The sequence below is a fragment of the Octopus sinensis genome, linkage group LG2 (genome assembly GCF_006345805.1).
Source record: "Octopus sinensis linkage group LG2, ASM634580v1, whole genome shotgun sequence".
Lineage (NCBI taxonomy): Eukaryota > Metazoa > Mollusca > Cephalopoda > Octopoda > Octopodidae > Octopus > Octopus sinensis.
This window is the reverse complement of record NC_042998.1, coordinates 98,989,158-99,133,336: the sequence shown is the minus strand read 5'-3', so window position 1 is coordinate 99,133,336 and position 144,179 is coordinate 98,989,158. Positions and strand designations below refer to the sequence as shown.

The following is a 144,179-nucleotide window of genomic DNA, read 5'->3' as shown; positions in this document are numbered from 1 at the left end:
GGTATCAACAGGATCAATGTGAAAGAAGATGAAAAAATAAACAACTATCACGATTTGAAGAGTGAAAACATAGCTTAAAAATATCAGTGCAGGTGTGAGGGTAGAACACCTACAAAAATCAGCATTGATTGGAACTACAAGAATTCTTCACAGGGTTCTTGAAGCATGACCAGTAAACAAATGTCACCTTAGTCTGCTAGCAGTGGACAGCTGACACTTTCCATCATACCAAGCAAAATAAGCTGTGAGTTTTCATATAATAATGATAATAATGATGATGATGATAATAATAATAATAATAATAATAATAATAATAATAATAATAATAATAATAATAATAATAATAATAATAATAATAATAATAACAATAATAATAATAATAATGGTTTCAAATTTTTGGCACAAGGTCATCAATTTTCAATGGATGGGAATAATCAATTACATTTGACCTCAGTACTCAACTGGTACTTATTTTATTGGCCTTAAAAGGAAGAAAAGCAAAGCAGACCTCTGCAGAAATTGAACTCAGAATGTAAAGATGGATGAAATGCTGTTTAGTATTCAGCTCGGTGTGCAAACAATTCTGCCAGGACAACAACAACAACATCAACAGCAATAATAATTCTTTCTAATTTTAGCACTAGTCCAGCTATTTTGAGGGGAGATGTGGGCGCAAGTTGATTACATCGAGTTCAACATTCAATTAGTAGTTACTTCATCAACACCCAAAATGATGAAAGGTAAAATTAGCCAAGGCAGCATTTGAACTTAGAATGTAGAGAGATGGAAGTGATGCTGCTAGCTAATGAAAAGAACATTAGAAAACAGAGAGAGAGACAGAAATAGATACAAAGAGAGAGTGAAAGAGAGAGATACACACGCACACACAGAAAGGTTGTTATACTGATTTTGGTAGTAAGTAGTGGTTTTGTAAAAGTGTGTCTGAATAAATACTCAAAAGTGCAAAAATGTATAAAACCAAACTGCCTTCAGTTCAAAACAGAAGCATTCTTATTCTAGTTGCCAAGTAAAACTAAAGACTTGAGCTATTCTCCTCTGTCAGTCCTTCTATTCTTATGCTCCTTTCACAAATATTTTCAGCATGTTGAGAATGAAAAAGGGTTTTTCTCTCCATTTTCAGTTTATTTCAAGGAAAACTAAAGGGTGATATAGATGAAATCAGAGAGGAAAGGATCTGATTTTCAACCCTCTCATTTTAATCCTCTGCATTCTTCCTCTTGTCAAAGCCAGAAGAAAAATATTTATTTCATGATCCTTATCAAAGAAATGTAATAAGCAATGGTCACCTTTGAAAATCAGCTAAGCTGATGTTCAAACCATCAACACTATCATCATTTTCACTGTCAGTTAATGCTTGTTTGTGGTCTTCAGTCAGACATTCTGTTGCCTGAAGCGGCTTCATGGAAATACACTAGACATATAGTGGTGGCATCATTAGATCTCTATAGCTAAAGTCACTGTAATTTTAATGTCAACTATTTTTATAAGTTGCCAGCATTGCTAAGTAAAGTTAAGAAAAATAAACAAGACAAAACAAAAACCCTGTATTTTTGCTTTACCATTTATAAATCTGTTGGAATTTATCGAGAACAAAACACATACACAGTGTACTCTGCTTATTTCTTATGAGATATTCAGGTTACAACAGCTTCCTCACATTTTTTTTTCTTCTGGTGATATTTGTACCAGCTTTGCATATAGCATATTTATTAATTTTAACATTTATAACATTTTAGAACAATGACATTTACAACAGAGAATAACGATGTCAAAGTTTATTGCAATAATATATGTTAATTGCATGGATTATTTATTCATTTGTTTTCTTTCTTTCTATTTCTGAGAATTTTTATGACAGTAAAGGTCATGAGAGAAATGATAAGAAGGTGAAACACTGAGCAAAACATTCTACTTGTTCTTAGATTTGATTATAAAAATTTGATAATTATATTTCATAAACAGTATAGAACAATAATGATTTCTTTTGCCAAATCAAAAGGCTTTTTTATTATTGTTGTTGTTTTGCTCAACGACAACGACAACTGCAACAACAAAAGACAATAACAAGGTCATAAGTAAAACAGCTAGTTTTAAATCGCTGAATGAGATCTAAGTAGTAACTATACTGCATAGTAAAATCTATTTGCCAATGTAAGGTAGCAGTCCTGCGTAGGACCATGTTACTCCCTTTTAACCCCAGGAAAACATCATTCCCAGCTGGTTATTGACACACAATCCGTGTCTGAAATATACTGTGAGCAAGGATCAAATAGAACTATTATCAAAAGCACTCCAATGATGACCATCCTGTCTTTTACCAAACAACAGGATTTTTTTTTATAATTTCAAGGGAGAAGTAAATCCCTACTCACTACCTTATTGGAACTTAATTTATTGACCTTACAAACTATGAAATTGTCGCAACAGAAACGGTGATGGTGATGATGATGAAGATGACAGCGGTGGTGGCGATGGTGACAGTGGTGGTGACAACAAGGCTGATAATGTAGATTCTTTTATGAAATCTACACTGATGTTCTAACAAGCTGAATCTTTCAGGTTCCATCACACTTTTGTACATGATAATAATTACTGTTGTGCACATCATGCTTACCTCAACTGTCTGATTGGTCTTCATCCTTCTCATTACAATATACCAACCAGGTCACACATCTGAGACGAAGCAACAATTTTCAGATTCATATCTCTCCAATTCAACTAAGAACACTATATGAATATTCAATTACATTAAATATATTCCAAAGAGAGAATTAAAGACTCTTATTTGCCTACTTTGGAATGGTTAGCACTGCTTTTTTTTTATTATTCAAACCACTATTTATGTTTTCTAAATAAATTATCTAATTTGTTAGTTCCTTATCTATCGATTCCTTTCAATCAGCACTCATTCTGAATTCTACTCCATATTAAATTGTCTTCTCATTGCTCTAGAAATTAAAAGCTTCAGGAATGAAACGCTTAGTCAACCAGCAAAACTTCATATCACTCAACACTTGATCATGAGTATCTTGAAAATCAAGAACAAAGTATAAAGTAACAGAAAGTATAACAGAAAAGGAAACATTGAAATAAAAGATGATTAAGTGAAACAATCATCAAATAGATACATAAATATATAATGGAATAGAGAGAAGAAAGAGAATAACAAGATTGCTTTTTATAACACAATCAAAATTGAATTGATTGACTGAGAAACACAGCACTTAATAATAACAGAAATAAAAAATGTTTATGAATATGAGTAATAACATGACAGTTATAATACAGTCATATAATATTTAATAAATAGAACATGTTATTTCAAAGTTGACAAATAGTTAAGTCCAGAAAGATTCTTCAATGTATGAAGTTAAATTATGTTTGGTATAAAGCTTTTGAGAGGGTCTCCTGATCCCTTATCTGGCTGTCAATATGGAAACTAGGGATAGATGAGTGGCAGGTGAGAGCTGGGCAAGCAATGTACAGAGATGCTACCAGTAAGGTGAGGATTGGCAACAAGTACAGCGAAGAATTCAGGATACAAGTAGGTGTTCACCAAGGATGGGTCCTAAGTCCCCTCTTGTTCATCATAGTCCTCCAGGTAATAACAGAAAAATTTAAGACAGGCTGCCCCTGGGAGCTCCTCTATGCTGATGACCTTGTTCTTAAAGCTGAATCACCACCAGAACTAGAGAAGAAGTTCCAGGTATGGAAGCAAGATTTAGAATAAGTAGCCTGTGGGCTCCACATGCATGCTTCTATGTGTAAGACAATAAATCAGTGGTTCTCAAAGTGGGTGGTACTGCAACCCCTGGGGACAGTGGAAAGATCTGGAGGAGGTGGTGAAGAAAAGTGAGGTGATAATGAGGTGGCCAAAAGGGGGAAGTGGATGTAACAACAACAAAATAATGGGTAAATTAGGTTAAGTATAATTTGTGAAATAGTTGTTTTGAATTTGCTTCAGAAAGTGGTCTATGTTTGTGATGGTGAGTGAAGTGGGAAGCACTAGAAACATGACCGGGGTGTCAAGTGGGTGGCAGCCTCAGAAAATATGGGAACCACTGATTTAGAAGTATATGTTATCAGAGTATATGAAGTTACCTCTGTAACTCTGTAACTTAGCAGATCAGTAAAAGAGGCTGATAGAAAAAGTACTAGGCTTAGAAATTAAATAAGTGCTGGGGGTTGATTACTTTGACTAAAATTCCTCAAGGCAGTGCCATAGCATGTCAGCACTCTTATGACTGAAGCAAGTAAAAGATAAAAATTTGTATGTGTAGGTATATCTGTCTGTCTGTCTGTCTGTGTATGTATTATGTATGTAGTATGTATGTATGTATGTATGTATGTATGTATCTATCTATCTATCTAACTATATGTATGTATGTATGTATGACACATGTACATCATAGTCATGGTTAGCAATGGTGCCATGTAAGTGGCACCCACCAATGAATCATAGTCATGGTTGTTGTTGGTGACGTGTAAAAAACACCTGTGCCAGTCACATGTAAAAGCAACCATTACACTCCTGGAATGGTTGATGTTAGGAAGGGTATCCAGCTGTAGAAACCATGCCAAAATCAGACTGGAACCTGGTTCAGCTCTCCAGCTCGTCTGCTCCAGTCTAACCATCTAACCCATGCCAGCATGGAGTGCGGACATCAAATAATGATGATGATACACATATTAATAAAAACGAAATTCTGTCTGTTCATCTGGGATCCTTTTATCTTAGTCTACATTTGCTCTACATAGCTATATTAAACCATTTTGGAATCAGCATTGGGATTTTATTTAAAAGTATTCTGGTTGCTATATCTAGCTGATTAAGCAATCGTGAGAGGTTTCAATGCTATAATACAAGAGTTAACTCCCTTAGTTTTAAGTTTTAGTAAGGAATTTAGTGGTCCTTTTTATTTTTTCTAGCGATAAGACTGCAGGTACACTGGGGAACCATCTTGAATTTTAATCGAACGAATCAACACCAGCTCTTTTTTTTTCTTTGTGCCTGGTACATTTTTTATTGGCCTCTTTTACCAAACCTCTAAGTTACATGAATATAAACACAGCAACACCAGTTATCAAGCAGTTGTGGAGGACAAAGACAGACACAAAAGCACAACACACACACACACATATATATATATATATATATATATATATCCTCTATTCAAATTTTAAAAGAACTCACAAGTTTTTCCTTTAAAGTAATAACATATTGGTAGGGTATCAATAAATGCTTTATTATTATTGCTCGCTTCAATTTTGGGTTGCAGGCCCAATTAGCCCTTCACAGGAGGAGCTAGCTTAAAAGTTTGCATGGAGTGCGGCTTTTAAGCTAGTATATAATCTATTTGTTTGTGTGTCTTTGTGTCTTTCTAGAACAGACTTATAATAGTGTTAAGTAACATTGAAATTTTATTTTTAGAGAGATAAATGTTATACTACCTGTGTATTTGGATGCAAAATAGTTTCAAGTCTGGATTTGTTGTGTAACGTTAATACTCCTTCATTTTTCTTATTAAGCGGCATTGTAGGATTTAGAGTAAATCCTTGTTGTTACAAGTGATGAATGTTGCAGAAAGCATCAAAAGTATCTGGAAAAATAATACAAGAAAGTTTTTGAAAATACAAGTTTTAAAATCAGTGGGGCTATCTTTTGCTTAATCCATTTTCTGGTTTGCTATTAACTATTTTTTTTTTCTTTCATTCTTTTTTTTTTTTTCATCTGAGAGACAAGATTTTCTTTGGTTGTGTATAATGCATGTGTAGCTGTGTGATAAGAGGTTTCCTTCCCAACAACTTGATTCTCAGTTCGATCCCACTGCATAGCACCTTGGACAAGTATCTTCTATCAGAGACCCAGACTGACCAAAGGTTTGTGAGTGCATTTGGTTGACAGAAACTGAAAGAAGCTCATTGTATAAGTACACACACACACACAATCATCATCATCATCATCATCATCATCATTTAACGTCCACCTTCCATGTTGGCACGGGTTGGATGGTTTAACAGGAGCTGTTAAACCTGGGATACTATGCCAAGCTCCAATGTCTGCTTTGACATGGTTTTTTACAGCTAGATGCCCTTCCTAATGCCAATCACTTTACAGCAAATTGGGTGCTTTTTATGTGACACCAGTACTGGTGAGGTCTGCTTTGGTATGGTTTTACAGCTGGATGCTCCTCCTAATGCCAACCACTCTAGTGAGTGGACTTCGTGTTTTTTATGTGTCATCAAATAACTTGCAAAACAACCCCCGCCCCTCGACTAGGAGAAAGAGTGATATTGAAGGAAGTAACTCTGTGCCAGGTGGTGAGGCTAAACTATGATAGAGGGACAGAAACAGGTGTCTTGTAGAGGAGATACAAGGTTATGCTAGTTGGAGGGAGAACAAGAGAGAAAGGGAGGGGGAGAAGAAAGTGAGAGTAAGAGAGAATGGGCGAGATGATGGCAATGTGTCAGGGTATACTCTCAAGGTGTAAGGATGTAAATATAATTGGAATGGTAGAGGATTTCTCCGAGTGCATGAGTAGGGAGTTTATGGAGGTGTAAAAGGGAGAGAGGGGAGGGAAAGGTAAGGTGGAGGGTGGGGGTGGGGGGAAATGCAGTGAGTGATAAAACATGAGTATCTAAAGGAGTGACAGGATGAGCAATGATAAAGTTGGCAGAGGGAGGACAGAAGAGTGAGAGAGATAAGGCGGTGAGCTGGCAGAAATGTTAGCACGCTGGGCAAAACGCTTAGCAGTATTTGGTCTGCTGTTATGTTCTGAGTTCAAAAAACTTCCAAGGTTGACTTTGCCTTTCATCCTTTGGGGGTTGATAAATTAAGTACCAATTATGCATTGGAGTTGATGTAATCGACTTAATCCCTTTGTCTGTCCTTGTTTGTCCCCTCTCCGTTTAGCCCCTTGTGGGCAATAAAGAAATTAGAAGAATGAGAGAGATGACGGAGCAGTGTTGGGCTGCAGGAGTGGGGAGGGAGAGAAAGTGCATGAAGAAAAGATGTAGTTTTATTTATATATATGTGTGTGTGTGTGTATGTGTATAAAATTATAAATACAGAGAGAAAAATACAATGATAAAATTTATTTTATCATTGTATATTCTTATCTAACATTAAACAAGAATATCCAATGGTAAAATAGATTTTATCAATGTATATTTGTCCCTTTATCTATAATTTTATACACACCTTATGGTTTTCTCTTGTATTGTACTATATATTCTATATGTTTAGTAGAATGAGACATTAAGGGGCTTTTTTTTAGTAAAACCAGATTAGTTGAATCCATATATTGTGACTTAAATTTATATATGTGTGTGAGTGTGTGAGAGTTGGCAATGAGTACACTGAAGAATTCAGGGTAGAGGTAGGGGTCCACCAAGGTTCAGTTCTCAGCCCCCTCCTATTTATCATAGTCCTCCAGGCAATAACGGAGGAATTCAAGACAGGATGCCCTTGGATTCTCCTCTATACAAAGAATGTTGAACATTATAGTTAATACTCAACTGCAAGGTAACTATATCAACTGTGGTTTATATATATTTATTTATTATAATAAGAAAAGAAAATAGAGAGGTAATTAATAAATTATTATTTATGAATTAATTAATAAATAATAAAATATTAATTACCTTTCTATTTTCTGATCTAATTATATATAGTAAATGAAAGACAGAAGATGGAATAAACAAAAATTTATTATTAACCACGACAATCGTTTCAAGAAATCTAGCATCGATTCCTCATGGGTGGGACACTCAACAACTTGTTCAGGAGCATCCAGTAGTGCAGATGTATCTTGTCAGCTGATAAATAAATACAACTTGTTAAAATGACTGTTCCGCAATGTAACTTTCCGTTTTGTAGAGAGAAAAGCAGCCAGACGGAGGAAATATATTCATTTATATAGATCAAAAATAAAATCACAGATGACAAAAAGAGAAACGAACATGCAATCCAGCAAGAAAAGTATTAAAAATAATCACTAACAGGTATGGATGCATAAATGCCCTTGGGCAAGCTGCATGGCATCAGTACACTCACTCAAACAAGTGTCCGCAAAAATGTGGGCATACATACACGTGAGGTTTGGTGCACTCATAGTGCAAGCATGAAAATGTGGGAGTAAAATGATGCGATGATGATGGGTTTTGTGTTTAGTAATATTCAAATATTACTAAATATATCAATTCAAATTATGCATTTTTTCTTTTTCATCTTTCTATCTTTTATCTTTTACTTGTTTCAGTCATTAGACTGTGGCCATACTAGAGCACTGCCTTGAACAATTTTTAGTCAAATGAATCGACCCCTAGTACTTAATTTTGTTAAACCTGTTACTTATTCTGTTGGCTCTTTTGCTGAACTGCTAAGTTACAGGGATGTAAACACACCAACACTGGTTGTTAAGTGGTGGCAGGGGACAGACACAGACACAAGTACATGGACGGACACACACACACACAAACATATATATATATATATATATATAAAGTTAATCCAAACATGAAAGTACAAAAAAAACACAACGACGCGAGGACGTGGAACAAATATGGTATTATTGGATGCTCAGGAAAGAAGGAGGGTTTAACGTTTCGAGCGGAGCTCTTCGTCAGAAACATAGAAGGGAAGATAGAGGAAAAAAAAAATCGCCAACGGTACACACGAGGTCACATTTTGAAAGCATATATATATATCATCATCATCGTTTAACGTCCATTCTCCATGCTAGCATGGGTTGGACGGTTCGACCGGGGATCTGGGAAGCCAGAAGGCTGCACCAGGCTCCAGTCTTATCTGGCAGTGTTTCTACAGCTGGATGCCCTTCCTAACGCCAACCACTCCGTGAGTGTAGTGGGTGCTTTTTACGTGCCACTTGCACAGGTGCCAGGCGAGGCTGGCAACGGCCACGGTCGAGGCGGCACTGGCATCAGCCACGATTTGGATGGTGCTTTTTACGTGCCACTGGCACAGAAGCCAGTTGAGGCGGCTCTGGCATCGGCCACGATTCGGATAGTGCTTTTTATGTACCACCAGTCCAGGGGTCCTGGCATCTGCCGGGTGCCAGTCATAGGATTGGTTCAATTTCGATTCCGATTTCGATTTCACTTGCCCCAACAGGTCTTCGCAAGCAGAGAAGTGGGGTTGGCATGGGTGCCTGTCGTTGGATGAGGTTCGATTTCGACTTCGCTTGCCTCAACAGGTCTTTGTGTGTCCAAGGAAGGAAAGGCATGCATAAGTGGGCTGGACTCACTTGTCCTGCCTGGTCTTCTCACACACAGCATATTTCCAAAGGTCTCAGTCGCTGGTCACTTCCTCAGTGAGGCCTAAAGTTCAAAGGTCGTGCTTCACCACCTCGCCCCAGGTTTTCCACGGGTTCCCTCACACACCTATCTTCATCCATTCTCGCCACATGACCATACCAGCGCAACCGTCTCTCTTGCACACTACAACATATATATATATATATATATATATATATATATATATATATATGAATATATACATATATATATAAATATGATGGGCCTCTTCCAGTTTCCGCCTACCAAATCCACTCACAAGACTTTGGTTGGCCCAAAGCTATAGAATAAAGCACTTGCCCAATGTGTCATACACAGGGATTGATGTTTACTAATGATAACTCTCCCAGTCAAAACTGGTAATATCTATTTAAGACATAGAACAGTTTATTCATTGTAATTTTTCCTTTTCATTCAAAATCCAGTCATTTCTAGACATTTAACTCTTCAGTATTCAGATTACTCAGTCAAGTGTAATGCTTATAGATTCACATTGTTTTGAGTTAATTGTGCATTATCTTATAGCTTTGAAATCACCATGATGCATAGAATATTTGAGCTGAATATGGTTGGTTTAAATTGTAAAGGGTTATAGGTATCTGACGTATAAATATCTTTGTTCAATCTGGACTGACAAATAATATTACTAAAATTATTCTTACAACAGATTTCAGCATTTTCTAAGTTTGTACGAAGTTAATCAGCCCTCTTCGATAATGTTATAGTTTCAGTATTTCCACTGAAAACTTACTTTGAACATGCTTTAAGTAAATATAATTTCAAAAAGTTTTTGCCATAATTATACAGATGAACAATTATTATTACATGTATACAAGTTTGTTTGTCTGTCAGTCTGCTGTCTCTCTATCTGTTAGTCTGCTGTCTATCTGTCTGTCTCTCTCTCTATATATATATCATCATCATCATTTAATGTCAGTTGTCCATGCTGATATGGGTTGCATGGTTTGATTAAGGCTGGCAAGTAGGAAGGCTGTACCAGAATTCAGTCTGGTTTGGCATAGTTTCTACGGTTGGGTGTTCTTCCTAATGCCAACCCCTCCAAGAGTGTAATGGGTGCTTTTATGTACCACCGGCATGGGTCCCAGTTGTGTAATACCAGTATCTTCCATGACTATGATTTTACTTGACTTGATGGGTTTTCTTCTCAAGCATGACATAATGCCAAAGATATTGTGTCAGTGGCACGTAAAAGCACCATCCATTCGTGTTCGTTGCCAGCCTCGGCTGGCCCCCGTGCAGGTGACACGTAAAAGCACCGTCCGTTCGTGGCTGTTTGCCAGCTCTGTCTGGCCCCGTGTCGGTGGCACGTAAAAGCACCATCCGTTCGTGTCCGTTGCCAGCATTGCCTGGCCCCGTGCCGGTGACACGTAAAAACACCATCCGTTCGTGGCCGTTCGCCAGCTCTGTCTGGCACCTGTGCAGGTGGCACGTAAAAAACACCCACTACACTCGCGGAGTGGTTGGCGTTAGGAAGGGCATCCAGCCGTAGAAACACTGCCAAATCTGACTGGGCCTGATGAAGCCTTCCGGCTTCACAGACCCCAGTTAAACCGTCCAACCCATGCTAGCATGGAAAGCGGACGCTAAATGATGATGATGATGATGATGATGATATCAACCACTTCTAGTTTTTCCCCTGGCATGTAATAGAATCTGTTTTTTGTACATCTTCCCGGTTAACCTTCTTTTGATACTGCTGCACCTCTTATGTGTCCATAGCTTACACTGGTACATCATATGGAGTTTCTACCCATGCTTTTCCTACAGATTGATTAGGCTATCTACCTGAAGGGCTTTGTGATTTGACAGCCTTCCTACTTACTAAGACTTTGGTTTTTGCCAAGATAACCCTAAGGCCCTTCAATTCTAGACCTTACTCCCACACCCTGAACTTCGTCTCTAGTTCTGGCAGTGACTTGGCTATTAGAGCAAGGTCATCAGCATAGAGGAGCTCCCAGGGGCAGTATGTCTTGAATTCCTCTGTTATTACCTGGAGGACTATGATGAAGAGGAAGCTGAGGACTGATCCTTGGTGAACTCCTACTTCTACCTGGAATTCTTCACTATACTCGTTGCCAACCCTCACCTTACTGACAACATCCCTGTACAAGCTTGTATAGCTCTTACCATCCACTCATCTATCCCCAGTTTCCACATTGACCACCAGATAAGGGATTGGGGGAGCCTGTCAAAGGTTTTCTCCTCATCAACAAAAGCCAAGTACAGAGGTTCATCTTTGGTTAGATATTTCTCCTGCAGTTGCCTTACCAGAAATATAGCATCAGTGGTATTTTTGTCTGGCACAAAACCAAGCTCCATTTCATCTGACTATAGTAACTGTTATAATTTAATCATCCATAGTCTGATATAATATTTCAGAATATAAAAATTCCTTCTTCAGATATCCCTAGGAATTGATCGAGTCACTGCTATAATCAGTTTCCCAACGGTTTTTTTTTTCCGGAAGTGTCTCTGCAGTGGTCCCATGAAGCTCCTTCCAGAATTCCTCATGATAAGCACATGAAGGTGGCCATGTCTCAAGCTCGTGTGTACTGGCACATCCGTAGCGCTGCTTCTACGTTATGTATTATATGTGCAGTTTCTTTTTTTTTTGTTTCCTCCTTCTTTCTTTTTTTTTTTTTATAAATAATACACAAGCATGTTATCAAAAATGAACCTACATGCATCCAGATGTAGCTAAATAATATATTGACTGACAACCTCCAGCCTGTTGTTAATTTGGGGCCCTTCCTAGTCTGTCTATGAGGATAGCTTCCTTAATTCTTAGATTATCCAAATTGCTTTCATTAGCTTCAGTTGTGACTGTTATGCTTTTGTCACCTTTGACATCCTCATACTCACATCCTCCGTGAAGAGGCTGACAGAATATTCATGACATATAGTTCACTATAGAACATCCCAACAACACTGGATCACCATCACTACTTGACTTCCAACTGAAAATAATGGAAGGAGAGATCCACACCGAGTTCTACAGGAAAGCAGCCAGTAGAGATATGTTTGTCCAGTAAAGTTCAGCCCTTCCACTCCATGCCAAAATAGAATATGCCGGAAATGAACTTGCATGCATTTAGAGCAAATGCAGCAGGGCAGAGGACAAGATGACCCACACTACACACCATCTACCAGAAGGAATTTGTGATTTGTCTACTCTCCTTCTTACTAAGACTTTGGTTCTTCTGTTATTGTCTGGAGGACTATGATGAACAAGAGAGAGCTGAAGACTGACACTTGGTGAACCCCAACTTGTACCCTAAATTCAATGTTAGCCCTCATCTTACTGACAACATGCCTGTACATAGCTTGTACAGCTCTCGCCAACTACTCACCTATCCCTAGCTTCTGCATTAACTACGAGATAAGGGAGTAGCAGACTCAGTCAAAGGCTTTCTCTATGTCAACAAAAGTCAGGTACAGGGGTTTATTTTTGGCTAGATATTTCTCCTGCATTTGCCAAACCAGGAATATAGCATCAGTCATGCTCCTGCTTGGCACAAATCCAAACTGTAACTCATCTACACTAACCCTCTTCCTAATAAATTGGTCTATGACTCTCCATAACTTTCATCACTTGATCTAACAATTTGATACCTCTGTAATTATTTCTGCCTAAGGTGTCACCTTTGCCTTTCTAGCAGTTGACTATAATGCTGTAACACCAATCATTTGGTATGACTCCTTCATGGAAAACCTGATTAACTATACAGGTGACTAGGCTATATCCTACGCCACCAGATATTTTAAGCATCATCAGTGATTCCTGATGGGCCAGGAAATTTCTCTGTCTTTATATCTTTATGAGGTTGATTATTTATAAATATATATGTGTGTGTAGAAAGGAGAATAAAAATTTAGACGAAATACTTTTTTCATTCTAGTGTTCATGCCAGTTATACACATCCCAATGAAATTCTGAAATGTTATAGGTACTATGCATTCACCCTAGTAGAACTAGTGTGATATATTTTTTTCCAAATAGATTTAAAGTTTGAAAGTTAGTTGATTGATATTTTATAGCAGAGTATGCATTTCTTTTGAATGTGTATATAATAATTGGTTTGTCAGTTTGTTTATACAGATTGTAGGTTATTTCTGGAGTGTCAAGATTTATTTTACAGGCCTTTATCACAATGGTTGCATTTTATCAAGTTGGGCCTTGTTAATTGTTTATAAGCAGTTATTTGTTCCTGTGTAAACAAGTACTGAGTAATTCATAGTTGGCATTTAGATAATTTTCATTTTTGAGGAATATGGCAATCTTCTCCATCAAATGAAGTTGGCACTGGCATTTCAGTGTTTATAGGCCAGTACAGAACCTAAGATCAACCATATATTTTAAAGGTGCTATCATTGGTTTTCTGTAGCTGCCAAATGTAATTTGATAGGCTTGTGGAGTGTTTCCTGTCTGAGTTGATTAGTTGATACCTACGTGAACAGTACCTTGATTTGAAAGTGTTTCTTGTTGCTCTGATATAAGACTTTTGTTCAGATTTATTGGTCAACTGAACTTAAGCATGGATTATTACTGGATTATTCAGAACTGCTGCGCTTGAGGAGACCTATTGAGTCAAGTACATCAACATCAAAATAAAAATCATATGGAAATTGTAGTTGCAATACCTGTGCCGGTGGCACGTAAAAAGCACTATCCGAACATAGCTGATGCCAGCACCGCCTTGACTGACTTCTGTGCTGGTGACACATAAAAAGCACCAACCGATCATGGCTGTTGCCAGCCTCCCCTGGCACCTGTGCCAGTGGCATGTAAAAAACACCCACTACACACACGGAGTGGTTGACGTTAGGAAGGGCATCCAGCCATAGAAACACTGCCAGATCAGACTGGAGCCTAGTGCAGCCTCCTGGCTTCCCAGACCATGGTCGAACTGTCCAACCAATGCTAGCATGGAAAACAGACGTTAAACGATGATATATATATATCATCAATCTTTAAATACTATCCTTGTGTTAGGGTACCTTTTGCTGTGGGTGGCTGGGTATTTTGCAGCACTGTATAATGCTAATCAGTATGGTCCATTGTTATTTCTTTAGTGAGGGGTAGCATCTTTTGGTCAGCCTTCACCATATCCTTCTAAGTTTTTCTTGGGCTCTCTTTTCTGTAAATTCCAGTAACTTTGAGTGCTTGGTACTTCATTATGCAGCAGTCATACTCCATGCATGTCATTTGCATATCCAGTACAGTCTTCTTTCTTGTGCAAATAATTAATTCCTCTTATACACAATTTTTCTTTGAGATCTGTCTGGTATTCATGCACACAAGCATTACACATCCAGTGAAGCATGCTTGCTTCATACGATATATTTATTGTTGATTCTCACTTTACTTACTGCACCTTTGTACATAGCTTGTACAGCTCTCATAAGTCATTCATCTACACCTAGTTTCCTTAGTGATCACCACATTACAGTATGTAGCACCCTGTCAAAGACCTTTTTCAAGTGAGCAAAGGTCAAGTATAGTGGGTTACTCTTAGCCAAGTATTTCTCCTGCAGTTGTCTCTCTAAGAAGACTGAATCTATAGTACCTCTTCCAGGCATGAAACTAATCTGCATTTCATTTATGCTAACCGTTTTTGATCAATTGTTCTTGATTTCTTCTGGTCCAACAATTTGATGCCTCTGTAACATCTTTTCTCTAAAGCATCTCTTTTGCCTTTGTAGCAGTTGACAATGATATTGCTACACCAGTCAGTGGGTGTGACACTTTCCTGTATTACTCAACCTTTTGGATGGTCATCATCTATCCTTCTTCATCAGATATTTTGAGTATCTTAGAACTTATTCCTGATGGACTAGCAGTTTTCTCTATTTTTATGTCCTCAGTATATATAAGATGCTTAAAAGTGTGGCAAACTGGAAAGCTTCTGGGTCAATAGCATTCAGGGATTCTCCAAGCAAGCACAAGTATACATAACCTTTCTTTTTATTGACTACACAGAAAATTGAAGGCCAACATTATTGATGTATGAAAAGACAGTTTCAATGCAGAAGGATAAAGAAAATAGAGAAGTCAGTAATTAAAGGCCTATTACGTGTTTACTCGGAAAATTGCTAACTGGTCTCATAGCAAATGAATTGTATAGTTTTCTGGAGATAAGGAAACAGGTACAAGAAGAATAAAAATAATGAAAGAAAAAAAACAAAAAGAACAGTTGATCTCTTGTATTTCAATAGAATTATACCAAACAAAATGCAGATAAGAAAGAACTTAGCTGTTGGTTGGATATATTATGAGAAAACATACAATAATGTAATACATTGTTGGCTTTTGGAGAGCCTGAGGACACTTCATCGTAGTGAAGCCTAGAATCAAAACCTTAAAGCTTTAGTAACTCACGTAAAAAGACAACGTGGTATCAATGCAAGCAAGCACAGCCAGAGAGGCAGAAAGGTGGCCAAGAATGCTAGGTGTGCAGCATACACTTTTGTGCAGATGCAGACAACAAGCCCGTCAAGAAGACAATGGCTGCAGCTCAATTCAGGTTAAAGGAATTATTGACTTAAAGAACAGAGTATTTTCCCTGCCTCTCATGCAAAGCCATTTTTTATTTTCTGTTATTAATGTAACTACAAACTAATCTCTACTTCTGGCACAACATATTACTTGCAAGCTATGTAAATATTGTGATATATTTCTGTAAAAATACATGTTAATTGAATAATGTTAGAAGTTGGCTTCAATATGGAACAGTATGCAACCTAAATATTATACCAATACAGGGATGACCTTTTTAACTGGTTGAAATCCTTCATTCTCAACCGAAAGGAGGTAGTCACAGTTCTAGGACAGCATTCTACACCATATGAGATGTCATCGGGTGTACCACAGGGATCTGTCCTTGGTCCCCTCTTGTTTGTGGCATACATTAACGATATAGATGCAAATTTAAAGAATGCCACAGTATTAAAATATGCAGACGACATCAAGCTGTACCTTGAAATCAAGAGGACAGATCCTGTTGTCTACAGCTCTTTCCTGCAATCAGACCTGGACACAATGCAGCAATGGATCACAGACTGGCAACTGAAACTGGCTGTGGACAAGTGTACCACCATGCATTTTGGGAGAAAAAACCCTGCGTCCACATACTCCCTCCACAACACTGATATCAATAAATCCTTATGTGAGCGTGACCTAGGCATCACTGTCAGCAGTGATTTGCGTTGGACAAAGCATATCTCTAAAATTGTCAAGAAGGCCGAGGGTGTCTTGACATCACTCAGCAAGACTTTTGTTAGCCGCTCTCCAGCCATCTATTTAAAACTGTATACAGCTATGGTACGACCACACTTGGAATTCGCATCATCAGTTTGGAACCCCTATCTTACTCAGAACATTGACCTCCTGGAATCTGTTCAGAGACGTGCAACCAAACGCATACCCTCCATCAGACACCTACCATATTCTGAGCGCCTTGTTTCCCTGGGCATGGATTCACTGAAGCTCCGGCGTCTGGCGACGGACTTGGTAAACGCCCACAAAGTTGTCAACCACCTCACCAATAACAACACTGAACACCTTTTTGATCTCCATATGTCTAGCACACGTGGACATGCCTACAAAGTCAGAAAACAACACAGCTCCCATGACTTTCGGAAACATTTCTTCACGCTCAGAGTTGCTGAAGCATGGAATAAACTGCCTGCGTCAGTTGTTGACTGCCATGACACTGCATCCTTTAAGGCCCTCATGCTTTCCGAAATCCGTCGAAACTACACCTGATTGTTTATGCACTTTAGATGAGTTGTAGTGCACCTGAGCACTGTACACAATGTTTATTATTATTATTATTATTATTATTATTATTACATCAAGACCTATTTACTTTACACTCCACAGAGTCAATGAGAAAACCGATAATATAACTTGAACGTCTTTAAAAGACGTGTTTTCATATTTTGTTGTATGCATATTAACAAGATTAGCAAATAAGTTTTCCATATAATTTTTCTAAATTTCTAAGTTCGCAAAATTTGTTCACATTAAACATTTGATCTTTCGGAAATCACAAAGTGGTAGTTTGATCTGCAAGAAATAGTAGTCAAATCTCCTCCCTCTGCATCACACTTTGCTGCTTTAAAGCAACAAAAGTCTTCGGATAATGTATACAGTATGCTTGGTGGGATGGGAGACAGAACGGTCACAGCTAGATTGTCTTTTTGTAGTTTTTGAACAAACAAATGCAACTTGTATCTCTCACTAAGCCAAAAGTTATCTGTACAAAGCTTCTCTTCTGAGGTCGCTCGACCCGCTAAAAGCATGGCATAGTATAGTAATCTTTAATTCTTACATTCCAAACAAACAACGAACTTCTGTGCCATAATACTTACATAGGTATCTGTAATTTAGATGTAACCAAATAGAATCTCTATCGCATAAAGCATACTCGACAACATGATTGTATTTGTATTTTAACTGTGGCTGGTAATGCTACTATGACAACGGTGTCGAACAAAATATAGTTCAGCTTTCGATTTTATCCGAATGTTAAAACAAGTTTATTTAATAATACATAATTTTTAATAAAGCGAATGGAAATTATTTCTGTAAAATAAACTCCAGAGAACGTTCCCACATAAAAGAAATGTGTTAAGTGTGCAATAATTATTGCCTGGCGAGCAGCAGGAGTACACATCATATTTGTTAGCATTTATTTATTTATTTATTTGTTCATTTACTCACCCATTCACTCATTCTTTCAAATGAGTCGGTCGCTGCACTGCATTCAAGACAAAAATTGCGCTATTTCATGTTGGTCCAGTAGTCTCTTTCACTTGTCTGATTTATTGAACGCAAAGAGACACCTTCACACATATACTGATTGATATACTGTGTTGTGAAATATTTAAATATTCTTAGAATAATTTACAAAAGTAAATGAGCAATCAAATTCTTAAATACAGTAAATACTGGTGAATTATAATTTTTCTCCGAACTGTGGCATTTGAGCTCTTTCGAAGAAGCCAGGCTGCTGACAACGAAAATGTTGACATCATTGGTATCACGTCTCAACGTAGATGATGCTCACGAGGATTGCTTGGCTGTTTTAACCTCGCGATCATCCATTGTAATGCCGCGAGGGTTTGAGATTACATAAAATGTTTTTGAAGATGAAAATACCAGTATTCTTTGTTGTAGTGTCTAATTGAGGGACTGTGTATGTTTTTCTTTTTTTCTTCATTTCTGTTGGTATTTACAATTTACTTTTGTAAATTTTTTTATCTTAGGTCTTGGTTCAGCATTTACATTATTTTTTCTGGTTGCACTGCTACAGGAGCTACTAAATTGTCTTCAGACTTTCCAGAAATAAGTCACTTTTCTTTAAATCACAGCCTAACAGGTTTAAAAAACGAAACATTAAATAAGGAAGTCTAAGATATAGTTAGGTTGAGAAAAATATTGACGATCATGACTGGAAATCCCTTTAAAATAATGTCTGCTCAGTCCAATCTGAGCTGAAGTTAAACAACGAGAATTCAACAGCGCTTCAATTATTTTGAAGTATAGCAACGTTTATGTGAACGCATGTTTTCATTCGATTTAAACCTTTGTTTTATAATGTTTTTAAATAGTCATGAGATCTCACGAGTGAAGGCAGCGGTAGGGTGTAGTCGATTAAATCGATATCAATCTCTTAACGATACCCATACTTTGTTTTGTCAACTCCCAGAACGGTATGCAATAGAGGATGGTATAATTGGTTGCTATTTTTACCGGTTTTATATGCGAATGGGAGAACAACAATGTGGCAGCAATTTTAATTTTATAAAACAAATTTTTTTAAAAATGTACTTTTTCATTTTTGCATTGCCCGGATAGACCATAATTGGAGCAACTGACTATTCGCTTTTTTTATTTTTTTCCTTCGAAGGCGCCACTATTGAATAACCTTTTCCTTGCATGAAATCATCATTTTAGATAGTTTCCAATAACAATACACGTTTAAACTGAACGATAAATCACTTCACTGTATATCCATTAGTTTCCAATAACACACATTATTTTATTTTGTTTTTGGATTTGGTTTGTAAGATTCTTTATATGAGTTCGTGTGTTGAAGCATTATTTTCTTTTCTGTTTAGCCCAGTAACATTATCCACTGTTGCTATATGTGATACTCAAGAGGAACTTCAATTTAAGAAATTATGTAACGTTATTTCTTCAATACAGAATTATGCATTTACAGGCATGAAGCATTTTCTACTTTAAAAAAAAAGTAATTTGAAATTTGCTTTTTTCCTTATGCATTGCTATTAGATCTATACCTCACTTCACTTTGGAAGAACATCTTTTATGGAACTACTTTGAATTTTAGAACCACTATGCAGGGACTGGTACTACTGTGTTTTTCTTTTTCACTTTCTCTCATTATTTTCTTCCTTCTTCTTATTCTTTTTCTCTTTTTGTTGCATGAGATAGTAAAATAATTAATTACACCTCACTTATATGTATATATTTGCGGAAATTTTTTTTATTTATTTAATTGTTTATAGGGTCATTGAACAATATACTAACTTGAAATGTCAATGAAAGCCTCATCACAGATTTTCCCCCTTAATTGTTGCCACATGAACTCGTCTAAATGAGATAGCAGCATCTCTTCTCAAGTTCCGTTCATATGTTTCAATTGCTGTTTCATTTCCTTCCAAAATGTTCTGCATGATTTGTACATGCTCCATTCATGTCAAATGGTGAAATGGTGGTTGGTATCACGGATTGCATTTATTCCGTTGTAAGCACTAACAGTCCATATAGATTTCTGTTCCAAGAATAACATTTTCCTAAATCAAAGGTAGTAATGATGATGCCGACCTATCCGGAACAAAACAAATAAATCCAAGGCCTGTTGTGGCCTTCTCTCCAAATAACCATTTTTGAGGAATCACACGTCCGATATGGCATTTTCTTTTTGAAACGACATTCTAATCTCTAATTCAACTACATATCCCAACATCACCTATCTGATAGGGACTGTTCACTAAGTCTTTGAGAAGGTTTAAAAATTCATTTAGGAGCATAATGAAAAAATGGGGAAATTGATTGTATTATTTCATATATATATATATTTGGATTAACTCTGGTGCCTTAAGTTTTGTGAGGGTCCTTAATTTAGCCCGTTGTAGTTGATAAAAAACTAAGGAACAGTAACAAAAAGAGAAAGAAAAAAAAGGAAGGGGTTAGTAATAGAAAGTGAAACAAAGAAACAATAACAATCAATACATTCTGTTTAATCGGGTGTCCTGGAATATCACAGTATCACAGGGACTATGGGAGATGAGTGGTGAGAGTACATTGTATATAGGTCTAAGAATTTCTTGAGATTTCAGATTATATTTGCACACACGGAAGTCTAGCATTCACAGAAGAGAGTGGGGCGAAAGAAACTTTCTACTCTAGGCTTAACGTCCGAAATGTTTGGGAAGCCTTGGGGAGGGCAGTCGATTAGATCGACCTCAGTATACAGCTGGTACTTAATTTATCAACCCCCGAAAGGAAGAAAGACAAGATCGACCTCAGCGGAATTTGAACTCAGAACGTAAAAGACAGAGGAAATACTGCATTTCGCCCGGGTTGCTGACGTTTCTGCCAGCTCGCCGCCTTTAAACTTCGTAATCTCTGATGAAATTCTTGTCACAGGCCATGCCATGTGAGCGGAAGAAAAAGTATTTAGAGAAAAGAAAAGGTATTGTAATTAATTTAGAGTTATTTCTGCGCATCCATATTTTTTGTACAAGTGTATGACTGAAGTAGAACTTTTTAAATAAAATATTTCCACATTTAGATTTGTATATTTTTGTGTAGCATTTTAAATGAATACGAAACTTTTATTTAAATAATCTCCTCTTTTATAACACTTTAAAACTTCAATTCTGAAAGAATAGTCAGCTCTTTGTTGCTATGACAACGGTGTCAGACAAAACATATCTCAAAACTGCCATAAAATTAAATAGAGCTACTTCTCTCTGCTACTTCTGCGATCTAAATTTCATTCAACCTATCAATAATTTCACTGAGAGGTCATTGAAAAAAAAAAAAAAAAAGAATTAAATAAACAAAAATGTATTTTTAAATATGTCCCCAACATTTTGAACAAATTTTTTAAAGGAATCTTTAATGAACCCTGTATTTGGCAATGCTTGATGTGCGTGAAATTGGAGATTGATGGAAATTGGCTGTTTCGTAAACATTAATTTGGAAAAAGAAAATTATTTCGTTCTGTAAGTAAAAGAACATGCGATTCTTTTCTTTTCCAGAATTTGATTATATTCATTATATTTGGACTGTTTTCTTGTTAGTAAGTGATTCCCCATTCCTATAAAAACAGACAGTTTTCCTACCGACCAAGTAACAAAAAAGAAAAAGAATAATTAGATTTCAGATCTCATTGGTAAAATAAATAAATTGCTTTTCGTTCTTTCCAAACACACATACGCATCGGGTTGTATTATATTTAGTCTCACAGTTGAAATTAGCTTGACGCATGCACGCGCGCGCACACACACAGAGGCATACCTACACAAGTGTGCAACCTTCGACTTCATTTACTTATAACTTTCAGAAACATTGATATTTATTAATGAAATTGGATCTTTTCCTTTTGAATGGCAGTTTTCAACACAATTTCTAGTTAACTAAACACTTTTAAACTTCGTATACTGGTAGAATGTGTCAAAATAAAACATTTTTGGATCTTTTCCTTTTGAACGGCACATGTGAACACAATTTCTAGTTAACTAAACACTTTTAAACTTCGTATACTGGTAGAATGTGTCAAAATAAAACATTTTTTCTCTTGGCTTTCTTGAGAAAATTGTAATTTGTAAGTTTAACGTAGTTTAATTTTTCGAATTTTAACCAATGAATCGCCTCTATTTAGCTAAAGTCATTTGCTGCGTCTAAAACTGAGACAACTAGAAATTGTGTTGAAAACTGCCGTTCAAAAGGAAAATAATGCCTCTCAGATGGCGTAGATTATGATATGTATGTGGGCGCGCACACATACATATTGTCGCATCACAATTGTTTTTTTCAAAATTTCAGGTTTCGTTATGTTGGTATTTATGTAATGTTGGTCAGTATATATGTGTGTGCACCTACCAATTTTCTGCGGAGGTAAAGAATACGCACACCACCTGTTTACGGCGTAACAAAGACCCTAACCCTAAACACCGGGTGCGCGTATCTTTTACTTTCATCCCAATTTTCCCCCACATTTAATTCCGATACAATCATAACCTACACCATCTGAAAGATATTCAAAACACATTTCATTACCTGTTTTTCTGAAAGTTATAAGGAAACAAAGTCAGTGGCATACTTGTGTAGGTTTGCCTATATATATAGGTGTGTGTGTTAATATCTATAAAATACAATATTTTAGACCCATTTCGGCCGGTTCAACCAATCTGTTCCACACACTTGAGTTAGGGAAAATCCCCATCCCACCATTCATTACGCACACACACTCACACAACAGGCTTCTTTCGGTTTCCGCCCACCAAATTTACTCACAAGGCTTTGGTCGGCCTAAAGTTATAATAGAAGCCACTTTCCCAAGTTACCACACAGTGGAACTGAGTCCGGTACAATATGATTTGGAAGTAAGCTTCTTATCACACAGCCGCGCCTGTGTGTGTGTCTGTGTATACACGTGTATGTACTTCACATATCATTAAACACTCTGAGTGAAAGCTAGTGAGAGCCAGAGATCTTAAATGCAGATGGACTGTAGTTAGACGTTGTACTCTGAAGTAGCTGGCAACACACACAAAAGGGTACCGAAAAGAAATTTTGCAATATTATTTAATTCATTTAGTTTTACATGTTTACACTTATATCGTCTTCGAAGTGTTCTCCATTTGAAGCAATGCATCGGTCCAGACGTATTTTCCACTCTTCGAAGCAGTGCTGGAACTCTTGCGAAGTGATGCCTTTTAATGCCTGTTTTTTCTTCACCTCTTCCACAACTGCAAATTCCATAGCACCAGCTTTCGTCACCAGTGATAACTTTCGAAAAAGAAGTCCGGATCAACTTATAATTGTTCTTTTAGTTTACGACATGCATTCAGCCGTGATTGCTTTTGATCTTCCTTGAGCAAGCTGCAACTCTTTTCATTCTCAATTCCTCGCACAAAATTCGTTGGCAAGACCTCCAGGACACACTAGTCACATCAACAAGTTCATCAATTGTTCAGCGACGGTCCTCCAAGATCAGTTTATTAATTTTCATTCGTTCGGGAGGTGGACGCTCATCTTGAATGTGGTTGGCCTTTAAGCGACAAGTGACCATTGCTAAAGTCGTGGCAGCGTCCTTGTAAGCTGTTTAAAGCATGACAACTGCTTCGGCCACCATTTTCCGCAGCAGAAAACGGAATTTCACGGAAAACACGCTGTTCTTTCGTTTCAGCCGTCGCAAAAATCGACGAACAAGGGAGAAGCACCACGTTGGAGTATGATCATAGCGGACAACACCGGTCGGCAGACTGATGCCTGAGAATCGCATCAAGTGACTTCTAGCAGCGGAAGCCTGAACTACAACGGGGATCTTTTCCTTTTGAACGGCAGTTTGTAACATAATTTCTAGGTAACTAAAAAGTTTTAAACTTCGTATACTGGTAGAATGTGTTTATAAAACATCATTTTCTCTTGGCTTTATTAAGAAAATTCTATAGGTTGTAACATATTTCGTCTTTAATTTCTTGCATTTCGGCAATTTTAACCAATCACTGGCGTCCATTTAGGTAAATAACATTCTGTGCATAATGAATATGTCCCTCGTTTAAGAAACAGATTGGGTTTATTTACATTTGTGAAGAAAAAAAGATACCCTTCCCCCACCCCTAACCCTAAATCTAAAATAGATTGAAATGCAATAGATCGATACTTGGGTTATAATTATGGGTGACAATTTCATACGACACCGCTAAGTTTTTTATAGCGGTGTATCGTTCACGTAACATCTATAAGTTCTATAAATTACACACACACACTTTCATTATTTGTTTCGTGTTAGTCAGTTTTTCCATACTTGTTCTTCCTAACTCTGACTTGTATGTATGTATCACGCACACATATACACGAGTATGTATATATACATGCACGCATGAACACACTAACACGCACACACACATATACGAGGGAAACACAAAGGGCGAGAGCTGAGATCCAGTGGTTTTGTAGTTCCTTCGTGACTGGCTTCGTTTTCTCTGAAATGATTCCACTCTAATTTGTATGACTTTCTTCTTGTGCCAGCGTCACCTTTCAGTCTTACAATTCACATGTTACTTTTCACTGTCCAACATCTTTTCCACTTCCAAAAAGACCTTTGTTCTTGTCATCGGGATATGGATTTCTCCCTCATCTGGGTACTGTAAATATTTTGCAACAAACTTGAGGGCTTCAAGTTTTAGCAGTCTTACTTGATACTCAGGTTCGTTGTATTTACCATTATACTCTTTCTCCCAATTGTGCGTCCTTGTGTCTATTTTAGAAATAGATTTTATCTAGTAGTTCTTTCTAACTTTTGTTTTGTTTCGTTGTTTCATGTCACATTTCTGATAGTTCGTATCTCATAAATCATTCACTTGGTTACAAGAATGTCAACATGATTGGAATCCGAAATCTACCGAATAAAATATTTGGAAGATAGGCATTCTTATTATGTTTTCACGTAATATTTTTAGTGTTTCCTTCCTCTCTCTAGTTTTCCAGATATTTCAAGTTGGCCAACAGATCCACTTGAGAGGATAACACTGAAGTTTAATCTCAAATTAAAATGCTATTTAAAAGAAACTGAAAAAAATATTTGATTTATTCGAATTGAAGTTTCAAATTTCTTATTTAAAAGCAACAAAGCAAACAGTTAAAAATGGCAAAAGAAAAATGGAATACAAAAAAAAAAAGTGGAATGCATACTCTGCATCTGGGTTCGCCGGTGTTTCTTACTAAACATTGCTGAGACAGCCCAAACACTCATGCATTGGAACGGCCGAGCACCTTCACGAATATTATCTGATATTGCGATGAGACGGCAGTTAACTAAGTTAAAAACTTCCACGTCACTACCCCGTTTCAACTTTAATACATTTCTCTGTTCTATTCTTCTCTCCTCAGTTTTGATTGAAGAAAACTTTTCAAACTTGACTGCTAAATAAAAAGAACCGACAAAAAAAAAAAAAGGAAAAAGTAAAGAAAGGGAATCTCAAAGTCCATTCTTAATTATACAAGGATAAAAATAGAGAAGAAAATCGGGAGAGATGTAAAGGGCAGGTCGTTTCTTTTAGGGCTCCGCTCAAACTGTACTAATTCTTCTCAATTCACGAAGTTCTTATTTTAAGAAACTTGTTTATTTTTGCTAACATTTCTTCAGTCTCTAGTTTGACAGATCAATAAACTTTGTAAAATAAAATAAGTACGTATGCCTTAAAACAAGATGTTCCTTATAGAGTCTTTGTCGGAATAAAGATCGCTATTGTCTGTTTCTGGTTCTTTTATCGAAGGGAAGTAATTATCATAAAAACTTCGCAAGAGGAGTAACTATTATAATGACTTTGTCAAGGGAGGCAAATATTAAGCAGACTAAGTAAACCTAAATCATTAAAATTAGGTGTAGGGTTGCAGAGATTTTCCTCGTCCACTTTAAAAAAAAAACCAAAAAATAAAAGGATATGTAATAAAGACATATATTTCATTACACATAAACTTATTTTTCATTGGATGAAATGCTAAAAATTAAGATACTGATTATAGTAGATTATCTACTGTGCAATAACTTCTTTTTCTCTCCGAGGCACAAATCTCCCAATCGTGAACTATAACTCTCTCTGCTGGTCAGGTGACAGCCATATGCTAATTAATACTTCACTTTGAAAGGTGGAATCTTTCCATATGTACACATTTCCCTGCTGTTCTCATTTACCTGAGTACCAGCAACAAAGCTTCCCACAAACTCCTTCCCTCCTCCTCCTGTCCCACTACATACATTTATTCCATTCACGTATCGTCTTGCCGTTATTTCTTCCAAGACGATTGAGACAGTTATCTAAAAACATCCTTCTCCAACACCTTAAACTTCCTCCCTCCTTACCAAGCGCATTTTTCGTAAAGCATAGTTAATGGAGTCCGACCCTTATACGTCTATATTCGTAGCCCTTAGCCTCGAGCAGTTGGAACACAATACCACTGCACGCTAATCAGACTTGTTAATTATACGTTATACAGCGTCTCTTTTGCTACAATAGTGATCTATGTCACCTTATTATATATTCCTGTTTTCATTTAATTGGTCTTGAGTTTCAGAATAAGCCCACCTCCGCAATAAAAAAAAAAAATGAATTTGTAAATTTTATTCATTTATTTTAATAAAAACAATTTCCTACCTTGAAAAATATATATAATGCAGACAATATTTTCGAGAAAAAAATGGAGTACGGAGAAGAGTAGAGTGACTGGCAAAAGTAAAAATATAAAAATGAAATATTTGTTTTAGAGAACTATATGGTATTTGATGTTTAAAATGGAGATCTGATGAAGTTTTTTTTAGGGAAAATAGGATGGTGTACTAATTTCAAAACTCAACGTTTTGTCCATAAACATTTCGCATTATCTTACGTCAGTAGTGTGATACCCTATGAAGTTAGATGTGACTGTAGACGTAGCCTCTGAGATTTGTTATTTATCCCTTGGCGAGCAATGAGTAATCTAGCTTTTTTCAGCCATTATTCAATGTGTTCTTTAATTTTGAAGTCGGTAAGGTGATATCGCTAGCAGGGCGAACAATATAAACTCATTCAGTGGATCTTAGACACGTTGTGCAGTGTGGAAGGGAAATAACTCTTGATAAGATTGCTATAAAGTTACTTAACATATTTTTATTCTATTCTTAGGCTAAGCCATGGAAAACCCTTTAATGATACTACAAGAAATACTTATGAAAACTCAGCATGTACAACAAGCTGCTATTGTTGATGCCAGAAGCAATATGGTGAAGGCTTGTTCACTTGGATTTACGGTACGTAATTTATAGATATTTTAAAATTTTGACTTTGCACAAAACCAAGTTTTATAGGAAGGTGAATATGTTGATTTTATTGGTACTAGATAAGTAAACCCCCCAAATAGCCCTGTTGGGATTGGAATTCAGAATGTGTTCTCCTGTTTCATGCAACTGAACCTTTTATTATAGTTAATTTACTGAATTTCAAATCGATTTTTAATATTTTGTTATGTTCCCTATAAGAATCAAATTTTTGAATGGATGAATTTGTGTTAGATTGGCTATAGTCCTGTCCAATTGTAAATTTAAATCTCACCATCTAATACTATTTAATACAAAGTTAAACGTTGCTTTTATTAAATCCTGTAGCTCTATTGGGTATGCTGTGAAGAATAACAATTTTTTGTCATCTCATCAGTAAGGTAAAGAATCACCATTGTTTTAATATCAGTTGGATGCAAAGAGAGAGGTTTGGAGATGCCACTATGAAAGGTTGCTGAATAAAGAAAATGAATGGGATAAAGAGAGTCTGTCGAATGTTGACCCAACAGAGGGACCAGCTATCCGAGTTGATAGTTCCGTGGTAGCTAAGGCAATTAGAAGCATGAAGACAGGGAAAGCCCCAGGCCCATCAGAAATTACTGCAGAGATGCTCAAAATATCTGGCAGTGTCGGCTATAACCTAGTCACCCGTATAGTCAATCAGGTGATACACGAAGGAGTCATACCCAATGACTGGTGTAGCAGCGTACTAGTCAACTGCTACAAAGGTAAAGGTGATGCCCTAGATACAAATAATTACAGAGGTATCAAGCTGTTGGATCAGGTAATGAAGGTTACGGAGAGGGTCATAGCCCAACTAATTAGAGAGAGAGAGTTAGTTTAGATGAGATGCAGTTTGGGTTTGTGCCAGGGAAAAGCACCACTGATGCTATGTTCCTGGTAAGGCAGCTGCAGGAGAAATACCTAGCCAAAGATAAGCCCCTGTACCTGGCTTTCGTTGACATGGAGAAAGCCTTTGATAGGGTCCCCCGATCCCTCATCTGGTGGTCAATGAGGAAACTAGGGATAGATGAATGGCTGGTGAGGGCTGTGCAAGCCATGTACAGAGATGCCGTAAGCAAGGTTAGGGTTGGCAACATGTACACAGAAGAATTCAAAGTAGAGGTTGGGGTCCACCAGGGTTCAGTACTCAGCCCCCTCCTATTTATCATAGTCCTCCAGGGAATAACAGAGGAATTCAAGACAGGTTGCCCCTCGGAGCTCCTCTATGCTGACGACCTCGCTCTAATTGCTGAGTCACTATCAGAACTGGAGGAGAAGTTCCAGGTGTGGAAGGAGGGTTTAGAATCGAGGGGCCTTAGAGTCAACCTAGCTAAAACCAAAGTACTAATAAGTAGAAAGGTAGGCAATCCACAAATGTCCTCAGGAAGATGGCCCTGCTCGATCTGTAGAAAAGGTGTAGGTAGAAACTCTATAAGATGTACCCAGTGTAAGCTATGGACACATAAGAGGTGCAGCAATGTCAAAGGTAGGCTAACTAGGAAGATAGTTTTTATATGTGGCAGATGCTCGGGAGCATTGACCTCCGAAAATCTGCAGAAAACAACTTCCGTCACTTTCCAGGGGGAAAAATTAGAAGTAGTTGATAGCTTCCATTATCTAGGTGACCAAGTCAGTAGTGGGTGTGGGTGCACTGAGAGTGTAACTGCTAGAATAAGAATACCCTGGGCAAAGTTTAGGGAGCTCTTACCTCTGCTGGTGACTAAAGGCCTCTCGCTCAGAGTAAAGGGCAGACTGTATGATGCATGTGTTCGAACATGGGCCGTGACTGCTGAGGACATGCGTAAGCTCATGAGGAATGAAGCCAGTATGCTCCAATGGATGTGTAATGTCAGTGTACTCACTCGACAGAGCGTTAGTTCCCTGAGAGAAATGTTGTACCTAAGAAGCATCAGTTGTTGCATGCAAGAGAGACGATTGCGCTGGTATGGTCATGTGGCGAGAATGGATGAAGATAGGTGTGTGAGAAAGTGCCAATCCCTAGCAGTTGAGGGAACCCGTGGAAGAGGTAGACCCAGGATAACCTGGGACGAGGTGGTGAAGCATGACCTTCGAACGTTAGGTCTCACCATGGAAATGACTAGAGACCGAGACCTATGGAAGTATGCTGTGCGTGAGAAGACCCGGCAAGACTAATGAAGCCATAACCCGTGGCCCCTACCTGGGACGTAGTCAGTCCACCTGTGCATACCTTCCTGCTTGTGACACTTGTGAAGACCTGTTGAGGCAAATCAAATCAAAGTCAAATCAAATCAAGTCAAACCAAATCAAAATAGATGAACATCAATGGAATTTGTATCCTTGTGGTACCAGTGCCGGTGGTACATAAGAAAACCATCCGAACGGGACCGTAGCCAGTACCGCATTGACTGGCCTCCGTGCCGTGGGCACGTAACAAATACCATCCGATCGTAGCCTTTCGCCAGCCTCGTCTGGCACCTGTGTCGGTGGCACATAAAAAAAACACTGAAAACACCATATCCGAGCGTGGCCGTCTGCCAGCCTCGTCTGGCACCTGTGTCGGTGGCACATAGAAAACACCATCCGAGCGTGGCCGTCTGCCAGCCTCGTCTGGCACCTGTGTCGGTGGCACATAAAAAACACCATCCGGGCGTGGCCGTCTGCCAGCCTCGCCTGGCACCTGTGTTGGTGGCACATAAAATCACCCACTACACTCTCGGAGTGGTTGGCGTTAGGAAGGGCATCCAGCTGTAGAAGCACTGCCAGATCTGACTGGCCTGGTGTAGCCTTTGGGCTTGCCAGACCCCAGTTGAACCGTCCAACCCATGCTAGCATGGAAAGCAGACGTTAAACGATGATGATGATGATGGGTTGAACAAGAGTCACTGGGGTAGATTTCTACTGCCAAATGCCATTCTTGTTGCCAATTCTTACTTGTGTTACAAGTAGGGATTTTTCTTTTTTTATATTCCACTGTTAATTACACAACAAAACTGTTGAATGATTGGCTATTTTGTTTACAAGAGATATAAACACTCATAATTTTTGCTTACATAGTGATAGTGTGAAGGCATGCATAAACACATACACACTTAATGGACTTCCATACAATTTTTGTCAACAAAATTTCCCTCACAAGGCATTGATAGTCCTAAGGTTATAGTAAAAGATCCTTAACCAAGGTGGCATATGATGGGATGGAACCCAAAACCACATGGTTGCACTGCAGACTTTTTAACTACACAGCTGTACCTGTATCAACAATCCTATTTCCATATCTCAGTCTGTCACAGTTATCATCCACTGGCAATATATGGCAACTTTCATCATTCATTGATGTTACATGCTTTTGCCAAAGCAATTTTCTCTCCTTTATACATCAGCAAGTTTATTTGTGTTCCACTTTTCTTGTAAATTTGTGTTTATACACCCAATGAGTCACACCCTTATTTCTTGTCAACTTCTGTAAATCTTCCATATTCACAAAAATGAATTCTAAAATGATAATAATAATAATAATTAAAATCCTTTCTACTGGAAGCAAAAGGCCTCAAATTTGGGGTAAGGGATTAAGTCAATTACATCAACCTCAGTGTGTAACTGGTACTTATTTAATTAACACTGAAAGGATGAAAGGCAAAGTTGACCTTGGTGGAATTTGAACTCAGAACATAGTGGCAGATGAAATATCGCTAAGCATTTTGCCCAGCGTACTAACAATTCTGCCAGCTCACCAATAATAATAATAATAATAATAATAATAACCAAAGATCGTTCCTAAGCCATAGGTTCATAAGGCTGGTTTCCTGGATTTTGTGGCATATATATTCCCCCCATGGATGAGATGCCAGTCAGTCACAAAAACATTCATTTTTGCCAGCTGAATTGACAAGAACAATGTGAAGTAAAATGTTTTGCTTAAGAACATAATGCATTGCCTGGCCCAAGAATCAAAACCACAATTGTATGTGTAACAGGATGGGTTATCGATTCACTGAAAGGGTGTCGATCCGATCCAGTCACATACAATTTTTGTAAGACAATACAGACGAAGTCAGGTTGTAGGTAAAAGACAGCAGTTCGTTTATTTATTGCGATGACTTACGTGTGTCTGATGGGAGAAGGACAGCCTCTGATGTACAGCTTCTTGTTCGTTTTGTTGAAGAGGTTCGATGGTCGTTGGCGGCTAGGTCGGTGAGGTTATCAGAGCCTGCAAAATGTACGTTCGATCGCGTTGGCTGACTTGCCAGAGAGGAGGATTTGAGTTTGGCGGGCCTAAGGGAACGTTTCCCGCACATGCGCATGGGGAAGACTTCCGGTGGCCACCCGAAAGTAGTCCCATTCTGTGCATGTGCGCTGAACCCTACACAGTAGCATCACTACAAGGCTCCCCCTCGAGTGCGAAAGTACGACAACAAGAAAATTTGTGGTGGTGCTGCAGAAAAACAGATGGCTTGCCGATCCCCCAGAAGACTTGGTACATAATATCATACAAAACAAGAAAAATTTGAAAGAAAGTTAAATGTAGATTGTCTTTGAAAGTTTCTTGGGCCAATGCACTGTTCTGCCCGATTTTGTAACATACAGTGTGCTCGGGGCACCCGTTGACGGCGAGGATGGTGTTGTAGGAGCCGGTGAAGGCAAAGGCGTCTGTGCAGGTGAAGGTGTTTGTGCAGGTGAAGGCGTTTGTGCAGGTGAAGGTGTTGTTAAAGGTGCATAGGTGGGTGTGTCAAGGTTGTCATCAAAAGATGAAGACGTCTCAAAATGTGCTTTTTTCAATCGGTCCACAGAAACGGTCTCCGAACGACCATTTATCTCAATCATGAAAACCTTTGGTGTGCGAGAAAGCACATGGAAAGGTCCTTTATAGGGAGAAACAAGTGGGCCCTTCACAGAGTCGTCCCGAACAAAAACATGCGACCAGGTGTTCATATCCGGTGGAAGATGGGATGGTGGAGATTGCTTTCTGGGAACCATAGGTGGAAGGTTCGAAAAATATGCACGCAGTCTGGTGACATAGGTCGCCGGATCATGGGGCTGGGAAGTGTCTGGCACCAGCATCATACCAGGCAATGCCAGTGTGGTACCATACAGCAGCTCTGCAGCAGAAAACCCCAGGTCTACCTTGACAGCAGTTCGACAGCCGAGAAGTACAATGGGCAGAAATTCAATCCAGGACTGTGGGTCCGAAGAGGCACGAAGAGCGGCCTTGAGCTGTCTATGGAACCGCTCAACTAATCCATTAGACGCTGGATGGTAGCTTGTAGTGTGGATGTGGTGCACACCTAAAATTCGCGACAATTCGCGAAATAGTGAGGCTTCAAACTGACATCCACGATCAGTTGTCAATCGGGACGGGACTCCGAAGTGAGAAATCCAGTTTGAAACGAAAGCTCGCGCAACAGTCTCAGCAGAAGTGTCTGCTATCGGAATGGCTTCTGGCCAGCGGGAGAAGCGATCGACACAAGTTAACAGATAAGAGAACCCGCGACTCACAGGCCATGGTCCAACCAGATCGATGTGGACATGGCGAAAACGGGCCTCCATGGGGGGAAATTGTCCAAGCGGGGCACAAACGTGCCGTTGAATCTTGGACCGTTGACACTTGGAGCAGGTGCGTGTCCAAGAAGTAATAGTGCGACGCATATTCGGCCAGAAAAACCGAGCAGTGATCAGCTTAAGGGTGGCAGTGATGCCAGGATGTGATAAGGAGTGCAGTGCTTCAAACACTGAGCGTTGATGGTTCTCAGGCACAAGTGGTCTGGGAGAACCAGTGGAAGTATCACAAAGAATGGTGCCTTCGGCTGACGGAAGCGGAAGGTAGGAAAACTGGCAACAGGAGAACCTGGGAGAAGTTAAGTCTAACGACGCCAAAGGTGGCTGCTCCTGCGAGATGGCAGCTAAGTCGATAGCAGCAGGAGACGAAAGGGCGCAGACTGGAAGGCGAGAGAGAGCGTCAGCAGGAACGTTCTCTTTTCCAGGTATGTGTCGAATGTTGCTAGTGAATTGAGAGATAAAATCCAGGTGCCGGAAAGCACGAGGTGAGAGTTTGTCCGTTTTTGAACACAGGGCAAACGTAAGGGGCTTGTGATCCGTATAGATCACAAAATCTCGCCCTTCAAGTTGATGCTGGAAATGACGAACCGATAGATAGATCGCTAGGAGCTCACGATCAAAGGTGCTGTATCGTCGTTCAGCTGGTTGCAGTTGACGGGAAAAGAAAGCTAGAGGTCGAATATGATCATCCACTGTGTGTTGTAACACAGCGCCAATCGCAGTGTCCGATGCGTTTACAGTCAAAGAGAGAGAAGCACCAGGAACTGGATGTGCAAGCAAAGAAACAGAAGCCAGCTCCTTCTTAATGGACTCAAAGGCTGTCACTGCCTCAACAGAGAGGGTGACTTGACTGTCCTTTCTAGGAGAGTCCTTTAATAGCCTGGTGAGAGAAAGTAGCTTATCTGCACAACCGGGAATAAAACGTCTGTAGAAATTGATCATCCCTAGATAATACCTGAGCTGGCGCAAGGAAGTGGGGGTTGCGATGCGTTGAATGGCATCGACTTTTGACGAGAGAGGGCTGATTCCACTCGAATCAATATGATGGCCTAGAAAATCTAGGGAAGAGCGTCCGAAAACACACTTGTCGGGATTTATACGTATACTATAAGCGCGAAGACGCTGAAAAAGCTGAGAAAGGTGCTGGAGATGATTTTCACATGTGTCGCTCGCAATGAGTATATCATCAACATAGGCAAACACAAAATCAAGACCGCGGACGACCTCATCAATGAAACGCTGGAAAGTGCTAGTAGCATTCCGCAAACCGAAACTCATATACAAAAACTCAAAACACCCAAAGGGGGTAGTGATCGCAGTTTTCGGAACGTCGGCTAGGTTGACCAGTATTTGATGGTACGCGCGTATAAGGTCGACCTTCGTAAAAATGGTACAACCATGGAGATTTGCCGTAAAGTCCTGGAGATTTCGGATTGGATATCGGTCGGCTATTGTTACGGCATTGAGGCGTCGATAGTCTCCAACCAGGCGAAAATAAGACTCACCCTTTCGCGCCAAATGAAGGGGAGACGCCCATGGGCTGGTGGAGGGGCGTATAAGGCCAAGTTGAAGCATGTGCTCAAACTCGGCCCTAGCCGATTTTAGTCGGTGTGGCGCAAGGCGCCGTAGGCGCGAAAATACAGGCGGCCCAGTGGTGGTGATAAAATGGAGGGTTGAGTGGGTATGCTTTTCCGGTTTAAAGGCAATGTCCACTAGCTCCGGAAATGAAACCAAAAGAGAGTGAAAAGGGTCTCCAGAGGTGGCAACAAAGAATGTCGGGCTAAGGACCGCAGTGGTGGAACTCCCAGTCGGTGTAGAGAGCGACGTCGTGCTATCAAGAAGCATCCGACGCCTGACATCCACCAATAGCTTAAACCTATCCAGGAAATCAGTGCCGAGAATAGGATGCGGGATGTCAGCGATGACGAAAACCCATTGAAAATCTCGACGAAGGTTGATGTCGAGGCGCAGCGAAATCTGACCGTAAGTGGTTATGGGAGACGAGTCAATAGCATGCAAGACAATTGAAGAGCGCTTGGGCTTGTCTGCAGCCAGACGAAGAGGCCAGATGCTGCAACATGAGCTGGTGTCCACCATGAAGAATTTCTTCGACACCAGATCTTTTACAAAGAATGCACGATTTTTGGGAAATGAGATGGAAGAAGGTGACGTGCTCACCTCCTCCGGATTTAGTTTTCTGAGGGCTGGAAAGTGCACGGCTGGGTACACCGATCTGCCTTTTTGGCATACTTTGAATGGTACCAGCACCAGCCAGAACGAGAAACAGAGTTACTCCGACTGCGGGAAATAGAGCTACTGCGACTCGACTGCGAGGTTGGCGCCCGATCGCATGGCACAGATCATCGATTCTCTGCGTAAGCGCATCGATCTTCTCGGCTAGTTTATCGTTCGTCGGAGGTGTCGGAGGGGTCTCTGTACATGCGTACAGGCCCCGCGAGGGAGATGGGCGCGAAAACTCTAACACTTTGTCGGCCATCGTGGCGATCTGGTCCACAGACACAGACTCCAGTGCCGTGGCCAACATTGTCTGCACGTGGGCAGGCAGCCTGGAAAAAAATATTTTTCATAAGAGCGGCGCGTCCGCTGCGTTGCCGCTGAGCTCCCTTAGATGGCACAGGAACTGGGATGGAGTTCTGTCCCCCAACTGCTCGTCGGCCATCAGCTCATTGAACTGACTTTCCTCCGACCGCGTGTTGCGGCGGAGGATTTCTGCCTTTACTGACGCATATGTGGCGTCAGGGTGGGGACTCATAATGAGATCCCTGACCGATGTGGCGAGCCGGGAGAGCAAACTTGAGTACAGCAGATGTAACTGCTGTTGTGGAGGAATGGTATGCGCGGCAAAATGGGATTCCACCTGGGCAAGCCACAGCCCCGCATCCCCCGTGAATGAAGGCAAACCTGAAGCCATGCTTTTGTCGGAAGGATCGTCTGTCAGAAAGGGGCAGAAGGTATGATCGAGAAATGGAGAGAGAACACGTGGAACCGACAAAGCAAATCAATGGTGTTTTGTGTACTGGTGTGTGTACCTCGTGGGTAGTAAAACAAGTGTGTGTGTGCACAAAGGAAAACAAAGTACAGAAAAGGAAAGAAAAAAATAATGATGTGTGTGTGTTTTCTTTTTTTTTTTTTTCAGTGTACTGAGTGCGTGCAATGAATAAGCTTTTGTTTGTACCCACCTCGCCGTTCTGAAAGAAGAGAAAAAATGAAAAAATGAATGTTCAGTGCTCTATCTGGCAAAAACCTGTTCGCTGCGTCTTCTGTTCTTTTTTTTTTTTCAACTTGGGGTCACCAATTGTAACAGGATGGGTTATCGATTCACTGAAAGGGTGTCGATCCGATCCAGTCACATACAATTTTTGTAAGACAATACAGACGAAGTCAGGTTGTAGGTAAAAGACAGCAGTTCGTTTATTTATTGCGATGGCGTACGTGTGTCTGATGGGAGAAGGACAGCCTCTGATGTACAGCTTCTTGTTCGTTTTGTTGAAGAGGTTCGATGGTCGTTGGCGGCTAGGTCGGTGAGGTTATCAGAGCCTGCGAAATGTACGTCCGATCGCGTTGGCTGACTTGCCAGAGAGGAGGATTTGAGCTTGGCGGGCCTAAGGGAACGTTTCCCGCACATGCGCATGGAGAAGACTTCCGGTGCGCGCTGAACCCTACACAGTAGCATCACTACATATTATTACTGCAGCACCCGAACCACTAGGCCACTCATCCTCTCAAAAATGAATGAATACTAATAAATGGTATTTGTAGTTTCTCACTGTCATCAAAAGACTGGGGGTAGATTATTTCTGCTACATTAATTTACTTGCAACACATTATATAAATATGCACTCTTTAGTCTTGGCCTTCTGCTCATTACTCATTATATGACATATAATAATTCTTTCTACCAAAGGCACAAGGCTTGAAATTTTGGATGTGGTGGGAGTTAGTTGATTAACATCAACTCTAATGCTTGACTTATAATTATTTTTATCAACTTGGATGGATGAAAGGCAAAGTAACCTGAGCAGAATTTGAACTCCAAACCTGGTGCCAGAAGAAACGCTGCTAAGCAGATTGTCTAGGATGCCAGCTTGCCACCTTTATGGAACATCTAATAACAGTCAATGTGTTTTAGTGTAAATACAAAGATACAAGGGAGATTTAGATGGCTGTTTTGATGATGCTGAAACTGGCATTATTACATTCTTTTTACTTTTTATAATATTTATATATAATTTAATCTCCTTGAAATTAGATTACATCTCAATAATATTGTTTTAGTTTAACTGATATAGAAACCTTTGTTTTATTTCATCTTTTTCCTTGCAGTTGGATTATGAAGCACTTGCAAATTTTCAATTTGCTTTCAAAAACTCAATGCTGATCAGAGAAAGGGGACTGGAATACAATAAAATGCTGTATACTGTAGTCCGAGCAGAACCGGATGTAGTTTATGCAAAATTGGTGAGAAGTTTCTTTATCGTTTTAGAAAAGAATGCAGAGATTATTATATACTTGTTACAAAACCTTGTGAGTGGTTTTGGTAGATGGAAACTGAAAGAAGCCAATCATATATATTTATATGGGTGTGTCTTTGTGCCTGTGTTTGTCCCCTACCACCGCTTGACAACTGGTGTTGGTTTATTTGTGTCACTGTAACTTAGCAGTCCGGCAAAAAGAGACTGATGCAATAAGTCTCTTTATAAGGTTTAAAAGAAAAGTACTGGTGTTGATTTATTTGGCTAAAATTCTTCAATATGGTGCCCCAGCATGGCTGCAGTATAATTCCTGAAGAAGATAAAAGATATATATATATATATATATATATTAGGTCATCTCATAAATAATGTGGTTTTTGTAATTATATGAACTAAAAGTTGGAGGGGAAGGGGTAAACTACCTACATCAACTTGCTTATTCATAGTGCAAGTTTTGAAGGGTGCAGTTCAACTTTAATAGTTCTTCTTTCAAAGCTATAATGGAAGTGACAAAGGAGCATACTTGGCATATTTTGCTTTATGAGTTCAATAAAGGCAACAATGAAATGGAAAGTGCAAAGAATATCAATGCAGTTTATGGGGATCAGACAATAAGTACAAGCCAGTGTCAATGGTGGTTCCAGAAATTTTGAGCTGGAAACTACAGCCTAGAAGAGGAGTCTCATCCTGGAAGATCTGTAGAGCTCAATGATGACATCCTGCAAACCCTGGTGGAATAAAATCTCTATAACTGTTGAGGAATTAGCAGAGAAGCTTGGATTTGGTCATTCAACCATTCATCAACACCTGCATGCCATTGGAAAAACAGCAAATTGGGTCAATGAGTTCCTCACAAACTCTGTAAGTCTAATTGCACACAGAGAGTGAATGTGTACTCTTCTTTGCTATCACATCTCACAAACGAACCATTTTTGGACCGAATAGTGACTGGTGAGGAGAACTGGGTTGTCTATAAAAATGTCAAGCACCGAAGACAGTGGACAGGGAAAGGAGAAACACCGGCACCCTAGGCTAAAGAAGGTCTTCACCCACATAAGGTGTTGTTATCTGTTTGGTGGGATATGAAAGGGTTAGTCCACTTTGAACTTTTAAACTTGAACCAAATGATAACAAAGGAGATCTACTGCAAGCAGCTTAAGTCAGCGCTAGAAGAAAAGCGACCATCTTCAGTTTCAAGATGAAAGGTGTTCTTCCATCATTATAATACTCAGCCACATACAGCGAAGATGACATCCCAAAGGCTGAAGCAGTTTGAATGGGAAACGATGCCCCACCTACCATATTCACCAGGCATTGTCCGATCTGATTATCATTTATTCAGCAGTCTTCAAAACTATTTGGATGGAAAAATATGAATACTGTAGACATGGTCAGAACAGTACTAAATGAGTATTTTTTGTCACAGACAAGTGAATTTTGGAAGTGGGGCCTTGCAAGTTTACTGGATAGGTAGAAGAACATTGTAGAAAATGAAGGATAATATATTTTAGATTATAAATGAACTTTATCTAAATTTTGAAAAATAAAATAGGTATAAAAAAACTGCATTATTTATGGGATGACCTAATATATGTAGGCACAAGCATAACTGTGTGAGAAGAAGCTTGCTTCCCAACCACATGGTTCCAGGTTCATTTGCACTGTGTGGCACCTTGAACAAGTGTCTTCTATTATAGCTTCATGAGTGGATTGGGTTGGCAGAAACTGAAAGAAGCTTGTATATATCATCATCATCATCACTTAGTGCCTATTGTCCATGCTGGCATGGATTGGAAAGTTTGACCAGGGCTGGTAAGCTGGAAGGCTGCACCAGACCCCAGTCTGATTTGGCATGGTTTCTATGGCTGGATGCCTTTCCTAATACCAACCACTTTGAGAGTGTAATGGGAGCTTTTATGTGCCAGTATCTGCTACGATTGCAATTTTACTTGGCTTGATGGGTCTTCTTCTCAAGCATGATATATGTGTGTCTTTGTGTCTGTGTTTGTCTTCCCATCACCACATGACAACTAATGCTGGTGTGTTTACATTCCCATAACTTAGCAGTTCGGCAAAATGGACCAGTAGAATAAGTACTAGGCTCAAAAAATAAGTTCTGGGGTCGATTTGTTTGACTAAAATCTTTTAGGGTGGTGCTCCAGCGTGGATGCAGTCAAATAGCTGAAACAAGTAAAAGAATAAAAAAAATATATATATATCATCATTGAAACATCACATAAGACTTAGCATTTTTGTTGTGATTTAAGGGAACATATGCCGGGGTTGTTTTTTGGTGTGTTATCATGCTTCTTGGGAATACTTGAAATCTTATGAAGCATCATCGTTCATCATCACCATCATTTAACATCCACGTTTCAATGCTTGCATAGGTCAGACAGAATTTGTTTAGGCACATTTACTATGGCTAAATGCCTTTCCTGATGTCCACCCATACTTGTTTCCAAGCTTGAAAACGAATGACTCCATTTTCCCATGTTTGAATATGTTTTTCACAGAAGACTGGAAGCGAAAAAACACCACTTGTAAGACAGTGATGCTTATTTATAACCATCGTTGATGTCAAGACAATGGTACACACACACATTCTCTCTTTCTCTCTGTCTGTCTGTCTGTCTCTCTCTCTCTCTCTCTCACACACACACACACACACACAACACACACATACATATGCACACACTCACACAACTCTCTCTGTCTCTCTCACACACACATGCATACATGCACATACCACACACACATTCACACACATACAACAATGCATACACACATACAGACAATGAGCTTCTTTCAGTTTCTGCCTACCAGCTCTACTCACAAGGCTTTGGTCAGCCTGGGGATACAGTAGAAGATACTAGCCCAAGGTGCCATGTTGTAGGATTGAATCCAAGACCACATCGGTGGGAAGCAAGTCTCTCAATCACACAGCCACACCTTTACTTTAACTGTTCCTACAACCACACTTGCACCAACAGCCATGCCTGCATCTATTTCTCAAATATTGTAATATGGATATTCTAAAGTCTTTGAAATATAAGTGTTAGTGACACAATACAATGTCAGTAGTAGTACATCATCATCATCGTCGTCGTCATCATCATCTTTTAACATCCTTTGTCCATGCTGGCATGTGTTGGACAGTTTGACCAGGATTGGTAAGCTGAGGGGCTGCACCAGACTCCAGTCTGATTTGGCATGGTTTTTACAGCTGGATGCCCTTCCTAATGCCAACCACTCCAAGAGTGTAATGGGTGCTTCTTTGAGTCATTGGCATGGGTGCCAGTTGTGTGACACCTGTATCCACCATGACTACAATTTCACTTGGCTTAATGGATTTTCTTTTCAAGCATGACTTATTGCCAAAGGTCTCGGTCATTTGTCATTGCCTCTGTGAGGCCCAACTCTTGAAAGATGCTTTCTAAGTGTCACTGGCACAGGTGCCAGTTATACAACACTGGCATTGGCCACATTGCCTCTGTGGGGCCCAACACTCGACAGGTGCTTTTTATGTGCCACCAGCACAGGTGCCAGATGCCTCTGTGGAGGCCCAACACTCGAAAAGTGTTTTTTACGTGCCATCAGCATCCACTTGGCTTGATGAGTTTTCTTCTGAAGCATGGCATATTGCCAGAGGTCTTGGTCATTTGTCATAACCTCCATGAGGCCCAACACTTGAACAGTGCTTTTTACGTGCCACCGGTGCAACACTGACATTGGCCGCATTGCCTCTTTGAGGGCCAACACTCAACAGGTGCTTTTTACATGCCACCAGCATTGGTCACATTGCCTCCATGAATCATTAATTTAATTTGCCTATAGGCTGCTATCCCAATTATTTGGTCAGCCATCACAATATTTGCAGTGGTCTTTTTATGTCTAGAGTGAGGCTGAAATGGTTAAAAGTCCCACTTCACCTCTGTAGCTTACATTATAATAAAATACTTATTGGCTGTTTGAACTTTTTATATAAGTTTGAATATAAACTTGCATTAAAAGGATTTATAAGAAACCATACATTTAACCCTTTAGGATTCAGATTACTCAGTCAAATGTAATGCTTATTTATTCAAATTATTTTGAATTAATCATACATTATCTATTTGTGTTGTGATTTCGATGAATGATTGTTCATGTTCAGAGTGAAAGTGTAGAATCAGCACAAGAGGGTGGATCTGGTCGTCATCATCATCGTTTAGCGTCCGCTTTCCATGCTAGCATGGGTTGGACGGTTCAACTAGGGTCTGGGAAGCCAGAAGGCTGCACCAGGCCCAGTTTGATCTGGCAATATTTCTACGGCTGGATGCCCTTCCTAACGCCAACCACTCCATGAGTGGTCAGTTTAAACATAAAACAAGTAAAATATTTGGATCAGATATGGCCAGTTCTAATGCTAAAAGGTTAAGCTTGAAAGTTGATTTCTTTGATTTTATATGAATTTAAAATGCAGTGATTAAATTTTGTCATCAGTAAACTTTATATTGAGAGGCAATCTATCTTATGTCTAACATGAGCTCCTAGCCAACTGAAACTGACTTTTTCTTGTTTCCTAGTTCTATTTATACTCTATACTTATCCCATTACTAATACTTTTGAGAAAAGCCTGAATTCTCTTTCTCTCATATCAATGTATCTAATTGCTATAGATAGATTATGAGAAGTAAACTAATTTATTTTCATTATGCATTCAGAAGATAAATATGATATTGATTTCTTGCTTTATTACTGTTGTAAAGTGGTCTTTTGCCACTTTTGTATCTGTCTTTTGATGATGGTTGTCACTGACAGATATTGTTATATTTCGAAGTCATCGATAGAATATTTCTAACTGGCACTCTACGACCCTCAGTCATACAGTGTTATTATCTTCAAAAGGTTGGATCGATATAATGTCCACTCAGTATCACAATATAATTACTATATCGGCAGAGACACAACTATCAACACATGTCTACACGTACTCCCGACCTTCTTGACCTTCTTCTTTCGACTAGCTACTGGTCTATTAATAATGGTTGGTTCCTACCACTTTTAATCGGGAGGGATGTACAGTTTCACTAAACATCTCCCCTTTTAATTATTTTATTTAGCAATCAAATTCTTTTATTCATCTTACCTTATATATATATACACTCAATATCTTTTCTTCTTAGGGTCTACTTTTAAGAATTCTGTGTTCTTCCTTTTCCTTGTGCATGTGGTTTCAGCTTCTTGTAACGGTGTTGGGACCTGAAAAGTGTCATCCATTAGCATTTCTATTCATGTTGGTTCCTTTTCTATGAATCTTTCGTTAAACTGATTTCTATGTTTCCTTTCCATTCCATTTCTGCTTCTTACGATATACATCATTCTTCCAATTTCTTCTTTCCAGTATTGCTTGCCATTTTTGTACATTCTTACACCAATTCTAAGGAATTTGGGCATGTCTGTACTAGCACATATTTTTTTCTTCACTGGTAATATTTTATTGAATACCAACTCCACCTTTCTGGCAAACATTAATTCTGCTGGTGGACTTCCTTCTGGTGCTTCTGGGTTCAGAGTTACCCTGTATACCCTTAAGAATTGTTGGATTGTGACCTCATCCATGGCTTCCTTATTAGTTTTCTTTAAAGCTCTCTTAAAAGTGTCCACGAACTGTTCGGCCCTTCCATTTGATCTAGAGTGATACGGTGCTATAGTTTCATGTTCTAATTTGAGCCTTTCACAGAATCTTTTAAACTCACAGGATACAAACTGTGTTCCATTATCAGAGACAATTTTATCCAGTACACCAAATCTTATGAACAGCTCGTGTAAGAAGTTTATTACCATATATGAGGTTGGTTGTTTACACCTTGTGACCTCAAGCCATTTTGTGTAGCTGTTCACTACTATTATGTAATAATAACAATTTATCAGGAATGCAAAATCAATATGCAATCGGGACCATGGTATTTTCACTTCTGGCCAAGGTTCACATTTTGTAGTAGATAGTTTTGCTGCCAGCACACATCCTCTTCAGCCTTCTACCAGATTTCAACTTCCTTGTCCAAGCTTGGCCAGTATATGAAACTTCACATCAGTGCTTTCATTCTACAGAGGTCTGGGTGTTGTACATGAAACTCTTTTAGCATTCTCTTCTGTAATGTCTGTGGTATGACCTCCTTCTGAGTGTACATTAGTACACCATCATATATAAAGTACACATTCACATTTTGGTGGTTCTTTGCATCAGACCTTTTTTTTATTTCCTTTAGTTGACCACAATTTTTTTGTTTCATTAATAAATTTGTAATTTCTCGCATTTCTTTTCATTTCTTCCAAAGTTACTGGTAGTTCCTGCATAATGTTCCACATCACTTTTTTTTTGTTTCAGTTCATCGACTTCGTTCAATCATTTGACTGCTCCATTTACACTATTGCACAAAGCGCTTATGGGTGTATCCTATATATTAGATTTCTCCATACATTCAGTGCCAAATAAATTCATGGATTTTTTTCAACACATAAGCATTCCCTTTTTTGTTCCACCTTTGAACATTATATTACAAACATGTTCGCCCGTGAAATATAATTTTCTTCCTGCAATACTATGTGCTATTTTGTTTGAACTATATAATTTTGGTTTACCCATTTGTTCCCATATTTTCTCATCTATGTTTGTAATGTCACTTCCCATGTCTAGTTGCATTCTGACTCTAGTATTTTCAATTCTCCTGTTCACGAATTTTCTGTTTATTGTAGTCACAACTTTTCCTGCTGACAAACTATCAATTTTTTTTTGTAACACTTAAAAGAATCTTTCACATTCTTTATTGACTTAGCCTGTGTAAGTAGTGAAATCTTCATCTCTGCTCTTTTCTATGTTTAAACATTTCCATCTAGTATTAAACAGTGAGCTCGTTTCACTAAACAGTTTGCACAAAATGTTGACTGTATCGTTGAAATTTATGTTGGATGCTTTTTTTGGCAATGTGAAGTTATACTCCTCATGCTCTGCTGTCAGAGTTTTCTTAACATTAGACGCGTTTTCATTTTGTCTATCCAATCTTGACATTCTTTTTCAAAAATTTATTGTAATCTTCAAAAGTAAGCCTTCAAGGTTACTCCTTCTTCAGGGTCATATTTGAATTTGCTTATGGAATTTTCTACATGGTCAGGTGAAAATGTATTCTCGAGTTCGGTCATCACTTCATTAGTTGTAACATTTGCTGCTGCAATTCTTCTTGTTATTCTCATTGTTCCTTGAATTGTTGCTGTTGCTGTTGAGCGAACGGTCTTCATCCCAGAGCTCGCAAGATGGGAGAAGTCCGAAACATGGTCCTTTGCTATTCGTAAAACCCGCAGAAGAGAAAGCAGGTCAAACCTCGACACTGAGAGCATCGATGGATGGACGAATGCCCATCCAGACTCAGCGGTTGCGTAGGAAGTCGGGGACAAGAAGCAGGAAGAAGAGTGAGAGAAAGTTGGAGTGAAAGAGTACAACAGGGGTACCCCCCCCCCCCTGCCAGAGCCTCGTGGAGCTTTAGGTGTTTTCACTCAATAAACACACACAACGCCCGGTCTGGGAATCGAAACCGCAATCCTCCGACCATTGGGCCATTGCGACTCCACTGTTGTTGTTGCTGCTTTTGCAGCTCAACTATCCCAGCTGACAAGTCTTCCATATTTTATGATTTTTGTAAATTTGCATAAGATTTTGCTTCTTTTTTGTTGAGGTATTTAATTTTCCATGTGAATTAATTTAAACTCTCTGTGTGAATGTTTTTTTTTATTCCACGTAAGTTTGTTTTTCCTCATCGCCACTATTGTAAAGTGGCCTTTTGCCACTTTTGTATCTGTCTTTTGATGATGGTTGTCACTCTGATAGATATTGTTATATTCTGAAGTCGTTGATAGGATGTTTCTATCTGGCACTGTACGGCCCTGAATCATATAGTGTTATTACCCTCAAAAGGTTGAATCAATATAATGTCCACCCAGTATTGCAGTATAATTACTATATCAGCACAGACACAATTATCCACACAGTCTACATGTACTCCCGACCTTCTTGACCATATTCTGTCAATCAGCTACTGGTCTATTTATAATGGTTGGCTACTACCACTTTTTATTAGGAGGGATGTACAGTTTCACTATACAACAATTACTAAGTAACACAACAGAAGGAGAGCAGGTATAGTCGATTATAAAGAACCAAGTACCTACTTATTTTGTTGACAATCCCCACCACTCAAGAGAAGACAGACCATCAAGACCATTCCATTTTCCCTGAAAGAATGATACAAACATTTGTATTTAATCTCAAAGATGTTTCTACAACATTTATAACATTTCTCTTTCCTACCAAATTTTAAATCATTATCATCAACATCATCATTACTGTCACCATTGCCATCACCACCACTGTCGTTTTAATGTCCACTTTTCTATGCTTGCATGGGTCAGACAGAATTCAGTGAAGTAGATTTCCTATGGCTGTACACTCTTCCTGTCAATAACCCTTACTTGTTTCCAAACAAGGTAATATTTCCTCCTAGCCAGACATGTTTTCATAGAAGACTTGAAATGAAGGACACTGCTTGTATTTCACTCCTTCAAATTACTTAGCAAAACTATATTCATCATCATCATCCTTTAACGTCTGCTTTTCATACTGGTATGGGTTGGATGGTTTGACCAGAGTTGGCAACACAGAGAGCTACATCAGGTTCCATTCAATTTCGCTTGGTTTCTATGGCTGGATGTCCTTCCTAACACCAACCACTTTACAGTGTGTGCTGGGTTCTTTTCTGTTGATGTTATTGTTGTTTTACCTTTGGTCTGCCTTGATGAAGAAGACCATCATACAATTGTTTTTGTCCTTTAACAAGGATTGTGTTATCTAGAACTCCATTATTTTTACCTTTTATCTTTTACTTACTTCAGTCTTTGGACTGTGGCCATACTGGAGCACTACCATGAAGCGTTCAGTCAAACAGATCAACCCCAGTGCTTCATCATCATCATTATTGTCGTCGTCGTCATCGTCATCATCATCTTCTTTCAATGTCCGTTTTCCATGCTGGCATGGGTTGCACGGTTTGACCAGAGCTGGCAAGCTGAGGGGCTGCACCAGACTCCAGTCTGATTTGGTTTGGTTTCTATGACTGGATGTCCTCCCTAATGCCAACCACTTTATAGTGTGTGCTGGGTGCTTACAACTAACCATGTGCAATGTAACCAGGATAAAGTACCACACAGTATTTAACTTTACCCCTCTGTATTTTTAGTTCTAATTTTACTTAAGTTGACTTTGCTCTTCATTTTGGGGTTGATTTAACAAGCTATGCTCGCTTTCCTAAAATGTGAAGCTTTGTAATAATGTGCGAAATCATTATTACAAATAGAGGGGTGGTGGACATGCAAAATAATTAGAGCATTAGACAGAATATCTTGTATTGTTTGTTCTGGCTCCTTACATTCTGAGTTCAAATCCTGCCAAATTCAACTTTGCCTGTTATTATTCTTTCAGGGTCAATAAAATATTGGTGCTGATGTTGTCAGCTAACTCCTCTAATGCAAATTTTAGGCCTTGTGCCTATGCTAGTAACTATTATTACTGGTAGCATCCTCATGCCACTGAAATCTCAATCTTTGGATTGAATTGTGCTATATATAGTCTTGATAACAGTCTCTGTTAATTCTCTTTTAGTATTTAGTTCATAACAATGTAATCACATATAACAAAAAACAGTTCTTTTTCTATTTATTTTTTGTCTGTCTAAATATAAAGATGAGTCTGTATGTAAGAAATGCAACAGTCTCAACCAAAACAATGTATCTATTCCAGGATAAAAGAGGGATTGTCTTGGTAAAAACTAACACATTCATTGTTGTAGCTACTTATATTGAAGGCATGTATCCTAGTGTATGTGTTGAAGCTGTTGAAAGGTTAGGTGAGTAGAATAAATTTTTTTGCTTACAATTGAAATCCTTTTAATGTTTTTATTTTTATTTTATTTTTTATCCACTGATGTCACTGGAAATTCTGTGGGAAAGCTTATTGATTCTCCATCTGATTAGGATGCTAGTATGTTGAAGGTTTTGTTTGTAACTTACATAGATGCAGAAACCCCAGTATTGTCTAATACCAAATACCTATATACCAAATACTGACAACTTCCTAGGACTAACCACAGTGTCAAGTGCTTGTCAGGGAAGCCACTAAGGGTTTGTTTGTTGACTTGATGCTGCAAAAAGAATTTTGTAGCAGAAAGAATTAAAACAGGACTGCTATGAAAGTTTATCTGTCAAATTTGACTTCCACAAAGTCAAATTTGAATTCAGTTCAGTGCTGTATTTTAACTGAACATTTGTAGAATGCTCCTATAGGAATATTTAGAGTTAAGTACCTTGACCACTGACACAGCATTACACTACTGATGGAATATGAACCATCAACTCTTCTGTTGGTAGTCTGACACTTTTTCAACTAAAACTCAGATAATGGATTAGAATGATTATTAGTGGTATGTATTCACAGTATGAAATATTTAGACAATACCGAAAGCTTTAGTTTTATGTAGTTTTATGTATCTTTGGTTGTTGAACTCAAGTGAATAGTATTTGTCTCCTAGCTATCCCTAAAAAGAATTAAGTGAGTGCTACATATTTAATGAAATACTCACCAATACTATAGAATAATCATGGCCATTACAGTAATTCCTTGTGGTTCATGCTTGCAGATTGCAAGAATCTGTACAATAGTAACTAAACATAATACAAAATCACTCACCCTTCAACTGATATCTAAGCGCTTTAAGGATCAAGCCATCTATGATTCTAATTGGTATATTTGTTTACTGAAGTATTTTTCATTTTTGCCATTAATTATATAAAAATCTTGTTTTATTTTATTCTGTAGCTGATTACCTGAAATTCAAGAATAAATGAAGTTCTAAAGAGATAAATAAGAAAAAAGAAAAAAAAAAGTAAAACTTTTAAAAAGTATTAAAAAGTAAAATTTCAACCTGTAAAAAGAAATGTGATTTTATAAAACAAATTTTAAATAACAAAATCATTTTGTTGTATTTTTTAATTTCTGCTGTAGTATAATTTTTTTCTTTTTACTGTTGAAGACAGTTTTTTATGTTTGTTTAGCTCCAGTCTTCAATCAGTCCTGAGTGAGCAGTTAGTTCTATTCTCAAATTTATTCCAGCCATAGCATCCTGTCTTCTTGTATGTCTATGACTACATTGCCCTTGTCTGTTGCAACCAGGTGGAATTTTTTCGTTTTCTACTGTTTTTCTCTGTTTACTGGATAAACGAGGGAACAGTATCTCTTTAGTTGTGCATTGGTTGTATAAACAGAACTAAAAGCTAATCTCAGTCTTTAGCAGTTCAAGCAAAGCAAGGAATTAGCTGAATTAGTCATTGCCTGTTTTTGTTCAGCTAATCTTAATATGAGACATGTTTCAGTTGAATGAGATATCAATTTGCCTTATCTCTATTCTACCACATATGTTAATTTCTTTTCTTTTATCTCAGCAACATTTCCCATCCCACTACATGTGACCTGACACTTCTTTTTAACTGACTTTCCCAACACATTTGTATACACAAAATTACCTCTGCAACAAGTGTTTACTCAAACATTGTTTCTAAGAAAATTATAATAGAAAATTATTTCTTTTTTGTGCACAAATTACTATTTCATTCAGATCTGTATTTTATGACCAATTGGAAGTAAACATATGCTGTTTAGCCACATTGAAGTGGTATATCACTTAGGCTGGCAGCATCACTTACTTCTGGTAAGTAGGAGATTTTTCTTTCAGATATATTTGCACTATATTGGTGACCCTGACTTTTGATCAAATAGCCATTTTCTGATAACAGCAACAAAATCTCTCAAGCTACCCTTCCAACTCACTGCTATCACTATGATGGCTGAAGCAACACCAGAAAATCAATCAAGCATCAGCTTAACATTTAACATCTGTGCAACATGATTCTGCCCAATGGTACATGTATCTCTCAGACCTATACTACCTGAAACTGTTCCAAATCAAAACTGTTTTTTAATCCTTTAGTATTTAAACTGGTCATATCTGACCCAAATATTCTGTCTGTTTTATCTTCAAACTGGTCAGAACAGGCCTTTCACAGCTCCCCGATATTGTCTTTTTACAAATAAACAACCGCATCATCAAAATCTCAAGGCTACAAGATAAGGCATGACTAATTTAAAATGATGTGAATGCATAATAAGCATTACATTTGACAGAGTAATCTGAATGCTAAAGGGTTAAAGTAAGTTGCTTATTCTCTTATCAAAGGGAGAAAACTTTGATTCTTTCATCTATCAGTAATTAAAACTCTAGCGTTCACTATTAAAATCAATACATACATTACTGAATTTTTTTGTCATTTAATCTCAAGAGTTTTTTTTTGTCTTATTGAAATTTTTGTGCGTATCTGTGTGTGTTGTTATTGAAAGCTTACTTGTAATTTTCATTATGTAAAAGACACAAAAAGATCCACGAAAAATATTTTATTTTGTTTGTAATTTTTGTATGTCCATGTTTGTACTTTATATATTACAAACGTTTTATTTTTTAGTGTATCTGTTTTATTATGTGATGAATTAATATGCAAAATTAAATATAGTACAAATGATTATTTACATTAAACACGACCAATCCTTTTCTATAATAATACTAATTTTCATGATAATCTGACACAAATAAATACACTATAAGCATTTGAACAAATAAGCTCAATTTTAGGTATTTTCTGCTAAATCACTGGGCTGAGAATTTGATTGAGAAAATTTTTAACAGGTTTTAACAGTTGCTTTCTGGATCAACAACTCAGTGCCAAGTCTGGAATTTGCTACAAGTAAAGCAGCCATGGATAGCAGGCCTGCTAATGAGAGGACACCAGGCTAGCTTTGGCAAATCCTGTATAGCAGTGATGGATGGCAGATACACTTGTGAAGACATTAGAGCAGGTATAAAGTACCAACTCAGATGCAGTAATTCTCAGACAACTCTTATCAACCTTAGCAGAGAGGACCATGAACAACTGTGCACTCAACACAGTCACCATTTCATTACCTTTCACAACTGCAATTTATAATATTGAACTCTAGAACAAAGTTTTTCACTTTACAAACTAGATATAATTTTATCAAAGAAAATCTGAGAACCAAGAATGTAAATTCTTCAATATATGTATACTAAAACACTTATTGCCCATGTATTTTCTACAAATACACTATGCAGAGCCACTTATGTACTGTACACACTTAATGCAGACCCACTTGCACCCTGTGTCCACATCATGCAGATCCCTCTATATTTTGTGCACACATCATATAGACCCAATTTCATCTTGTGGATATATACTTGACATGCTCTGTTATCCTTTGGCTGACAGACCATCTTTAATATTTACTCTTTTGAGTATCTGAGACCCCCTTCGGTCATGACTGACCATGGGATTGCACCTAGAAAGTTACCCTCCCTGGCACAAGCCTGGGCAAGGTTGTTTATGGAAGACCAGCAGTCGCCCATGCATACCGGCCTCCCCTCTCCAAGCCACCAGTGTTATCCAAGGGAAAGGCAAAGACCAATACAGCTTGGCACTGTGATGTCGTAACTCATTTCTACAGCTGAGTGAACTGGAGCAACGTGAAATAAAGTGTCTTGCTCAAGAACACAACATGCAGCCTGGTCCAGGATTCGAGCTCACAGCTTCATGATCGTAAGCTCGATGCTCTAACCACTGAGCCACGCACCTTCTTTTGAGTATATTTGTTATCATAATTTGATTTTTGCTACCTTTGCTCTCCAGCAATATTAACAATGACTACTGTAATAACTTTCATGCAACTGAATAAAAAATTTAGTTATTCCCTATTTTTCACTAGTTTATTGAAAATATGAGAGAGCAGTATCTCAATTACACATTGGCTAAACAAAATTCAAAGCTCTTCTCTCTCTCTCTCTCTCTTTATCTCTTCTTTACAGAACTATCAGAATAAGGAACCATAAAATTAATCATTGTCTACTCTTGTTTCAGTCTGTCTTATTACAAGAAACGTTTCTGTGGAACAAGACATCATTTTACTCTTTTCTGCCATGCAACTGCTTGCGTCTGTTAATTTCTTTTCCTTTATCTCGGTAACATTTCTCATTCTCTTATGTCTGTGACATTAAAAAAACTTATTTTTCATGAAAATATAAAATACACCACTAACTTTTAAGCACATTCACATGCACAACATTACCTCTACAATATGTGTCAACTGAAACCTTGTTTTAATGGATATTGTAATTGAATATTGTTACTTTTCACCCTATGTGAATCAGTTTTATTTCAACCTCTAAACATTGTTTAACTACAGTGGATTAGAGTACCACATCAGTTGGCAGAGCTTTATCTTTTGATCTTTTGGTGGTATATAAAGAAAAAAGAATTTATATGCAAAATGGAGACAAATCACCACAATTTTTTTAAAGTGAAACATTTGAAAACTGTGAACTGTAAATGCATGAAACCTAAGGTAGTGACAAAAATCCACAAATAAAGAAAGTATATATCCACCAATGCAATGCTGAGTAGTCATTTTCAAGGTGTGCCACTAATGTGTGTATAATATGCACACACACACACATACAATTATTGTCTCTCATCAACATTCTCTCTATGTTCTTTTTAAGGCTGTATAATATAATCTGAGGGATATTTGGTTGCTGTTTATAGCAGATCATATGGCTTACTAGTTATAAATAATGAATTATTTCCATCAGTGATGTAATTATTGTTGTTATGTAGCCTTTGGGTTAGCACTGAATGAAAAAAACCTATGAACAAGACATTCTAGTTGTGATTATTCTGTCATTATTTCAGGTGTAGTCATGTATCCAGAACTACATTATCCAGCACATTTGTTCTTTCCTTCAACAATTGGGTGTGAATTGAAGGAGGATTCAACTACTATTTCAAACAGGTCGAATGACTGTGTACAGGTTTTACTGTTCTTTTCACAGTTGGATATTTTTTTTACAGCTGATTACACCTTTACGATGTGGGATGTGGAGCTTGTCTGTTAATTTAGCAAACTGAGGCGAACAGAAGTATATCCTTTACTAACATGCAAGTCATTGGTTATTGTAAAATTTGATTAAATCAACTTATATAAATACCACCATTACTTTCAAAGCTGCTGCCTCACTAATATAAGGTAATCCTTTACATTATGATGATGACAAACTCAGAAGGATTCACAATAAAAGAATATATATGTGTGGTCATGGTTGTGTGATAAAGAAGCTTGCTTCCTAACCACTTGGTCTTGAGTTCAGTCCCACTGTGTGACACCTTGAGCAAGTGCCCCCTTCTGCAATAACTCCAGGCTGATCAAAGCCTTGTGAGTGGATTTGGTAGATGGAAACTGAAAGAAGCCCATCGTTATGTATGTATATATGTATGTGTGCATGCATGTGTGTATGTATGTATGCATGTATGTGTGTATGTATGTATGTTTGTATGTATCTGTGTGCATGTGTGTACACCCTTATCTAGAAATCATGTAATAGTTGTAAGTCATACAAGTGAGATTGTTCATTCACAGTTTTCCATGAGAAACATGTCTTGCTTTAGAAAATCGTTGTTTGGAAATAGGTAAGGCTTGGTGACAGGAAGGACATCTGACTATAGAAAATCTCCTTCAACAGGTTCTACATGATCCACCAAGTATAGAAAAATGAGCGTTAAACAATGATGATGATTTCTCCTTTCCTTGACTGTTCAAGACTAATCTGCTGGAGTTACTACTATGTTGAAGTAAACACTCCAGTCCTTGTTAATTATGTTTCATATAGTTAGCTAGTGCATGCATATACAGCTGTGTGCGTGCGCACATACACGCGATTACTGTCCAAATCTCCGACCAATCACATACAGCTAGCTGGCATTCAATTGGCGTATCAAGTTTCGGGCATTTTGATTAGGTTTTGTATAGAAAATTCACAAAAAAGTCACTTCTATTGGTTTTTTAATGGCTTTGTGGGATGACTGGGGAAATGTAAAGATGTGCATGACCACCCTTGGACGGTTTTGAATGACCATAGAAAGTGTGAGCCCTCTAACTGAAAACTTGTGGATTTGTATAAAGGATACACACACACAGACAGACATTTTGCCATTTATATATAGAGAGATATATTTAATACCTTGGAAAACATTAATTAATATACGTATATTGTTTAACTTAATAGTTGTGGCATTATTGTTTGTCTCTTTATAAATCTAATGTAGATCATAGTTGTAGTGTGTGTTTATTCATCTTGATGGTTTTAGTTGGTATTATTTATTCTTATTTTCTCTTAAGCTTATGGCTGTAATGTAAAATATCACCCTCATACAATATCTTTTTATTTAGAGTTTCTAAGTCATAGAGTTCATAGCAATTAGTGTAACATAGTATGAGCTTTAAAGTTTCATGCTGAAGTGATTTTCAACTAAATATCTTGAAACTGGGAGTGTTATTTTTGTTTTCTATTAGGCTTCAATGATAATAAAAAAATAAATAAAAATAAAAAATAATAAAAGGAAATACATAAGTATTGTCAGATATTTGTCTGTATAAATTGTCACATGCAATATATTTTAATGCATTTCAGAAAATTCCTTTTATCTAAGTTTTTTTTTAAATTCTTACGCTGTAGGCGTTATTTGTGATAACTTTGACCATAACTTACATCTTACTCACAATTGAATTAGTGATGTTTTATTCTACATTGTTTCTTCATGTTTCTGTAACCCCATCTATAATAATCAAGTTTTTGTGAGCCAATGAGGAAGCCACTATTTAACCTGGGGTTAAATGGAAACAAACAACAAATAAGTTCTTATGGATTGTTCTTTGATTTGTTTATTTCAACAACTTCATGTTTGATATGTGTACAAACACATTTATTGGAGTTGGACGAAATAATGCAAACACCTTGTTAAATGAAGTTTTATTACTTAATACAGGGTTGGTCCAACTTTGGTATCAATCGCAGCTTTAATACATCAAGGAATTGACTTGTATATGTTCTGAAAGACTGTTAGAGGAATTTTGAACCATTCTTCAAGTAAATCTTGCCTTAGGCTCTTTCAGTAGCGATGGCAGAGAGAAGCAGCTCCTGACATGCTGCTCCAAAATGCACCATGAATGTTCACTTATATTGAGATTGTGTGTATGTTGGAGGTAGAGGAGGAGCAGTCCAAGTGGTTTACTTTTCTTTAGTGCTTTTCAAATCAATTTTTAATAGCATTAGCTGTATGAACTGGCACATTATCATCCTGGAAGATTCTACAATCATCCAGGAGTAATGTTTGTAACCTTAGGATGTATATGATCAGCCAAAATACTCAAATAAATTTTCATATACACATGTGTACACGTTCGTAGATGAGCATTGAGAAAGTTACCATTGATATAAATCAGTGGTTATCCAACCATTTTTTTACCTGTGGACTCCTTTCATTCCTATTTTACTTAGGTGGACCCTCGTAGCCATTTGATGCTTAAAAACTCATATTATGCATTTTGTAATTTAATATTATTTAGAATTGTACAAAAAATAAAATATGTGTGCTGTAGATGTATAGCCAATTCATTGCATATAAATTTTCACAAAATCTTATATGGACCCCATTTGAGAACCACTGATATAAATAGACAACTAAAGATATATGGGCATGAGTGCTTGTTTATGTTTGTCCCAACCACTGCTTGACAACTTGTGTTGGTTTGTTTACATCCTTGTAACTTAGCAAATTTGACAAAAGAGAATGATAAAATAAGTATCAGATTTAAAAACCTCTCAGATGAGATGGGAAAGGACTGAGATACCTGATGCTTAGCTGTAATCAAGAAGATTCACTCTCCACAGCAGAAGTGTTAAGGCCATTCCTCCCTGGTGAAGAGGATTGGTCTGCAAGAGACCTGTGCTGATGCCTCATCAGAAGCACTTGTGCCAGTGCCATGCACAAGTGCTTATATCAGTGCCACATTAAAAGCATCCATTGTACACTGTAAAGTGGTTGGCATCAGAAAGAGCATCCAGCTGTAGAAACCAAGCTAAATCAGAGTGGAACCTGGTGCAGGTCTCCAGCTTGCCAGTTTGGGTCAAACACGCCAACCCATGCCAGCATGGAAAACAGACGTTAAATGATGATGATGATGATGATGATGAAACACTGTAGTTGATTTGTTTGACTTAACTCTTCAAGGTAGTGCCCCAGTATGACCACAGTCCTATGACTGAAACAAGAAAAAGATAAAAGGTAAAGATAATGGAGTTCTAGATACACTAATCTTTGTAAAAAGGCAAATATGATTGTATGATGGTCTTCTTCATCAGGGCACACCAAGGGTTAAACAACAATAACATCAACAACAAAAATGTAGTAGTACCTATTTACAGTTACATGGACTCAGCTGTGGAAATTGAAGATTATTGACTGTAGACAATATGTTGTGCCTTTGACAATACAAACTCCTCAACCATTCAGCTATTTGTCCAGTACTCCTCTATCAACACAGCCATGTATACTTTAATTGAATAGGCAGGACATAAGCAATAATATAAAGAAAGAATCATGCTATCATATGTGTGTGTGTGTATGCATGTATGTGTGTGTATGTACATGTGTGTGCGTGTATATATATATATATATCAATACATACATATGTAAACCTATCAGCTTTATGCACATATATATATATATATATATTTGCATACAGGTTTTCCCCAATGTAATATTTATTTGCTATATCTATTATCTACTTCCAAGCTATTAAATTGTATTGTGCTAACTGTATTTGCAGATAGTTTTATAAAGTTTATTATGTGCTGCTCTTAGACATTTGTAACACATAAAGAAATAATTAATACTTCTGCAGCTACTGTTGCTACTACTGCTGTTGCCACTCCTGCCGCTGTCGTTGTTGCTGCTGCTGATACTACTACTACTACTACTACTACTACTACAACTTTTACTACCATTTACCTACACCACCGCTACTAATGGTGGTGAATTGACAGAGATAATTGCGTCAGACAAAACACTTGACAGTATTTGTTCTCATTCTTTACATTTGGAGTTCAGCTTAAGACTTGGCTAACTTTGCTTTTTCATCCATCTGGGGTTGATGAAATAAAGTACTTGCCAACTACAGGGGTTTATTGACTGACTCCTCCCCAAAATTTATGCCCTTGAGCCTATATCAGAATTAATAAAGATAGTGGATTGGCAGAATTATTAAAGCATTGGACAGAATGCCTTACAGTGTTTGTTTTAGCTCTTTATGTTCTGAGTTCAAATCCCACAGAAGTGTCCATCAATTGTTCTCTATAACTGAATTTCTGATTTTGTTTGTATTAGGTTGGCAACTAAGTTCCTGCCATTTAAAAAATTAAAATTTTTTAAAAGGTTTAATAAAAAATAACTCTTAACCACTACACCATATGCCCATGGGCATACGGTATAGTGGTTAAAAGTGCGGGCTACTAACCCCAAGATTCCAAGTTTGATTCCAGTCTGTGACCTGAATAATAATAATAATAATAATAATAATAATAATAATTATAATTATAATATCATCAAAAAAATACCTGAGGAATGAGAACCCAGGTTCGAAATTTCCCCAAGACACCTGATGAAGGCTGGAGGGTATATCAGCTGAAACACTGTGTTAACAACAAACAAGATGGGGACAAATATCCGTCAAATGTAAATAATGTACATAATTCCTCATCTCTTGAATATAGAACTGTATAATGGTACATAGTATATTTATGTTAAAGGAATACTCATTTATTTCTGATATACTCAGCTCGGAAATGTTTGAGACACTTGCTCTTGCACTTATGCGACGTGCTGGTCTTCTGTTGTAGGAACCAGGAGTAGTCACCCATCATGTGTGAATTGAACTAGCCTTGATACCTCGTTTACATCTCAGATATGTCCTGGCTGAACCTCTCGCTATGCTCATCACTAACGACACCAAGATTCATTGGAAAAAAATCGAAATGATAATGCAAGAAGTGCATTTTAAGGGACATTTAGCATGCCATTCTTTCATATGCTGTTAGCATGTAGTTATTAAATCAGCATAGTTTTCCGCTCTGTGATTTCAAAGAAAGTTTTGTACAACTAACACGAATGAATCTCATGCTGTCAGCTCAACTGGATTCAGTTTACCTCCAAATTTGCTATCAGACATCCATTCTCTGATCTCAGGTCCAATGAAAATACCTGCTTTCAGTTTTGCATCACTTTTCTCTGCACCAAATTTTACTTTTAGGTACTGGAAACCACACCCATCATGTGTCATTGCTTTTATGAAGTTTTTCATGAGGCTAAGTTTGATTTGAAGGGGTGGAAGGAAGATCTTTTGTAGGTGTACCAGTGGCATATGCTGCACATTATACCGACCAACTATGCGCTCATCTCTTTTAGGCCAGTCTCTTACAGTGTAATGATTGCTGTCATCACAGCTTTTCCAAACACACAAGGATCATGTACTTTTGGTATATCCCAGCTGCAGTCCTAGGAGGAGGGAAATCACCACAAATATTCCATTTATGAACTGAGTAATTAACTCCTTTCAGAATGAGTTCCAATTAGTCATAAGTTTCTTCCATACTGACATGACCCACAGGAATGGAAGGTTTTCATTTCCATTATGTAGTAACACAGCTTTGAGGCTAACCTTATTTGTGTCTGTAAACAATCTTCATTTGTTAGTCACATGTACATGTCCTAGTTTTTGCATGAGTGCATTAATGTCAATACAGAAACAAGCATTATTTTCTTGCTTGAAAAAGACAGATAAGCCTTCATAGCGAGAACAGAAAATGGAAATTTTTGTACCTTGCTGTAGTCTGGATTCCAAAACTTCTGCCTTCTCCTTTGACAATGTTAGGTCTCTTACTAAATCATTCAAATCTTTATTAAACAAGCGTGGTTCATTTTTCTTAGAATCAACTATGTACTCTGCACTGATAGGAGAATCAGGGGGTTCATCATGCAACGTGTCAAGATTTTCAACTGAATAATGTGAGAGGGTAACTGGGACAGGGTTCTCGGAGTCATGTGGGATCAGTTTTAGAGCCAACTTACAATCTGCATACACAATTTTTGCTTTGGTTTTCTTTGAAAAGCCACAAATACTAGTCATGCAAAAGTAACAATCAGAGACAGGATTGGTTGGCTCAAACCATACCATTGGTACAACAAAAGGCATTCCCTACTGTTTTCCATTCAGCCACTGTGTAAGCCCTGAGCAACACATGGTGCAACATACATGAAGTGTCCACCTCTTGTCTTGCTCCCCAACTTTACACCCAAAATAATATTTATAGGCAGTTTTTAACTTGTTGGCAATGTTCTTCTGCTGGTCATGCTGAACAAATTTTCCACTGATATAACAAAAGTTGTCTGGGTGATTCACACAGCCTCTCCTATTCAGGATTTAACACAATGAACACAGTTAAAACAGTAACCACACAGAGCGAGAGATATACATACCACATGTGACGGTAGTGCAAATGACACTAAGAGTTATCAAGAAAAACCTAATATACTTGGTGCTTGCACACAATACGTCAGCGCCATCTATTGCTAAACTAAATAATGAATGTTCTCATTGTTTGTTTTATTGTTGTTATTTCTTTAATTCTGAATTAAGACTGCTTTCATTTAAGCAAATTTTATAATATGGCTTATATCTAGTTATAATCTAGTGTGTGCAGAATTCAAAATCCTGATGTGCTAGGACAATTCTGAGTATGGTTTCGGAATTAGCATCCTCGATTTAGTCTAAAATACATGCTCAGTAGCAAAATCTTTGTTGTCCAGTGTCATCAACCACTGGACTTACTGTCTTCAGTTCCAAGACACATAGAGCCAGTTACTCAGTCTCCATGGTGTATAAGTGACTGAAATCACAACATTGCCTTCGAATGGAATGCCAGTCCATTATGGTTGTGCTTGGAGAGCTGGCATAATAATTTGCACACTTGACAAACTGCTGAGTGACATTTCATCCATCTGTACATACTGAGTTCAAATTCTGCCAAGGTTGACTTTGCCTTTTATCCTTTTGGGGTTGATAAAATAAGTATCAGTTGAGCACAGGGGTTGATTTAATCGACTTACCCCTCTCACCAAATTGCTGGCCTTATGCCAAAAGTTGAAACCATTATTATCATCAATGTAATTTTTTGTGAATCAACTTTGCTTTCCTCCTTCTGAGATTAATGAGAACCAGTCAAGTTTTAGGGTCAGTCTGTGACCTTATGTCTATGTTAGAAATCATTAACTGTCATCATTTCAAGTTGATGGAAGAATCAGCAGAGCAAGGGAAGAATATTTTGTTGGATTCAGTTAAATTTTTGAAGTTCTAATTTCAAATTGTGCTGGGTTGACTTTGGTCTTCATACTTTTGGAATTAATAAAATAAAGTAGCAGTTAAGGCAAAGCTGACAGGATTTGTACACAGAATGTTACGAGCTGAAATAAACAGCACAAGGTATTTTGTGTAATGTTTCATCATTTCTGTAAATTAAATACTGGCATCTATTTGACTGACTAGACCCTATCTCTCCTCATCCCAAATGTGGCCCTGCACCAAAATTAGAAATCTCTAACTTTTAATTGCAGAAAGTAGTTTTATGTACCAGACTATCTTTTGTTGAGATGTAGCATGTTCCATGGGATAACCCACAAGTAATAAACTGATAACCACTCCAACTGGCCAGTAACATGCCACTGATGATACTGAAAGGTATCCCAATTAAAGAATTGGTTTGAATTCTATACCTCTGCTTATTGATGCAATATAACTTGGAGAAAATACCAATTCTAATTTTTGTTAGATATGTGGTCTGATCAATAAGCATCCAGACTGTTGCTATAGTAATGAAGCTAAAGCATGGAGAGCGAAGCTGCTTGTCACAGATTGACCTTTAACTCTGCTGTACATGCACACTAAGTTTTAACATTCTAGCTCACGCTGTTTACAGCAGTACTTGGAAGGAAGGTGTGTAACATGTGATCATTGCATTGACAATGACAGAAAATTGAGCAGAGAATCTGCAACAAATTTTGCCAAAAGCTTGTCGATACCTGTCCAGAGACCTATGCAAAGTTTTCAAAAAGTTTTCATTTTTTTCAAAATATCAAGGAGATCTTGTGCAACTGAAACCCAGTGTTGTTTTGGTCAGCTGAAAGTGGTTTTGGCACAAACTTGGCAGACATGCATCTCATACCCAAATCTTCAATAATAATTGACTGAACTGATCAGCAACTAATACTCTGATAACTCATGGATGGTGATTCAATGATTTCTCCTCACAGCTGCATGCACATCTGCTATGTTTTTCTCAGTTCTGCTGGTTGCAGGCTCCAAGAATGTTCGTCAATATTGACATTTTTCCAGCCTTCTTGGAAACATTTGAACCACCTGTACACTTGTGTGCAGCTCATACACACTTCTCCATACACTTTCTGCAACGTTGTATAGGCCTCTGGGCAGGTATTGCTATGACAACTTTCTCTGCTCATGTTTTATTCAATTGCCAGTGTTTCAACCAAGAAATGACTATCTATGTACATAGCTACCCTTCCCAATGTAATTGATAACTTTGTCCTCTTAAAATGCAGACAGTATGTTTTAATGTACAGTAATCCCTTGACTATCGCAGGTGTTACGTTCCAAAACCCTCCGCAATAGGTGAAAATCCCTGAAGCAGAATTTTCTTTTACTATTTTTATAATTTGTATATATCTATTTTATTATTTTTATATATTTAAGCTTTTATAAACTCTTCCTACACTCTTAGGAGTACCCGTGTCTTCTCTTTTTTTGTGGGTGAGGAACATAGTGATGGGCAGTTGCTAGTGCGGCCTTTTCTCATGTAAGGAGGTTTTCATAAACTTCCATGGCTTTGTCGATTGCATTTCTGAACTGCAATGCATGAATTATCAGGGAGTCCCAATCTTCTGCCATTCTCTGAAGTTCTTTTGGTGGCCTGCATCTGCATACCTTCTCCCTTCCTTAAGCATGTCGAGGAGACTCACCTTCTCTGCTATAGTAAACATCTTCCTCTGACACTTGGGTCCACTGCGAGAAGCCTGAGAAGGTGCAGAACATTTAGGTGACATCGTAGGACTTGAAATAAATTCACAATTTTACATACAAATGCAAAACACCACCACGCACTCACCTCCAGAGTTTCGTTTTCCATACAGTATGTGTTTCTTTGTTTACTCATCTACGGTACACTACGTATTTTCTTTTAAGATATTTTAATTTTAATTAATGTGTTATACAGTGCAGTACTGTACAGTATTTTTATTTATTATCTTTTAGGTGTGAAAGTGCTTAGTTTACCACAGAAATAATTAAACTCTAAAAAAGATATATAGATATAGGCACAGGAGTGGCTGTGTAGTAAGTAGCTTGCATACCAACCACATGGTTTCAGGTTCATTCCCACTGCATGACATCTTGGGCAAGTGTCTTCTACTATAGCCTCAGGCCAACCAAAGCCTTGTGAATGGATTTGGTAGACGGAAACTGAAGGAAGCCCGTCGCATATATGTATGTGTGTATATGTTTGTCTCCCCAGCATCGCTTGACAACCGATGGTGGTGTGTTTATGTCCCTGTAACTTAGCAGTTCAGCAAAAGAGACTGATAGAATAAGTACTAGGCTTCCAAAGAATAAGTCCTGAGGTCAATTTGCTTGACTAAAAGTGGTGCTCCAGCATGGCCACAGTCAAATGACTGAAACAAGTAAAAAAAGTATACCTATCGACTGCAGAAACCTGTGATGTACTGAGGAGTCCGCGATATAAATCTCTATATATAAAACTGAAATGCGTTTTTACCGCTTGGATCGCTTTCAAGGCCACTACATCCTGTTCGATTGACTCCAAAATTTACAGGGACATGTAAAATGAGGTGACGATGCCCGTGGGCTACCTTAGAAATCCCTATCTTAAAAGGTGTCATTGCTAGGGCCAAAAACCCACTTTGACAAGTCCACTCCCGTTCTTTAATGTATCTGTCTTCCTCAACTCACTCTTGCTATTTCCTCTCTTCCCAGCACTTTTTCACTCACTCTATTTCCTACCTTCCCATAACTTTCACTTATGTATCTGTCTGCATTCATAGAGAGAATTATCATCGCCACAACCAACACGACAACAAATATTCCATCGCCATCGCATTCTATCGTCTACCTGTCAACGCGCCGATCGAGCAAATACAAACAGAACACACCAACAAGCGTTCATGTTTTGGTGATAACATAGGTTTTTTGTATCTATTACATTTTAACATTTATTTAGAACCCTGCAAATTTTTTGTGCTAAATTTTCATTTTTTACTACTTTATTATTTTTTCTTAAATTGATGCTTTTATTAAAATTAATTCTAATTGTCTGGGTCAACAGTTCGTTTCCTTGGAGGATATGGAAATTCTTATTACCCGTCAGAGAAATAACTCCAGCAGCTCACAACTATTTCAACAAAGACAAGGTTACCTGCTTACCAGTCGAATTCAGCGTCAACGCTCACGTATGAGAGAGACTCCAACACACACACACACACATATATACATATATATATAATGTGTGCATTATGTGGTCGGTTGAGCTGAAAATATGCACACCTATGTTAAAAGTGCTGGCAAGTTTGCATGACAACTATTTTTTTCCTCAAATGAAAGGTGTGACCTCTAGGACAAAATTCCTCATCTTATAAAATGTGGCCCCAGTAGACCCGAATGAAATCGGGTTATATTAACCAAAATGTGAAAAGGGGTCTAAATGGGGCTTGAAGGGGATTAAAATTTAAAGGAGTGGGTGTTTAGCAATTCTCTGTTACATCAAGCTAAAAAATTTGCGCCAGCCTTTTAATCGTCAATGTGTTGCCGTCCATGATGAAGAAGTTTTGAATGCTTGCCATGGTGAGTCTACTGTCGTGAGAAAGAATCAATTCAAAACTTGGTGTTTAGGGATTTTCTTTTACATCAAGTTCAAAATTTTACGCCAGCCATTAAACTGTCAATACGTTGCTGTCCGTCGTTAAGAAATGCCAGCCATGGTGACTCTACTATCCTCAAATTCTATCCCTTCAAACTTTGGTTTCCAATATTCTATTATTTTTATTCAGCTCGCAAGTTCGTCTGTCCCTTTTAAATGTTAGTGTTTTGCTGTCTGTCTTGAAGCAGACCTTTCTGTAGTTACTGTTGATATTTATGATTGATCTTTCTAAATATTTTATTTCTCAACTTACTCAAGATCTTTTGTTGTTTATAAATGGGAGAGAGATAGATAAAGATAGAGAGTAAGAGAAAGCGAGGGAGAGTCCGAGAGAAAGGAAGAGTAAGAGAGTGGGAAAGTGAGAGAGAAACAAAGAGGGAGAATCATCATCATCGTTTAACGTCCATTTTCCGTGCTAGCACGGGTTGGACAGTTTGACCGGGGTCTGGGAAGCCAGGAGGCTGCACCAGGCTCCAGTCTGATCTGGCAGTGTTTCTACAGGTGGATGCCCTTCCTAACGCCAACCACTCTGTGAGCGTAGTGGGTGCTTTTTACGTGCTGCCGGCACAGGTGCCAGGGGGGCTGGCAGCGGCCACTATCGGTTGGTGCTTTTTACGTGCCACCAGCACAGAAGCCAGTCAAGGCGGCGCTGCAATCCACCACGTTCGGATGGTGCTTTTTACGTGCTGAAAGGAAGCAACAGAAAGTAACAACCACACTCTTACCCGCGTGTAGAGTGGGTCACCTTCAGCTAGTTTACATATATAACTGGAAAAATCCGTGATGTACTGAGGGCACAATAGGTGAACCACAGTATGGCAAGTGATTACTGTATACATATTTTAGGCAGCGTTCTTCACCCTGAAGGTAAATGATTAGAACTACAATGTTGATTAGACAATGGTGTGATGAGTGAAACACCAGTAGATATGGTATGATAGAAATATTTAACTAGGATACTGAATTGGTGTCATAAGTCAGTACAACTAGATAACCAAAACTATTTAAAAGTAACAACAATAAGCTACCATATGACCACTTGACCTGCTAAAAATTGCACCCAACCTTCTTGAAAAATTGGAAAGAAAAGGAGATACTGAAGGAGGCAGTTCTAGATACTCTGTATCTTAATAAAAGATAGGATGGTCACAGCTTGAAGGCCCTTGATTTCAAGATAAGTCTGTTTGAATAAGATTAATCTAGGTTAAACAAAATTTTGGGTAGAGGATTGTTGGGGGTGGGAATAGAGCACAAAACTATAAGGAAATTAGCATTTAGTTGTTGTTTATTCCTATATCAGCTTTGATATATCAAAGGTTTTCATCCACAACACTCCCATTGCACTTTCGATTATATTATCCAATATGTTCTTCCTGTTAGTGTAATTTGAGAGAAATTTGGTTGCTATTTCTAGCAGGTCAAGTGAAGACATAGCTCTCTCTCTCCCACTGGGGTGTTTTAGATTTGTGTTCATCAACTCTGATCAAGCGGACTCATGATCGAAAGCACTGCTGTCACGATCATCCTGTTTTTTTAGGAAAATCTTTTGAACCACATTATCTAAGGTGTTCTTTCTTTCATAAAATGTGATTTGATCAGCTATTTCTTGCAGGTCAAGTAGCTATGTACAAGCTCCCATGTTGACTTATGTTGAGATTAAACTCTATGCTATTTTGACAAGGGGTTTTACATCACTCCTTTTAATATTAAATTCCAGTACAACATTCAATGACAGTTCCTTGCTAAAGTTGTGGCCCTGTGCTTAAATTCATAAGCATTACAACAAATGTTACTCCCCAAAACATAGTTTCTTTACCATTAATTTAGTTGAGGTGGGGTGACATCATTTCTTTACACTTAACAACATTTTTCATAGATTGTCCAGGTGTTGATACTTGTTTACTATAGACCTCCAAATGTAACTGGCACTCTGTAGGTTACAAGGGATCCATTTGATCTGACCGACAGAGCACTCCACAGACATGCAGACCCTTAACATAGTTCTCAGGGAGATTCAATGTGACAAGGCTGGTCTTTTAAAATACAGGCACAACTCATTTTTGCCAGTTGAGTGAACAGGAACAATGTGAAATAAAGTATCTTGCTTAAGGATACAAAACAGTCGCATATCAATCTCAGGATCTAACAACCATGAATACCCTAACTGCTAAGCTATGTGCCTTCACTAGAACTCCAAATATAACATTGCAAACTGACAAAATCCTCATTAAGTATAGTACTCCTGCTTATAGCAGAGCTGTAGCAATCTACAATACCATTTAACATGGAAGTTTGTGTGCGATTAAGCATAAGAGGCATTAGATGTGTGCAAGAGAGATGACTGCATTGGTAAGGTCATGTGATGTATATGGACAGACAGTTGCGTAAAGAAGTACCAGTCTCTAACTGTGGAGGGAACCTGTGGAAGAAGTAGACCCAGGAAGACATGGGACAAGGGATGAAGCATGATCTTCGAATGTTGGGCCTCGCAGAGGCAATGACTAGTAACCAAGACCTTTGGTGATGTGCCATGCTTGAGAAGACATGTCAGGCTAAGTGAAATCATAGTCATGGCTGATACCAGTGTCACATAAATGGCACCTGTGCTGGTGAAATGTAAAAAGCACCTTTTGAGTGTTGGGCCTCATGGGGGCAATGTGGCCGATGCTGGTGTTGTATACCTGGCATCTGTGCTGGTGGCATGTAAAAAGCACCTTTGAAGTGTGGGCCTTACAAAGGCAATGACAAATGATCGAGACCTTTGGCAATATACTGTGGTTGAGAAGAAGACCTATCAAGCCAAGTGAAACTGTGGTTGTGACAGATACTGGTGTCATGCAACTGGCACACGTAAAAGTACCCATTACACTCTTGGAGTGGTTGACATTAGGAAGGGCATTCAGCCATAGAAACCATGCCAAATCAGACTGGAGACTGGTGCAGCCCCTCAGCTCTGGTCAAACCATCCAACCCATGCCAGCATGGACAATGGACGTTAAATGAAATGATGATGATGACAAGTTCTACATACCCCTAAAAATCAGGAATGCTTTTGATGATATATCTGTTCAATTAGAGTTGCCCTGCTGCTAAACATTAAGCTACTGACTAATAGTTTAATATTCTACTGTAAGTATATAGTATTTCTCATAAAGGAGTTCCTGTGCAGTCACTTGATCCACTTGAAAAATCAGTGAAATATCTCCCAAATCACTTAACAGTCTTATGGAGAAAAAGAAAAAAAATAGGACAGAATACATTAGCTATTGTAGTTCCTGACATACAAACTACAGGATGAATATAGTTGGAATACTTTTCATCAGAGATTTGCCTGCAAATGGATGGCCTGGTGCTAAAGAACTCCCCATCAAATCACTTATGAAATAGTTAACATAATACATCTAACATTTTGTTTGAGACAATATTTGTTGCCAATAACAATCGTCTGTTGTATTTTAAGCTAGTTTAGACATTTAACTTTGATGAAAAAAAAAAAAAAACATAGTACTTTGCTAAACACTTGTACCACACCCAAAAGCTGATGAAATCAAGAGACAATATTAGCTCATTGTTTGTCCACTCATGTATTTTCAATTCTCCTTACCACCACTATGATAATGGCATTCAATGAGGAAGCCTCTACATGTTCACTTGACCTACTAAAAGCAGCAAATGAACCTCCCTATCACATCTTGAAAAAGTGGAAGATACACTTATCATTTAACATGTTTTCCATACTGGCCTTTGGTTGATTTGGCAGGATCTGGTGAACCACAGGACTGCATCATGCTCCATGTTAGCTATGGTGTGGTTTCTATGGCTGAATGCCCTTTCTAATACCAACCACTTTACAGTGTTTACTAGGCACTTTTTCATGCCCCCAACAGTAGCAAGGTTGCCATGTAACTTGTACAAGAAAGAACAAGAAAAGGTGGGGGGACTCCTCATGACTAAGAATCTTTGTGAGGGTATTTGATAGGGTAAAGAGGGACATGCAGAGGTGTCTTGCTATAAAGAAGATACATGGTTTCCTGGCTTTTATATAAGGGTGGGAGGGAGTATCAAGGGAAAAAAAGGTAAGATGGCAGTGATGGAGTGCCAGAGCAAAACCCTCAAGAGATGATATGAGCAATGGATCAGAAGGTGAGGGGTTGTTATATAAATGTTAGGGGGAAGTGCCAAATGATTAGAGATAGAAGTGAATGAAGTGATTGATGAACAGGAGGAGGTGGGAATGCTTAAAAATTAAAAGCAGGCAATGATCACATCTGCAATGCCTTTCAGTCACAAGTTGGCTTGATCAAGGTTAATTGACAACCAAGTAAATTCTTGATTGAATGGTGTTATAGTTGCAGATAAAATAATCCTAACATAAGGTTGGCTTATGACCATTTCAGAATCGGCCATAAGTAAATGATTAGTGATATCTAGAAACATCAAGTTCTGGCAAATAAATCATGACAGCATCTCATTTGCCATATTTTTTTCCCCTATTTGTCTCTGATGATGGAATATTCCATACTCGGAGATATCCCAGAAACACCTATAAGATTTTGAATTTCTTCCTATAATAATATTGTATATGACTTGAGATGTTTGCCTTGCCTACATCCTGTTTAACAATTATAGATCTGCTGCATCGGAAATCTGAAATGGCTCCATAACTACTATCTCGGCTATAACTTTGGAGCCCCAGTAATCCGTTACATCACTTACCTAGTGTACCTAATTGTTTAATCACCTGTGAACTAAACCCCCATACTTTGTGTGTGTGTGTGTGTGTGTGTGTGTATATAAAGGCTTGCATGAAACTTTTCCTGCATAGCGTCTCTGTTTGTTGCAGTCCATTGTTGTCTCCTATGTACAGTTCAACCTTCAACTCAAACTTTACTAATACTTGCCCTTCCACATGTTCTTTCCACTTTCATTGCTTGCACATTTTTATTCAGTTGTTGATCTAGCATGCATTTGGATGACACTAAAAAATGTTCAGGCAAATATAATTAATGAAATCTAGTTTTTAGTCTCTCAAATTTTTGTACATCATCTGAAAGGGTAATTTCAGAATACGGGAGATGTGAAAATGCTTTTCAGGTTTTTTCCTCAAATTTTACAAGTATAATCATATCAATATAAAGATATAAACTGCAGCAATTTTACTTTTAGTAGTTTTTATTTGATTCAACTATCTGAATTCCATACACTTACCTTCGAGCTATAGACATGCAATTTGCTCTCTATGGAAAGCGGACGTTAAATGATGATGATGATGATGATGTCATTTTTATTGCTACAACTGAGGCCTCTGCGCCTTGGAGCTTGCTGGTATTATGCCACCTCCACTCAGGCACTCCCAACTCATTCATATTTCCTTTTGTCACACCACCAGGCACTTACTAATCACTATGTCAAGAACTTCTTACTCATTGTAGGACACAGGCCCCCTGGATTTCATTCCCTGTACATTTAACTGCAGATGTTGATTGCAACTATTCTAGAGTAACATTAACTCCATTTATCTTACTAGTTTTCAATGGACTACAAAGGATGTTGGGCATTACTTTTCCCTTCAGAATAAAAGTTTGTGCATGTGTGTGTCGAGGAAATGTTACAGAAGTGGTATGAACATCTAAAGCAGAGAGTGGAAAGTAGATGTGAGTGAAAAAGTATCATAAATTGATAGTGCAAGGTGACAACGATAAAGGTAGACCAAAGAACTGATAAGGTCAGATACACCTTATAGAGAAATTCATGCAATGTGAAAACGAAGAGATATACAGTGACATCAAACCAGCCAACCCATACCAGCATGGACAAATGGATGTTAAAGTGAGAGTGATGGTAAAGATTATATCAACTACATTCTGTCACTGTACCTAACCCTCCAGACCTATATTACAAACCTTGTTCATTCCACTTTATACAGAACAAGAGAAGTTTATAAAGCTTGGCTCTTGTCGTAATAGCTTAGCCTTGCTCATGAATAGTTTCAAGCCTGTCTCTTAAAGATTTTTTTTCAAGCTTTCATTCAAACCTATTCAAGTATCTAAACTACTACACAAACAGTTATCCTAGACAATTTATCAAAAGAAAGAACACTCAATAGATTGATATGAAGTCCCTCCCCATGATACTAACCTCTGATGTAGACATGCTGTCTCTTCTACTACCACTATAGTGGCCTCTGGTTTTGTGTCACCTCCACTCAAGTACTTCTAACTCACTTCTCTCTGGCTTACCCATAACTTACCCACTTCCCCAAGCTATTGTGTTTGCCCAGCCATTCCTCTTTAGAATATTGCCATCCTTCCACCTTGGAATTCTCTTGTTGCATAGATTTTGCCTGCAGCTGTCAACTTTTTACAGTTCAAATGGAACATTAGTAACATCAAACCCACTGATCTACCAGTCTACCAAAGGTCATGATCACAGCCCATTCCTATGTAAAAAGAAAAAAAAAGGACCAAAAGGAAAACAAATAACAACTAGTTAAAAGAAATGGAAAGCAAGAAAACAATACATTCTTTAAAACAGTAAAATGAAATACAGCAAATGGTAGGATAATTTTTTAATCTTTATTTCTTTACAAATCAAACAGAATTCCACCAAGATATTACATTAAATCATAAGGAAGCCAAAATATATGATACAGCCATAATATAACTAAGGCATAGCAGTTTTTCTATATTTCTTTCAGTGTATGCTATGGCTTCTCTTGATTTGGAAACAATATACTAAATAAACTAGAAATTATAAAAAAATAAAATTATGTTAGTGTCATCTTTCACCTCATTTTTGTTATTTCTAATTTTAAAATTTTGTTTTTCAATTTTTTCTCGAAGGATTGAAACAAAAATACAAAATAAAAATTATAGGACATAAATCAACAGCATTAACTAGTTTAATTTTTACAGAAGAGATTGACCTCATATATATTGGTGTGCGTGAGTATATGTATGTATAGGTGAATAATCATTCTTACAAAGTGAGCACAGGGCATAACCTGCTATTAGATACAATAGCTCAAAGGGAAGACAGAGTGTCAGTTGCTATTTTATCCATAAGAAGTAGGATAAAAAATAAAAAGAAAGCTGTACAACTCTATTCTTCTCTTTAAGTTGATTTAATCATTAAATGAAAAAAAAAAATTCAATAAGAAAATCTGTAAATATATAAATAACAATAATTAAAAATTAAACAAAAAAAAACTCAATCAAAGTGAAGAATGGTTCCATTAGTCAGTTGGATTCTCATCACTGTCATTATGGTTTGAGTTGCCCAAATCAGATGTTACAATTACTGTATCTGGAGTATCTTCATGAACCTCATGTACGATGACCTCAGTTGTATTATCACTAACAACATTCACCTCACCTGTGTCATAATTGTAATCAACAGCTCCATTGCCATTTTCAACAGAAATGTTTGAGGTCATCTCTGACAATTCATCGACATTATTTACCACATCCTGTACTTCTACGTCCTGTACTTCTACGTCATCCACTTCTTCCATTTCTGATTTCGTGTCCAATATAATATCATTTGGGATTGTAAGTGTTGTTGTCTCTTTCATAAGACTAGCTTCTCTCCCTCGGAAAGCAACTTTTTTCTGATAATGACTGATAATGACCGGATCTGTTGGACAGGTATTAAAGAAGGCCTCAGCCTCGTAACCATTTCGAAGATATTTCCACAAATAAATCATGGTGCGTGGGATATCATAATTTTTCAGTATCTGCAAAGAGATTTTCATTGATGATAAAATGAAAACATCAAATTAAATTCAAGCAAAAAGGCTAATAGGTTAATAGCTAGAACCTGCTTTTTAGTCATATATGTTCTTTCCAAGTAATCTAAGCTCTAAATAATAAAAAAATAAAGGTCTTTCTAAAAGTGTTAACTACTTTTTATCAAACACAAGCTAGATTAATATAGTTGCATTACTTGTAAAATTTATTTATTTATTTGTTAAATTTTTGGAAGACATGATGCAGAATATTTATCTGAATATCTTCCAACTGTTACTAGACAGATTTTATTGGCAAAACCAATTGGCAGGTGCAGTCTGCAAACAAGATGGTTGGATAATGTCCATGAGCTGAGTTGGTCTCACTTAGGAATCCATCTGGATCAGTTGGAAATGGTTGCTTCTGACAGGATCTGTTGGAAGATGTGCTTCAGGACTCTTGGCTCCCATAATCCTCCCAGGAATAAGTGAGTGAAGAAGATGAAATGAGATCTTACAACTGTGTTTGTGCATAGATCAATGCTTTAAAAAAATTTTTATTTAGGGTGCACAAAGATACTTTCTGAAAGGGAAGGATATAATCGACTGGATTAACTCAGATATATTGTAATGATATATCAATTAAGGCAGCGAGCTGGCAGAAACGTTAGCACGCCGGGCGAAATACGTAGCTGTATTTCGTCTGCCGTTGTGTTCTGAGTTCAAATTCCGCCGAGGTCAACTTTGCCTTTCATCCTTTCGGGGTCGATTAAATAAGTACCAGTTACGCACTGGAGTCGATATAATCGACTTAATCCATTTGTTCTCTCTGTGTTTAGCCCCTTGTGGGTAGTAAAGAAATAGATATATCAATTCCAGAGCTTTAATAATCAATGTTATTTCTATCTAGTAAGAAGTGAAATCAGAATAAGGTTTGAATCTAAATGCATAAAACCCTCCAGTCAGTGATATCCTTGTGTTCCAACCTACTAAACTTTTACTTTATAGATATTTTTTTTTTTGTGTGTGTTAAAAGAAATGGACATTACTAAGGTAATCTCAGTGGAGAAACAACATTGGTAACAGCTGCTTCTTTTCAGCACAAACTGCAAATCATTCCAGAGTCATAATCCGAAATTGCCATGACAATGTAACATCCTGTTAGCTATTCATGCTTTTGTTTTTATGCAATATTTTCTTAGGAATGCTTTCTTTTGTACTTGTTCTTTTTATTGATATATAAAACGAGTTAATGTAAAGAAAAGGGACTTCATATAACCTTCAGAAGAAAAAGCTCTACATCAATTATGTCACTGAGGGCTGCACCAGGTTTCAGACTGATTTGGTATGATTTCTATGGCTGGATGCCTTTCCTAACACTTAACCACTCCGAGAATGTAATGGGTGCTTTTTTACATGCCACTGGTATAGGTGTCAGTAACAGCCACAACTATGATTCCACAGAAGCCATTTACATGACACTGGTATATACAGCCACAACTATGGTTTTATTTCACATGACAAGTGTTCTCAAGCACAGCATGTTGAATGTTTTCTTCTACATCCTGAAGTTGACCAATACTTTATAAGTAGAAGTTGGTAGTTGGGGATTATGCGAATGATATGTGCATGAACATGCATGTATCTTTCATCATGCCGGTGGCATGTAAAAAGCACCATCCGATCGTGGCCGTTTGCCAGCCTCGTCTGGCACCTGTGCCGGTGGCACGTAAAAAGCACCCACTACACTCACGGAGTGGTTGGCGTTAGGAAGGGCATCCAGCTGTACAAACACTGCCAGATCAGAATGGGGCTGGTGAAGCCTTCTGGCTTCCCAAACCCCAGTTAAACCGTCCAACCCATGCTAGCATGGAAAGCGGACGTCAAACGATGATGATGATGATGATAAGATATAAAGATCAGTAAGAAAAACTGAAAAAAATAACTTGTGATTTCTGAACAAAGTTTTTTGCATTAAGTTGGACACACCCTTATCACTCACGCTATCAGAAGCACAATGAACCAGTGATTGGCCTGTTGAAAACTAGTAACCAATGATACTATTGTTAACAAAATGGGATATAAAGTAAATAATAGATGTCCTCAAGAGTATTAGTAACAAATGAACTCAACTGACTTTGAAAAAGAAAACCAGTTCAGTAGTTCTAACTGACAAGACCACTCTCTCACTCTCTCTCCATTCATATGCAATATCTTTCATTAGTAGTTAGTAAAGCAATATTTCTGTTTTCAGCTTTAGCTTATGAATGTAATAGTTTCTATTTTTTCAATGAAGTCATGGAATCAAGTATGCTTTTCTTATTTTTTGTTTTTGACAAACTTAGTTTATTTCAATGAAACCTTAATTGGTTCTAATCTTTCTGACTATATTTTGATTAATATTTCTTCTCTTCATGACATCTCTATAAATGTAGTTCTAAAGAGAAAGGATATGGCATAACATCAAGTGAGAAATCTAGGGAAGTTTGCCTCTTACAACCCCCGCCTTCACTAAGTCTTTCGATATTTAAGAGTCTATAAAAAAATAACTAAATCTCAATATACAACAAAAAGTATGAAATTCTTAATAAAAACGAGTCTCGTTTTTCTCCTAACAAAACTGGTGGGCTAATAGCTAAGTGAAAGCAATTTAAACTTAAAGCAGTTCTATGTTAAATTTGTGAAAAAACATAAATAGAAGAAAAGTGTTTTTTAACTGCTAATTTTATTGAAAAAAATGTTTACAAAACGAAGTAGTAGAAACCTTTGAATAGGAAATCATCAATATATGACTTCTATAGAATTCTCCAATTTGATTTTGATTTCAGTTAAAGCTATTTTAATTTACTATGGAGCATGTCTTTTGTACAGGCAACGTTGGGAGGGGATATATCTTGTCAGTAACAATTATCAGGCTTAGATATAGATCTTAATGATTAAACTTTGAAGGAACCTGAAAGACAGGAATAATATATCTACAGGCTTAAGCTGTTGTTACAAGCCTGGCAGATAAACCTACATGAAGTTATGTTACATTTAGAACAACATTGTAGCAGGGCACACAAGTTAAGGCATGGTGTACTTAATATTATATGCAGACAAATTCTTAATTAAAATTTCCCTTATAGTTGGACAAAGAAAACAAAAACCTAGATGTAATTGTTGATGACTATCAAAGAAAAAAGGAGATAATTTTTTTTAAATGATCTCAAAGGTAATTTAGACGTTTAGGGGAACAAAAGTCTGATCTTAATTTGTAGGTAGGGATAACTATAAACATGTAGTAGGCCGCAGCAGCAAAATCCTATAGTCATCACTTGCAAGTAAGTATGACTTGGTAGCATGTACCATAGTTTGGCTAATTGTTTTAAATGCTTGATTAGTCATAAATAAAATATACACTCTCTTGACCCGCTTGCTTTTGACAAAGCAGAAGATCCAAGATGTTGTGAAAGGGTTGCACCAGCACTACACAGGTATTTATTTCCATCTGAGTAGACTGGAGCACTGTGAAATGAAGTACCCTGTTCAAAGAGACAACACATAATCTGATCCCAGAATCGAACTCATGACCTTATAATTGCAAGCACTTGCTCTAATATAGTTTATAAAAGCTGATTAGTTATGTGTGAAGTCTAAAATTTTAGATATTTTTCCTCTTTGATTCCACCTAGTATTTTTCAGGGAAGATGGGACCACAAATTAAACGTAGTGTAGCAAAAAGGTAAGAGAAGCTAAAAAGAGATATTTCTCAGAGAAGACATTTAATGAAATCACAAAATTGTATCTATTTCAAATATTATTCGAAACAGTAAAAGATCTTTAAATTTTGAATAGATTTAGGTTTTAAGTATAAAGAAACGTAAAAACAAGACTGTCATATCCAGTGGAAGATTTCATCCTCATTCACTTAGTACCATGTAACTAAGTAATGGTTCTAATGAGATTTTGGGGTTTCAGAGATATTTTAAATTCTAAACATAGTTGAATCTTGAGTTTCTCATGTTGCTTTTATATCAAAGATCAGCTGGCGCAATTTGAATTGTCAAATTATGAGAAGAGATAAAAATATTTCAACTCTGCACAAACTACAACACAGGCAACTTGTCTAGAAGAGTGGTAATTCTTAATCAAAACTTATACCAAGTAAAGAAGACCCATTAGTCCTAATGTAGACCTGTAGTATGATAGACACTGTAAGACCCACCTGTCCAATCAAAGCTAGCATGGAAAAGCAGATGTAAAAATGAAGATTAGGAGGTTTTTGAGACTTTACCGTAAAGTTAAATATTTTATTGTTCAAATATCTAGTGACTAAGTAAGAAAATTTTTAATAGTAATTTAGTCTGAGAAGCAATGCTCATAACCTTTCAACAACTATATAAAATTAATACTAGGTTTTGTTTCTGTTGCATTTTGTTACAAGAGAATAGGCAGGAGAGAGTGGGAGAGGGGAAGTGAGGGAGAGAGAGAGAAAGTAAGAAAGAGAAGCATGGTGCTTATAAAGGAAAAACAGAAAAGCAAAGAAAGCAACATATAGAAAACAAGTTATTTGGACAATTACTCATGAATAAGTATACACTGCTGAAGAATTTTGGAACCAGTTTTGTTTGAAACTTAAAATATTTGCTTGTATCAAAGGTTATGTTGTTCAAAGTTTTCTGATGTCAGGCATCTTTTGCTATTGTAGACTAAAGAAATTTCAAATACTGAATGAAGAAATATGGTGTGAAGAGAAAAATATAAAACAAATATGGAAAAACAGAAAGAAAAAAAAACAATGAGAAAGGAGGTTCTGAAAAATATGTTAAATAAATATATCAATTTGTTCACAAACACAACCCCATAAATAGAATACTATACAATACATAGTTATCCCATAAAATCAATAATTCATAAAACCAGCTCACAAAAGTATAGAAAATTATGAAGAAACAACATGCATTTTGCAGACTAAATCAAACTTAGAAATATTTACATGCACTAGTATTCATCCAGAATGAGCTGAGCTGGCTCTAACAGGTGAATCCACATAGTCACAAATAGTATCCAACCATATTGGCAAATTACAGGAACTTGACATGAAGGTTATTAAACTCGTAATACCAATGACATACAACATGCATATGAGGACCAGACATTGATACAAGAATTGATTTCATTGTACTAATTTATCTAAATTTTCAGCTGTCTATTTTACCTTTGATGATATCCAGAAAGGATCTCTAGCATAACTGCAGGACTGAACCAACAGAACCACTTTTTGAGCAAAACATTTTTGAAATGAATTGGTCCAACAATGACAATAGACTTCAGAGTTTGACAAGATTCAAAGCATGAACACAAAGGATTTGGCAAAGGCAAAATTATTAACACAGTTTTATTTCCAAACTTAGAAATGTAAACTGGTATAAATGATCCAGATGTTATCACTTTTGAAACAGAAAGCTTGGTAAACCTAATTCATCATCTGGTTTGCAAAGTCCAGTCCTTGTTGCAGTGTAGTAGGTTGTGTGCCTTGATCACCCTGGAGAGCTATGCCAGCAGAGTGTAAGTTCTCCCTTGCTGAACAAGTCAAAGAATAGGGGCCAGGCTAATATGGACCACAAACATGTTTCAGCCTCCCTGTCACACTCTAATCCTTCATTTGACACAAAAATGCTCCTAGAGGTAAAAATGGGTTTGTGTAGGGCCAACAGCCCTACCTAGGAAAAATGAAGTTATGGAAGCATAAATGACAAAAACCAACAAGATCTGGGAAGGGAAGACACTGCAGCATAATCTAAAATGAAGCTACAAGAGGGAAGGGAGCCAACCTAAGAGTTAGGATTAGTGGAGAAAAGTTGTTGATGGCTGATGCTCTATAGGAAGGGAATGGTTTAAGTAATCCATCATCTGGTTTACCACAACAACTGGTCCATGAGTGCTTTTAGAGAAGTCTACTATGTCACAAGGAGTTGGATATGATTCCTGACCTGAGAGCTACAGAGCTTGATGTATTACATCTTGCTACAGTAACCCATGGGTTTACTAATCCTCCCCTCCCACCACCATCCTCAGCAGTCTTTGTATTCCTACAAATGCCTATGATACTGTGCCTTTCTCTGATTAAGATATTTAAAAAGTATGAAACAACATTTTAAAAGAAAATTGTAAACAAAAATCTCACACTGCCAGCCACTCTGACATGTTGTAAACGTGGCAACAAAACACAATCCACATATGTCAATTCATCGCCAATCATAAACTTGGTTTCATTCTCTTTCAGATGGTTATTTAAGTTACTCATTATCTCATTCAGTCTTCTATCTGAATCAGTTGATAGGAATCTGTTGAAGGTCTAGAAGTTAAAAAGAAAAAAATAAATAAATCATTAGTCAGAGGCAGCAACTTTTATTACAAAATTAATATTCAAAACTATTAATATAATTTCATTGATGCAAGGATGATTATAGGCAGAAACATAATATATATTTATAGTTGCTTTGTAACACTACAGTTTTGAGTTTTATCTTGCTACATTGGGCCAATGCACTGTGAGAGAAATTTATGTGTATATATGTAAATGTGCATACAGAGTGTATATATGTAAATGTAGATATTCTGCACTTTATCATAGCCTAAGATAAACAATGATATGATGCTTACATTCACTGTTGACACTATAACTGCCCATTCTGCACTGTCAAAAACCAGTGGAATAAAATAACTCTTACTTAAAAACCAGTTAACAGTTGGTAAACAGGCAAGGAATCTGGCTGTAAAGTGTTACCTCAAGTAAGCCCCTGTCCAATTCATGCAAGCATAAACAACTTTAAATGAACTAAGCTCACAAAGCCAAACAAAATAATTTCAGCCCTTCATAAAAAAAGGAACAAAATTGTTAAGACTTTGATTGAGTAGTACAAGATTATATATGAACGCTTTACAAATTTCTGTTCTAAATTATGATCACAAAAGTCTAGGCAGAGAATGAGAAGGCTCTTGCTTTTTTGTTTGGGGGGGGGGGAGTTTCCATGTCTTCTCTGCTGTTAGTCAATTTTGACAAGTCACCCAATCTTTAATCAAATGGGGAAATGATTAACTCTGGGATGAAAACACTGATTTGAAAGTAAATAATATTAGATAGTTAGCCCAACACTATTATGTCTGTTGATTTACTATCTTTACACAGTAACACACACACAAAACAACAGATTCAAAATGAAAAATATATATGAACTAAACAACTACATGTCTGTGGCAGATAACTGCAGGCTACTGCCTGTAGCCTTGGCAACAGACAGAATGCATGTTACATCTTGATTCAAGTATTTTTTTTCTTCTTTCTTTTAGCTATATCTTTAGATTAAAAACACACTGGTTGTTGTTACTAATGATTATAAAATTTCACTTTGCAGTTTTCATAATTATCACTGTTGTTGTTTAACATCGACATTCCATTGCTGGCATGGGTTGGATGGTTTGACTGAGGACTGGCAAGCTGGGGGGATGCACCAGACTCCAACCTGTCTTCTCTAAACAATAACTTTTGTTCAGAGTTCGACTTTATCTTACTCATTCTCAAGCACAGAAGTAATTCTTACATGTGATATCAAGCTTAATTCATTAAGAAACTAGGTGTGTATCGATAGGAATGGTCGAGGGATAAGTAGATGAAAGATTGTGTCAATCAGATCAACTACTTTAAAATGTAATGAATGCCTTCTAATTTTCAAGAGCCTTTTAAGGATTAATGCTTCACTCTTGCTTCATGATGTTAAATGGAAAAAAAAACAAATCTTCCTATGAATAGGAAATATATAAATGAACAATTTTCCTAAATTATCTGGTAATTATTACTGACGGCAAAGTGAACCGAGGCAATGTAGAACAAACTATTTTGCCCAATAATGCAAGGGAGTCTGTGACCCACTCAACCCGTGACAAATAAGTGAAAAACCATTCTCAAATTACACTAATCTTTAAAGTATACCTAATGGACAGTATCACCAGATAACCAACATGCATAGAAAACAAATAAAAAAGACAAAATGGTTATAGCTGGAATGTTTTTCAAAGGATCTGCTTAAGGCTGACTTGAGGCTAAACAACAATGAAATGTTTGCAGTAGGTTTGAACTCACAACTTAGCAGCAGATATGCTAGTAATTTAACTACTTCAACTAATTGTAAACGAGGTGGTATCAAAGTTCCTGGACTAGTTTTGTAATGTGCCAACAGATGGCAGCACAGTTGTATGTGCAGTAAGAGCTAGCAGTGAAATTTGTGTTTTTGTGATCACATGTATGCTATTGTCTGTGATTTTGTCATTGACAGGAACAAAGAGTCAACATGAAACTGGGGGAAGTCTGTTACAGAGACATTAAGCACGCTTTGGCAAACTTATAGCAAGGAGGCAATTGGTCATACGCAATGTTTTGAGTGACATGGGCACGTCAAAAATGGAAGGACATTCCTGGAAGACAATGAGCAATCTGGAAGATCCGTCATGAGCATCACCCCCGGAAATGTGGTATTGTGCATCAAAAATTTGTCCCCCAAGGCCAGACCATCAATCGAGACTTCTACTGTGACATTTTGAAGCATTTAAGAGAGTGAATTTGGTGTAAGCGACCAGATCTGTGGAGCGCAAAGAATTGGATTTTTATGATGACAATGCAACTTATCACCAAGCTCACCTCACTTGTGAGTTTCTTGTCAAAAACATAGTACCTGCAAACTTCCGTTTCTTCCCCAAGATGAAAATGCAGCTCAAAGGTCACTTTTTAACACTGCTGTTGAGATCCAGAGTGAATCACAGAAGGTTCCCAACTTGCTTATGGAAAATGACTTCCAGGCCAGATTCCAAAAGTGTCAAGAATGCTGGGACCAGTGTATTGCTGTGCAAGGTGTCTGTTTCAAAGGAGTTGATTTTAAAATTTAGGTAAATAAGTTATTTTTTTTATTAAACTAGTCCTGAAACATTTTGACAACACCTCATGTATAAGAATAATCCAGTTGCTACAGATCTTCTGTTGATATTAAGATAAATTAAATTCTTTATCCAAACATAGATGCAAGCATGGTTGTGTAGTAAGAAATTTGCTTTCCAGCAATATGGTTCCATTGTTCTAGGTTCAGTTGCATGACATGGTACCTTGGGTAAATCTCTTCTACCCTGGGCAAACCAAAACCTCATGAGTGGATCTGGTAGATGGAAACTGAGAGAAGCCCTTTCTATATTATGTGCATGTGTGTGTGTGTGAGGTGCTTGTCCCCCACTGTCACTTGACAACCAGTGTTGGTCTCTCATTAACAAACCTGTTCAGCAAAATGAGATTGATAGAATAAGTACTAGACAGTAAAAAAAAAAAGGTACTGGGTTTGATTTGTTTGACTAGATGCTTCAAGGCCATAGCATGGCTATAGTCCATTGACTGAAACAAGTAAAATGATAAAAAGATATAAAAAAGAAAAAGTTTGAATGCTGTGATGGGGGGTGGATTCTAACCTTTTAGGCAGGGACCTTCTTTGAAGAAATCTGAGGTGTGTTGAAAGGCTATAATGGTTTTACATGTAGCTCAAGAACCCTTGTATAAAGCAACAACAATAAATTTGAAATCTTATATATATATATATATATATATATATATATATATACACACACACACATACATATATATATCTTACAACACTCAGCACTCCTGTCTCTCACCAACTCTATGTTTGAAATTTAATACTAAGATTAACACCATAAACTGTCAAGCAACACAGTCAAGTATGAAGATAAGAGACATTACAGACAATAGCTGTCAGAAACAGATTATCCTATAGTGGGTCAATTCAAGACAACACAATCCTTAAGACTAAAACCACTCTAACACAGCTAAAAACATTTGCTGTATTTAAGGTGCAGCTTGAACTTAAAAGTAAATAAAGAAAGGAGGTAGATGTGAAAAAGAGAGGAGAGATAGCTAAATAAAATATATTCCATTTTGAGTAAAACAACAGCCCACACATGAATATATTTTATAGTTTTGTTAAAGCATTGTTTAAACTATTCATATCTCTCCTCAATATGGATATAGTTTTGTAATTAAATTAACCTTGCTTGCCACATTTAAGTATGTTAGCACTTACTTCACTAATTAGACTATATTAATTTAATACATATCATTAGTTACACCATGATTACAGTTGTGATAGTGGTGCATCAATACAATTTTTCCTGTTGACACTAAATGGAAGTAAGGCAAAGAAAATAAATGATAAATTGTAGAATGATTATCTTAAATTAATTATTGTTTTTATCATTGAATTTCTTTCTTAGTTTCTTATAATACAATATAAGTATCTGTCAATATATTATAGTGTTCTGCTTATTAAATCTGTATAATTATTCTAAAATGAAAAGATTTCATATAATGTCTGTTGTAACCTTAGTATATAACATGAAACCTCCTCTTGAAGATATGTACCTCTACAGAAGGCATCCTGGGGAAATTGTGCCGTTTAAAAAATTTGCCTAACCTGTGAATATTTTATATTGGACATGTTTAATCTGTCAGTCACCTAATATCTGGTAAATACGGATTAGATAATGCTTCACTGAAAAGGTTTAATTAGACTGAAATACATCCAAAATTGTCATGCTACTTGACAAAGATCACTCTCCACAGTACATACCCACCATCTAGTTGCTGAAATTGGACTTTAGACTTGTCTCCTTTACTCTCTTGACATTAATTATAAAATCTAATTCTCTCTACAATGATCAGATTAGAGCCTGGTGCAACCTTCTGTCAAACCGTCCAATCCATGCCAGCATGGAAGGCGGACGTTAAATGACAATGATGATGATGAATGGGAGTAATTTTAATTTTTTTGCTCACTACATTATGTATGTTAGCCTCCTCCCAATTTAACTAAATGTAGAACAATGTTTCTTCTTTTCTAAAAAGTTAAAAACAAAATTTAATATACTTTATGACCTTCTCAAAACAAACTTTGGATTCACAGTTGTGGAACACTGTTGTAAACATTGAAATCTTTGTTACATCAACCTGCTTCCATTACATGGCATAATGATATTTAATATATAAAGTAAAGTTGTGGCTATTTCATTTATTTAATGAGTGAGTATGTACGTGCTCTATAATAAGTATACTTGTTGACATTGTTAGATTGCATGTTACTGCCATAGTGATATCTATTTAGCAGCTGAGGGAAATATGTTTGATGTTTGATATGCTTGTTGACTTATGAATCTTCTATATCTTGTGGCCTTATTATTCTGAGCTGTCCTTCATTTTTCTAAGGTTACACTTGTTTAAAAGTTCATAGTGGTTTATTGTTAGCACTATTAAAAAACTTGATATTGTACAATTGTCTTTATTGGCAGTATTATTGTTCAAAGATTTTCTTGTTTGGGAGAGGTTTTGAGGCATATATCATCAGACAATTTGAAAGCTGTATCATTTCAATACATTTCATCTTTCTGAACTTCTTTTGACTTTAGATACACATTGTAAGCTGATTATTTCAACACAAGTTTATAACTGATATTTAACAGGACTAGCATATACACAGTAAATATTCTTTTCATCTTTCATAAATATGAAAGACATTGTAGTACAGTATTCATTCTCTCAATAGTTCAGAGTTTATGTTCAGTAACATTGTGGTAAAACAGGAGTCCAAAAGACCACTGTCTCACAGTGTACTACTGAAGGAATGTCCTGCGTATAGAGAGGGGTGACCAATCTAACAGAGAGATTTCTTCAGTTATACACATGGTAGGTTCTTAACTTAATACTGCAAACTTAGGAAATCCCCAACTATATTATTCCTAAGGTTTACAGTGGTTACTTATTTTCTCAACATATTTGTTTATAGTAAGAGCAACAAAGCTATTGACTAACTATGATTCTTAACTAAGCTGGAACAGATTTAATGATATAGGCTCAGTTTTAGGAGATGAGCCTATATCACTGAATTCCAGCTCTTCAAATCTTGACTAATACAGAAAAGATAAATTGGCTAAAACAGAATTTAAACTCAGTCTTGTAAATAACGAACAATTTGTCAACTGGAAAGATTAGTAATGCTTATTATATCACATAACTATTCACATTTAATATTATTGCCAACACAGCCAAGATTGTATCATAAAAGTTAGGTTTCTTTGTTGGAACCAGAAAATGGACTTCCCCTCTAAATGTCTGCTATGCACAAGTATACTTGTTGTAGTACACAATAGAAGTTCAATGTTGCAATTTAATTTGAAGTGGCAGGATTATTTGCACTTATAGATATTTGGGGATATACTTTTAAATATATCCCCAAATATCTATAACTGCAAATTATTAGAATTATGTGAGGCAACAAAATGTGAAAGGAATTGCTTCAAAGTTCTAGGCAACAAATATATATGAAACAGCAGAAAACAAGATTTGCAAACTTACTGTATTGAGGTCGAGAAATATGTTAAGAGCAACAATCTGCTCAGAAGAATCCATCTTCAGTAATGGGCACTTGAACATCTGGAAGAACTGTTCAAGTTCACAACTTTCGTCAGCAACCAATCCCTGTACAGAGGCACCATCCTGTGTTGCACCAGTGACACCAATCACAACTGGAAAAAGGCCACTAGAACTTTTTTCTCGAAGAATTTTAGGGGGATTACTGTCAGGTACTGTGATGACTTTGAAACTGGCAAGTTTGTTTTCTGCCAGAATATACGCAACCATATACCATTGTTGACATAAAGGACAGGCTCCTTTGCTAGTCTTGTCAAGTACAGAGGCCTAGAAAAAACAAAATGAAAACAAGCAACATTAAAATAATCCTAATTTGTTATAGATTAATCACCTGCAAAAATTATATAATGACATAAAAACAAAGCATTTTACTAAACTGCATTTTTGAATAATACCCATTTGATATTAGTTATCATGTATGCACTAACACAATTTTTGTGGTTGACATACTGCTGCCAAATTCATTCATTCCACAATAAGTCATTATTTTAGATCTTAAACATTTTCCCAGTTTTTGCTTTTCTCTGTCAACAAAGATTTCTATGTAATCATGAATGTTTATACATATATATGTACACACATACACATACATAACAATATATGTGTGCGTTTAAAGATAATTCTACCAGCAGTGCTCCAGTATCGCCATAGCTTTAGAGCTGGAACACATAAAAGAATAAATGCAACTAATGAGTAATTTTGGAGGGATCATTATATATGTCTTTAAGCCATTTAGTTCAATACTTTGATAAAATATAAAATAATAATTTTATAAATTACTGTAAGCATAAAAACAGTTATCTACACCAAAATACACAAGCCTAGCAAAGTTTTTTTTCTTTCTTTTTGTGTGGAAGGCAGGCAGTTGCCTGTGCATGCAAATATTTCCTCTCTATGACACTGTACATTGTCCAAGCAAAAGGTCAACACTTTAGGGCTGATATAGCTTGGCACAAGTGCTTTAACAGCCACTGCAAAGTGTTTCATTTGATGCATTAACAGTTTTTCAAACCCACTGCTCTGAATTGGTACTCTTTTTATCCATCTTGAAAGGATGAAAGGCAAAGGTGATCTCGGCAGAATTTGAACAAAGAGCACAGAGTCAATGTTCTAAAGGCTGATAATTCACTACCTTGTGTATGTCTGCATTTATACATGCTTATACACATACAGAGACTATGTTTAGGCATGTATAAACAAACACATCTATACACAATAAAACATCTTTAGACCAATTTATTTTTGTATGGTTCTACAGAAATAATCTGTATCTAAATAGAGGGAAAATAGGCTGGGTGACAACTATCATCAAGGAACTTTTACATAGTAACTTGGCCTCTGTGCCAGTGGAACATAAAAAGCACCATTTGAGCATTGGCCCTCATGGAGGCAATGTGGCTGATGCTGGTGCCATGGAACAGCCACTTGTGCTAGCAGTATGCAAAAAGCACTATTTATGCACTGGGCAATGTGACTAATACTAGTATCACGTAACTGGCACATAAAAGTACCCATTATGCTCTTGGAATGGTTAGCGTTAGGAAGGGCATCTGGCCATAGAAACCATGCCAAATCAGAATGGAGTCTGGTGCAGCCCCTCAGCTTACCAGCCCTGGTCAAATTGTCCAACTCTCACCAGCATGGACAACAGATGTTAAATGATGAGGATCTTTAAATCACATCTGGTTATGACTGAAACACCTTATATTTTAAGTTTGTTTGATCAGGGATGACCTGGGACTAAACAACAACTTGAACTTTGGAGGAATTCAAAAAATTTGCATGTTCAGCATACTGAATATCAATCAATTCAGAACAGCTCATGAATAAAATAAAAATAACTACAACACAATTGAATTTCCCAATCCTTACTGTCACAATGACTGAGCTACATATGAAGGTTTATTAATCAGTAATTCTCCTGATTTTGCTTTGTTTTTATTTATCAATGAGAAAGAACATAGTTGACTGTCAATGCAGGAATCCCTGCCTGTAGAGGAAGAAAATTACTTGAATATTTAGTTTGAATTGCAGTAGAATAGATAATATCTGTATGGATATGGGTCAGGAAAAAAATCTATTACAATTGCATTCACATCTAAGTTGCTTTTATAGAAATATCAAATTGACTCCAGTACTTGACTTTCTTTATTGATTTCAATAAAATGAAAGAAAAAGTTGCCCTCGGAAGGATATGAGCTAGGAATGTAATCAGTTTCAGAGATAAAGAACTTGAGTTCATAGTCACTATCTAGCAGAGTTAGATAGTTAGTTACTGTAAAATATGGAAAAGAAAAATCAGTGTAAAATTGCATTAAGAAACTTTCTATAGGAGGCCAATGGGTTTTCTTGAATGACATTTGATATGCTAATGAATAAAATATGGTTACAAGGAGGTTAGAATTAAAAAATACAAATACCGCAAGTTATGGTAAAGTATATCTGCACCTTGTAAAGAAATAAATAGCTGCAGAAGGATATATATATAAATCAAAACAGTTTGATTCAGATTCTGTGCTACTTAAAGTTTCAAAGGTTGTGGAACTTATTGTTGGGCAGAGGAAATGTGTAATATATAAACTTTTGGGATTGAAAAAGACACCTGTTCTTATCAGTGTAAAACAAAATGACCAGTCTAATCCATGTCACCATGAAAAAAGAAAATTATAATGATAACAATGAATGTGTATATTATATATGTAATATTTATTTTTTGTTGTTAAAATATTTCTACACATTTGTAGATAATTTACTTGACAAACACTATACTGTCTACCTAGAATACTTACAGCATCAAAGGACAATGATACAAATGATATTAAGACATGGATTAAGAATTAATGAGTTGAGAGATATTTTATGACAACTTTTGACACATTACTTCCACCAAGACTTCTCAGGGTTAAAGACCCCAGGACCAACATAGCTAGCTTCTGATGTATCAATTTCATAACTTAAGATAGATCATTGCCCACAAAGACTACCTCATTACATTGAACCTTTCTCAATTTAAGGTCAGCAAAAGATCACAGAGAAAATATAGATTGAAAGAGTAATTTTATCATCCAGAAAGTAGCAATAATCAAAGCTTTTACATATACAAATTGAGTTCATATATATTAGCAGAGACAGGATTTCTATTTCCTTCACAGTCTAATTAACATTATTTTTATTCCAACAGTTATTACTCTACCAGTTACACACACAATGTTAAGTATCTGTGCCTTGTTTTTACATAAATATGCAGTTACTGTGGGTTCCAGGCATTAGGCTCTATACTATTTATTGACAATAAGCCACAGCATATACATAGATTAAAATTGGGCACCCAAATCTGAGGGGCCCTGAAAAACTGCCTAGTGTACCCATGCCTAAAATTCTTAAGATCACTGTCCAAGTATCATGACACCAACATGAAAACATGTTATAGGTTTAACAACAGGTACTAAAAATATGAAACACATACCCTCTGGATAGGCAAAATAGGGTCTCCTTACATAGATTAAAACTATAAATATCAATTATTACATATAAAAACTAAATGATTTTGAAATAATTATAAAAAATAGAAATTTAATACATGAAATTCATGTTTGCTTCTGGTATATGAACTAATTTCTAGAGGCAGTATATTTCATGTAAGTAATTAAAAGATTAATAGTCTTAGTAGAGAGGTAATTAAAAGTGCTTTTAAGAAAAGCATCCAATCGCAAAACATTACATCAAGAAGTTTGTCCAACCCACTCCAGCATGGATAAGTGAATGTAAACATGATGATGATGATGCACCTTTCTCTCCATATATATATTTTTATTTCATATGAATGTATAAAAGGGTAATAATGCCTGTTGTAAGAGGCAACTAAAAGGTTGTGTTAGGAAGGGCATCTAAGTGTAAAACAAAATGACCAGTCTAATCCATGTCACCATGAAAAAAGAAAATTATGATGATAACGATGAATGTGTATATTATATATATATAATTTTTTTTTTTTTTGTTAAAATATTTCTACACATTTGTAGATAATTTACTTGACAAACACTATACTGTCTACCTGGAATACTTACAGCACCTGCCTGATAAGAGAAATGACTACACTGAGCACTTTTTAATGCTTTGCGCACACACACAACTAATATTCAACAACATCCTACACAAAACAGAGTGTCTATTGAGGTGAAAATGAGTCCTCTTGTCTCAAAATAATCAGATCGCTTTTTCTTTAATGGCATATTTCAGAGAATTCTTAAATCTAGAAATAATCACCAAGTGATTATTTTACATTCTCTAGAAATTTGTTCAAATCCAAACTATTGATCATTGAGCTATTTTACGAGCCTGTTTTGAAACCATGTAGCTTTGGGTTCAGTTCAGTTCTAGTATAGCCCTGGGTCAATCAATGTCCTGTGAGTAAATTTAATAGATGGAAACTGTGTGGAAGTCCATTGTGTATATGTGGGTGCTTGTTCCCCTCCCACTACTTGACAACAGGGGTTGGTTTGTTTATATCACTGACAGTGGTTTGGCAATGAAATCAATATAATAAGTACCAAATTTTAAAAATAAGTACTGGAATCAATTTATTCAACTAAATCATTTGAAGGCAGAGTCCCAGCATGGCCATATGCTAATGACAGAAACAAGCACAAGATAAAATAGTGTGTATTGTGTATTTTCTTCCATGGGTTGAGATTTTTGGGTATACATTTGTAGACAACATGATTCTAGAGAGAAAGAATGTGTTGTCTTCATTGATGGTGACTAAATCACACCTTTCTTGCTAGACAGACATGTTAACCATTACACAGGTATGTGGCCATCTTTTCTTTTATTTACACAAAAAGTATTTACTTCTTTGAGATTTTAATTCATCACCATAGATACCTTTTTCCCAGTTCATTTCGAATTTTACTTAACTCTGTTTAGGCAAAAGATGAATCTCCTACTTACAAAGCAATATATGTAAGTCTAATATACCATCTAGTTTAACATAACCACCATCTGGTTTTCAGGTTTCTTTAGCTGGATTGAATTATAAGCATTTGAAATAAGATGCACACACACACACAGATGATTATAAAAACCACTTGCTGAAGGAGCCACATGTTGAGACTGAACCTGAAACCATGTGATTGCAAAGCAGAATTAACTACACAGCTACTCTTGTACAATGCATACATACATGCATTAGTTATTTGAAGATATTTAAATTTTAGTAGTGTTTTTGTTTTTGTCCCCTTAGATATTTAATGTTATTTTGTACAATTTTCCCCAACAACATGCATTAACATTGTTTTACACAGCTTTTCCTTGCTGACATGATTAGATGGGTTTTTCATAGCTGGATATCCTTTGTGTTGCCAATTCTTTCAGATGCTTCTGATGATACAGAAATGTGGTGTACTTATTCTAAACCAGGAAACCAGGATATACATTGTATTGTTGAGCACATGTATTGTTTAATGCAGTTTCAATATACAGTTCTTTGAGATGTGCACATACTATGCATATGTAGCATACGCTTAGTGAAATTCTCTCTCTCTCTCTGTTATATATGCATAAGTATGGAGGTAGCAGATAACAGCTAGCCTTCGGACGCTTGGACCCTGTTGTGTCCACTACTCTGATTGGTTGGTATTGGTGCAGTTTGTCTTGCTCTATTACGTGCCAATGTGCAACCCAATCAATCTCAGCCTTCTGATAAGGTCCGTGATACAGTCTTCTAAATCTCCATTGGAGCCTACTGGTCCCTATAAAAAGCTAGTCCAACACTGAGTCGAAGTCTTTGGTTCTAGACCTTCTAACCACTGACCAGTTCCAGTGACTACACCAGCAACAACATGGAGAAACATCAATACTTTGTCCAGCAGCATACAGAACTTCCATCTCCATCGCCTCCATCTTCCTAACGATGCCAACCACATCTCTAAGTACGCAGCAACCGTCACCAGGTTCTATCTCCACACTGTTTGTGAATTACGTCACCAAGGTTAACAGCAAATACAACCTGCAAGATCTTCCTGTATCAAGTGACCGGCAGCAGCATAGTAGCCACAACTTCTTACACGACGTGCTTCAACTGGCTCTGCTTCTTCGGCACAACTTCTTGTTACAGCCCTTCAACTATTGTATACCTTACTACAAACTGGTATTTTATCTTCATTATGTGCGAACATTCTTCTAGCGTCCTATTATAAACTCTTTCAATGCTCTGTATTTTATCTCACACACATACATATTATGTATACATGACGGCCTGTCTATTATTATTATATATGTACATATGTCGCACACACAGACACACACACATATTAACACCTAAAAAAAAATCTTCTCTTAAACATTCTATGGTTGTGTCATTTTTATTTTCCTGCTGGCACTCACATTTATTTATCCATTTTTGCTTTTATTGTAAGCGACCGTGCAGTGTATTAAAGGAGTCATTCATTCATCACCTCTCCTTTCGCACAGTTGTTCTTACACAAACTACTTTTCACACAAACACACTTTTGTATAGAGTATGAAAGTACGTATTTGTGTGTGTGTGTGAATGTGTAGTGTATGTATGCATGTAAGTGACAATGTGTTTGTGCAGTAAACAGGCTTACAAACTATATTTAAGTCTTTTGTTCCAGTCAACAACTGTACTTAGATAACTAAGATAATTTAGATATGCGTTTGTAATTCAGGTTATCAAACTCAAGCATAAATATGTCTGTGTGGTAGCGATAAACTTACAAATCAGAAATGAATTGTTGTTAAGTTAAGTGGTCTGGACAAATATAAAAATGAGCTGAAACTGTGGGATGTAGAAGTGTTAGATATATGAAGATACTACCCTCAAGTAAGAATAGAGAGAGAAAAATCAAAAATACATAAAAACACCGAAAATTAGGTGAATCCTAAATTTCAGTCAATCCTTATTAATTTAGGGATTATATATCATTCCAGAATCTGCTCACTTGACAAACTTAGTTTTTGTGTGTGTGTGCGCGCGTGCGAGCGAGAGAGAGAGAGAGCGAGAGAGAAAGAGAGAGAGAGAAGCTGCATTCAGATTAATTTGAATTAGCAACTATTTCATGTCTACGCCACCTTGTTACCACCACCACCACTAGCAACACAACCACCATTTCACAATGCCAACAGTGAATAATAAAGAAGAATGTAAAAATTTTAAATGTGACTTGAAAAGAACATTCCATAAAAATTATGACAAAATACTGGGGTCATTCATTTCAAGATAAGATTTTCTCCAGGGCTAATCTGTACAACACTGCTTATATAAACTAACTTCTGAAAGATTATCATCAAGAAAAATAAAACAAAATAGGAAGTCCTATTGAAGTTAGTGCCCCACCCTTTCTTTCAGCATTATGTTAGGATCCTAAAGCAAGCTTAAAATTGTATTGTAAGTGGTATGCAGGTAGCTATACTATACACCACTAGCTTGCCAAGAGACCAGCACGACAAACAAGCTGTGTGATATTACCTGGCCAAACAACTACCTGCTTGCTTGACAACTTTACAAAACTAGTAGCAAGCCAGTAAGAAAAGTGCACAAGCAAGAAAAATAGCATAGAAACAGAGAAATGGATGAAGTGACCACCCAAGTCAGTCACTGTAACATCAACAACAGAGACAGCCTGATAAGTGGGGTGGTAGGTGAGATATGAGATGTTATGTTTAGTGTTCATGATGACAGCAATTACGGCTGTTCGAAGTAAAAGGAAAAAGAACTGGTCCTGACAACAACAGTAGCTTCGGCTCTGTCAATGTTTCTCCCATTAATAACTGCAAGAAGTAGTGTAGTTCAACTACTACTTATATTTACTGTTTTATTTACTTTGCAACAGCTGTTTCTCAAATTCATAAACAAAACATTACACAAGATATTTACACATAAATGTCTCTGTGAAAAAGCCCCTCCCACTGTCATCCATTAAGCAATCAGAGAAATATGAAGTGCCAAGTGGTTCATTTTATATTTACTTAGTTACTATAAAATGGTGGTGCAGCCAGACAAAGATAAACAGCTGCATTAACATAATGTATTCAAGGGTATATATAATACAGAAACATCATCATACTAGCTTTAATTACATTCTGAAACAAATCTCTTTCTGTAAGTTTAGCAGTTGGTTATCTGAAAGCTTTAGTCATACAGTTAACATAGTAAGAGAATATTTTAATAAATTAAAAGAATATTTGTCCTGTAATACTGGTCCAGGTCAAACCAGAAACAATGTTACAAGGGATGAAGTCAAAGATGATATTACAAGAATATTTGGTCAAAAAGAAAAAAAACCCATCAGCAGTAGGAGAGCTAAGGGAAATAATTCATGCCACTCGCCCACTTGAATTAAGATAAACTGATGTCCTCAACGTCATAAACACACAAAACTATGATAAAGAAATTTCCCTTTGAGTTGAAGAAAGAAATCAAAAGTCTTGCAATATCTCAGTGACTCTCAGATAAAAAGGAAACAATTTCGAAAAAAAATTAATCAATTTCATAAAGTTACATAGAGGGGAAAACCTGACAGCTACTGACAAAGTTTTTATATAACTGGACACCAAGTGTAGCCTAACTTGAGCCTGCTTGATTAGTTGAAAAAGATTTACCTCAAGAGTTATGAAGATTTAAACCCAGTAGTAACATGTATGATTAAAAAATAAAATGGGCTGAAAGAAATAACTCACATGGATCATTGGTAAGTTTGGATATCAAATTGAAGATTGATGTACAGATTGACATGCAAAGAAATTTTTAGTTCCAATAAATAAATAAACAAATAAAGGTGACTGTTTTGCAATTTCAGTTGGAGTGGCAGAATGGTTTCAACTTTAAGATTTGAAACTTTTGTTGAGAACTCAGCCACAAAGGTTGTACTCAGGAAATTTTTGTAGAAAAACCTACATTCCATTCAGGGTATGGTTCCCTACACAAAATGCTGTTTTTTTAGAACCTTTGCACAAACCATTCAGTCTAATTGGGGCATGTCAGTTAGGAGATTGAGCATATATCTACACTTGTATGGTCAGGTCAGAGCACAGCTTATTTCTTGCTTTTAAAGAATATCTGGGAGTTACCTATGTCTGCAAGCCTCCCTCTCTAAACAACTGTTTTAAGAAAAAGACTGCTGCAGCTTAGTACCTGTGTTGTCACAGGTACTGCATTCATGTTGCAAACAACCTAAAGAGATACTGTATGGCATCTATCCAGACACTAACAGTTTTGCTAATCCATCACCATGGATTGCTTTTATGTTGATCCCCAAAAGAATGAAAGGCAAAGTCAACCTTGGAAGGATTAGAATGTAGATCTGAGAGAGCAGAACATTTTATACAATACCTAATTGACTTCCAACTTGTCCTCATTATTTAACGCATTACCCCTTAACTATTTTGTTAGTGATTCACTCTGGGTTATTTCCTTTAGCTCATATTTTTCTGTTAAACTAATTACTAATGATCCAAATATCTCCATCAGTTTTTATATATAAAAACCTTTATCAATGAATGAATAAATATTTTATGTAAGACAGCTAAATGGAGTCAGTTGTTTTTTTTTATTTATGCATAGTTAGGAATATTTGTCAATGGAGTAATAATAGGAAAAATGCAAGTTGTGACTAGCACTATGAACACAAATGTTCCTACAGGTCTTACATATCACCAAATACAGACAACACTTTTACAGGAGAGAGAAACCTTTTGTTAATGTTTAGTCTCAGCACAACCTTGCTCAATCAAACAGACTATGATCAAAAGTATTTCAGCAATAGACATCAAGAATAAGATGCATTCAAAAAGTATCTGACTTTATTTTCTTCCTGCCAAAACTAATGCTCTATGGGAAAAAAATCCTTTGGGTGAGAGGTGATGTCACCCTTTGTGTGCATGTGAAAAATTTTGCACCAGTAGGCCACATCAGTTCCTGGTTGTTATATCTATAGTATAGACATGTAGTGTTTGCTTGCCAGATTTTCATTTCCACTGAATAAACGGAGCAGAGATATTGCATCAAGTTTTGTCAAAAGCTTGGTGACACTCAAACTATCCAGAAGATTCAGCAGACCTTTGGCAATGATGCCATTAACAAAACTCAGATCAAGGGGTGGTACAACCACTTCAAACATGGCTACACTTCAGTAGAGGGTGAGGCATGCTCAAGTAGGCCACCCACAAGCTGAAACAAGGAGTTGATCGAGAAGGTTCAGTGAATAGTCATGGAAAACTGACATGTAGCAATCTAGGAAATTGCTCGTGAAGTGAGAATAAGCATAGGATCAGTGCATTCCATTTTAATAGAGGTCTTGCGCATGTGGAGAGTATCAGCAAAATTTTCCCCCAAGGTGTTGGAGAATAGTAGAAGAATGGAAATCACTCAGGACATACTGGAATGTGCAAACCACAACCCAGACATCATGAAGGTCCTCATTACTGGTGATGAGATATGGGTTTATGGCCTCTGCTTGATTCATGCAGTCATCTTGCATGAAAAGAAAAAATCTGACAAGCATGCATTACATGTCTGTACTTCAGGCATAACTGCTGGGAACTGATGTGGTCTACAAACACAAAAATTTTCACATATGCGCAGGAAGGGTGGCATCGCTTCCCACCCACCATTATTAAATGAATTCTTTGTCTATCTATGTTTTAGACAACAGACCTATTATTTCAGTAAGTTGAGTATTTGATTAAAGGTTATCCTACTCATGCAAAATCTTTTATTAACAAAAATATCAAGGTTATGAACTGCTTGCATTTCCTATGAAGCTTAACCCCCTTGTTATAGCAAACTTTACATCTTGTGTTAATCAAGTCCTAATGTAATAGAAATGATCAAGTACTTGAATTTAGTTATTTGAACATTGTGTGATCTCAAGTCAAAGTTGCCATCTAGCAAAAAGCAGTTCACAAATGATGACCATTAAGTAAATATTTTATTTACCTTAGAAAGGGGTTAATAAATGAAGTTAATCACTCAAGGTTCTGGATTTGTGAATGGGTGAGAATGACTACTGACTAAAAGGAAGAGAGAAATAGCTAACTGTGAAAGAAGGAAGTGAAATTAGGACAAAAATAACTGTTGGTTATGAGCTCAGCTTATCAGAAATTTACTTTGCATTCAGAAATGCTCATAATAGAATGAATATACTGGAACTTAAAAACTTTTTTCACAAATAAATTTGATGAATCACCCCAAAATTACTAAAATAATCTGATGCTAACCAGAAAAGTAACCGCCAGTGTGGATCATAGAAAAAAAGGAAAGTCTTGATTTAAAGAAAAGCATTCAGTAAATTTTCATTTAATTTTTTGCTTCAGCCAAAAATTTCACTCAACATAGCCTTACTAGTAGAACAGGTGAATTACAGGTGACTGGTCAAAGAAAATATTTGTTCACCTGATTAGATAGTAAAAGATAGGCAAGTAACAGCTTCATAATTTTAAAATAGCCCCCTTCTAGTGTCATCATCAGAGATCAGTGGCCATTTAGAGACTAGTGTAAGTGATGACCATCAACACAAACTTCGAGTTTCACTTTATTTCTTCACAAAAGCTGACTTCATTATAACAGTAGTTATAAAGTGAGAGATGTTTGGAGGATTAATCAACAAAATTACAATGTACTTTAGATGGTTCTTATGCTGTCATCAATAGAATTATAAGTCTTCACCATATATTGACAAAATAAAATAGTGTAATTCAGAGCATATAAGACCCTACAATAGAATAAAAAAATGTGCATTAATATGGGTACTAATGTACATTGTCATCCGTTATGGAGATTTATATTCCCTAATATTAGACTATTGTCTACAGTCAATATATGATGAAGGCTTATAATTCTATTTACACACACACATCATGTTCATACTCTTATATTTACCAATCTCTACCACCACACTTCACTCATCAACAAACATGTAGCTACTATTACTGTTTCTTCTCACTCTCTCTCCTAACTCCCTCTCACCCAGTCAGCGTCTCCCATCATATTTTTTAATATTTTCTTTACCTTTTCACCCTAGTTTATCTCTTATCATCATTCTCCTTTTTATTCATCATTTTGATCATGCTGCCCTGAAATAAGGAGACAATGCAGAGTAGTAAGGATATTTTAGTATTGCTGGGCACAAGTCCCTAGTGCTGATACCATGATAAAATGTACTCAGTCTACTATAAACTGGTCAGAAAACAGGGAGACAACATGAACTTAGAGGACCATTTAAACTTAATGTAGACACGATGATCTCTCTGGTGCTGCTGCCATAATAAAATGTATCTAGTATACTCTGTAAGGTAGTTAGTGTAAGTAAGAACATCCAGCAATAGAACCATGCCAAAAACATCAGATGACTCAGATATAATGACATGGCCAATCTATATCAGCATGAAATGTAAATGCAGAATGAGTGATATTAAGAAGTCACAAAATTTCACATTGACTTCAATACATAACACAAACTCGGGAGTTAACAATGTTTTCTTTCTTTTTTTCTTCTTAATCTTGATAGAAACACAAAAAATCAAATAACAGCTACATGGTTTGTGAATGAGAATACATAAGATAGCTTTGTTAATAAAATATTTTAATTGAAACTAATATGTAATCAATACTTTCCAAATAATTAAGGCAACCACATAGTTCTGGGTTCAGTCCCACTGTGTGGCACCTTCGGCAAGTGTCTTCTACTATAGCCTCAAGCTGACCAAAGCCTTGTGAGTGGATTTGGTAGATGGTAACTGAAAGAAGCCTGTCATATATGTGTGTGTATGTCTGTATTTGTCCCCCCAACATCGCTTGACAACCGATGCTGGTGTGTTTACATCTTAGCGGTTCAGCAAAAGAGACTGATAGAATAAGTACTAGGCTTACAAAGAATAAGTCATGGGATCGATTTGTTTGACTAAAGGCAGTGCTCCAGCATGGCTGCAGTCAAATGATTGAAACAGATAAAAGAATATTTAATGCAGAGAGCATTAAAAATGCAACTAGAAATAATGTTGCAGTGAGAGAAATCAATATTACTGAAACTAATTTGGCAATAATGGGAGACAACTCCAGACATATTTTAGTCTTATGACCTTATCAATGATGAATATCATCATTCATTTAGCGTCCGTTCTCCATGCTAGCATGGGTTGGAATAGACCTGACTATTTACTGAAATAGCGATGCAAGAATCATTAGGTACAAACTTTTATACCAGTTGATGGAGAAAAATAGAAATGCTTTGAAAATGAATAGCTCAGGATCATTATAGACATGAAAGATAAAAATTACACAAGTGATAACATATTTAATAACATAAATGAAAAACTTGAAAAACTAAAGAAAATGTTTAAGATTTTAATATGGCGTCTCATAACTTCACCTTGTCATACATGTATACATTCATCATAACTTGTTATTTTCAACCTAATAGTTAGAGAAAGACTGTTTTTTCAATTTTCTAGCTGTTGTTTTTAAACCGGCACAAGACATACACTTATATATATAACAGGCCTATACCAAACCTGTAGAAATTAAACTGTTAGCTGTAGTCTCCAGACAGAAGTGCTATTCATTTACTTCAAAATGGTTTTCTATAACCAAAATAAAATAAAATTTATTTTTTAATAAGCTCTAAAATAGGACTGATAACAGTTTGTACATAAAGTACTTCATCAATAAAGAAATTCAAGAGAAGCATTTACTGTCTAAATTTTAATTAAACCAGATAAATGAATAACATCAAAAATACTTAGTGTTAGCCATAACATCTTAAAATGAAAGCATTTCAGATTAATCAACTACACTTGAAAAAATCCTGCCAAGAACAATTCCTGGGTCAGAGTAGACTGGACATGACATGAAAATCAACCAATGAGAGGCCTAATTAACTAAACAACAAACAGCAAGCATTATTCTTAATGCTACAATTCAGTTACGTTTATGGAACTCTGGTTTACGAAGATTACTTTTTCAGTTAATTAATTTAACCATTTCACTGACACCAATAAAGCAAATAGTTTCATAATAGCGTCATTTACTGTTGTAAAATAGTTCCAGTCAGTGAAAGTTTTGATAATAAAAATTCTTTTAAAAGTGCATTAAGGTAATTTTAACCCTTTGCCTGTCTTGTGTATTATGTGACATACACAATGTATTTTCCAAATATCCTTGCACCAAATATGATACACATTACCTTTTTTTTTTCAACTATTAGAATAATTTGCAACTTATGAAAGGAAAGCTTTATATTTGTAGCGAGGTACAAGAAACCAGAGCCATTTTGTATGAGATCTCGCCGGTAGACATTACCATGTCCGAGACAGGAGCAAGATCTTGCCTGCAACCATTTGCCATGTGCAAGATGACAGCAAGACTCTTGTTGGCAATGACTATTTAAGCAGGAGAATTAAGACATTCTTTCTCTTTCTTCCTTCTCGCTTATGCTGAGAAACACTATGAAGCTGGCAGCTCACAGCGGACTCTTATCCCGCTCTAACTTCACTTGTTATCTCCAGAGGTAATGAACCTCACGTAAACGGAGCTATAATGAACCACGTGCTGCCATAAAGATGGTCACTGGGAGCGAGCCACATGAACGAGAACTAAAAATAAACAACTATTGAATTGCACTCCGCTTGTAAACTTCTTCGTATTCTAGATCCTTAAGACTACAGAAATAATTGTAATGGGAGGAGATACTCCACAGGTATCATATGCCTACAATTCCATTATAAAATGGTGACCCTGAAGAAAAAAAGGATTTTCAGCAGCTGAAAGCTTCTATCATTGTCAAAGTGGCTCACCCGGCTTAGAACACACATTTCTTTCCATAGTTCAGTGCCAGCTTTCATTTTACTCTAATGACCAACCATTCTAATTTTACCTCTTCACTACAGAATATCTTCCTTTTATCAATTTTGTATCCCACAAAATGACTGGTGAGGGGCTATCTGCAGTGTACACTTGAGGGAAATTCCTCCCCTCTCTATTATATATATACATAAATACGAAAGTAGTAGATAACAGCTAGCCTTTGGCTGCATTTTGGACTCTGTTGTGTCCACTACTCTGATTGGTTGGTATTGGTGCAATTTGTCTCTTGCTCTATCATGCACCAACATGCAACCCAACCAATTGCAGCCTTCAAATAAGGTCATATGTGACAGCCTGTTTTCTACCCAGCTTTGCGCCTACAACTTCTTATAAAACTCCAGCTTCTCATTGTCTCAATGTCTTTCGGTTCCAGACCTTCTAAGGTCTAACCACTGACCACACAAGACACAGCCTGTTCCAGTGACAACACAACAGCAGCCACATGGAAACTCACCAATTTCATCCAACAGCATTCAGTGACCTCCATCTCTGTCACCACCATTCGTCCTAATGTCAACATCTCTCTATGTACTCACACTGGTTACAACACTGCACTGTTCGTGAATTATTTCACCATGGATCAACAGCAAATGTACAACCTGCAAGAACTCCTGTACCAAGTGACCCAGGCAGCAGTATTACAGCCACAACTTCACATACAACAGGTACTGCATCATTGCTGCAACTTCTTGATACGGTATTTCAACTATCATGTACGAACTGGTATTTATGATTCTTGTGTCTATGAACTTACTCCTTACTTCGATGGCTACAGACTCTTTCACCATCTCTTCATCATCACCATCCTTATATGTTCTCGACATGCATACGTCTAATGCTTACATACACACACATACATCTTATTCTTATGATGGCCTGTCTATTATTCTGTATATATGACGCACACACAATCACACATGTTAACATATCAATAAATCTTCTCTAAAACATTCTTCCCGGTTGTGTCCCTTATTTCCCTCTGGCACATATATGCATTGTTCTATTTATATTTATTGTATTGACCGTGTGATGTACTAAGGAGTCATTCTCATCACTTCGTTTCGCACGGACGTCACAAATCAGCGACCCATTCCAGCTCCTTGAAGCTACAGAAAAAATTATAATGGGAGGAGATACTCCACAGATATTATAAACCTTAAATTCCTCAGAACATATGAAACAAAGACCAACTAAAAGTTTGGAAACAAGCATGAACATTTAAGACAAACTTATGAAAATGGTTTGGATCACCAAAGGGCTAACATCCCTTAAAATGTACCTAGTGCTAGTATTCATATACTAAAATGTCTTCTGTGTTACATCATCACTATTTGTATTTCATGTTGCAGACATTGTTGGAAACTATGCTCCCCACTCAATCATTTTCTTATAAATATATAATATGTAACTGCCTTTGAACATGGTATCAAAATTTTTTACTCTCTGCAGTAAAGCCAAATTGATTTCCACTTCAGTTAGAAAATCCACCTAATTCAATAAAAATGAGAGCTGATAATTTGAAGATTTACAGCTACCTGCTTATTAACTACATGGTTCCAGGTTCAGTCCCACTGCGTGGCACATTGGGCAAATGTCTTCTACTATAACCTCGTGCCGACCAAAGCCTTGTGAGTAGATTTGGTAGACGGAAACTGAAAGAAGCCCATCATATATATGTATGTATATATATATATATGTGTATGTATGTGTGTGTATATATGTTTGTGTGTCTGTATTTGTCCCCCCAACATCGCTTGACAACCGATGCTGGTGTGTTTATGTCCCCGTAACTTAGCGGTTCGGCAAAAGCAAAAGAGACCAATTGAATAAGTACTAGACTTACAAAGAATAAATCCTGGGATCGATTCATTCAACTAAAGGCGGTGCTCCAGCATGGCCACAGTCAAATGACTGAAACAAGTAAAAGAGAGAGTACTACCTGGGTAAACTAGATCACTTGAAATTAAAACTCATCACAGTGCCACTGAGTATTAAGTTTTGCTGCACAGAAGAAAATGTTGAAATTATAATGGACAACCTTTTCTATAATTGATTTGATAATACTTGAAAAGCATGTAAAGATACAGTTGGCAGGGAACAGACTAAAGTTTATATATCTAATATTGTTCACCAAAATAGAACGAGATCATTAACACAAATTACACCAACAATATTTTGGTATTATTGTTTCACTATTTCCAGAAGAGTTGAGAGAGAGAGAGAGAATACCAGAACTGATCTACATATTTAGCAATGAGTCACAATTTATTATGAGAACCCTTAACAGGTATTCTTAATAAATATACTATTTCCAGTGCTAATCACATGATCTAAGATGAAATAAAGACATAACTTCTTAGATCCAAAGATGTTGACTGAATTTATAATGAACACTATAAGAAAATGTTAAATCAAAAGGATAAAGCAGAACAATAGTTATAAAAGAGATTTCAACTTTGATATTTTAATAAATTATTTAGTGAAAACAAACTGTAGGCTCTGTCAGTTACTATACATGTGAATGGGACAAGATTTTATGTATATAGTATGATAGAAATGAATTTAAAGAATGTCTATAAAGATTTTCACAACCTGAAACATGTTAAAACTGGAAGAAGTTAAGGCTAGTTTTGAAGGTCATTTTTATAACCTATTTGTTCACCAAATTACTATTTTGGTAATATCTTTGTGTAGCTAAAGAATAGCTATTAAACCATTTGTTTATAAAAAGCAAACTCGCTTTAGGTAGATTTATTGTAACCAGACACAAAGTGTCTGCCAGTGCAAGACTGATTTTGACTATCAGTCACAGCTGGACTAAAATGATTTTTAAGTAAATAATCTGTAATGTTTCAACTTCATGTCATATACTACCTTAAAAAAAAAACAAAAAAAAAACACATTTAGTCTATAGCTCATAGGGGCAGGCATAGTTGAGTGGTTAGGAAGCTCATTCTGCAACCATCTGGTTATGTCTTCAGTCCCAGAGCACAACACTTAGGGGGTTTTCTACTAGATCCACTGGCAGACCAATGCCTTGTAAGTGAATTTGGTAAATGAAAACTGTTTGGAAGCCTGTTATACATACACACAGACATGTATATAATACATATACACACATGTGAATATCTAGGTGGTGTGTCTCTTTGTGTCTGTGTTTGTCAATGTCCCTTTAACTGAGCAGTTTGCCTAAAAGAATACACTGAAAAACATACTGGGGTTGAATAGTTCAACTAGAAATCCTTTGAGGCAGTGCTTCAACATGTCTACAATCCAATGACTGAAACAAGTAAAAGAGAAAAGATATTACAATGTAGCTATGTTATTAAGAAGCTTGTTTTGCAACTGCATAGTTTTTGGTTTGATTCCATTGCACAATGTCTTAAGCATGCCTTCTACTATAGCTTTGAACTGAACAATGCCCTCTGAGGAGAATTTGGAAGACGGAAACTATGAAAGGCTGACATATACATATAAATACACACATACACACACACATCTTTTGCTATTATATACCAGCAAGAAAACTGATGCTTTTAAATATAAACAGTCCAAGTGGTATTTGTTTCTCCCAAGTTGCTTAAACAAACTCTTGTTGCCATTGTCATCAGAAATGCAATGAAGCCAGTGAATGGCCAGTTGGAAACCTGCAGCCAACAATGCTATTTACTCAGCAAAATGTGACATAAAAATAAAAGAAAAACTTTTAGCAGCAACTTCACCAACATCATTTAATGTCTATTGTCCATGATGGTATGGGTTGGACAGTTTGACCACGGTTGGCTGCACTAGACTCCATGATTTCTACTGCTGGATGCTTTTATGTACCAGTTGCATGACACCATCTGTCTTGACTACAATTTTATTTGGCTTGATGGGTCTTCTGCTCAAGCGCAGCATATTGCCAAAGGTCTCAGCCATTTGTCATTGCCTCTGTGAAGCCCAAAGCTTGAAAAGTGCTTTTTATGTGCCACTAACATGGGTGCCAGTTATACAACACCAACATTGGCTACATTGCTTCCATAAGGACCAATGTGCGAAAGGTGCTTTTTATGTACCAGTTACATGACACTGGCATCATCCATGACAATTTCACTTCACTTGACAGGTCTTTTCAAGCATGGCATATTGCCAAAGGTCTCGGTCACTTGACATTGCCTCCATGAAACCAAACGTTTGAAGATCATGCTTCACCACCTCATCCCATGTCATCCTGGGTCTACCTCTTCTACAGGTTCCCTTCACAATTAGAGATCGGCACTTCTTTACACAGCTGTCCTCATTCATACACATCACATAAACATACTAGCACAGTCCTCTCTCTTGTACATCTCTTTGATACCTCTTATGGTCAACTTTTTTTCTCAAGACACATTCTGTCATACATGCACACTGACATTGCACATCCAGTGATGCATGCTAGCTTCATTTCTTTCAAACATATTGCATGTCCTTGGTGGTCACAGTCGATGTTTTAATGCCATGTAGCATAGCTGTTCACACACAAGTATCATACAGTATACCTTTCACTCTGAGGGAGAGGCCCTTAGTTGCCAACTGAGGTAGATCTCTAAACTTTGCCCAGCCTATTCTTATTGTTGCAGCTATGCTATTGGAGCATTCACCTCTGCTACTAACTTGGTCACCTAGATAATGGAAGCTATCAACTACCTCTAGCATACCCCGCTGGCATTCAATGTAGTCTATTTTTATGTACATTTTTGGTGTTTATTCCACATACAAAAACTGTTTTCCCACTTAACAGCCCTTATTTCTTTAATATTTTTCAGTTAGGTGAAATGAGCCATATTTAAAGAAGACTGAAAATGTAGAATTTTTTTTTTTCATCATTCAGAAATGGTATTAGTGTAAGTGATTGAAAGAGAAATAGAAAGTGAACCTAAGTCATCCATTCAGTTCAGAAATAGTTATTCTCTTTATAATACTTGTAATATTTTATATTGAACGTATCAATTGGCATACTCACTGTAGTTAAATAATTCTTTTGAAAATATGAAAAAATTCCGAACAATCTTTCCATACCTGTTGGTGTCAAATCACACCCACAATGTAAGTCAATAACAACATTTAGGTTTATACTTCTATGTATGGTATATTCACCTTTTGGTATAATGTGACATACAAAAATGGGTTTAGCCAGATTTGATAGTGAGAGATTAGGTCTAATTTACTTGTGAATGGCAGTTATATTCATGTATTATGTTCTCAACGTTTAAGAAGAAATATATACATATAGGATGGCTGAATGGTTAAGTTTGCTTAACAACAATGAGGCCTCCAGTTCAATTCCACTGTATGACAAATTGATTTAATGTCATTTTTTTTATATGACTCCAGCCTGTTCCTTGTGAATGAAAGCAGTTGGAAAAGCCCTTTGGATGAATTATATACGTAATTCAAAAGATACAGTCTTGTCACACATTGTGTTATGCTGATTCTGTCTGAGATGTGGTAAAAGCCATCTGTGCCTGTGGAATGTTCAGATATTTAACATTAATTCAAGAGCAGGTATTTCAGTCGATTGAACAACTAAATCTTCATTGTACAATGATGGAGGTCCCTGCCACATCTAAGCAATAGCATTTAGGTTTTAATTCCAAGTGTTGGTAAATATGCTAATTTTTTTTTACTTGTTCCATTTAACGAGAAATGTATATTGATTAGTTTGCAATTTAAAGCCGTTCAAACGGTACTTGGCTTCAAATAGACCTATCTTGAGTAACAATAAAGCTGTAGTAGAAAAGATATAGACAAGCCAATATCTGCTTATGAAGTCTGGAAAATTTTTGCTTAGTCCTTTAGCAATCAAATTGTTCTGTCAATTACAATGCTTATTTATTACTTCCACCTTAGCGAAGGCAGAGGTATTGTTTTCAGTTGCATTTGTTTGTTTGTCCGTGGACAAGATATTCTTAAGAACTGCCGGATGGATTCTGATGAAACTTTCAGGGAGGTTTGGCCTCATGACTGGCATGAACTGATTAGATTTTGGGATTGATCTGGTACTGGACAAGGATTCTGGATTATTTTTCCAGTTATTTTACTTAATTTTTGAGCGGTCAGGTTCATTTTTAATATTCTCGTTTGTGAGAGCAGTCGAGTTTATTTCAGATACCCCCATTTTAAAAAACATCTCCAGCTAATCACTGAGAGGACATTGGTGTTACCTTGGCAGAAGTCTATGCTTTCTGAGTGCTCTTGTTCACATTGTTTTGAAGTAATTATGGCTCAACATTGTGCTGTAAGTGTGAGAGATCAGATCTGGCCCATTTGAATATAAAAGAGGTAGAATGTTTGGGCCTGATATCACTGGTTTAAATGCTAAAGGCTTAGATAAGCTATCACCTGAAATAATACCAAATATAAGCTACCATTTTAAGCAATATCTGTTATCAGAATCAAAGGACTGCAGATCATATTGGAAGGACCTAAATTGGAAATTTTTTGGAAACTTATGATTTCCTAGTGAGTGTTTAATGTTGTTAGGGTTGCCCAACCAACCTTTGGCAAATTTTGAGACACTAGTTTTCTTCTAGCTATATGCAAATTGGTAATCTGATATTTGTTTCTTCACTAACACTATATCTCATTCACGTCAATCTATAGATATATTGTTATTGTTTACTTACATTTTGTTCCGGCTGAGCTGATATATAGCACAGAATATAATCAATAGAGAGATGACTCAACATGCCAAATATGTATTTAAAATTTTGACTACACCCTCTTGCATGTTTATTTCCAACAACAAATGTTACTACTCTAGAGTGATAAAGATTTAAGATAAATCAAAGGTTTTTACATTCAGAATAAAGTATTGGATGTCTGGAAAACTCAAGTACTTTCTTGTATAATATGTTTTAATTATAATATACATATGACGAAGTTTAAACTGAGGGCTTATCAAAATGAATAAAGTATTCTACATAGTGGCTTTAAATTTTAGCACAAGGCCAGTAATTTGGGAGGGGTACATCAATTACATCGATCCCAGTGTTTAAATGGTACTTTAATTGACCTCAAAAGGATGAAAGGGCAAAGTTGACCCTGGCAGTATTTGAACCCAGAGCATAAAGACAGATGAACTGTCACTAAGCATTTCACCTCACTGCCGTAAAGTATTCTACATATTACCATGTAAAAACATAGTTTGTTGTAAATACATTGTGAGGGACAACATTACCTGACATTTCCTTGCAAGGTAATTGTAACAAAGTGAGCCAACATATTGGTAAATTCATAAATTTAAACAATGTTCACAGATTTATATACTGAGTGGATAAAATGCATTATAATGAATGCATTGATGATGTATTAGCTTGTGAGATAATTACCTGATGATGAAATGACAAGCAATGAATTTATCAGACACCAAAACAAATATCTTTCATCACAATGTCACCAAAAAAACATTTCTCTTAATTTTAAAGCAAAATTGACTACTGATAACCCAATTAGTTTATAATAACAAAATTTTATTACCTTAAATGATATGATCAGTTTAATATCCCCTTTCTCTCTCTCTCATATATATGTGTGTGTGTGTGTGTGAAGGCACATGGCTCAGTATTTAGAGTGTCAAGCTACGATCATGAGGTTGTGAGTTCGATTCCTGTAGAAATGAGTTGCGATATCACTGGTGCCAAGCTGTATTGGCCTTTACCTTTCTCTAGGATAACATCAGTGGCATGGAGAGGGGAGGCTGGTATGCATGGGTGACTGCTGGTCTTCTATAAAAACAACCCTAGGTTGTGCGCTCGCTGGTAAGGCAACTTTTGCCCAGACTTGTACCCCAGAAGGGAACCTCTTAGATGCACCCATGGTCATTCGTGACCAACAGAGTCGAGTTTTTATATGTATGAATGTACGTACGTACGTACGTACGTATGTATGTATGTATACATACATCTATTACAACTAAGTATAACTTTCAAGTGCTATTTTATCTGTGGGGACGGATTTATTGAATTCTTCCATCTAGAATCATATAGGTGTAGCTCTACTCTATTAATTCTCCACTACCAATTCATACTGTCCATTTGTAATATGGGCTATTCTACATCATTGTTTTATTGCTCAATTTACCATGCTTGCAAGGGTAACACAATTTGTTGAGGTAGGTTTGCTACAGCTGGGTGCCTTTCCTCTTACCAAGTTCACATGTTTCCAAACATGATTTTTCTCCTTGGTTGGACAGGTTTTCATGGAAAGTGGGAAATGAATGGAATTGCTTGTATGACTAATGCTCACTTACATCTAACATGAGAAGTCACAAGGATACACACACACACACACATAGGTTTCTTTCCATGTCTGCCTACAAAATCCACTCAAGGCTGTAATTGGCTGGTGACTATAGCAGAAAACACTTGGCTAAAGAGCCATGCAGAGGCACAGAACTTGAAACCATGTAGTAGGGAAGCACCCATTGTATTATCATCAAACCTGAATTTAAATATAAATTCTACTTACCATTTTTCAACATCTTTTAAATAAACATGTGCAATATAGTAAAAATGAAAATAAACACACAAAAAATATGTATTTAACCAAAATAACCGTTTTGATACCAACCTGCCTGAGACTATCACTGGCTTTATGACAGAAAAATTTTAATTTTAAAGTGTTCATATCTAAATTAGAACATTCCATCAGAGTATGTAAGAGCATTTTGTTAAGTTATGTTCCATCTTAATGGAAATCATTATTTTACTAAATCTCCCAATAATTCTTGGGGATTTTCAAAAAGAAGTAAAGTACATGGATTGTATTTGTTAATAGGATATAATGAAAAGATTTAAAAGTATTTTGGATAACAAAAGCAATGAAGGCAACATTTTAATATTAATCTAGTGTTAAATTCTATTATTTAAAGAATAAGTGGTATTATGTACAATTTCCTCAATTTACTTCTATTGGAGATCTTTTATCTACCTTGTATCATCCATTTGTATTAATTGTTCACAATTAGTGCCTTTGAAATTTAACCCAACTTAATTCAAAGTCATATTCTCTAATAAATATTAATTTTCATATTTTGCAAATTACTGATTGTCCATTTTACAGCATTTCTATTATATAACAGGTATTTATTGATTGTTCAAGGAATGGCAAAAAAAAAAAAATAATAAATAAACACCAGGTTTGATTTGAACCCTGGAATGTAGAGTGATAAAACTATTTAATCCTGTCCTTGACCATTTCCGTCAAGTCATCAACCTTAAACCTAATATAAATGTGAATAAGCCTACAAATGTAAATGAGCCTACCTAATTGTGGAAATATTTTTTTGTTTTAATGTTTTACATTGCTATGTTGTTTTTATTCAGACCACAACCTTCCCTTTAAAGGAGTATCTTAATCAAGTATATATAAATTAATATATTTGACTAACCTAATTCAAACAGCTAAAGGTGTGGCTAAAACTTTAACCATACATTCAACAGTGACACTCCAAGAACAAATAAATCAGTCAACTTCCTTGGTGCCAATGTACAAACGAAAGTCCAAAATTGCCTCATGGTGTGAATTTATGACTGGAAGGAATGTGAAAATTTCTGTTCTGGAATGTATTGTTTAAAAACTGGTTAAGCTTGTTTTAAAATATTTCAATCCAGAAACATCACAGTTACTTTGACAAAAGTGCCTGAAGTGAAATTTTACTGCAATATTTTTATGTCTTGGTACAAATATAGCTACATTCAACATTCAAAACTATATTGCACAAACTACATATATTGGCTACACTATAAACTTTATTGTATGACTACTAGCAAAGAATGTAGAAAAAAAAAAAGCATTAAGAGATGAGATGAAATATAGAAAATAGAAGATATTTGAAGGCAAATAAATTACAGGATATTTCCAGCAATGGAAAAAAAAAAAACCCCATTCAGATCAGTAGCAATTTGGAATGATTTCTTTAATTCGTATATTATTAAAACAATTATTCTTTTCAATAACATACCTATTCATTCCTAATGTTTTGGCAGAGTCAGGTGTGAATATCTGATTGCTGTGGTTTTTCATGACTGGAGAACACTTCCTTTTAGATGATGTGTGTGTTATGAATGAATATAATATAAAAAGAGGTGTTCTCGGGTGATGAAAAACAACAGTGATCAGATATATTTGAATATGCCAAAATGAATTATGAATTAATATAATATAAAGAGAGAAGGTATTCTCTGGTGATGAAAAACAACAGTAATCAGATATTCACATTTGAATCTGCCAAAATGAATTTAAAATGAATAGATACATTATTGTTTGGAATCTTACTGATCTGTATGCACCCCATAACTTTTTTGTTTTTCTCTAGTTGTAATTACTATTGACCTCTCAAATATAAATTAGCAGTTGAGTATTATTTGCTAAATACATTCAAACAAATAGAGTTATGTACATTACCTATCACAACTTGCCTAGTTATATGTACTAACGCTGGCACCATGTAAAGTGTGCTCATGCTGGTGCCACATAAAGTGCACTCATGCTGGTGCCACAAAGTGCACTCATGCTGGTGCCACATAAAGTGCACTCATGCTGGTGCTGCATAAATGCACTCATGCTGGTGATGAGTAGCACATAAAAAGCACCCAGGACACACTATAAAATGGTTGGCGTTATGAAGGGTGTGGAGCCATAGAAACCATGCCAAAACAGTTAACTGGAGTTTGGACAGCTCTCCGGCAGGCCAACTCCTGTCAAATTGTCCAACCCATGCCTGCATGAAAAAAGGACATTAAATGAGGAAGCTGATTTAAACTAGAAAAGTAAAGGTTTCTTAATAAGCATCATGCTTGCAAGACCTGTCTGAACTTTGGATCCTGTTATAGGAAGTCTTGAAAATGATGTTTTATCATTAATAAACAATGAATTTTGTTTTAAGAGTAGGATTGCTACACAAGCTCTAAACTAATGAAAGCCTGCCAATAATTCCATGTAAACATGCTATAGAACATTAAAAAATTAAATTTCAATTAGTTGTTAATTAGATTCAGGTCAATTTGATCATGCAGGTCTATGGCCACGACTAGAATGGTTGGGTGTGAATAAAATGCATTTGACTGCTCTTTCTAAAAACAATATAGAAGTTCCTGGTCCTTACCATTCTACAATTGTGTGTGTGTGTGCATGTGTGTGTGTGTATATGCATGTATGTATACACAAATACATAATCCACTGCAAGATTAAACTTAGCAAAGTTGAACCTTACTACAAGCAGTCTCATAAATAAAACATTTAAATATTAATATGTTAAATTTTACTTTCCAAGTTTTACTCAAATTTTACTTAGGGCTTGTGTTTCAACTTAAACTTAACTTAGGGCTTGTGTTTCAACTTAAACATTCTTTACATGCTGAAGAGTGTCATTTCCTTCATGATTGTGATCTTATCCACATATCAAACTTCGTAGTTGAATAAATATAACAAGTTTTATTCAGCTCGTATAATCCATTTTCTTAAATTGTTTGCATTGAAGTAGCCATCTCTCGGTCAGAGATTTTGATGTTCGACTCAACTTCTGTAATACTGCACTGCCAAAGTACATGAGTGATTCAGTTATCTCCAAATATAGATCGTTTCAGAAGAGACCCTTATTCTCCTATATCAAGGTAAGTGGGGCATTATTAATTTGGTTATTTTCTTTTAGCCTCAACTTTTCACCATCATATCTCTAACAGTGTAATCATGCTTCTTGCACAAATTGTTTTCAAGATGCCCAGTCACTTTCTCAAGCTTTCTCTTAAGATAATATTCACACCCAACAAATTATACAGATGATAAGCCAACAAAGAAGATTCTACACCAGCAGCCAGTGGTATGTAAAAAGCACCCTTTGAGCATTGAGTTTCACAGAGGCAACAACAAATGACCAAAGGCAATAAGCTGTGCTTGAGCAGAAGACCCAATCAAGCCATGGCAGATATTGGTGTCATGCAACTGGCATGCTGGTGGCACGCAAAAGCACCCATTGCACTCTTGGAGTAGGGTTAGGGTTAGAAAGGGCATCCAACCAGAGAAACCATGCCAAATCAGACTGGAGTTTGGTGTAGCCCCTCAGCATACCAGCCCTGGTCAAGCTGTCCAACCCATGTTAGCATGAACAGTTGTTAAAAGACAATGATGAACAGGGCCTTAAATGTGGCTTCCTGGAACAAGCCTGAATTTTGCATTAAAAAAAATGCTGATTACATAGTATTATATTACAAATGTTCTTAAATCGTAAGCTGTAAAAGCAAGATGGTTTTTAAAAATTTTATATTTTAATATTTATAATTACTTTTTAACACTGAAAATAATTAAATTTTTCAAGATATTTGAAAAACTTTTTATCAATGTAGCCTTATTAGATAAAATGTGGTCTTCAAATATAAAAAAAAAAAGGCTCCCACTCTTATATAAATTGTGGTCTTCAAATATTAAAAACAAGAAGAAAAAAAAGGTTTGCAGCTCCTGCTCAATAGTCACTGGACCGGTCAGAAACAGCAGTCAAATCTACCTCAGATCATGCCCTTCCATTTTAAATGAAGAGGATAATGCAAAAATGTAGTATGGTTATAACTGGAATACCTTTAACCCTTTCGTTACTATATTTCTGTTGAAGTACACTTCCTTTATTTCAATTAATTTAGAAAATAATGGAGTAAAAATGTTTTACCATTAAGCTGCTGTCTGGGGCAGAAATTAACATGAAATTTTAAAGGAAGATTTAAATTTAGATCACTTTAAGATAGAAAGTTTGTATCATATAACCAAGGGTAGCTTCAGGCAATTTAGTATCAAAAGGGTTATTCATAAACCTGCTCTGGCAAATGATTATATGCAAATGTGTCGCAATACAGCATTGCACTTCCTACACAATATAATCAGACTTTTTATGAGTAGAGATATACACCATATTTTTTTTTGTCATTGTTAGATAGCATGTTTACAAAATTTTTCTTTCTTTAGGCATAAACACTTTGCTATAACCAACTCTACATGAAATCCATTATGTGACAGACTACTTCCAGTCAATAATCCATGTAGTGCATGGCCTTCACTTTGCAGCTACTTAATTCCCTGGCAATTAATACACTTCATATTATACTACATCTGTGTATTCATTATTTGTACAGGCCTTAACTTAGGGCTTGTGTTTCAACTTAAACATTCTTTACATGCTGAAGAGTGTCATTTCCTTCATGATCGTGATCTTATCCACATATCAAACTTCGTAGTTGAATAAATATAACAATTTATGAACCAAATCTTACAAAGTACACACATCCAGCTGAAATTTAATCTCGAGAAGTTATTTAAGCCAAGAAAGACAAACAGATATGATTCAGCAAACCAGTTCTAAAATTGTAAATGAATTATGAAGCTGCTTCCTCTGTCAACATATGATGTGATACTGTGATGGATGCACTGCTCTTAATTATACAATTTTTTTAAAGTTATTTTGTTAATTTGTCTTTCAATGTTATTAATACCTGAGGGTTACTTTTCCTCACAGGAATACTATGGCACTTGTGATTTATATCCTCATCCATCCTTAGAATATAAGCAAAATTAAAATAAATCATTTAGGAGTTTTCAATCATGGCCTTATATTTGTAGAAGCCTAGTGGAACATTTTATGTGAAGCCTTTGACAATTTATGATTATATTTACTATCATAAACTGAAATAGCCTATTTAACCTGCAAAAAGTAGCAGGTGAATTTTTCTCAAATCATCCCACTGTATTAAACAGAAGAATATATTAGATAATGTAGCCCTATACTTGTAAAAGAAAAAAGAAAAAAAAGATGGGATAGTCAAAGCTTGAATGCCTTTAATTCAAAAGTCTACTTAATGAAGAATGACTTAGGTTAAATAACACCAGTTCATAGATTTTGCAATTTTTTAAAAATAATTTTTGTCCAGAAAATTCACCAAGCTTTATTTAATAGGATCACATTCACTGACATTTTTTACTTTTCAAAGTTTTGTTGAGCCAAGAGATTTGAGCTGACTACCAAGATGAAATTGAATACCATGCATCCAATACCTTTCATTCTGCCAACTTTACTGCACTTACAATTACTGTCATATTGATTTGCTTTCATAACCATTTATTCATTATACATAAAAATGTTTCAAATTTTGATCAATACTATATTAATGAGCAATGTGACACTGGGCAATGTGATAATGTTTGTTTATACACGAGAGAAAGCATATCTGTAACAGTTAAGAATATTGTGGCAATGTAGCAGTAGTACTGTTATCCAAAATCCGGGTGTAACGACAATAGTGCATTGAAAGTGTCAGCAATGCCACAACATTTTATAGATCAGTCATGCAATGAATCAGTAGAGCTGTGAAAGCATCAGCTAGGTAGATTGCCTTGTCATATTTGTTCCGGCAGCTCTTGGTGGTCTGAGTTCAAATCTTATCAAGGCCAACTTCTTTTGTCCTTTGGGGTTGATAAATACAGTATCAGTTCAACACAGTGGATTGGTAGAATTCTTAAAGATGAGAGTCTTGTGGTAACTGTTCTAGTAGAGGCCTGAATTCAAATCTTGCCTTCTATCACCAGGATAAAAAAAAAAGCAGGAGTGGGTGGGGAAGAGACTGTCAAGAGCGGCAACCAACAAATAGAATCAGTAATGGCAAAAATTCATTGCAAACAGTTTATATAGTTCAACTGGCTGCACCCATAACTGGAGCTGTGGTGTGTTAACCCTGGAAAGCATTGTTGTTCAATGGGTATATAGATATAATCAATACAGGGTTAATCTAGATTAATTGAAGTTATGTTTCTTTGTTGTGGGTATAGTCCAATTCACCAAAGTTAATTACATTTCTCACATTTACTGTGTTATCACTTACAATACTAATAAAATAATAATTTCTACTATAGACACAAGGCCTGAAATTTTCAGGGAAGGGTAAGTCAATTAAATCAACCCCATTATTTCATTGGTACTTAATTTATCAATCCCGAAAGGATGAAAACCAAAGACAACCTCTGCAGAATTTGAACGCAAAATGTAAAGATGGATGAAATGCTGCTAAGCATTTTGCCCAACATGATAACAATTCTGCTAGCTTGCCACCTTACAATACTAATAAAAAAAATAATGGAGTTGGTATTTCAGATATCTCTCAGATCAATAACATGTTAGTAATATTTCAGGATGCTGGATGATTCTTTCCACTCTTAATAAAAGAAGAAAAAAGACAGGTGAGAGGCATCATTATCATCATCAACATTTAATGTCTGTTGTCCATGCTGGCATGGGTTGGACAGTTTGACCAGGGCTGGTAAGCTGGAAGACTGCACCAGACTCCAGTCTGATTTGACATGGTTTCTACAGCTAAATGCCTTTCCTAACACCAACCTCTGAGAGTGTAATGGGTGCTTTTATGTGTCACTGGCATGGATGCCATTTGCATGACACTTATCTGCACAACTGCGATTTTGCTTGGCTTGATGAGTCTTCTTCTCAAGCACTACATAATGCCAAAGGTCTCGGTCATTGCCTCCGAGAAGCCCAACATTTGAAAGGAACTCAGCCACTTTGCTTCTGTGAGGCCCAACACTCAGACATAAATGTAATGTATGTCTAATAAAAGGAATTAAAAATTCAGAAAAGGAAAAGAATTTAGTAGAAATCTCATAAGTTTCATCACTAGTTATTGTTTAGCCCTGGGTCAGACCTGATTATACTGACTTATTGAGAACTTAATCTGAAAGGATGAATAAAACAGACACATGCAAAAACACTAATGAAGAATTAGTACAATAAATATTTTAAATATACTCAATATGGTTGAAGTAAAATACTAGAGAACCATTCTGTGGACCAAATACTAAATGGGGTCATATATATGTAATATAGAACACTGAAAGACTTTCACCACCTACTATTATTCAATAGACAAAGACACCTTTTTGGAGGAACTTAAAAATCTAAAAGTAACAAGCAAAATAAGATCAATTGATCAAAATGAATTGATGAAAGAATGGGGGAAAGAGAGAGAGAGATATGGCATGTTCAATAAAAGAGCTTCTTCAGGGTTGTTCAGCTAACTGGTAGTAGCAATCACATCACAATTTACTACATTGAAGGATATATGAAGCAATGTAGAAAAAATCAGAATGAAGTTATTTCGTTATGGTTCTGTTTGATTAAGGTAGATTTAAATAATAATAGAAAAAACAACAACCAAGTTTACTTCAAGTTAAAGAGAGATGGTCTCTATAATCACTCGAAATTTCTCTCAAATCATACGCTACTGTCTTAAGGCATATTGGATGATGTACATGTTAAAATAATTTTTATTTTAAAAGCAAGTTTAAGAATAACAATGAAACATTTAATAATGGTGGGAGGGTCTCCATACTGAGAATAGAGTTAAATTTAGTGCAAAATTTGTGTTGACTGGTAGTAGATGAAACTAAGTTTGAACCAATACAAATTTTGCTTTACCCCCCCCCCCACACATATTGATATTAATCTTTCTTCCTTAATACTATCCTTCTGAATTGCCAAATTATCTTTCCTTTACCACCACACATCTTTCACTCTGCATATGCAGTACATCTGCTTCTCTTTACCCCTTATCCTCTAGCAACTTACCCAATCCCATGTCAACTCTTTTTCTTACCCTTTTCTTTCTACTGTGTCATCATTACTCTTCTGCTACTCTTCACCACTCCCTTTTCTGAACTATCAGTCACCTCTCACTCTCCCTTATCTACCCCAACTCATATGCATCATTGGTCACTCCTTGTCCCTCAGCCATCATTCACTACATTCCTCAATCCTACCTAATCTCTGAAATTGTCACCAACTCTTTTCTACCTCCTCTACATATTCCTCAACATATGCTCTTCATTCATTATATTCATCCTTTCACCAATTTCTCTTCTGGCACTTTCCTATACATTCTTTCAACCTCTACTCATACACTCCTGGCTCTTCTATTCCCAGTCACTTCTACCCACCTTGTACCTTGGGAAGCCTGATTACTCCTACTCTTTCTTCTAAAATATGAGCAGCCATAAGTTTCTTCTACAGCAAGAAACCTGTTCAGCTCTGGCCCCTTCTTTCATACTTAAATCTCTCAGTACTTAGCATAAAGTCGTCTTCCTCAGAGTTTGTAGTCTTGTAAGCTACACAGTGACATTAAAATAGCATCTAGTACATACTGTGAAGTGGCTGGCATTAGGAAGGCCATCCCAGCTTTAGAAACCATCCTAAAGCAGTTACTGGAGCACAAAGCAATCCTTGGATCTATTGGATCCTGTCAAACTGTCCAACTCATGCCAACATTAAATAATGATGATGATGTGACATCATCACCATCGTTTTAACATCCACTTTTCCATGCTTGCAAGGAACATACAAAACTCTTTGAGGTAGATTTTCTATGAAAGGATGTCCTTCCTGTTGCCAACCCTCACTGGTTTTTAAGGAGGAAAAAGACTGAGAAGACCAAGGAAAATGTAGCACAGTACATGCCAGGATGACATGATAGCAATGAGTGTTGGCCTGAGTGGAGTCAGGTGGTAGGCAAGCAATTGGGATGTTTGAAGAAGGATTGTTGCACACGTGCTGAAAGCATTAGAGGCACTAAGAACCAAGAACCATATTAAAAATTCTACTGTAAATGACATGAGCCAACATCTTCATAAAATGGAATTTAAAACTTAAAGGTGTTTCTACATGTGAATTTAAAATGATTTCTAAACATATTCACAATCAGACTTACCAGTATGTTATTTCAGTATTAGGCTAAGCACTAACCAATGAACAATAACTAGATTTCAACACCTTAACTAGTATAACTTCTATTTGGTGCTATGATAAATTATTGTCTTCAACATTAATTGCTTCTAGTTTATTCTCATTTAACTTGCTTTTGATGAATAACAAAACATTAAAATATTTTTACAGTATCAACATACTTGTAAATTTAAGTTCATCATAGTAAATGATCTGTTAGTTCAGATTACTAGATTCAAACTTCGGAGGTGAAATGACAAAAAAAAAAGGGGGGGGGGGGTAAAAAAAAAAGACATCTGCACCTACTTGATGCAAATACAGAAGAATATTTTTTTATCTTCAGAAATGAAGCTAATAAGCAGCTAATAGATTGTCAGGATCATTAGAACATCAAATATAATGCTTCTTGAGATTTGATCTGATTCTTTAAGCTCCAAATTCAAATCCCAGTATGGTCAATTTTGCCTTTCATCATTTTGAGGGTTGTTAAAAAAAAGTGGATTGGCAAAATTGCAAGAATATTGGACTATATACCTTGTGTTATTTGTTCCAGCTCTTTCCATTGAGTTCAAATCCTGCCAAGCTTTCTTGACAGGCGTCTGCTACTCTAGACCGATGAAGGACAAGGATCCTGAAACATGCGTGTCTCTAATTTGCTTCCAAGTTTAACATCAGGACGTGATTCTCGGGTACCTTTAGTGCAGGCCACACTGTTGTAGGTATTTGGACCAGGTATCCAATTTGAGGATACCTACTTCCTCAACTAATTAGTCTTTTAACAACTTCAGGTACACCACCAGAACTCACAATACACTAAATATTTAGAGAAACCAAAATCTTATGGATATGAGCCATGAACAAAACATTCAGTTTAGACTACTTCTTTAACTAAAATCAAACACATCTTTTGAATAGCTGAATTTTTTGTGAGTTTTACTAGGTCATTGCTTCCTTAAATCTAGTGCTGACAAAAACAATGAACTGAAGGACGTTTTAGATAGAAATAACTAGAGGTATCAAGTTGTTGGATCAGGTAATGAAGGTTACAGAGAGGGTCATAGCCCAACTAATTAGGGAGAGAGTCAGTTTAGATGAGATGCAGTTTGGGTTCGGGCCAGGGAAAAGCACCACCGATGCTATATTTCTGGTGCTATATTTCCATATCAATGAAAGCTTTCGTTGATATGGAGAAAGCCTTTGACAGGATCCCCCAATCCCTTATCTGGTGGTCAATGAGGAAACTAGGGATAGATGAATGGTTAGTGAGAGCTGTGCAAGTCATGTACAAGGATGCGGTCAGTAGGGTGAGGGTTTGCAACGAGTACAGTGAAGAATTCAGGGTAGGGGTAGGGATCCACCAAGGATCAGTCCTCAGCCCCCTCTTATTTATCATAGTCCTCCAGGCAATAACGGAGGAATTCAAGAGCAGATGCCCCTGGAAGCACCTCTATGCTGATGACCTTGCACTAATTACTGAGTTACTATCAGAACTAGAGAAAAAGTTTCAGGTGTGGAAATAAGGATTAGAATTGAAAGGCCTTAGAGTCAGCCTAGCTAAAACCAAAGTCTTAATAAGTAGAAGGCAGACAAACCACAAATCCCTTCAGGTAGGTGGCCCTGCTCGATCTGTAGAAAAGGTGTAAGTAGAAATTTCATAAGACATAACCAGTGTAAGCTAGGGACACATAAGAGGTGCAGCAATATCAAAGGAAGGCTAATTGGGAAGATAGTTTTTGTATGTGGCAAATGATCAAGTGCTATAAACACTGAAAATGTACAGAGAACAGATTCTGCCACATTCCAAAGAGAAAAACTACAAGTAGTTGATAGCTTCTGTTATCTGGGGGATCAAGTCAGTAGCAGGGGTAGATGCACTGAAAGTGTAGCTGCTAGAATAAGAATAGCCTGGGCAAAGTTCAGAGAGCTCCTACCTCTGCAGGTGACAAAAGGCCTCTCGTTCAGAGTAAAAGGTAGACCGTATGATGCATGTGTTCAAACAGCCATGCAACATGGCAGTGAAATATGGGCTGTGACTGCTGAGGACATGCATAAGCTTGCAAGGAATGAAGCCAGTATGCTCCGCTGAATGTGTAATGTCAGTGTGCATACGTGACAGAGTGTAAGCGCCCTGAGAGAAAGTTGGATTTAAGAAGCATCTGATGTGGTGTGCAAGAGAGACGACTATGCTGGTATGGTCATGTGTTGCGAATGAATGAGGACAGCTGTATGAAAAAGTATCACACCCTAGCAGTAGAGGGAACCCATGGAAGAGGTAGACCCAGGAAAACCTAGGATGAGGTGATAAAGCACGACCATTGAACATTGGGCCTTACTGAGGCAATGACTAGTGACCGAGACCTTAGGAGATACGCTGCGCTTAAGACCTCACAAGACAAGTGAGACCATAGCCCATGGCCTATGCCAGTGGGTGTAACCAGCCCACTTATGAGAACCCCTCATTCATTGGACAATAAACTTTGCTTGCAAAGACCTATTGAGGCATGTGAAATCAAATAAAAATCGTTGACATGGCTGATGACAGTACCGCCTGATTGACACTCATGCCAGTGGAATGTTAAAAGCACATCCGAGTGTGATCGTTGCCTGGGCCATGGATTGGTCCTCATGCTAGTGGCACGTAAAAAGTATATTTCCGGTGTGATCGTTGTCAGTGTCGCCTTAACAGCACATGTGCTGCTGGCATGTGAAAAACAACATTTGAGCATGGTTGTTGCCAGTGCTGTGGGACTGGCTCCCGTGCAGGTACCACGTAAAAAATACCTTTTGAGCGTGGTCGTAGCCTGAACCGCCTGACTGGCCGCCATGCCAGTGGCACGTAAATGCACCCACTACACTCTCAGAGTGGTTGGCATTAGGAAGGGCATCCAGCTGTAGAAACTTTGCCAGATCAGATTGAGTTTGGTGCAGCCTCTGGCTCAGCAGACGTTAAATGACGATGATGATGATGATTACTACTTAATAGGCTGAGAATATTAAAAAAAAAAATTATCTCTGTTAACAAGAACTATAGACCAATATGATCTAAGGAATAAAAAATTTAACACCTGGTATTCACCTATTATCTTTATGTCTAAATCCTTACAAAATAAATAAAAAGTCATTTGTTACTATAAAGTTAATCTGTATATTATTTTAATATCACTATGCTATATGGGTCATTTAAGATACCTGGCATAGTCAAGTGATTAATAATGCATTATAAAATTCCACAAACCTTTAGAATTATAGACAAGCTTATACAGAATTAAGAGATTGCTAGCTCTTAATACATAGCTCTTATTTATTCATGATGTGAAATCAACCAGAGATGACTTCATGTCATGAATAAATAATTTAAACAAAATGCTTACTAAGTTACTGAACCAATCTAAAGAAGTGTTTCAGATTCACATAAACTTTCTACATCTGGAACTTTGGTAAAGTAAGACATCAACAACATACAATTCTTGCTGGTAAGAATACAGTTTCTAAAATGGCTAGAATAATATGAAGGACTGGTTTGATCTAATGGTAGAATGTCTCATGTCTACAGGAGATATGGGTTCATGTCCTATGGGCAGCTTTTGATTTTTCAATCCAATATTTACATACTATTATTTATAGCATTATGTGCTTCAAGATCCACTGTCAAAAAAAAGCTAAGGATACTGCTAAGATATTGTTGTGGTTAAGCACAAGTTATATAGACCTATGGAAAAAGTTCCAATCCGTCTTGTCTTTTGTATATCAAGGACTACAGTGTTCAATATATTTGTTTTATTTAGTATGGCGTATGCAAGATTTGGCTGTTATTTCTAGTAGGTTGAATGATTATGTTGAGCTCTCTTCCTTCATTTGTTCTGATTAAGGCATTTAAGACATTGAGGAAACATTTTAAAAAAAACCACTAATATACAAAAACTAATATAGAATTGTCTAAGACAGTTCTAGTCTGATAAAGCAACCACACCAGAGAAACAAGTTAAAAACCTGCAGGGTTCACAACAACATGATATATAAACATGAAAATATGAAACAAAAGAGTACAATTTTTAAAAGAATTCTTATGGCTTGTATAAAATAATATATAAGCCATTTGTATTATAGACAGACTTTCATGTATTCACTAATAAGCTTAAAGTACCCAAACCTGTGAACAATGTCCTTTTCAGTTATACCAAGGAACTAATTGTTTGGCATGAATAACATGTGAAAGAAGGAGTTTTACTTTAGCAGACAAAATATACATGGAATATATAGACCAGGCAATCAATACAAGATGGCTTTATTTTCAATTACTGTAATACAAGGCATTAAGGCTGAGGAGTGTTTGTGTGTGTGTGTCTATGTGTGGAGAATCCATTTAACAAAGAATGCAGCCTGAACAATAAGAAAATGGATAACATTAAGAGTAGGTAAAAATCACCATCAGTTAAACCTACTGTCTATGATGTTTGCAAACTGTCTGATGGAAAATAAAGAGACCAATTGTGAAGAATACTTATTTTTATATCTTTGATAAGCAGACATGAAGACAAAGACTTTAGATAATGGTTTGATGACATTATATACAGACAAATAACTGTTTGTAAATAACAACTAATACTGATTTTAATAAGAACAATGTACTAGCCACTATACATACATATTTTACATGTGTGTGTGTATCACTGGAATAAAGTTTCTTGTCCACACATATAAATACAAAGAGGCATTGATTCATAAAAAGATTTTTCTGTGTCATGCAAGGGAAGTTCATGAATATAAAAAAAAATCTATGGTTGATCACCTTGGCAACAAAGTCAAAGGATGTTGATAAAACTCAAATCAATTATATAGAGAAATTCATTATTTATTAATTTATCTTTAATTAAACTGAGAATTATTCAGTCAAGAATCATAATTTTGCTTATGTATTCACAGCTTTAATGATTAAAATTGAATGGCATTAAATAGCTGAAGTAAAAAGTGATATATTCAAATCTACATTAAGGCAAGATCAATAGGACATCAATAAGTATTAATGGTCAAGCATTTTATAAACTATAATCAATGTTAGGATGCAACTCACAGTGACAAAACTACCAGCTCAATATAGCAACAGTATCAACAATTTCATAATTAGACACAAAAACAGTTACTGTGAGTAGACTTTGTTGATCAAGACATTGATGTAACAATAAAAATGATTTCTCACATTAGTACAAGATGTGGGGTTTAGTTGATTGAATTGATCCAGTTCACAATCAATATTTATCCTATAATCTCTAAAGGGACAAGTGAAATGGTATTCTGTCCTGGACATTATGCTTCTGCTATTCCCTGATTTATTTTCTATTACAATTTGTGAATGGTAGCATTGTTATTAACAGGTTCATGATAGACTAACCATTGGTTTACAACATTTCCAAATAGTGAGAATAATAACTTTGTACAGAGATCACTGATTTTTCACCAATGTTTACATGATTGACAATAGGTAAGTCATTCATGTATATCTATCTACACACACAAATATGGACTTCTGCAATTCATGTCAACCAAAGTCCCGTTGCAAATAATTGCAAATTTGCCTAAAGTAGTGCAAGGTGGGTTTGAGCCTGGAACCAAATTGTTGGAAAGTGAATTCTTTAATCATACAGTCAAATGACTGCACCTGTTAATAATTTCTAACCATGGCACAAAGCCACACATTTTGAAGTGATTTAGTAACTCACATCCTATCATCTTAGAAAAATAATTCGGTGTGTGTGTGTGAGTGAGTGTGAGTGAGAGAGAGAGAAAGAGAGAGAGAGAGAGAGAGAGAGAGAGAGAGAGAGAGAGAGAGAGAGAGAGAGAGAGAGAGAGAGAGAGAGAGAGAGAGAGAGAGAGAGAGAGAGCTGGAATGCTTTGATCAGGTGTTTGTTCAATCAAGGTAGACAAAGGGTTAAATGACAAGCTGAGAAAAGGAAAATTTATAATCACAAGATTTTTATTTTAGAATTACCAAATAACATCACTATGGCTGAATATGTGTACTTAAATGATAAAAGAAACAAAGCAAAGCAAAAACTAACTAAAGCACAATGTCTCAGAATTATAGAGAAATAAAAATAGATTAAGGACCTTTTATGTCTCTTATGTATTATTGGCATCTTTGATGTGAAATCAATATAAGCAGGGAAATAGGTGGATCATTGCAGTGCACAGAAACAACAATAATGACTAGGTGTATATGCCTATGTAGGCTTTAGGGTGAAAGAAACTTGTAAAATTTAGTATTATTTCAAGGATTAATAATACATATATACAATCTAAAGTAGGTGTTGTCTTCAGAGGAATAAAACTGACCCAAAAAAATAAACTTGCTTGGTTTGGGAAACATTTCTGAAAAATGTAAACTGACATTAAACATGTTTTACAAAGACTTGGTTACAAATGAAAAGAAAAGAAAGAATGACAAGATTGTGTGAATATGTGACGATATGTTTTCCTTTAGAATATGTATGTAATTTAAAAGACATATTTACCAGACAGAATACACAAACACACAGAGACACACACACACACATACAATAATCTCAATCCTCACATGTTACAAATGAAAATGTAGTTTATATTATGTATTCTAGACAATGAGAGGATGGGCTAGAATTGAGTCAGTTAAAAAAAGAAAAACAACAGCAATGACAAAACCTTTTCAGCATTGACGGAAGTTTGCAAGTCTTTCAAATACAAAGTTGAGAGAAAAAAAAAAAACAGAAAAGAAACTATTATATTACTTTCTTTCCAGCTACTTCATGAATTCAGGAGCCTCATCAGACAGAGAAAAAAAGTGGATGAGAAATCATTTGGATAAAGTAATGAAGAATTTAAGTTAAAAAATATATGCTGGTTATTATATAACATGAAAAATGTCGTCTATCTGGCTGTATTGATAGGACAAATGGTTGAGAGTTCATAACCTAGCACTGGTCTAGCCCACCTAACTGTACTATATTCAACTAGTATGTGCTTCATTTGCTTGCAGTGTTATCTATGTTATAGCCTGTACCATTATGGGTTAAGGATCTTGGCTAGTGGTACAGTGTTCTGCTTGTTGACAGAACCCCATTATAGAAAAAGCAACCAAATCTCTTAATTTACATCCTACTAGGGGAAAGGTAAACCGGACAATGTAGTCCTGGGTTCCTTGCACATTGGTAAAAGACAAGCTGGTCATGACTGGAAACTACTTAATCACAGATCCACTTGAAGTTGGTTGAGCAGGGACTATACAGCTGGATACAACACAACTCTCTTGATAATTTGTCTCAAGTGTTGGATGAACTCTACCAGTAGATACACAGCAGGAAACCGAAGGTTTCAAGTACTTTCAAATAAACAGATTAGAGAGAGTGTGTGTGTGTGTGTGTGTGTGTGTGTCACAGGTTAGTTCTCCAATTGAATAATTGAATGTAAAGTTTAATGTGAAGAAAAAGAAGGATGTAATAGGTTGATTTTGTAGAGAGACAAGCTTGCTGAGTGGATAAGATACTGGACAAAATGTTCACCAATAATACGTTCATATCTGCTGCATTATTTTCCTGCATATAAGACCTTATTTTAATTGCTTCAATTTATCTAATCTTTAGTAATAGATAACATATCATCTGGGAAAAGCTTCTTGTAAGAAATCACATAACTCAAAGAGAGATTTATATCTCATCTACAAGGCACCATACATTAAAAAGTTCCTTGAGATTTAGACTCTTTGTAATATAATATGTTGTTGCTGTTATTGCCCTTTCTTTGCCTCACACAGTACATAAAAGAGCACACAGGCTTTACATTTTAAGATGATAATGTAAGATTTGAAGGAGATTTAGTAACTACTTCTAGTACATCAAATAGCTGTGCAAAGACTGTATGTCTATATATTTTGGCAGTGGCCAACACAGCAGCTGACATGGTGGGATGGTTAGAATAGCAGCTGGCATGGTGGGATGGTCAGAATAGCAAGTGGGATGGTGGGAGAGGACAATAGTTGCTGTATGTATGGACTTAGCATACCATGTAATAGGAATTATTGGTGTGCATTGTAACATTTTATGGAAAACTACACTTCTAAAAGTGGACACATCAAAATTCAGGATTAGCCAAATCATGTTAGAGGCTTCATAACTTACAAAAAATCCTGCATCTGTTACATAAGTACCACAAATATCACTCAGACACTACTAATAACAGGGCACATTACAATAAGTTGGAATGATTGGTGTGAAGTTGATGAAGGGAGCAGCTACAAAGTTGTAAGTTTATTAAAGAGATAGAAGAGGCAGAGAATTGTTACAGAGATAGAAGAGGCAGAGGCCAAGAATCGAAGAATAAGGAGAATGAGACAGTAAGAATATAATAATCAAAGATGTATATGGCTACATTTGAAGAAAAAGCATGGTTTGGTCCAGCGAATGGAGCTCAACTCAGGGCCTTTTCACTCCCTTAGCTTCTACTTTGAGACTGGTGAGTTTGATGCAGTCCATGTTCCTCTTGAACAGTTGGAAGTCAAACATGGTTAGGATGGATTTCAGAGGGATGACCCTCTTGAAAAGAAGAATAGTGCATATTGATTACTTTAGGCTTGGGGTGTTGACACAGTATGAATATTAAGTGCAAGGGAGACAAAGAAGTTGAGATTACTTGAATGAAGTGGCATGAGATTTGCCATTTCTGAGTAAGAGAAGCCACAATAGTAATATTAGAGAAGAAACAGCCTGTTTTTTTTTTGTTTTTTTTTGCATAACAATATATATCTGAATGTTGTTAGTGAATCAACACACACTCAGGGTTAAAATATGTCTTGGTTTTGAAGTGAATACTAGGTTTCTTTCAAGTAGTTTTAGATCATGAAAATGTAGAAGCTTCAAGAATATGTAAAATAAATAATTTTAACAGTGAATTTTAAATAGATAATAACAGGTAATACATTGGATGAAAAAAGCCTCTGGGTGGGTGTTTTTCATCCAATATAGGTTGTAAAATAGGGTTGACAACTTCATGTGGTACACAAACAGACACTTTGTCCAACCAAGGTTTTTTTCAAACCAACATATTGGTTTCGAATTTTGGTACAAGGGCAATAATTTGCAGAGAGGAGTAAATCGATTATATTAACCCTGAAAGGATGAAAGGCAAAGTTGATGAAATTTAAACCCACAATGTAACAATGGACAAAATACTGCAAAGCATTTTGCCTGGGATGCTAATGAATCTATCAGACCACTGTCCTTTTTTAATTCAACACATTACATGCTATGTGATATAGTTGAATACACTTTGAGGCTCACCCTTTAATGATTTATTGCAGTCTTAGAATTGTTAACAATAAAGAGCTTTTTGGACAAAGAGTTTGAAATAGTAATTACAAGCATTTGTAATTGAATGGTTAGGGGTGAAGGAGGAGTTTTGAAGTGGTCAATGGAAGAATTCTTATTAGCAAGCAATATTTCCATTTTAGTGCCATTACATAAATTGTACCAATTTATAAAATGACACTAAATTTAAGGTCTTTATGTTATTGTTTAGTCCCAGGTAGCCTCATCAAGCAGAACTTTGTTCAAAAACATTACGGTCATAAGCATACTATCTTTTCAGGAATAGTGTACTCTGACCACATAATCTGAGGTGATCGTTTTTATGACAAGGTGTGGCTTGAGAGAGATTCTGTTGCTATTTGAAGCTTCTTTGTTGGCTCATAAAAGCTTTTAAATGATGGAAAAGGTGGCTGTTGGCAACATTTCATCTTAGCAACAAACAAGATACTAGAACTAATGGAAAATCATTTGATGAAATGAAGCAATAAGTTAAGGAAATATGAAAGACTTTTAGAGCTCACCAAGTGTTGGGAATTTGATAAATATTGGTATATGTACACTCATATGAACATTTGGGGTTTATTCTTTTTTAGTTAAGAACATCTATAGGTAAGTTGCTCTGATTCATCACACTTGTGATTAAAAACCTTTCAAAGATGATCCTGTAATTTTCATGTGCATTGTATACCAATGACTGTATCCAATGCATACTTCCCATTTCAAGATGGTAAGTTGAGTACAATTTGGCTGTTATTTTTAGCAGATCAAGCTAACTTGTAGAGCAAAAGTTGGGAATCCCTTAATCAGAAGTGAAATTTTGCCCACATTCAAATTTGAAACTGCTTGCTAATGGTTTTTCTAAAAAATGTATGAAAAGCAAAAATTTAAGCTCAAACAGTTATTTAAAAAAAATATTATTTATTTACATAGAGATTTCTGAAATTAATGATTTACTATTTACTTCAGTAAAAGTTTTATACACTGGCAATTCATGCCTGCAACCTAAAAAACTTAGCCCACCCCTGCAAAAAAGACTCTCTGTAGTCAATTTGCTTTTTTTAATCTTGTTTTCATGTTTCCATTTTTAATACCTTTGCTAATAGCAAAGGTTGACTAAATTTTGACACAGTCTCACACAAGAAAGAGTTACCAAAAGAGCTGGCATTTTGTAATCAATACAAATTACTGCCATGAAGATAATAAGCTAATTTCTAAAAAAAGCATTTTCTGGAATATAAGCAGGACAAAAAACAGAAGTTTGTGTCTCATTACAAGGTACAAATAAGATTAAATTTCAACATATTCAGAATTAATCATTTTCTTTGTACAGGTAATTAACCGAATAGTGCAGTTGAGTAGTAACTCTGTAAAATCTTTAACTCAATGACAGAAGACTAACATGAAATTTCTGGAAATATCAAGATGTATTTTTCGGATTTTAAAGAAACATATCCATTAAAAGTGTAGTGTACTCTCAAGATAAACAATACAGTGGAAGTTAGAATAAAATAAAATATCAGTTATCTTGTTTAACCCTTATGTGACTTGAATGGCCTGCATGTGTTTCAATTATTTTTTAATATAATCAAAATTTCAAGAGGTTTAACCCTTTCGTTACTGTATATATTTTGAGATGCTCTGTGTTTCTTTCAATTACTTTAAATATAACAAAGAATTTAGTAAAATAACCTAGTTATCATTCAGCTAGTGTTAGGAACATAAACTGTGACTAAGGTTTGGTGGAAGATTTTAATTCAAAACTTATGAAAACAAGACATTTGTACTCAGAGTTGGTTTCAGTCAGGTTGGTAATGAAAGGGTTAATAAGATACCAATTTCTTTATATATTATAACAACACTAAGCAAATGAATCTTACAATATCCTTTATGCTATGAGATATAAAGCAAGGCAAACCAATGATTTGCAGAGAAGGAGAGAAATAAGCTGATGATGGATGTTGTGAAGAGAAATGGGATGAGATGATTGAGTCATGAATAGAAGGATGAAAATGATTGAAGAGAAGTAACAAAAATGAATGTGGCAAGAAGTAGAGAAAGAAGACTGAGAAATACCTATAAGAGGAGAATGATACGAGGGTGAGGGATCAGTGTAGAGGATATGGCAAAATGGAGAAGACTCTCACAGGGCCTATGTACAAGAATTTGATTGAAACTTTAATTTAAACATGAACACTTTACTGTGAGCAGTCTCAGGTGAGTCGCTATTAAAATAGTAAAATTAGATAAAATAAAGCTTGAAATATACATTAGTTAGAGCTCAGAATAACTACAGATGTAATTACACTAAAAGTAACTACACAAACCATAGATTTTATTATTTCTGAAGAGTATAAATGTAAATTCCAACCCACTCTTTAAGTCTACATAAAAAGTAGACTTAGAGCCTGTACACCAGAGACATTCCCTAAAAAGATTTAGAGAGCTCAACTTAAATCTTTAGGACTCCATTTGCATTGCCTTAAACTAAATATATTTCAATCCTAATTGAGCAGATGTATGATTATGACCAAAGACATTAAACCATGACAAATTATCTATTTTTCAAACATAATGTTATTTAGAAATACATTATTCATTATAACCTTCAATTTTAAATGATAGTTGGGTCTTGATTTGAGATTTAGCTGCTATTTTCAGCAGATTAAGCTACCATGTAGAGGCTCCTTTATTGACTTGAATTAAATACATAAAATTTCTATTATGAGTAAGATTTAAATATCCTCCCTCAAAATAAAAAAAAAAAGACTTATAACGAGGTGACATAGCTAACAATAGTTATTAGCTACAAAGCTGGTACTCAGAGCATAAAGAAAATTCTAAAGAAATTATTTCATGCTGTGAACAAGTATAAAACAGATTATAAGACATTATAGTGAGAAATGATTTTCTTCTCACAGGACAAGGTGTGTTGAGGTGAAGGCAAAGAAAATTAATCTTGATGTGTTCAACTATAGACAGTTTACTTTCCCACACCAACACACAAAATTAATAAAACATTTTTCGATACTGTTACAATTTGCACAAGTTTGAACCACAACATATTTCTAACTACTTTTATATGAGACAACAAGGGAGCCACTTTGTTGATTCTTGACCTACTAGAAGCAGCAGTATAATCTTTCTCAAATCATAACCTACATCTTTAAAACAAAAGAAAAAAAAAGGTTTAAAGAAATATTGAGCAATATAGTTCAAAATATGCTTGAAAGGGAGACATTTGTAGACTGAATGTGAATAAAAAGGCAAGATTTTCACAGCTAGAATGCCTTTGATCTGCTAGCCTACTTGGTCAGGGCTAGAAAACAAGCCTTTAAAATTTTTATCCAAAAATTTATTTGTCAATCAGGAAGGGATTTACTGTTAGCATAGAACATCACTGACTTCGATCTTTGGGTTAATTTCCCTTGCATGATTTATTTTTAAAGGAGTCAAACATTTGCTGATAGTTGCTCTTTTAATTAAATTTACTTATGTAGGAAGATGCTGAAAAATAAAAAAATCAATATTGAAACAATTTCAGTTCAGGCTTTCTACAAATACTTTGCTTCTCAGTCAGTTGAAGTAGCATATAAAACATATTGTTTAATAATCTGTTTTTAGAGAGAAACATAAGCTTTTGTTTCATATGAATAACCAACTATTCAAAAGAAACATCTCCACAAATTTTTCTCATAAACCAAAGACGCATTTCTATATGTGTGTGTATGATGGACCTACCTGCCAAAGATGATGTACGAGTGTCCAGCATTTGCTGAATCATCTGTACAAATGATTTGTTTATAGTGATCAAATGTATGTGCTGTACATTAGTTCATTCTCTCCATCAAATTGATGTTGCCTGAACAGGTGCATGGTGTACTACAGGCCAGGAGTTGAAGTGAGATTAAGTGTTTTGCTCAAGAACACAATGCACCACACGATCTAGGAATTGAAACCACAATCTCGCAGTCATGATTGCAATACCCTAACCACTAGGCCATGCGTCCTCGCATACATACATATAAACACACAAAAGCTATACATATGGAATGGACACAGCTAGCTATAAGCACTCAAAGATTAGGTAGTGGTATTAAATCAGTTAATGGATTAAGTTTACCACCTAATTTACATACATATATATATATATACATACACACACACACACACACACACGCACACTTTCTAGCATTTAAAGTGGCTATATCTGACCCAAATATTCAACCTGTTTTAAGTTCAAACCAACCAGATTTGGCCTCTCATGCGTACCCTACAATGTCATTCTAAAAGTGTACAATCACATCATTTGAAGTCTTTGAAGCTAGAAGATAATACAAGATTAATTCAAAACAATGTGAATAAATAAGTGTTGCATTTGATAAAGTAATTTGAATGCTAAAGGTTTAATAGAAACACTAATTTAGGATAAATAAAGACGTAAGGTAAATTCATTGGTGTGATTGTGTTTTTAATAAAAAACCAAATAGCACTTCTATTATGTTATTTTACTACTTGGGACAAATCAATTTTGTTTCAGCTGAGTTTGTGTGCATTATAAATAGCTATACACTGGTATTCTCCCTGTAGTAGAAAAATGAGCAATCAATCTCTGATGACATAATAAAAAAAATATGAAAAAACACAGAAATTAGACATGTCAGTCTCTTTTTCAGACCAGAGAGAGAAAAACATGGTTTAACATCAGTATCTACCTGTCATTGCAAAACTAAAAATGTATGTTTACTAAAAACACTCCATCTTTGTAAGTTTAAATCTTGCCATACACACACACACAAAGGGGGAGAGAGAGATGAGAGATAGGAGTGATAGAAATACAGAGAGAGTGAGATACAGAGACAGAATGTTATGTTGGCCAAGTGCCAAGTATGAACTAGAAGGTCAACATTGAAATCATTAATTCAGGACAATGTTTTCATAAGCACTGATTCCAGACATGAGGAAAAGTAACATGTCAGCAGCAATCTTTGTCAGCTACTAGTCAGGTATGAAACTTTAATTTGGTGATCAGTTAAAATAAAGAGTCGAAAGGTTATTTAGGTCATAAATTGATTGTAGGGTTATGCGTTATCATAATTAAAAACTAATAATGTAGGGATCACTTTTTACTACCAAAACAGGATTTGAAACCCCTTAAATAGCACAAGTTCAAAAAAGTTATTTCAAAATATTCAAACTGCACAAAGGTGTCCCTATATGATTGTTTGATCTGCTAAAAAAAAGTGATGGCATTGGTGGTAGTCATGGTTAGAATGCTTTTGATATCTGCATGCTTACTTGATCAGAGCTGAGCTGGGGTGAAACATTAACACAAGCTTCATTATATAATATGTGATACTTTAAGGATTATAACTCCAACCTTTCTATAACCTTTTGTATTTAACTTTGTTGTTATCAATCCAATTGTTAATGATTTTCAGGTATTTGTCTATATACATTGTAGTTTTGATTCCCAAACTAGACAGCATGACGTATTTTTTCCAGCTGCTCCAGTCAATTCAGCTGAAAATGAATATCACTTACAGCTAGCAGGGTTAACCCTACAATGGAATGTCATCATGCTCTCTTATACATGATGGAAACAAGGATAAGCTCTGGCCACATAAACCTGTAAGCATGTGACAAACAGACACCCTCTGATATTGTATGAAATTACAAAGAAAAATAAAGATATTGAGATATATTAAGGTAGTCAGGCTTTATAAATTGTTAAAGAAAGATGTCTGTACATAATACATTGATTGCCAGACAAAAAGTACATCATTTTTGTGTTCCATTACATCTGAAGAATCTGACTAACTACAGTTTTCAACTAAATATGAAGCAAGTTCTATGTATTTCAGCAAATTCAGGAGGAAAATAATGCTAAAAAATGAGTTTCAAATTATAAATAATTTTATGCTAACAATAAACAATATACTGGAGAGCTTCACTTTTTGCAACTATGAATCTGAAAATTTTACTAAAAGCTATAGTGAACTTCCTACATTTGATACCTTGGTATTTATATCATTGAGAGATTTTGATCGAAACTTCACTCAAAATAATGGTTTATTTGGATGAGTAGATAAATGTGGAACTTGGCACAGTGTTTGTAGACTGGCAATAGAAGAGATATTTTGGTAATATGGGTTAGCTTCTTTATCAAGTCTTACCAACATTAAATCGAAATATAAATCTAATTTTAGGTTTCATTCATATTATCAGAAAACTCATACTAAAGCTATTTTATTCAAGAATAAGTATTTCATACATTTCCTTTAATATATCTCAAGTGATTTTTATAGTTTTGTATTAAAAGAATAGAAAATTAACAGAATTTTTACAATATAAATTCTTTAAGAAATGCATCTTGTCAAAAAAAAAAAATGTTTAAAAATTAAATGGAGAAAAGCAGTGACTGGATGCAGTCTTTACTAGGTATGGTGACAACTCCAGACATGTTTTAGTATTATCAGACCTTCTACACAAAATAGTCTGTTATAAACCTATCAGATTTCAAAATGACTTGAGAGGTTATAATTTCCATATGAAAATTATTCCTTGATTAGACAATAGTAACTACATAGAAAGATCTTGTTCTTACTTCTTTTTGTCTTAATCACAAAGCTATATATCGAAAAACAGTAATATAAATGAAGTGCACTGGCTTCAACCAAGAATAGCAATTAATTTTCAGACTCCCCCATAGACACATTTTATATTATAGTATCATCAATGCAATGGCCTTCAACAGTAGGAATTTATTCATTTACATAAAGCAACATAATAGATGACATGTCATTAACAGTTTGTTCCTTTTAAAAAGAAGTTTCATAAAACTGCCACAATAATTATATAGCTTTTAAAAACGTTGCTATATTTACATAGCTAATAGTTTGTAGTAACTAGTATGTGCGTTGCTAGCATAAAAAAATATTTATATATATATATATGGCCACAACTTCTGGTTGAAACCAATAATAGAAAAATACACACACTTAAAAAAAAATTCTAAAGCAACACTTGCATTAGAACATAGCCTGTTTCAAATTATATAATATATCTGCAGATAATTTTATATGTCCCATTGGTTTCGTGGATAAAGATGTTACCAGGCTCCTGGTTTTAAACTAATTTAGAACACTACACATTCAGCAATAAGATACTTGAGAATAACTGGAGTTTGAAGCAACTGAAATAATGTAAAAGCAAACAATGTGAGACTAATAGTCCCCCCCACACACACACGCACAAATAAGAGTAACTCATCTCGAAACTTAGAGATATTTTACGGTGAACTCTAGGTTTCTCAGTTATTTCAAGATTGATTACCTTGTAAAGATATCTTTTCAAAACCGGTGTGAAAATTCAATTGAAATCAATGGTTCCCAAAATAGATGCCCTACTAAAAGTTTATTGCTGTTCCTTTGAAATTTCTTGTGTTTGATATCTTTCTTCTATAGGGTTGTGTGACCTACTGTTCTAGATAATACCGTATGATAGGGAGTAACAAGTGTAGTAGACAGTAGGAAGAAATGTCTGAGGAATTGCTGAGTTAAACAGTTTGTGTTGTATCTTTAAATGTCCCTAGTTTGAGAGAAAAGCCATTGTTTCTCAAATATATATAATACGCTCACCTAATGAATAAAGAAATTCAGTCTTGCAACATAAGTAGATCACAATTTAACATTATTAATGTAGCAGAAAAACTGTATTTGACAGAAAAGCTCTGTTGATCCTGGTAAAGATTCCAGTATGAAAAAAAAGAATGTTATAATGGATACTAACTAATCTTGAAACAAAAATTGTATCCTCTATAAAAAAAATAGAATTATTTTAAAATTTAAATACGGTATTGTCCAATATCTGAGACAATAGAGTACTCATTTCTGATGAGAAGACTGCCTGTGTTGTAGTACAAAGTCTTAATAAGTAAGAGGGCAGACAAATCACAAATCTCTTCAGGTAGATGGCCCTGCTCAATCTGTAGAAAAGGCATAGGTAGAAACTCCATAAGATGTACCCAGTGTAAGCTATGGACACATAAGAGGTGCAGCAATATCAAAGGAAGGCTGACTGGGAAGATAGATTTTATGTGTGGCAAATGCTCAAGGGCAATGAACACTGAAAATGTGCAGAAAACAGCTTGTTACATGCTGGGGGGGGGGAGACTACTTCCATTACCTACTTCACCAAGTTAGTAGTGAGGGCGGTTGCTCTGAGTGTAGCTGCTAGAATAAGAATAGCCTGGGCAAAGTTCAGAGAGTTCCTACCTCTGCTAGTAATAAAGGGCCTCTCACTCAGAGTAAAAGGTAGACTGTATGATGCATGTGTGCAAACAGCCGTGACTGCTGAGGACATGCATAAGCTTGCAAGAAATGAAGCTAGTATGCTTTGCTGGATGTGTAATGTCAGTGTGCATACATGTCAGAGGTTAAGTGGTGGCCTGAGAGAAAAGTTGGACATAAGAAGCATCAGATGTGGTGTGCAAGAGAGACAACTGCACTGGTATGGTCATGTGTTGTGTATGGATGAGGACAGCTGTATGAAAAAGTGTCACACCCTAACAGTAGAAGGAACCTGTGGAAGAGGTAGTCTCAGGAAGACCTGGATGAGGTGGTGAAGCTTGACATTTGGATGTTGGGCCTCATGGAGGCAATGACGAGTGACCGGGACCTTTGGAGAAATGTGCTTGGGAAGACTCGGCAAGCCTAGTGGGACCGTAACTGTGGCCTATGCCAGTGCAGCATAACTGGCTCATTTAAGAGTACCCTTCAATCATTGGGCAATAAACTGTGCTTGCGAAGACCTGTCGAGTCAAGTGAAATCACTGTCATGGCCAATGCTAGTACCGCCTGACTGGCACCCGTGCCAGTGGAATGTAAATAGCACCATTCAAGCATGGTTGATGCCAGTGCTGCCTGACTGATCTCAAGCCAGTGGCACGTGAAAAGCACCATTCGAGCGTGGGCATTGCCAGTGCTGCCTGACTGGCTCCCGTGCTGGTGGCATGTAAAAAACACCCACTACACTCTCGGAGTGGTTGGCATTAGGAAAGGCATCCAGTTGTAGGAATTTTGCCAGATCAAATTGGAGTCTTGTACAGCCTTCTGGCTTGCCAGTCCTCAGTCAAACCGTCCAACCCATGCCAGCATGGAAAGTGGACATTAAACGATGAGATTTTAGAGGGGTTTAATAAAATATCACTAACTTTTAGATCTATTGGTTTATTATAATGGTGTTGACAAACTGAAGTATCACATATATTACATATAGTCACTTACAGTTGCAGGTTAGCTAATATTTAGTTTCAACCAAGTTCTGAGTTCAAATTCCACAGGAGTCAATAAAATATCAACCAATAAATTTAACTGACTGTGCTCTTCTGCACAGCACATTATCTTTCTACCCAGGTAAATAAACTTAGAAAATTGCAAAAAAATAAATAAATAATCTGACACTCATTAGATAATTTTAAGAGATAGCTACTATGGCATGGTTGGTGTTAAGCTTTTGTAGTCATGTACATCATGATTTTTGGTTTCTCTTGACAGCTATGTCACATGACTTTAATCAGTGGTAGGTGATAGGAGAAAAGTGGGTTTGGGATGGATAAACAATAATCAAATGGTTGATTATTTCAAGATAAGAAAAACTGAAAAAGTACATGGATATTTTAATCATAAAATATGAATATACTGATACTTTACTTCTTTTCTGACAGAGTTTCTTAACTACTATACATCAAGTGTACACCATGGCAATCAGAAGCAAAACTACACTGGATAGTCAGATAGGTCATATGGACAATGGATAAACTTGCAGTGGCTCAAGCCAAGGCTAACTAACACCACTTGGACAGTCATTTAGCTCCAAGTCAACTGTGATCATCCAGTCTTGTATACCAAAAATTACTTTCTATTATGCGTCTTTTGTTTTTAAGTGGTACAGAATGATTTAAGGAAGATTTTGTTATTTTTTCCAAATCAAACAAAAACAGAGACTCTCTTGTCAGTGGCATAGCCAAAGTGTATGCTGCCTTTGAGTTTGCCATCCCTTCACCTGCATATATAGCAGACCCAAAAGAGCCGTCTCCATAAAAGGGCAAACCCAGGGTAAACTGCCCCACTCCTCACTATGGTACTGTCCTTTGTTGGCTCATACTGGAAGCTGGCTACATTTGACTTTGACACAGCTACAAGTAGTCTAGATGAAATATTTTAAAGTACACTGTCAAAGTAAAATTTCAATACAGTTGAGACTATAAGCAGCTTGATTTAGTTTGGGAAGATGTTGAACAAAACCAGGCCAGTTAAAGTAAAATAGTTACAGTAAAGTGTTTAAATTTAAATTTTGCAATGTTAACCACTACAAGACTTCACTATTGGATGTGTTTTTTTTCACTCTGTATATGTATGCTGTTGGCAATGTCATTTGTGGTATATCTTTGTGTAGACAATAAAAGTTACTCATCTCTGTTGAAGGGATTAATGGTTTTAGAACTCTTGTAATCTTAGATGTCCAATTCAAACAACCATGTCATTCATTTTTGCAGAGTTTGAACTTCATATTCTTCTTTTGATAAAAAGATTATATACTGGAGGAGGGAGGGGGCAATATTACAAATGTATGCAAAGAGTACAAAATAAAAGGGAAAAAAGCACAGATGATTGATAAAAATGTCCTCAATATCCAGGATGCACGTCTTGGGTAAATTTGCCAAAGGAAGATATTAGGTTTTCTCCCCACCACCCACTAGGTTCCTTGCCAAAAAATAGTATAAATTTAATGAATTTACCCTCGCTTAGAATCATGTTGTATAGTTTAGGTCATATGAGCATAGATTGAAATCGTTAACTTTGCTCTTAATGAATTTTGAAGCTTTGAATTTTAATAACCTTATTCTCCAAATAATTTATATGAATGTTCAAGAGGATAGAGTGTAGTGCAATTCCTTCGAGAATATAGCTTTTGGATTTTGTTGCTTTTGAGAAATCGTCTGCTGACAATATACTGTTTTCAGTTCGTCAGAAAATTATTTATTCGACGTATTATGGTGAATAAATTACATAATTATGTAAGAATTCTATATATTTATGGTAAAAGTAACTTTCGCTAACGTACGTGAACACAAACCAGATAATAAATTCACAACACCTGTCCACTATTAGGGAAAGGACAGAAAATATTGTCACTAATCTGGGCGTTTTACAGACCTTCCTTCTAACTGTTTAAAATATTATATTTACAGCATAACCATGCTTTAACAAATGTTTAAATATATGTTTTAAGCGATACTGAGCGATATAATTATTTTAAACATCGTTAATGTTAGAGAAATACTGGCAATGGGTGTCAAAAAATGCATTCAAATAAGAAAATGGCGGGGAAAATAAAAATCGTCTGCTTGCCAATATAACACAAAAATAGGGAAGGTCGGACATTCCGAAACTGCTGTGAAACTTTAAGACAACCTTTGCATTTTCACCCAGTGAAAGTAATGCAATGTGCCAGAGATCCCTTGTTTATGGAAATAAGGCAAGTACCAGCAAGTAATGCCCCGGCGCCCTTGTTAATGGCAATCATCCAAGTTACCAGATATTTCTTTCATTCGAATGCAAAATAAACTCTAAGGGTAAAAGTGAATAGTATAAAACATTTCGTCTTCACTGTTAGCAGGCAAAATACCCGCCAAGTGCTCAGGAACATACCAACACATTTGCCGGCCTGATCTGCATCAATCGAAAGGAACCAATGCCACAGCTTCTATGTAGCTACTAGTCGTACAAGAGATATAAGCTAAATCTCCCTCAAATTACATCTATCATCATGAAAAGGAGAAAGGTACAGCGACGATGAACTCCTAAATCTGCGTAAAGATGAGAGGACAAATTGGCTGGAACGCCTTCGCTTATAGGTGTGCTCGAATCAAAACTCTCCTGGGAGTTACCAACAATCTATAAACCCATCCAGTGTAAGAAATAGCAATGAGCTCTCCCTCAAATTATATCCTATCGTCTTAAAGATGTAGTGGAAAACGTAGTCATGAATATACAAAATAAAAACGATATGGTCCTGACTGGAGCGTCTTAGATTATAGGTCAGTTCCATTAGAGAGATGCCAATGTTTCCCATGTAATACAAATGTCCTGACGGGCAGGATATAAATGAAACTCTTTTTTATAATTTAAGAAAACCTCAAATAAAATATCGAAATCTGACAAAGCATAGAGTGTAATTGATAACATAAGCTTAAATTTTATTTTTTTTAAATGCTCGAACTAAATTGTTTTTTTTTTTAAATGAAATTAGTTAAATGAAATAATCAGTAACATCCTGGTGCCAAGCCAGTCAACATAATTAGCCCAACAATTGCTTAATGTCTAAATGGGATTATAATAAAGTATTTTAGGGGAAATTTTTGTAAAAACTAAAAAGCTCCTAGTAAATTGGTTTCGTTGGAGACCCTTAAGCAAAAAACAAAAGACAACAGTTGGTATGGATAATTTTGCTACGTAACTTTTTATCATTATCTTAGAGACAATTAGAATATATATTTTGAGAATAACTTGCTTGTTTCTTTTTTACAAGAAAACCATCTGGAGATAGAACCAGACTTGGCGCCTTTTTATTTATAAGTACGATTAAGGAGTGGGTAGGGACAGAAAGCGTGGTAACATTGAGATCCCAAAAGCTCGCTTATAAAGTGTCTGTGTACAAACCCTATTCAATCCTAAATAATTTTACCTAAAAAAAAGTGCTGTCAAAATCTTTAGAAAACAGCACTGGGATTTAGATTTGAGAATAGAGATGAAATAAGGAAAATGAAAGGGAGTTAGGTTTCGGTGCAACGCGTAAAATAGAGGGTAATCTAACAGATTTTAGTCTCACACACGTGTGTATGCTTACTTGTACACGTTCATACAAGTGTTGAATTGTTTTATTAGCTGATTGTTTTAACGGGACAATATTATTTTCAATAAATCAGATTTCGTTTAAATTAAAAATACTATAATAACAAAGTGACCCAAAAGTAAAAAATAAAAATCTACTTAAAACGGTTAAAAAGTAGAGTTGGTTTCTGATGAGGGAAAAAAAAAAAAAAAACGCAGGTCATCAGAAGCACATTCATGTGTCGACAAGTGTCAGTAGATAAGAACGACGACATTGTCATTTACGTTGCCAGGTGTCATTTGCTCATACAAGCTCACCTGATCTAAGTAAGACCGAATTGAGTTCTCTCATGGGGACGCGAACGATGTTATCGCGACGTCGAAATGTCTAGTATGTGACAATGTGACAAGCCCTGCCAATATTTCTTGTCCCCAAATAAGCACAACAAATACTTATTAGATAGTGCATACTTAAACCGTATGGAAGGTGTATTACTTTATAGTTACGTCCTTTAACAGTTCTGTCAGTAAATATTTTGGAATAAATTCACAAATTAAAGAGAGCAACAATTAAGTAATAGCTAAAAATCAGCACACATTTGTTTTTATAGAAGTAAGGCCTAATGGATATAGGCTGGTCCTCTTTAACGGAGTTCTAAAGGAATGAATAAACTGCGTGTCAGTTTAACTAATCACAAAATGAATTGAGGAATGCAAAAAAGAAAAATATATATTTTCGATGAAATAACCAGAAGTATATGTGTATGATTTAAAATTTTCACTTTTCAGACTACTTTTAAAACTTTGAATCTTTAAATTTTTTTTAAAAACTCAAAATCTTTGATTACAGTTTCACACACACACAGAAGTGTGTGTGTTTTCTAATAACTACATAAAGCCATAGTTAACAAATCAGTGTGGAAAAAAGTTTTAAAAGCCTAGAGGTAAGATTATATACCTGGAAATGTTCACAAACACACACACGCACATATATATATATACACACATACACGCAGGATAAACTTAAACAGCGCACAAGTAATGTTTGAAGACAGTAAACTATATGCTATAAAAATTACAAAAAAAAAAGTTTTGAAACAGACAATCGCATCACATACGGAAACCGAAAAATAAAAAAAATATAATTCACTTTCATTTATAAACGTTGAAAAAAAAAAAGAAAGAAAAAAAAATATACTAGAAAGGTATAAAAGTCACAACTCTTATTATCATAAGCCTTTAAACTAATAAAATTTATGGTTTGATTTTTCGGTAAAAACCAAATCAAATAAATATATATTTTTTTTCTTCAACTTACCTTTATCCAAAGTTCGAATTCTGGTATCGTGAGTTTTGTTTCTAGTGACATGACGGAAAGAAAATATTATTTTGAATTATTCGTACTCCTTTCACAAACACACGCAAGTGTGTGTGCGTGCGTGGAAAAAGTTTCTCACCACGAAACAGATATCGTAAATGAAAATGAGAAAAGTTTGAGAGAGAGATAAGATATATAGTAAGAAAGAATGAGAAGTAAAACCCTCTTAACAAAATTCACTCCAATCTGAATGCGTTATCCAACAACCAATGATGACGCATAACAACTCAGCTATTGGAGCAACTCCGCTGGCGGGACAACCGAGCGCATGCGTATTCGCCACATGCTAGCGCACTTGCCCCCATTTCATTGACAGGACAGTATTGTCTCTGTTTAACTGGATTTTCGGGGCTAGGGGTGGCTTTTCTTCTCTGATTTATTTATCTATTTTTTTAAGTAATATTACTGTTGCATTTATGTTTTCTTTCTTAACTTCTTTTTCTCCACTCATTCCCCCCCCCCCCCCCCGCTTCTGACAACTATTTCTTGTTTATCATTGAATAAAGTTTGATAAACTGGCAGTAGAGATTAATATTCAGAAACAGCAAATTAATTTATTATAAAAACAGAAAATAATATTTACAAAACAGAATTAAATATATATACATATATATATATATTTATATCCAAGTAATTATTTTTTCTAGAGCAGGAAGTATAAGTTACTGAAACAAAGATTTTTTCTTTTTTGGTTATCTTTGCTATTCTTTCAAACTGCCAGATGTTGCCTTGAAAACGACTTTCTTGTAGGTTAACCATCAATAAATCTGGCATTATATATATATATATATATATATATATTCTATCTATACTGGACCTGTCACTTTGACTTTTATAAAAGCTTCAGCTCATTATAAAATTTGGCTACTAATTTATTGTCTATAGAAAAGTGACCTACTGAATTGACACGATTTAATTTGAAGTCAAACCTGAGAATCCTTAATTCATTTATGGTAAAATAAATGCAAAATGTTTTATTGTTCTTGTAGACAGAAATATCTAGTTTCTCTATTGGGTCAACCATCTTAGTACAAACTAGGCTTAATATTGCCTGACTTCAATAACTGTAAAAGGACCATTATTGATATTACAATCTGTCAGTCAGCATGGGTCTGTGAACTGGACCTTTTATTAGCACCAGATCAGCCAACTGGAAGCATTCAATATCAGATCATTCCTAAGTGCCCTCAGTCTCACATGGAAGGACAAGGTGCCTCATACCGAAATCTTCCCGAGAGCTGAGATCTACAGCTTTGAGGCCTGAATCTTTTGTCATCTTCTCCATTGGGTTGAACATGTGATTTGGATGTTGGGTAACCAGCTCCAAAAGATAGTCTGCTTCAACAAGATGAAGACTGGAAGAAGGCCTCATGGACGTTCAAAACTTCATATCCTTGATCATGTCAAGCAGTCTCTCATTTTATGCAGTGTCCCTCCCAATTTGTTGGAGCCTTTCACTGTTAATTGGAAGGCATAGAGATCTGTGTGTGATGCAAGAATAGAGTGTTTTGAAATCAAATGCAGGAGACTGCATGAAGAAGCGAGGAGGACATCATCATCAACCCCCTGCAACTGTTGTTTGGGGTCACTTTTAGTGCTCTTAGTGCCACAGGATCTGCTTATCTTGTACCAGTCTTGTCAGCCACAGCCAATCCCAAGAAAAACAATGTGCTGGTGGTAGAGGAGGATGAATGTCATGAATCATCATTATCATCATCTTTGACGGGCAAGCAAGCAGTGTCTGTTAGTTATTATTAATTTATCATTTCTGTAGTAATTAATTTAAACTACATCTAAATTAGATTAGATTAGGAGACTGAACCCTAAACTGTTACTTTGAAGAAAACCACACAAACTGTTACACCAGAGATTCTTAGCTAAGTTATAACAACTGCTTAAGATATATACATACATACATTTTTACGTACACACCCATCTATAATATATATAAGATTGAGTTTATGTGTGTGTGTGTGTGTGTGTCAGTGTATAAGTGTGTCTGTGTGTGCGTAGACATTTATGTTTTTTATAGAATCCACATTCAATGTCCGATTGACCTCAAATTTTATACACATGTCAGAGCTAGGTCATGGCAAAGAAATTAACCCTGTGACCTGCACACATGATAGGGGTCATAGATATAAAGTTACCTTATGTGCACATGTGTTGCTGAACTTTTGTTCATGCCTTAATTGCTCTGTTTTACACGTTAATGTGTTATTTTGGTGGGAGAGAGCAAAATGGCTCATTCACCAACACGTTTTGCACCTCTAGCTACTCTTTTGATACATGTTCAATACTTTTTGCAAGTTCCAATGCGTAATATTGAGCAATAGGCTTTCTTAGTAGAGGGCCATAGCAGTGGTTAGTTGTAAAAAATCACGTCAAAGCTTTTGAAGCCCTATTACTGCTTGCAATAGCTTGTGTGTGTGTATATATATATATATATATATATGTCATACTTGAGAGGACCTGGCAGGCTGGGTGAGATCATAGTTGTGACAGATGCCAGTGTCACATAACTGGCCCATTTAAAAGTACCCTTCAATTGTTGGGTGATATGCCGTGCTTGTAAAGACCTGCTAAACCAAGTGAAATCGTAGTCAGAGCTGATGCCAGTGCCACCTGACTGGCACCAATGCCGGTGACACGTAAACAGCACTTTTCAAGCATGGCTGATGCCAGTGCTGCCTGACTGGCACCCGTGCTGGTGGCACATAAAAAGCACCCACTACACTCTTGGAGTGGTTGGCATTAGGAAGGGCATCAAGCTGTAGAAATCTTGCCAAATCAAATTGGAGCCTGGTGCAGCCTCTTGGCTTGCCAGTTCTCAGTCAAACCATTGAACCCATGCCAGCATGGAAAGCAGATCTTAAATGACGACGATGGCAATAGCAATGATGATGATGATGATATATATATATATATTATATATATATATATATACACGTACATATACACACACACACACACACACACACATATATATATATATGTAGAGAGAAAGAGAGAGAAACATGTATGGCAATTTGAACTTGATTGACATTCTGCAATAACTTAATCTTGCTTAAAACAGTTATATGAAAACTAAAAATTAATTTTTACACATCTATGTGAAATTTAGCATATCACAAACAATCTTTAGAGAGCTGAGCCAGTGAAAAATTCTGGTGCATACATTCCTTGATAAAGTTGTCCGATAAAATTCAGAAGAAATAGACTTGATAAATTTACAGATTCATTTTACTACACCTAATTTTCACACATACATGCACACGTCATTCTCATCATTTTAAGAAAAAAAAAAGAAACGAAAAAAAAAACTTTAATGATGCCAAACACAAAATTATGCTGTCCTATTAACAACCTAATGCTTACCTTGAAAGCCATTTTATCACTGTTTTCTATCTATACTGGAATAATTTGCTTGTAAGGTAAGAAAGGAATGAAAAATTGATGGCATGAACAGAGAAAAAATAGTTATGACAAATATGTTCAGTTTCTGGGAAACAAAAAACTGAAACATATGATGAGATAATTATGTATTTTGGTGTGCTATCTATAACTATGAGCTCATAGAATAAATGAGTGACTGATTATATAGTGAATATGACAACCAGGAAGGACACGTTTCTTCATAGGTACTATCTGTAGATCAATTAACCTGGAAATAAGACACAAGTATTTTATCTCATGCTTGCTAATCTGCCAAATTTTCTCACAAAATCATGAAGTTCCCTTACATCAGTGCTTATCACTTTTTTTTTTAATTTGCTTGGCCTTCATAGGCTCTCCATGATCAGTAAGACATGTGCTAGGAGAGATTTTCAGATAACCAAAGTTTTGTAGAGGAAGACTGGGTGTAGAAGTTAGTGCAGAGCCTGAAGGGTGGGGTGTACTAGAACCCAAAATAAGGAATGAGAAGAGAGGAGACAGGTGAGCAAGGCACTTTCGGGTGGCAGTTACATAAGAGTAGCTTATTACATTGTAGTAGCAATAGAAAAAGCAGAGAGAAAAGACAGCATGTCTGGTCCAGCTGATGGAGCCTGTATAGGAGTGACTTAATACTAACTTCTATAGCACTATAGTATTTA

At 36.3% G+C, this 144,179-nt stretch overlaps 3 protein-coding genes across 11 annotated transcripts in view; 1 reads left to right on the top strand and 2 right to left on the bottom strand.

The window, feature by feature from the left end:
• The window catches only part of LOC115225466 (protein FAM228B-like), a 76,760-nt gene extending 58,581 nt beyond the window's left edge, over positions 1–18,179 (bottom strand). For all 4 annotated transcript variants that reach the window (XM_036498600.1, XM_036498599.1, XM_029796424.2 and 1 more), the window contains exons 1-2: positions 17,731–18,179; positions 5,473–5,621 (exon numbers count right to left, since the gene is read on the bottom strand). In XM_036498600.1, coding sequence (XP_036354493.1) covers positions 5,473–5,556 — 84 coding nt within the window. In that variant the 5' untranslated portion in view covers positions 5,557–5,621; positions 17,731–18,179. The remainder of the gene's footprint in view (positions 1–5,472; positions 5,622–17,730) is intronic.
• Positions 18,180–18,429: 250 nt separating this feature from the next.
• LOC115222900 (profilin-4-like) lies at positions 18,430–48,461 on the top strand. Of its 6 annotated transcripts, none has more exons than XM_036498608.1 (6): positions 18,430–18,557; positions 19,483–19,586; positions 27,286–27,410; positions 37,320–37,454; positions 47,301–47,406; positions 48,375–48,461. In XM_036498608.1, the coding sequence occupies exons 3-6, from the start codon at positions 27,294–27,296 to the stop codon at positions 48,401–48,403; spliced, it is 387 nt and encodes a 128-aa protein (XP_036354501.1). In that variant the 5' UTR covers positions 18,430–18,557; positions 19,483–19,586; positions 27,286–27,293; the 3' UTR covers positions 48,404–48,461. The 6 variants fall into 6 exon arrangements, with proteins under 6 accessions (XP_036354501.1, XP_036354499.1, XP_036354506.1 ...); XM_036498606.1 differs by having other exon boundaries at positions 19,483–19,614; XM_036498613.1 differs by lacking the exon at positions 19,483–19,586.
• A 21,657-nt stretch (positions 48,462–70,118) lies between these two features.
• Positions 70,119–140,315, bottom strand: LOC115208761 (chloride intracellular channel exc-4). The gene is made up of 4 exons (XM_029777079.2): positions 140,026–140,315; positions 83,739–84,080; positions 77,463–77,633; positions 70,119–71,302 (listed from the first exon to the last, which is right to left on the bottom strand). The coding sequence occupies exons 1-4, from the start codon at positions 140,074–140,076 to the stop codon at positions 70,802–70,804; spliced, it is 1,065 nt and encodes a 354-aa protein (XP_029632939.1). The 5' UTR covers positions 140,077–140,315; the 3' UTR covers positions 70,119–70,801.
• Positions 140,316–144,179: the final 3,864 nt, after the last annotated feature.

Coding starts and splice junctions, on each gene's coding strand:
- LOC115222900 (XM_036498613.1), top strand. CDS start 27,294: ATGGAAAACCCTTTAATGATACTACAAGAAATACTTATGAAAACTCAG. Junction 27,411..37,319: donor CTTGTTCACTTGGATTTACG/GTACGTAATTTA, acceptor TTTTCCTTGCAG/TTGGATTATGAAGCACTTGC. Junction 37,455..47,300: donor ATGTAGTTTATGCAAAATTG/GTGAGAAGTTTC, acceptor TATCTATTCCAG/GATAAAAGAGGGATTGTCTT.
- LOC115208761 (XM_029777079.2), bottom strand. CDS start 140,076: ATGTCACTAGAAACAAAACTCACGATACCAGAATTCGAACTTTGGATA. Junction 77,634..83,738: donor TATTTCTCGACCTCAATACA/GTAAGTTTGCAA, acceptor TTTAACTTCTAG/ACCTTCAACAGATTCCTATC. Junction 71,303..77,462: donor ATGTCAGAGTGGCTGGCAGT/GTGAGATTTTTG, acceptor ATCTCTTTGCAG/ATACTGAAAAATTATGATAT.